The sequence below is a fragment of the Hevea brasiliensis genome, chromosome 4, assembly GCF_030052815.1.
Source record: "Hevea brasiliensis isolate MT/VB/25A 57/8 chromosome 4, ASM3005281v1, whole genome shotgun sequence".
Taxonomy (NCBI): Eukaryota; Viridiplantae; Streptophyta; class Magnoliopsida; order Malpighiales; family Euphorbiaceae; genus Hevea; species Hevea brasiliensis.
In genome coordinates, this window is record NC_079496.1 from 1,352,930 (window position 1) to 1,493,827 (window position 140,898).

General features: G+C 33.9%; 15 protein-coding genes and 1 non-coding gene across 38 annotated transcripts; 6 read left to right on the forward strand and 10 right to left on the reverse strand.

The window, feature by feature from the left end:
* Positions 1–2,523: 2,523 nt before the first annotated feature.
* On the reverse strand, positions 2,524–9,282 carry LOC110633068 (glucan endo-1,3-beta-glucosidase, basic vacuolar isoform). Of its 2 annotated transcripts, XM_058144761.1 has the most exons (3): positions 8,905–9,273; positions 7,911–8,800; positions 2,524–2,812 (listed from the first exon to the last, which is right to left on the reverse strand). In XM_058144761.1, the coding sequence occupies exons 1-3, from the start codon at positions 9,005–9,007 to the stop codon at positions 2,681–2,683; spliced, it is 1,125 nt and encodes a 374-aa protein (XP_058000744.1). In that variant the 5' UTR covers positions 9,008–9,273; the 3' UTR covers positions 2,524–2,680.
* On the forward strand, positions 5,703–7,587 carry LOC110633071 (probable bifunctional TENA-E protein). Its single transcript, XM_021781530.2, has 3 exons — positions 5,703–6,031; positions 6,363–6,580; positions 7,110–7,587. Exons 1-3 carry the CDS (start codon positions 5,879–5,881, stop codon positions 7,423–7,425), a joined length of 687 nt encoding a protein of 228 aa, XP_021637222.2. The 5' UTR covers positions 5,703–5,878; the 3' UTR covers positions 7,426–7,587.
* Positions 9,283–13,469: 4,187 nt separating the features above from the next.
* LOC110633069 (glucan endo-1,3-beta-glucosidase, basic vacuolar isoform-like) lies at positions 13,470–14,839 on the reverse strand. Its single transcript, XM_021781525.2, has 2 exons — positions 14,677–14,839; positions 13,470–14,574 (listed from the first exon to the last, which is right to left on the reverse strand). The coding sequence occupies exons 1-2, from the start codon at positions 14,774–14,776 to the stop codon at positions 13,553–13,555; spliced, it is 1,122 nt and encodes a 373-aa protein (XP_021637217.2). The 5' UTR covers positions 14,777–14,839; the 3' UTR covers positions 13,470–13,552.
* Positions 14,840–17,070: 2,231 nt separating this feature from the next.
* On the forward strand, positions 17,071–32,028 carry LOC110633067 (uncharacterized). 11 transcript variants are annotated; one of them, XM_058144922.1, is made up of 26 exons: positions 17,072–17,437; positions 17,640–18,080; positions 18,323–18,566; positions 18,992–19,340; positions 19,553–19,701; positions 19,890–20,129; positions 20,334–20,443; positions 20,546–20,623; positions 20,746–20,852; positions 21,575–21,669; positions 21,755–21,870; positions 22,018–22,121; positions 22,200–22,277; positions 22,413–22,491; positions 22,809–22,977; positions 24,697–24,767; positions 24,941–25,021; positions 25,105–25,175; positions 25,767–25,863; positions 25,966–26,025; positions 27,075–27,129; positions 27,236–27,630; positions 27,735–29,555; positions 29,676–30,248; positions 30,382–30,446; positions 31,553–32,028. In XM_058144922.1, the coding sequence occupies exons 4-26, from the start codon at positions 18,997–18,999 to the stop codon at positions 31,746–31,748; spliced, it is 5,154 nt and encodes a 1,717-aa protein (XP_058000905.1). In that variant the 5' UTR covers positions 17,072–17,437; positions 17,640–18,080; positions 18,323–18,566; positions 18,992–18,996; the 3' UTR covers positions 31,749–32,028. The 11 variants fall into 11 exon arrangements, with proteins under 11 accessions (XP_058000900.1, XP_058000905.1, XP_058000904.1 ...); XM_058144917.1 differs by lacking the exon at positions 18,323–18,566 and having other exon boundaries at positions 17,071–17,437; positions 17,640–17,719; positions 27,236–27,624; XM_058144921.1 differs by having other exon boundaries at positions 17,640–18,566; positions 18,977–19,340.
* Positions 32,029–33,206: 1,178 nt separating this feature from the next.
* Positions 33,207–35,199, reverse strand: LOC110633072 (DNA-directed RNA polymerases II, IV and V subunit 9B). Of its 2 annotated transcripts, XM_058144927.1 has the most exons (4): positions 34,854–35,199; positions 34,378–34,453; positions 33,931–34,089; positions 33,207–33,426 (listed from the first exon to the last, which is right to left on the reverse strand). In XM_058144927.1, the coding sequence occupies exons 1-4, from the start codon at positions 34,880–34,882 to the stop codon at positions 33,349–33,351; spliced, it is 342 nt and encodes a 113-aa protein (XP_058000910.1). In that variant the 5' UTR covers positions 34,883–35,199; the 3' UTR covers positions 33,207–33,348. The 2 variants fall into 2 exon arrangements, with proteins under 2 accessions (XP_058000910.1, XP_058000909.1); XM_058144926.1 differs by having other exon boundaries at positions 33,207–34,089.
* A 220-nt stretch (positions 35,200–35,419) lies between these two features.
* Positions 35,420–37,018, reverse strand: LOC110633070 (uncharacterized). 2 transcript variants are annotated; one of them, XM_021781526.2, is made up of 2 exons: positions 36,888–37,018; positions 35,420–36,464 (listed from the first exon to the last, which is right to left on the reverse strand). In XM_021781526.2, the coding sequence occupies exon 2, from the start codon at positions 36,437–36,439 to the stop codon at positions 35,666–35,668; it is 774 nt and encodes a 257-aa protein (XP_021637218.1). In that variant the 5' UTR covers positions 36,440–36,464; positions 36,888–37,018; the 3' UTR covers positions 35,420–35,665. The 2 variants fall into 2 exon arrangements, with proteins under 2 accessions (XP_021637218.1, XP_021637221.1); XM_021781529.2 differs by having other exon boundaries at positions 35,420–36,507.
* Positions 37,019–38,768: 1,750 nt separating this feature from the next.
* Positions 38,769–40,644, reverse strand: LOC110633114 (outer envelope pore protein 16-2, chloroplastic). The gene is made up of 7 exons (XM_021781593.2): positions 40,395–40,644; positions 40,271–40,322; positions 40,019–40,099; positions 39,841–39,872; positions 39,700–39,733; positions 39,487–39,554; positions 38,769–39,133 (listed from the first exon to the last, which is right to left on the reverse strand). Exons 1-7 carry the CDS (start codon positions 40,509–40,511, stop codon positions 38,990–38,992), a joined length of 528 nt encoding a protein of 175 aa, XP_021637285.1. The 5' UTR covers positions 40,512–40,644; the 3' UTR covers positions 38,769–38,989.
* Positions 40,645–41,270: 626 nt separating this feature from the next.
* LOC110633023 (uncharacterized) lies at positions 41,271–60,905 on the reverse strand. 2 transcript variants are annotated; one of them, XM_021781455.2, is made up of 24 exons: positions 60,562–60,905; positions 59,521–59,601; positions 59,271–59,370; positions 59,059–59,143; positions 58,911–58,960; positions 58,601–58,680; positions 58,243–58,302; positions 57,821–57,920; positions 57,635–57,712; positions 56,654–56,721; positions 55,321–55,389; positions 55,161–55,238; positions 54,949–55,044; positions 54,069–54,139; positions 53,877–53,954; positions 53,655–53,748; positions 53,223–53,327; positions 50,012–50,229; positions 49,805–49,919; positions 43,065–43,196; positions 42,873–42,980; positions 42,685–42,794; positions 42,511–42,606; positions 41,271–42,429 (listed from the first exon to the last, which is right to left on the reverse strand). In XM_021781455.2, the coding sequence occupies exons 1-24, from the start codon at positions 60,604–60,606 to the stop codon at positions 41,892–41,894; spliced, it is 2,655 nt and encodes an 884-aa protein (XP_021637147.2). In that variant the 5' UTR covers positions 60,607–60,905; the 3' UTR covers positions 41,271–41,891. The 2 variants fall into 2 exon arrangements, with proteins under 2 accessions (XP_021637147.2, XP_021637146.2); XM_021781454.2 differs by having other exon boundaries at positions 57,617–57,712.
* Positions 60,906–67,024: 6,119 nt separating this feature from the next.
* On the forward strand, positions 67,025–74,270 carry LOC110633099 (dihydrolipoyl dehydrogenase 2, chloroplastic). The gene is made up of 16 exons (XM_021781573.2): positions 67,025–67,583; positions 67,929–68,075; positions 68,310–68,444; positions 68,630–68,747; positions 69,321–69,445; positions 70,133–70,258; positions 70,386–70,466; positions 71,055–71,117; positions 71,214–71,288; positions 71,378–71,456; positions 71,541–71,641; positions 71,744–71,857; positions 72,942–73,055; positions 73,352–73,423; positions 73,867–74,019; positions 74,099–74,270. The coding sequence occupies exons 1-15, from the start codon at positions 67,263–67,265 to the stop codon at positions 73,912–73,914; spliced, it is 1,719 nt and encodes a 572-aa protein (XP_021637265.2). The 5' UTR covers positions 67,025–67,262; the 3' UTR covers positions 73,915–74,019; positions 74,099–74,270.
* Positions 74,271–83,580: 9,310 nt separating this feature from the next.
* LOC110633024 (60S ribosomal protein L29-1) lies at positions 83,581–84,339 on the reverse strand. Its single transcript, XM_021781456.2, has 3 exons — positions 84,192–84,339; positions 83,972–84,075; positions 83,581–83,874 (listed from the first exon to the last, which is right to left on the reverse strand). Exons 2-3 carry the CDS (start codon positions 84,071–84,073, stop codon positions 83,791–83,793), a joined length of 186 nt encoding a protein of 61 aa, XP_021637148.2. The 5' UTR covers positions 84,074–84,075; positions 84,192–84,339; the 3' UTR covers positions 83,581–83,790.
* A 1,052-nt stretch (positions 84,340–85,391) lies between these two features.
* LOC110633110 (GTP-binding protein SAR1A) lies at positions 85,392–87,773 on the forward strand. Its single transcript, XM_021781585.2, has 3 exons — positions 85,392–85,735; positions 85,838–85,969; positions 87,158–87,773. Exons 1-3 carry the CDS (start codon positions 85,607–85,609, stop codon positions 87,476–87,478), a joined length of 582 nt encoding a protein of 193 aa, XP_021637277.1. The 5' UTR covers positions 85,392–85,606; the 3' UTR covers positions 87,479–87,773.
* LOC131179800 (small nucleolar RNA snoR83) lies at positions 86,648–86,769 on the forward strand. Its single transcript, XR_009148686.1, has one exon. It is a non-coding gene; the product is annotated as a small nucleolar RNA snoR83 (small nucleolar RNA).
* A 22,122-nt stretch (positions 87,774–109,895) lies between the features above and the next one.
* On the reverse strand, positions 109,896–124,552 carry LOC110633027 (calmodulin-binding transcription activator 5). 9 transcript variants are annotated; one of them, XM_021781464.2, is made up of 14 exons: positions 124,090–124,552; positions 123,863–123,998; positions 119,393–119,518; positions 118,670–118,785; positions 117,921–118,009; positions 117,707–117,752; positions 117,091–117,217; positions 116,777–116,893; positions 116,603–116,661; positions 113,908–114,330; positions 112,775–113,469; positions 110,897–111,443; positions 110,255–110,563; positions 109,896–110,183 (listed from the first exon to the last, which is right to left on the reverse strand). In XM_021781464.2, the coding sequence occupies exons 2-14, from the start codon at positions 123,924–123,926 to the stop codon at positions 110,136–110,138; spliced, it is 2,766 nt and encodes a 921-aa protein (XP_021637156.2). In that variant the 5' UTR covers positions 123,927–123,998; positions 124,090–124,552; the 3' UTR covers positions 109,896–110,135. The 9 variants fall into 9 exon arrangements, with proteins under 9 accessions (XP_021637156.2, XP_021637151.2, XP_058000911.1 ...); XM_021781459.2 differs by having other exon boundaries at positions 117,079–117,223; positions 124,090–124,291; XM_058144928.1 differs by having other exon boundaries at positions 113,908–114,227; positions 116,602–116,661; positions 117,079–117,226; positions 124,090–124,283.
* A 2,593-nt stretch (positions 124,553–127,145) lies between these two features.
* Positions 127,146–129,073, reverse strand: LOC110633040 (uncharacterized). The gene is made up of 2 exons (XM_058144802.1): positions 128,815–129,073; positions 127,146–128,749 (listed from the first exon to the last, which is right to left on the reverse strand). Exons 1-2 carry the CDS (start codon positions 129,071–129,073, stop codon positions 127,146–127,148), a joined length of 1,863 nt encoding a protein of 620 aa, XP_058000785.1.
* Positions 129,074–130,903: 1,830 nt separating this feature from the next.
* On the reverse strand, positions 130,904–134,588 carry LOC131179091 (spindle assembly checkpoint component MAD1-like). Its single transcript, XM_058144804.1, has 5 exons — positions 133,017–134,588; positions 132,583–132,813; positions 131,364–131,670; positions 130,999–131,291; positions 130,904–130,909 (listed from the first exon to the last, which is right to left on the reverse strand). Exons 1-5 carry the CDS (start codon positions 134,586–134,588, stop codon positions 130,904–130,906), a joined length of 2,409 nt encoding a protein of 802 aa, XP_058000787.1.
* Positions 134,589–137,165: 2,577 nt separating this feature from the next.
* Positions 137,166–138,860, forward strand: LOC110633019 (chitinase-like protein 2). The gene is made up of 3 exons (XM_058144930.1): positions 137,166–137,645; positions 137,820–137,979; positions 138,215–138,860. The coding sequence occupies exons 1-3, from the start codon at positions 137,252–137,254 to the stop codon at positions 138,633–138,635; spliced, it is 975 nt and encodes a 324-aa protein (XP_058000913.1). The 5' UTR covers positions 137,166–137,251; the 3' UTR covers positions 138,636–138,860.
* Positions 138,861–140,898: the final 2,038 nt, after the last annotated feature.

Here is a 140,898-nt window from a genome sequence, read left to right on the forward strand (position 1 = left end):
TGAACTGCATTCTTGGAAAAGTCTCCGAATTGGACCGAGGTTTTGGCTACCCCCCCATTGTCAGACGTCCTGAGCGCGTCCCCGGAGTCGGAATCGGCAAAGGTAAACCCGAACCTTGCTTTTTCGTAATTTTCTAGTGCTTAAATAGGATTAAAAATCCATAAAATATTCGTGGTAGCTCAGAAAATTATGATTCTTTTTGCAATAGCCTAGTAATATTGCTAAGGACCGCGGGGCAAAGTTTTAGAATTTTTAGAGCTTATTTGGGCAGTTTTTGCAAAAATGATCAATTATAAGGACTAAATTAAAATTTTACATATTGTGATGGATGACTGATTTGATGGGCCCAGGAGGGGCTGTGTGATATGATTGAGTTGTGGATATATGAGTTGCGAATATAGAAGTGTGTTTTGAGCCCTTTTGCAGGTTGGGTAGGTCCAAGGTATAGGGGAGACTCTGCCGGATTTTCGGCACGACTTAAGAAGTATTTGGTCTTTTCTTGATTTGTATTGAGTCATTTGTATTAAATAATTGTAATGTAATTGTCAGGTGAGCCGGGACAGCCTTCTTCCTCCGCCCAGCCGCCACAGTGACCGTTGTCAAGTCTGTGAGTAAAATATTAATTTTAATTGTAATTTCACTATTATTATTATGTTCAAGTATGCCCATGCATCACTTATATGCATATATCTATGTAGATAAACTTTAGGCACGATTTATGTTGCATTCATAACTGTGAAAGTGCCATGTATGTTGTTGTGGTAATTTGGAGCAGTGTGCGTGCGTTGACGTGCGTGTGATGTGGTGTGGACTATGGATAGGACGGGTAGACACGGCTTGAGATCTTCGCTGGGACCCGGTCCTTCGGGGTAGTCACGGCTTGAGTTCTTCGCTGGGACCCCGATTTGGATTATTAAGCGAAAGTCCGGCTTGAGTTCTTCGCACTGAGTTGGATTTAAGAGAGCTGTATAGGGGATCAGCTCCCATATATTATGATTGATATTATTGGGTGTGTGAGTGCTCCAAATTACCTTTTTGCTGTTATGATGTGAATTTATTGCTGATGTTGCATTTCACTTTACAGGATGCATTAGTTTTAGATAGTTATAGAGATTATGGTTAAAATTGATATTTTACTCTCTGAGTCGAACGCTCACTCCTGTTCAATATTTTTTCCAGGCCACAGGAGGATATTTTTAAGGTTATCCTGCTTTCTCCCTCGCAGGTCGATTATTAATGTTTGTATAAACTTATTAAATCTTAGAATTTCCGCATGTGTTAGAAATGTTTATTTGATTTGGGTCTGTAAACTAAATTATTATTTTGGACCTGTAAACTTAATATTCTATGCATGTTTGATGGATTGGATGAGGGAGCTGAGCTCCCATTTATTTTTATGCTGATGAGTATGTGGAGGGTGAGCTGAGCTCCCCAATTGAGTATTTATTGTGTTTACAGGTCGGGTGAGTCAAAAACTCCCTGTTGAAAGGTCCATTTTATGGCCGGACTCTGTCCGGTTGATTTCTTGAAATTGGGCCCAAATAGGCCTTAGAGTTGGGTTAAGTAAATAGTTAGGCTTACTACGGGCCTCGGGGGATTTAGGCTGGCCCAGGTCCTAGTGCCGGTCCGGCCCATAGGTTGGGTTGTGACATAAGTCTATAAATAATATAAATGGTTAAGAATATTTTTATTTGTTCATATAAATTTATCCCTTTATTTATATTTTTATGTATACTATAGATAAATTTTAACCTAATTGATATTTGTTTAAAAGTAAAAGGATAAATTCATCTTCATTTGTTTGGAGAGCAATTTAAATTTTATAATCTTGTTTTCCTATAGTAATTAAAACCAAAATTTTATAATCTTATTTTAAATTTTATATAAAAATATTTTTTATTATAATGTTAAACTAATGCTATACATATATTTTGCATATGAATAAATGCTTCTATATTTTAATAAAATCATTAAAAACAGGAAAATATTTTATATTAAAAAGAAAAAATCTTTTTTTTTTGGTTAAAATGACTAAAATTGTCAAAATCAAGAAGATAACTTCTTATTTTGAAAAGAAAAAATCATTTTACTTAAAAATGATTAAAATTATCAAAATTAAAAAATACTTAAAAATTTATTTTTTTTAAAAATGATTTATTTTTTAATAAAAAATATATTTTATTAATAATTTTTTAAATACTTTAAATATTAAAAAATATGAAAAGTATTTTTTAAATAAATATATTTTAAAAAATAAACGAAGCCATAATAAGTATGAGAATTATTTTTAGAATTGAAATATTATTGAGTTTAATATTTAACTTTTATTGCAAAAATTATATATATATTCTTTTTTTTTTTTTGCCCTCAACGTTGGATACACAAAGCCAAAAAGAATTCTGATAACACGCTCTTATAACATGGTATACGACGCCGTCTATATCAAGGTCAATAATGCAGGAGAAACTGACGCGCGTGTGAGTGGATCACTATAGATGATATTTAGTAAATAAAAGGATAAAATTAAAAAAAAATTAATACTATTTTTTAAAATAATAATTAATATATCTTAATTTTTAAAAAACAACACATAAATATTAACGAAACAAGTGGACAGATGGAGTATATGGATACATGCTTACATTGGAAATACATATAGCACTCAAATTCTCACAATATCTTAAATATCACTCTTAAGCAAAAGTACTGTTGCATTGTACTCAGCGGAAATATCCCAGTTCTTTTTTGCACCAAAATTGAGATTATATTTTGGCTGTTTATTTGGAAAGAAAAGTCCAAAGTGTTTCTCAAGCTCCGGTTGCTTTTGATTTTCATCAAACATGGCAAATAGGTAAGTCTCTATAAATCTGTCGATGAATAGTAACACCTTAATTTTTTCCAAAAATCTGAAAATAGTAATACTTCACAAATAAAATTAATTACAGAATACCCTAACAAAAAACACAAAATCCAATAAATTTCAGTCCCTGGCAATAGCGCCAAAATTCTTAGTGGCTGTCGAATCCACCAGAAATTAAATTAACTGAAATTACCAATTATGAAATATTTTTTGCAGAAAGTGGTAAATCCAGGTCGAACCCTAGAGACTGAATTATTAAATTTCGTGCCCTTATGTAATTGAAAAAGAAACAAAGATTTGGGGGGGGGGGTGGTAATTCGCAATCCAAAGAAGATTTTAAAAATCAAAAATTAAGATCTAAAATTAAATAAGAAATTCTCAAATTAAACAAAATTCAGTCCAAGGTAATTTACATTCCAGTGCATTAATTAGATCATAGACAAAAAAAAATACGGTTATCTCTTATTGAATACTTAACGTAGATTTACCAAACAACGAGGTAAAATCCCTAACTTCCCTATACTCATCAATTCGAGCCCAGCACCCTTGTTGACTCTAATTATTAATTGAATTGGTATTAAGCAATCCTCATCAAATTAATAACTGCTTTAAGAATAGGAAGTAGTTAAGCTGAACAATAATTTATGAAGCATAAATCATTTAATTCACTCTATTGTTTCCTTAGATTATTATCGAAAACTGGGATCATAATCAATAAAACCTAATTGCTACTTATGTTCAATCTTACACAACAATTACGGATTATGAAGATGATCTAGCAATTGACCACATCAAACAATTAGCTAATAGGCCTTTTTAGCAAATCATTCAATAGATCAAAGACAATGAAATCAGAAAATAATAAATATTTAAAAAGACATAAATTAAATTAAGAACCTGATCTCACAAATCAAGCAAAAGAACTTGAATCCATTGAACTGAATTAAAAACTTAGCCACTCATGTTCATGGCTTACAGAAAATTAAAGAAGAAAATTGAAGAAATCTAGAATGTGAATGGAGAACGAAAGTCTTATTCTCTCTTTTCGAGAGGCTGCTCAATGGTCCCTTGTGTCGGCTACTGCCTCTTCTATTTATAATAAATAGTCTAGGGTTAGGTTTAAGAGTCTTTCTCTCTGTCAAAAACTGCAACTAGAGCAAAATCAGGAAACTGATTATCGACGTATACACAGCCCATGTATCACTACACGGCCCAGGGCCATGCAACTTACTGGAGCTGAGTGGGTATGTTTCGTATTGGCACAGAAAGTTACACGGGTCTTCAGGATTTACATGGGTCAAGTTACACGGCCCGTGTACTTTGTTTCTTCCTTGGTTCTCTGGATTTCTGATCGCAGAATGTTACACGGGTCCATGGTTGTGCTTACACTACCCGTGTACTTTGTATCAATAACACTTCTCAATCCTTTGACATTTCTAAGCTTCCTTCCACACTTTTATGCTCTGGAACTTCACCAAAACCCTAAAAAATGCAGAAAGAGTCAGATTAATGCAAATGCTAAAAATTTCTCTATTTAACACAATTATTTCAATAATTCTCTAAATATATGCCTAATAGATAATTATACTTTAATCAACTGAATTAAGCATAAAGATACTCTAGAAATATTAAATGTGATGGGAGTAAAATTAATAAATTATACACTTATCAGTTTCTCAACCTCCGGTTGCTCTTGATTTTCATCAAACATGGCAAATAGGTAAGTCTCTATAACTCTGCCAGGCCTCTTAAGAGTACCTTTGGTGGATCAAATGTACCAAGTCTATGCTTTATATAGGTACTCTTTAGTATACCGTTGCTGGAGTTTATTTTATTTATGTTTATTTATTAAATGTCAATTGGGGTTTGAATTTAAACTATCACTAAATTAAAAATAATCGACTTATTTAATGGAGAAATATTTTCGTGGCACTCCATGCACCTTTATCATTTTTTTTTTTTGGAAAATAATGCACCTTTACCAATTAAGTTTGATAATTTTCGTGCTTCACATAGTGCTTTATACTCTTTTACGATTCCACTTGCAATCTTGCAACTAAATCATTCAAAAATTAAAAATGATTAAAAACACTCTAAAAACTATTTGATCATTATAATTAAATGGTAGCAGCGAAAGAAAAGAAAAGAAAAGAAAAGGCAAACAAGAAGTAAGAAGTAACAGTTCTAAAGGATGTCCCAGAAACGTACATAGGAAAATAAAAGAAGCGAAATTCTTATGAATGACGGAGAAACAATGTCCTAGTGTTATACTCCAAAAGGCAAAACCCAATTTTTCTTCTACGGCAACTGTGCTAACAAACACTCTGATATTGTTTCCTTCTTATCTAATATCATAATTATATTTAAATTAAAAAAATAAGTTATAATAAAATTAATTTTACTTTTAAAATAAAATTTCAAATACTTTATATACACTAATAATTAAAAAGTATGAGTTAAAAGGAAATTTTAAATATTTTATACTATTGAAATAAAATTATTCCTTTTTATTATACCACGTGTCAATAAATTATAAATCATTATAAATCCAAGTGTTACTTTTTAATATATATTAGATTTGAATGAGACGCAAATCATATCTAATTTATTTTTCCTTGGCAACAGTAAATTGTTTGCCCCCATTTGAAGCTGGTGCTGTTTGAGTGTTGCGTCCCTGCTGCCAAGTTTTACAAGAAGTGCAAATAATGGGATGAAAAAATGAAGAGAACCAAAGAGCCAAAATTTCATTCCTTCTGGGCCTAAATAAAATTTTTTCGCATTGGGTCTAATAAGGACTTTAGCCCGAGAGTAGCTTAGCCCCATTCGGCAATAGCGGCATCGGCGACAAGCGGTTGCAAGGACAAAGAAGCCAGGTATAAACACTAGTAAATTACCTGTCTCTGTCTTGCCTCTTGCTGGGAACTGAAGAAAAAAGTCAACCACACGTACTCTAACTGCGAGGATTATTAAGCCAAACGGTGGTGAGACTGAAGAGAAAGGAAGCAAAGGGAACATAAAATGGAAGGAAAAACAAAGGAGAAATGTGAGAAGAGTGGGATAATCGAGATGTGGGCAAAGAAACACCTACTATACACAGGAGCTACTAGACAACCCTTTATCCTCAGCATTCGAGATGGGTCCGTCGATCTTTCCTCTTTCAAAAGATGGCTGGTACTGTGTTCTTAATCTCAATAATCACACTCCTTTTGTATTATTTTGCTCTGTAAATCCTATAATTGCTTCAATTAATTGCATTTAGCAAGCACTAAATTTTGTGGCAAGATTTTGTAGGGCTTTCTCTTAGGGTCAACTTTGGAATCAAAATTTGGTATATTTATCTGATGCAAGAGTTGTATTTATACTGAATGCACTCTGACAATGATCATGGTGGGATCCGTCCAAGACCATAATAATTTTCTTTCAGAATAAAAGGGTTGTATATACAACCGTTTCACTAAATAATTTTCCAAAATTTGACTAAAGCAAAAAATGAAAATTGCAGGGACAGGATTATGTATTTGTTAGAGAGTTTGTACCATTTGTGGCAAGTGTATTGATTAAAGCTTCTAAGAAATCAGATGATGGTAATGACATGGAAGTTATACTAGGTGGTTTGGCTTCTTTAAATGATGAGATTGCTTGGTTCAAGTCAGAGGCCTCCAAGTGGGATGTTCCTCTTTCTAACACTGTTGTCCATAAGGCAAACCAGAATTACCGCAGGTACCATGTACGCTTCAGCTAATATTATCTTTGGATTCTTGGTTTTTGATCATTCTCATTTCCAGATACCATGATAATATTTTATATATATATTCTGCTAAATTTGGGATTTTTTTTTCTAGTTATGCTTCATGCCTATAGAGAATTTCTATGTAGGAATTGGTTTTTCCATCAATTATGATCATCCCTATCAGTACATTGAATGATTCAATAACAAATTGGGGTTGGGCCAGTCCGTATGCTTTGAGGTAATTGTCATGAATTTGAAATCTGGACGCACCCTTTGTGGAAAAATAATAATAAAGATTATAGAAAATATTTAGCAGTTCAAGGGCCATGCCATTTCAATGTCAGGGTTTGAGACACTTCTGTCAGTATCTTGAATCTTGATGGCTATTCATGAAGAAGTTTTTCCTAATTACAATAGTCCATAACCTCTGGTTTAATTTTCTGATTACTTGTAAATGTAATATATATTGTGTTATTTTATTCTTTATGTCTTAGAGAAGATGCTCGTGGTTTGCTACAGATTTCTCGAGAATTTGATGTTACCAGAAGTTGATTATGCCGTGGCCATTACAGCCTTTTGGGCCATTGAAGCTGTATACCAGGAGAGCTTTGCACACTGCTTGGAAGATGGCAGCAAAACTCCATCAGAATTACAGGACACTTGCCAAAGATGGGGCAATGAAGGTTTTGGTGAATATTGCCGTTCTTTACAGAAAATTGCCAATCGGTGTCTTGAGAAGGCTTCAAGTGACGTGCTTACAAAAGCTGAAGTAACTTTCTTGCGTGTTCTTGAACATGAAGTTGAGTTTTGGAACATGAGCCATGGTTGTGCCTGAAAGAGTTGCCTTCAAAACCTGACATAATGGCGTTCCTAATGCAAAAATAGATTTTACTTCAGGCTAGTTCCTAGGGTTTTCTCTGAGCATTGTAAGTGAAGTTGAAATGTAAAGGACATACAAGTAATAGTCTATATAATCCGTTAAATTTCGTTTTGCTAATCTTATTCTAAGGAATATTATAATATACTTACACAAAAATAGTACATAAAAAAATTAAATTAATTGATTATAGGAACATTGAATTTCATTGATTTTTAATGCATAAAAAAAATTGAGAAAAGGTTCTCTTATTTAATACATGGATACATGCATACATTGGAAATATATATAGTATTTAAATTCTCACCATCTCACATATCACTCTTAAGGAAAAGTATTGTTGCGTTGTGTTCAGTAGAAATATCCCAGTTCTTTTCTGCACTAAAATTGAGATTATATTTTTGCCATTTATTAGGAAAGAAAAGTCCAAAGTGTTTCTCAACCTCTGGTTGCTTCTTATTTTCATCAAACATGGCAAATAAGTAAGTCTCTATAGCTCTTTTAGGCCTCTTAGGAGTACCTCTTTTAACATGCTGGATCAAATTTGAGAGATAAGTACGCCCATTGTCAAATGTGGCAGCAAATGCTCCGGCAGACGGCCAGCCACTTTCCGAAACAACCACCTCCAGAGAACCACCACTAGCCCTCTCAAGAGCAGAGTACAATGCATCCAACGTTGCATCAAAAAGGTTCTTATAACCTCGCTGACCATCCCACACAACAACTGATGGTGAAGTGAACAAAGCATAGGGAAGGGAAATATCCCTTGGATTACCAGCATAAGTAAAGTAAGGATAAATATTGGCAAGTAAAGGTGACCTGATAGAGGATAGAAATCTAATAATTGGGTTCAAGTATGATCTAACATCATCCCTGAAAGCACCTGCAGAAGGAGGGTAGGAATTTCCTACCAGGGTCAAGTCAATTGCAGTGGAGACCTTGATTTGATCTTGAAGACCAGCTGATCTTATAGCATCATGTATATTTCTCATGGCAGGCAAAACAAATTGAGCCAACCAAGCTGTGCCTCTATTGACAGGACTAATTTCGTTGCCAACTGCTATATATCTGAACCTGACACTTGACCAGAAGCCACGAACATTTTTTTGTACCCATGATTTTGCATTGGAAGGATTGGTAAGGCTTTGGAGATCTGAGTTTGGAACACCTAGTATGAGTTCAATGTTTGAGCCTCTAAGGGCTTCCAATACTGCTTGATTTGGATCATAAATTCTCATTCTCGTGATGTTAGATTTTTTATAGAGAGCTATGACCTCTGAAACAGGTGGAAGGTTGTTGCCTTGCATTCCATAGCAAACACCTACCTGGGCATCTAAATTCCAAATACAGGTATTAGTTGAAACCTTTTAGAACAAGGAGAGAAAAAAAGAGCATCGTCAACTTTAACATGAGAGAGAGAGAGAGAGAGAGAGAGACCTGTTATACCAACGCTTGCTGTAAAGAAAAACAGAAGAAGCATGACAGTAGTTCTTGAGGGCAAGGAACTACTAGTTCCTGAAGTTGAAGAGCAGATAGCCATTAAGAAGGGGGGAAATTAGAAGAAAGTTGCTTATAATTTCGACCACGCATATGTGTTAGGTTACTACCATGTCAATGCTTTATAGGCGGACTCTTGAGCATACTGTTGCTGGAGTTTATTTGTTTATTTAATTTCAACTGAGGTTTAAAATTAAGAAAAATTCTACCATGCATTTAGAGCACTATAAATATAGTGCTCTTCACAGTTATATAATTATAGTTATTTTTCTAAATTAAGAAACAGTGGATCCAATGTAAAAGAATGCAATATAAATCTAATCCAACAAATTATGATTTAATAATAACCTAGGCAGCATATATATTATTATAAATTGAGGGTATCATGGGAATTATATTATAGATGCAAAAAATTTAAAAATTTTAATTCTAAAAATATTATTTTCAATATAATATCAGTTATTTAGAAATTTAGTATAGGTTAACACTGTTTACATATTTCAATTGTGCCAAACATTTTTTAAAAAATTATTATTTTAAAATTTCAATACAATTAAATCGCAATTTTGATGTTTAATAATTTTAGTATTACCTCATTGTTGAAAATAATATTGGTATTCCAATCAAAATATAAATATATGTTAAATATCTATTTTTATTGAGGGATTAATAAAAAAATAACATCGGATAAATTTTGCTTAAAAATTGTATTTTTCTATATAACAAGTTAATGTGATTAATAAAAATTTTATTTATAATAAAAAATTATAAATGAAAAACAACATTGAAGATGACTTAATTATTAATTTGTGTTTTTATTTTAAATATTATTCTCTATTTTAATTATAATTTTAATTGGTTGTCTATCCAATTAATTAGTATTGTGTCTTTCTATGATAAGTGCGACCAAAATTAAAAAATAATAATAATAATTTAACAAGACTTTTTATGGGAAATTATATGACTTTAATTTTATCAAATTTAGTCATAATAATTATAATAATAATATTTCCATTTAATTCTATATTAATTATAAGAGAGATTATTCAATACATTCAATATACATACACCTTCCTCTAAATTCATGGATCTCAATTCTTTAGAATTAAGGAAAAATTATTTTTTTCTCTTTAAATAAACATAATTTTTTTAATCCTTCGAGTGTATATAATAATTCTTCTAATTACAACAGTAAGATAATTTTAGTATTTTAAAGGTATTAATCATGTTTATTGCTTTTTATAAAAATATCATGTTCATTACTCAATAATATTTTAATCATTAATAATAATTTTATTGTTAAAAGAAAGTTGAAAGTAATATTAAAAAAAAAAATACTTACACTGCAAGAAAAGTTAAAAATAACTACGAAAATTACTGATTACAGAATTTTATGGGTAATTTACCGACGAATTACCGACGCTTTATCGACGAAAAGAGAAATAAAATTTCAACTAATTTTTACCGACGAAATTACTGACTAATTACCGACTAAAATTTTACTGACGATGTAATTTCGTATGTAAAAATGGTGCCTAACATTAGCGGCAAAATTAGCGACCAAATAATAAAAATAACGATCAAATGTTTCGTCGGTAATTACCAACGAAACGCTTTTCGTAGGTAATAGTAAGATAAAAATAGAAAATAAAATTTTAAAAACAATACCTACGAAAAATTTTTCATCGGTAATTACCAACGAAACGCTTTTCGTAGGTAATATTAAGAAAAAAATAGAGAAGAAAATTTCAAAAAAGCTAAAAAATTTTACCAACGAATTTTTTTCGTCGGTAATTACCAACGAAACGCTTTTCGTAGGTAATATTAAGGAGAAAATAGAAAATAATTTTTTAAAAAAAAATACCTACAAAAAATTTATCGTCGGTAATTACCAACGAAAAGCTTTTCGTAGGTAATATTAAGGAGAAAATAGGGAAAAAAAATATAAAAAACTAAAAAAATTTTACCTACGAAAAAATTTTAGTCGGTAATTACCAACAAAAAGCTTTTCGTAGGTAATATTAAGGAGAAAAGAGGGAAAAAAAATCTAAAAAACTAAAAAAATTTTACCTATGAAAAAATTTTAGTCGGTAATTACCAACGAAAAGTTTTTCGTAAGTAATATTTAGGAGAAAATAGAGAAAAAAAATTCTAAAAAACTAAAAAAATTTTACCTACGAAAAAATTTTAGTCGGTAATTACCAACGAAAAGCTTTTCGTAGGTAATATTTAAGAGAAAATAGGAAAAAAGAATTCTAAAAAACTAAAAAAATTTTACCTACGAAAAAATTTTAGTCGGTAATTACCAACGAAAAGCTTTTCGTAGGTAATATTTAGGAGAAAATAGAGAAAAAAATTCTAAAAAACTTAAAAAATTTTAGTTACAAATTATTTTCATCGGTAATTACCAAAAAATGATTTTCGTAGGTAATATTAAGGAGAAATTAAAAATAAAATTTTAAAAAATACCTACAAAATATATTTAGTCGGTAATTCGTCGGTAAATCACAAAAAATGTGAAATTTCCATATCGTTTGAAAATAGATTTGAGGGTAGTGAGTTTGTCTATAAGAGGAGAACTACTCTCCAACATAGAGCAATTGTGGCATAATCACATATATGGGGCCTACGTTGGGCTCCACTAGTAATTTTTTTTTAAGTCAATTAAATCTTAAAAAATTATAAATTAAAATAATTAATAATTAATATTTAATTTAAAAATTAAAAAAATTAAAAAATTAATTTGAAAATTTTAAATTAAATTAAATTAAAATTACATTTTAAATTAAATTAAATTTAAAAGTTAATTTAAATTAAAAAAATTAAAAATTAAATTAAATTAAAAAGTAATGACTAAATTAAAAAATATTAAATAAAAATTAGCTACGAAAATTTGTTTTCGTCGGTAATTACCAATGAAAAATTTTGTCAGTAAATAGTCGGTAATTTATAAGAGCAAAATCTCCTACGAAATTACCTACAAAAAAATTTAAATTTACCTACAAAATAATTTGTCTGTAAATTTAGCGACAATATTTTTTTCGTCGGTAAATTTAGCTACAATATTTTTTTTGTCTGTAAAAATTACCTATGCTAGTATTTGTAGACGAAAAAATTTCGTCGATAATTCGTCGGTAATCACTGATTACCTATGAAATTTTAGTATATTTAGTTAGTAATTTTTATAGCTATTTTTTTAATTTCTTGTAGTGTTATATGCATACCAAAAGGATATGATATTTATTTTATTTAAAGATATATTAATAATATAATTTTATATTATTTTAGAAAATAATATTTATAAAAAAATAAATAATGTAATTCCAAAGAAGTTAACAAAATTTAAAATGTAATAAGTGTTCAAAACGGGTAAAGACATATAAATTTTTATAATCTTGTTTTTCTATAGTAATTAAAACCAAAAAACAAAAATCAACTAATAGAGCTTGCCAATTAAATATACTTGTAATTCAGAGTTGAGGCAGCACATCAAGAAAAAATATATATTTTTTTTAGGAAAAGAAAATATTCATGCTAATTAGCTTTATTTGATGAAAAATTTGATCACCTTTATTGAGCTACTAATCTGAAACACAACCAGCTAGATCAATGCAGAATATTTTCTAACATATAATCTAATACTTTCTGGTTTATTTAAAAAAAATAAATTTTAATCTAACATTGAGCTATTTATTATTTTTAATAATATAATAAATTAAAAATTTTAAATTTTAACATTTAAATATTTTAGTTTTAATGTAGACTATGTTTATTTTATAAAAAATAATTTATATATAAAAATATTTTTTATGAAAATTATTTTCTTAAACAATGTTTTATAATGTTAAACCAATGCTATACATATATTTTGTATATGAATAAGTACTTTTATATTTTAATAAAATCGTTAAAAACAGAAAAATATTTTATATTAAAAATTGTCAAAATCAAGAAGATATCTTTTTATTCTGAAAAGAAAAAGACATTTTACTTAAAAATGATTAAAATTAAAAAATGACTTAAAAATTTATTTTTTTTAAAAAAATTATTTTTTAATAAAAAATGTATTTTATTAATAATTTTTTAAATACTTTAAATATTAAAAAATATAAAAAGTATTTTTTAAATAAATATATTTAAAAAAATAAACGAAGCCATAATAAGTATGAGAATTATTTTTAGAATTGATATATTATTGAGTTTAATATTTAATTTTTATTGCAAAAATTATATATATATATATATATATATATATATATATATATATATATATATTCTCAACGTTGGATACAAAAAGCCAAAAAGAATTCTAATAACACGCTCTTATAACATGGTATACGACGCTGTCTATATCAAGGTCAATAACGCACGAGAAACTGACGTGCGTGTGAGTGGATCACTGTAGATGATATTTAGTAAATAAAATGATAAAATTAAAAAAAATTAATACTATTTTGAAAATGATAATTAATATATCTTAATTTTTAAAAAACAACACATAAATATTAACGAAACAAGTAGACAGATGGAGTATATGGATACATGCTTACATTGGAAATACATATAGCACTCAAATTCTCACAATATCTTAAATATCACTCTTAAGCAAAAGTACTGTTGCATTGTACTCAGCGGAAATATCCCAATTCTTTTTTGCACCAAAATTGAGATTATATTTTGACTGTTTATTTGGAAAGAAAAGTCCAAAGTGTTTCTCAAGCTCCGGTTGCTTTTGATTTTCATCAAACATGGCAAATAGGTAAGTCTCTATAAATCTGCTAGGCCTCTTAGGAGTACCTCCTTTAACATGCTGGATCAAATTTGAGAGATAAGTGCGCCCATTATCAAATGTGGCTGCAAAAGCTCCAGCGGACGGCCAGCCACTTTCCGACACAACTACCTCCAGAGAACCACCACCAGCCCTCTCAAGAGCAGAGTACAATGCATCCAACATTGCATCAAAAAGGTTCTTATAACCTCGCTGACCATCCCATACAACTATTGATGGTGAAGTGAACAAAGCATAGGGAAGGGAAATATCCCTTGGATTACCAGCATAACTAAAGTAAGGATAAATATTGGCAAGTAAAGGTGACCTAATAGAGGATAGGAATCCTATAATTGGGTCCAAGTATGATCTAACATCACCCCTGAAAGCACCTGCAGAAGGAGGGTATGAATTTCCTATCAGGGTCATGTCAATTGCGGTAGAGACCTTTATTTGATCCTGAAGACCAGCTGATCTTATTGCATTATATATATTTCTCATGGCAGGCAAAACAAATTTAGCCAAGGAAGCTGTGCCTCCATTCACTGGACTAATTTCGTTTCCAACTGCTATATATCTGAATCTGACACTTGGCCAGAAGGCTCGAACATTTTTTTGTATCCATGAGTTTGCATTAGAAGGATTGGTAAGGCTTTGGAGATCTGAGTTTGGAACACCTAGCATGAGTTGAATGTTTGAGCCTCTAAGGGCTTGCAATGCTGCTTGATTTGGATCATAAATTCTCATTCTCTTAATGTTCGCTTGTTTATAGAGAGAGATAACCTGTGAAGCAGGTGGAAGGTTGTTGCCTAGCATTCCATAGCAAACACCTACCTGGGCATCTGAATTCCAAATACAGATATTAGTTGAAACCTTTTAGAACAAGAAAAAAAAAATGCATTATCAACTTTAACATAAGAGTAGAGAGAGAGAGAGAGAGAGACCTGTTATACTAAGGCTTGCTATAAAGAGAACCAGAAGTATGGAAGTAGTTCTTGAGGGCAAGGAACTACTAGTTGCTGAATTTGAAGAGAAGATAGCCATTAAGAAGGGGGGAAATTAGAAGAAAGTAGCTTAATTTGGGGCATGCATATGTGTTATGTTACTACCATGTCAATGCTTTATATAGGGACCCTTTTCCATACTGTTGCTGGAGTTTATTAATTTATTTATTTGGCTTTAATTGAGATTGGAATTTTAAACAATCACTGAATTAAAAATTATCAATTACTCTCCTTGCATCTTTACCAATCATGACAATTAATGCCAATTAATTTAGTTTGGAAAATGTCTTAGCCATCTTTCAATTTTCGTTGGACAGATGAATGTACCTATCTGTTAAAGACTTAAAAGTCATATTTCTGCACCTAGAAATCTCCTTAAAAGATAAAGGATAAGATTTTGTCCAAGCACAGCAATACAATACACTGAGAAAATAAGATTAAATTCACTCTTCAACATAATTATTTTTTATCCTCTAATAATTGAAAACTAAGATTTATAATCACGGGTATTATTTTATTAAGAGATATTTAAAAAAAAAATTTGAGATTTTTTTAATTTAATAATTTTTATTTTTTTAATTTTTTTTTATAATATCTTTAAGAATGAAACTGAATATATCTAATATTGTACTTGGGTATATTGATATATTCAGAATAATGCTTTGAAAAATCTTAGTCAATAACTTAATCCATGCAAATATCTTTTCTTTATTTGGCCCCCCTTTGTGGAAATCCCCCCACCTCTAGAGGGCCAAACTTTCATATAATATTAAAGACAAAACACATGTAAATCGATATTTCAAACAAATATTATAAAAAAAATAATTTCTTTAATTAGTGATGAATTTAATTTAATTGCGAATAATAAGAATCAATGATGGTCACATATTAATTATAAATATTTAGGTTTTATTTGTTTTTATGATAAATTAAATTTAAATTAATTGATTTTATTTTTTTATTAACATAGTTTCAAAGTAATTTTTTTAAATAGTATATCTATTATATTAATATTGGAATCAAAGCTTACACCATGAATTTGATAAATGCTTAAAATAGCAAGAACATGAGCATGCATTTTGTATTGATGCCCATGGCATTAATTTGGCATTACGTGACAAACTCTAATTAATAGATTCATCATGGTTGTGTTTACAAAGTATGCTTTTGGCCTTTACATCTTCAATTGCAGCAGGTCCTTCCTCTCACTTTTTTGACTTTTATAACCATTTTTAGGTACTCACTGGCCCTCGTTTTGCTTTCCACCAAAATCAGCCGCCGGCTGCTCCACTGTAGCCTTGCATCAGGTGAGGAAAACCAGCAACTCCTTCGTAGGGCCTACGGGATAAATTATATTATATTTTGTACATTTTGTGCTAGATCAATGCCATCTTGTAATCTGTAAAAGTGATCACTAATAAATAAAGTAACACATAAAATAATAAATTAATTATAAAATAATAATTAAATGAAAAAAATAATTTAACTTTTTAAAAAGGAAAACTACTTTATGAAATTTATTATTATTTGATTTATTATTATAATATTAATTTATTATTTCATGTAAATTATTTTATATGAAATTATGATAATATCATATAATTATTTGGTTTGAGGGAAACATTAGGAAATTGAATTAGAGCATAATTCATTCGATATAAGTTATAGTTTTATTTAAATTTAAATTTAATTTAATTTGATTTATTTCTAATAAATTTATTAAAAAATTAAAAAATACTAAAAAAATAAGGATCCAAAATCTTTTTGTAATGTGTTTAGTATTTTGTAAATTTATTTAATATAAAATAATTTTTAATCATAAAAATTAAAAAAATAATATTTTAATTTTAATTTAAAAGGCGATCAACATGAATGCAGAATAATTTCTACCATATAATCTAATATTTTCTGATTTATTAAAAAAAATAATTGTAATCTACTATTGAGCTATTTATTATTTTTATACTATAAAAATTAAAATTTTAAAATTTAATATTTACTTATTCTAATAAATATTAAAATTATTTTTAAAATCAATGTTAAATTACAAATTATTAGTAGAACAACCTGAATCGGCCCGGCCCAATAGATGACCATAGTCCATAATCCATGTGTCTACTGCTTATTTCATACTAATTTTCCTTCGTCTATTGAAGGGAGATAAACGAGCGAGAATTCTAGTAGTACGCTTACAAAATATTATACGACGACGTTTATGGCGAGGTCAATACGCACGATCAGCCAACGCGCGTGGGTCAGTACTGCCGGACAATCCCAAATAAATTATTCTTTTTTTTTTTGTTTTTAAAGAACCTTATTTTCTCCCAAGGTCAGGGACTATTTAGAGGGGGAGAGTGAAGACTAGCCGAAAAGATATAAAACGCTCCGTTTTTTTCTCCTCTCTTGATGTCTCTTCTCCTTCTCTACACACACTCTCCCTCTCCAATCGTTCCCTGTAGAAAGACCAACGAACGAGAATTCCAAAGACGAACATAGAGCTCCCTCCGGAAATCTAAACTCCCCTTTTTGAGCGTGCGTAACACTCGCTAATCTCTCTTAATTGAAATTTTATTTAAAATTCTGCAACTCCTGGACCTCTCGATCCCCATTTGTTGGTGCCTTCCCATCAGAGGACACAGCACTGAGAAACACTGCACCTTCAAAACGCGCCGTTTTGCCTCGGAATTCAACTCCATTGGAGGTACTTATCCTAATGGCGCTTCCGTAACTCGCCTGTTAATTGTTTGTGTAATTTCCCATTGATAGGCTGGTAGGGCTTGTACATAGATTGAATTAGATGGCAAATAGGGTTTATTTTGCTAATTTTTATTGCACAATTGATTATATTTTGGTATCATGGAGTGCCGAGAAATTGAATTTAGGGTTTTTGTTTGGTGATACAGAGGAATGCATTTGGATTTTTGCTGGCATGGCTTTCAAAAGTATAGAAGAGAGCTGAAAGTTTCTCTGGACTATCCATCTGGTTAATTTGTTTGGCACATTACAAATGGCTACATCTCATTTTCGATTTTCCAGTTGTTGGTGATTTGTTACAATTCGTTACTTTGATACTTGTTTATTACTCCATTTTCTTCTAATTAGCTGGCTGAACTGAATTTTCCTTGTGGAGTATTGGTTTTAGAGTTTTTGTTTGTTGCCTTGCTATATGAGCGTTTGCTGTTATTCTGCATGATTGTATAACTGGTTGACGTAGGAACACATTGGTTTAAGATTTTGGACAATGACATTTAAGATCAGTCTTCTGGTGGTCTTGTAAATCTCAACTCTTGTTGAACTTATATGGAGCTGCTTGGATGGTTGGCTGTCACTCAACTGTCTGTATGGTACAGTAATACAACTTATGTTCCAAAATACAGTTGAGGCGAATTAAAAGGAGTAGGAACCTGTATTCACTCTGTTTTTGTTTGACATTCAAGTTTTTACCACCTCAGTTTTTTCAGAAGTACAATTCAGATGGTTGTTGGTTTAGCTAATCTTGCCTTTTTAGGTTGAATCTTCCCACACCATAGAATATGGCTTGAGGATAGGGGCTATGAAACTAAAACAGAATTTTCTTCTCCCCAAGTTCTATGCAGGAATAGGATGACTTCTATGGTCCACCAAAGAGTAGGATTTTGCTGTAAACTTCATTTGCTCAGTGTCAATGGAAATAAATTGACAGCACATGTTGGAAGTTTTCATAGCTCGTGAACTCTTGCTTGTGCATGTTGTTGCAGTTGACTAGCATTGTGTAACTAATCTAGATTGGAATATGGAACCACCATTTACTTGTGATTGAGGCATTTTGACTTTTAAGATGTCAGCATAAGGTATGATGGTTTTCTCAAATGATGAATGATTGTTTGTTAGAGAATGTATAGGTTGAACAAACAGGTTAGGAAGGTATTCTTTTAGCATGTTTAACCTTGTAAAATTAGTTCACTCTCTATCCAGCCTGATGATGTCCGCTATTCTTTTGGTGTCTTTTATGCATCCAAATTTGAGGACATTCTTTATTTTAAGGATAGATTGGGATCCCCATATATATATACCTTGATCCTTTGGTTGCATACTTTAATGACCTGAATCACCTGAGGTGATACTACTCTTTTTTTTTTTTTAATGTGTAGTTCTGTTTGTTTCAGAATGGCTTATGGTTGATGGTTTTCATACATTTATTTGTTTGTTTAGGTTCTATTTGAAATTGATTTACATCAATTACTCTTGTATTATTTGCCAGCCTTCTTTGTTACAGGTAATATGGCTCTGCAGAAGTACATTCCTTCGGGTGATGCCCCTTCTGTTGGCATGAAGCATTCAAATTTTTTTAGTAAGGTGCATGAGAATGCTCAACATGCGGATCTGGAGACAAAAGTGAAGCCTGATGTGGATATTGACCTCAGAGAAGTTTACTTCTTAATTATGCATTTTCTTTCAGCTGGGCCATGTCGCAGAACATGCGTACAAATTTGGAATGAACTTCTTGAACATCAGCTTTTACCTAGAAGATATCATGCTTGGTATTCAAGGACTGGGGCACGTAATGGGGATGAAAATGATGATGGCTTATCCTTCCCATTAAATTACACTAAGTTGGTTGAGAGGTATGGACCACGTTTATTGCATTTACTTTTTTATCTGTCTTATAGAAAAACTAGTCGTTTATATACAAAAATATGGACTTATGGAATTCCAAGTATCTAGAATTGCAGGATTTCTCCTCTAAAGAAACAAATGATTGCTTGGATCAATTCTGTGCAATATTTTTCTTTTAGAATACCATTGACATGCTCCTTTCATCAATTATCTCTCTTAGGTATCCTCACATTGAGAATGATCACTTGGTAAAGCTTTTGAAGCAGTTATTACATAATGCAGCCTCCTCACCACAGGGCTTGATTGGTGCTCCAAATGCTGCTGATGTTCCTACGCTTTTGGGAACAGGCTCATTTTCACTTTTGAGCTGTAGGTGACATTTGTTTTAGCCTTCAATATCAAGCATCAATTTTTCTTATTCATGTGAGCAATTTCATTGTTTCTATTCATAAGAACATAATAGAGTTCTCAGTTTTCTTTGTTCTTCTCTTTCCTTCTGGAATTTGAAGGCAAATTTTCCTATGTCTGTCTAATTTTGGAATCACCCTCTTCTTCAGATGATAGAGATAAGGGACAAACTCACATCAAGCATCCCCCTACCCATATGCGATGGCCTCATATGCGTGCTGATCAGGTTCGTGGATTGAGTTTGAGAGAAATTGGGGGTGGTTTTTCAAGACACCACCGTGCACCATCAATCCGTGCAGCATGCTATGCTATTGCAAAACCATCAACTATGGTACAAAAAATGCAAAATATCAAGAAGCTGCGGGGACATCGAAATGCTGTCTATTGTGGTATGAGCTTTGAGGAATTAGATTAAACAGTTTCATATCCACATTTGCATGGAAGTTTAATGGCTTCCAAAAGTTTGAGCACGTGAACTGAAATATAATGTCTATCAAGTTGCATCCTAGGCATTACTGTTGACATTAGTTGTTGAAATTCACTGAAAAATACTGATCTATATCTGACACATCACCTTGATGTGAATCTTGCAGCAATTTTTGATCGCTCAGGAAGATATGTCGTTACTGGTTCTGATGATCGCCTTGTAAAAATCTGGTCCATGGAAACTGCCTTTTGCTTGGCCAGCTGTCGTGGACATGAAGTGGGTTTGAATGTCTTAAAAAGCAGATATCTATCCATTGTTTGCCTTTTTTTGTTTTACTTTTGATTAATTATATTTTGCATCGCATTCTGTGGATGAAAGGGTGACATTACTGACTTGGCTGTGAGTTCTAACAATGCGTTGGTGGCTTCTGCTTCAAATGATTGTATAATTCGTGTGGTAAGCTTCTTTTCCTATACAAAGTCCTAACATTCTTCTCTTCTCCCCCCCCCCCCCCCCCCTCTGCACAGCATATATCTTCCATAACTTGATCTTTGATAAATCCTTCTGGATGATCGCAGTGGCGTTTACCAGATGGGCTTCCAATATCTGTTCTACGTGGACATACTGGAGCTGTGACTGCCATTGCATTTAGTCCTAGGCCTGGATCTGTATACCAGCTTCTTTCGTAAGGCTGATTTTTTAAATGCTATTGCTTTAGTCTTTTTGGACTGTTTGGTTATTGTTGATCATATGGCCTTCTAGTTGACCTTGTTGACCTAAGTCCTAGAATGTTGCTTGTTAAGGTTAGAATCTATACCTACATCCTCCCCCACTTGTCCCTTCATGGTTGAGGCAAAGCCCAAGCGGATTAATATAGGGAACTTAGGGATGATAATCAAGCCTCATATCCTGCAATATTGATAGGGAATTTGAATCAATTTATCTCTATTCGTTTCTCCAAACCACTACATCCATTTTTTTTTTTTTTTTTACCTTTTTAAGTTTTCATTATGGGACTTTATAGAACTTATATTAACAACTTAATCTTATGCGTCTTCTCTATTTGAATCCAAATTGCAGCTCTTGCAGCCTTATTCTTCTGTTGTAAGATCAAGGCATGGATGAGTTGAGTTGCATTATGCTGGGCTGAGCTTTGTGTTTCAAAGGATATAACATCTCAATCCATATAGTCTGAATTTAAACCTCATGGCCATTATTTTCAGTTTTTTGGTCATTGTTATTTTTCACTAACCATGTGGTGCTTAATTTCATCCTTCACTCTACATTACATGATTTTGTTGCCTGTACTGTGCTAGCCTTTTGGATTTATTACCTTAAAGATTATATACTATAAACTAAGCTACTACCATTATTTGGTAACTTTTGCCTGTGCTCTGCACTTTGCAGCTCATCTGATGATGGAACATGTAGGATCTGGGATGCTAGAAATTCCAACTTCAGTCCACGGATATATATTCCTAGGCCTTCAGACTCCATAAGTGGTGGGTTATGCTTCTATACTGATTTATGATTGATGCACTGGTTCATTTGCCTGTAGAACTCACAAGAACATTGGAATGGCTGCAGGAAAGAATGGTGGTCCATCTACAAGTAGTGGTCTGCAGAACCATCAAATATTTTGTTGCGCGTTTAATGCTAATGGAACTGTATTTGTCACTGGCAGCTCTGACAATCTTGCTAGGGTATGTTTCATCGTACCTGATTTGACTTCATCTTTTGAAATGCATGTTCTACATAGTTTTTATTTAGGTAAATGAACATTTTATCTTTATTAGTATGTGAATCTAAACTATCCTGTTAGTAATATGCTAATAGCGTTTTATTTGCAGGTGTGGAATGCTTATAAGCCGAACACAGATGATTCAGACCAACCAAATCACGAGATGGATGTGTTATCTGGCCATGAGAATGATGTCAATTATGTTCAGTTTAGGTTGGTGTGTCCTGCTCTGTTCAAAATGTCATTGATAATATTTTGAATGCTGAGAAACAAATTTTCCATATTTTGCAGTGGCTGTGCTGTGGCATCTAGGTTTTCTCTTTCAGACAGTTCAAAGGAAGAGAATGCTCAAAAATTTAGAAATTCATGGTGAGTGGACTATTGCTGTTTGTTGGTCTCTCAGTGACATAGCTATATTTGGATTTTTACTTTATGAGGGTTTATATCACTGCCTTAAGAGTTTATTGCATCTGTTATAGATAGATGAATATTTCATGTCTACAGGTTTTCCCATGACAACATAGTCACCTGTTCCCGAGATGGCAGTGCAATTATTTGGATTCCAAGATCACGTAGATCACATGTAAGCAAATAATGTCTCATTTCCATTATTTTTAAACCTCTCCTTTATTAGCTTTCATCTGATGAAATGATAGTCATTGTACTGCTGTTTATAAGGTATAATCTGTACACAGGCAATGAGTTGCAAATTTTTTTACTGCAAATTTAAAAAAGTTGTCTTCTCAATCTTTTGTTTCATAATGTTGTTTTTTTTTAAGATTTAAAATAAAATATATGAAAGATAAAGTTTTTATTTTTATGTTTGGGTCAATTTCACTTTGAGGAATATTAGAGATTCCTCTTTGATTTTTGAGCCAAAATTGTATATTTCTTTTTTAGGGGAAAGCTGGCCGGTGGATTCGACATTATCACCTGAAAGTTCCTCCTCCACCAATGCCTCCTCAACCTCCTCGAGGAGGTCCGCGTCAAAGAATTCTACCAACTCCTCGTGGTGTGAATATGATAGTGTGGAGCCTAGATAACCGTTTTGTCCTTGCTGCTATCATGGGTAATGTTGCTATACACACACACAGCTTTTGGGTTTACTGTATGGGAGTGTAGATGTATAATGGGTGTGCAGTTCTAGTTCCAGTTTGGGGTCTGCCTAGGAACGGGAACAGAATCGATATTTGGGTATGGTTCCGGTTCATTTCCTTGATGTTTCTGTTTCAGTTCGGTTCTTCAGTTCTAGTTCAGTTCGGTATGATTTTGTTTTGGGTTTTGATTCTTGAAACAATTTTTTGCTATTTTTTTCATAAAAATTTATACTTGAATTAGCATTTAAGCTTTAAAGTTGGTTATTAACATGCAATATATCATATAATATATCTTTTAACTACTTCTAAATTTTATAATCTTTAACTACAATTTACATATATAATTATGAATTAAGTATATAAACTTAACTCAACTAAGCTTTTATTCCAAGAATTTGGAGTCGGCTATTTGGATTCTCTTTTTCCATTCTAAACAATTTTGGGTTAAATCCTCAGAAATGTGTAATGCTTCTAGGTCATGTTGTACTATTCTTCTCCAAGTCAGTTTAGGTCTACCCCTTCCTTTCTTTCTATCCTCTAACCTAATGTGCTTTACTTGTCTAACTGGAGCCTCCGTATGTTTATGCTTCACATGATCAAACTACCTCAATCTTCCTTCTCTCAACTTATCTTCAATTGGCACCACTCCTACCTTTTCTCTAGTACTCTCATTACGGATTTTATCTAGTCTAGTATTACCACTCATCCACCTTAATATTCTCATCTTCGCAACTCTTATCTTAGACACATACGACTCCTTCAGTGCCCAACACTCACTACCATATAACATGGCCAGTCGTATAGCTGTACGATAAAATTTTCCTTTCAACTAATTGGGAATCTTGCGATCACATAAAACTCCCGTGACACTTCTTCACTTCAACCATCCGTATGAATTAAGTATATATAGTATAATAATACACTTATAATTAAGAATTATAAGGTGATTATTTAATATATTTATAACTATGGACTATATACACTTTAATATTATCTTTCATTTCTCTACCTTTTCTTTATGTATATATAAGAATCTTAATTACATGTAAATATATAAGTATATTGAAAGAATATAATGCAAAAAATCATAGAAAAAATGTATAAAATTGTTTCTTGGTTGGGTATGGTTTTTCAGTTCGGTTCAGGTTTTTCGAGAACCATGCATACATTGTATATATGCAAGGATGCATAAGCTCATCTTTTCCCTGATCCTTTAATAGATTGATTTTCCATTTTATAGAAGGAAAAAAAAAAAGACAAACTAATGGCAAATTCTGCTTTATTTCATGTCCATATTTGACTTCATGCAGGAAATGTTTCTTTATCTGTTTTAGGAATCACCAGATGAGGAAAACCCCAAAACCCCTTATGAGACCCCATATTCCATTCTTTTTCTGTTTTGTTTATAAATGTGATTCAAGTGGGCTTAGTTCTGTGAAAAGCTCATCTAGCATGATCAGTTGTATGATCGTATCTCTTACTTTCTTTTCTTGAACTAGTTGTGTAGACATGTCTGTTGACTTGGCACCAATGTTATTTAACAATTTCCAGAGTTGATATTGGGGGATCTAAGCTGGGCTCTATGAATTGTCTTTTGATCTACAAGTTGTATCATATCGTCTTTCATTGTGGCTGCATTTTTGCTAGGTAATGTTGTAGAGATTGGCTAAATAATATACGTCGTAATACAGATTGCAGGATTTGTGTTTGGAATGCTGCTGATGGTAGCTTAGTTCATTCTTTGACTGGCCACACCGATTCTGTAAGAAGTCTTCTTGTATCTCTCTCCCCTGTCCTCCTTTCTTCTTCTTCTACTTCTGAATTTTGGATATTTACATACATGCCTATATCTTGCCTCATTTTGGATTCTTCTACTCTTCTCAAGCTCTTACCTTCTGAACCGATTTCTGACTATACTTTTTGTGTTATTTGCAGACATATGTTCTGGATGTTCATCCTTTCAACCCACGAATTGCCATGAGTGCTGGATATGATGGAAGAACTATCGTGTGGGATGTGAGTTTTAGTTTATTCAAGCATATTCTAGTTTCTTTTTTATTTCTTTAGTTTTTGAATACTTTCATATTGTTTTCCTTTAGATATGGGAAGGCACACCTATCCGCATCTATGAGATTTCACATTTCAAGTTAGTTGATGGGAAGTTTTCACCGTAAGTGCAAAATTCATTTATTTTATTGATTATACTGGTATTATTTTTACTTCAAAATCAATGATGAATAATGTGCTATGTTTCAATCATTGAATACTTTGTTCCATATGTTCCAACTCAGCTTATCATACATGTTATGATCTTTACTATATATTCCAGCTATTACTACTCAGCTTCACATTGCCTTAATCCTAATAATTTCAGCTTCAATGATCCTGTACCAATTTAGATGCATAAATCTCCTATTTCACTATCCAATTAGCTACCAACACAATTCAGGCCCTTTTTGGCATCAAGGCCATTGTGAATTTCTATGCTTCCTGGACATGGTTGAACTGAATGAGCCTCTAAAGGAAATATATGAATCTGTTTAAATATCTCACAGATGTGCTTAAATTTTTACATCGTTTCTGCACAACTGCTTATTTTAAAGTATGTTCCATCTACTACACTCAGGTTGGATGTTAGTTGTACTTTGCAGTTGTTTTAGTACAATTTCGCTTTTACCAAATTATTTACAGATATGTCTGTAAAGCTGGTCACAATATTAAAACTGATGTTACTATTCCTGTTTGCTGCCTTATACAATAGGGATGGGACGTCCATTATACTGTCAGATGATGTTGGTCAATTATATATATTAAACACAGGCCAAGGTGAATCCCAACAGGATGCTAAATATGACCAGGTACCATAATATCATAAATAATTGGTTATGCTTCTTAAGACTAGGTCATGAGTAGGTTTTTAAAATGCTTTGGATACTTACAATTGGCACATTTCTTTTCAGTTCTTCCTTGGTGATTATCGACCCCTGATACAAGACACCTATGGAAACATAATTGACCAGGTTTGTTAACTCTATAACCTACTGGTTTCAGTAAGCTTTTCTATTATGTGCTCTACTTCATGTGCACATGATGTTGAGAAGCATAAACATGCAAAGTACTTCCACTAAAATTTTAAGTGAATAATTGATGCAGAACAAATAAAGAACAAGGAACCAATCCTTAAGAAAGAGAACTAATTCTCAGAAATCATATTAATCTCAAATAAATGTCATAACAAAGCTTCCTTTAACAATAGAAACCCTAAGTCTTGTTTATAGAATTAGGAATCTTAATCAAATTAGGATTTTAGAATCCTAATTCAATCCTAATTAGAAATACTAAATTAAACCATTATAAACTAGGAAATAATAATAATAAGCCTAATAAGAATAAAACTCCTAAATGTTAAAACTCTCAAATTTCCTAATTTTGCATGGAATATAATTCCAAAATGGTATTAGGAATATCATCTTCCTATTATTCATTAATAAGTCATCACTGTTTTAAGGTTTAAACATCTTCATCCAGCGTGTTATAAAAGCTTTCCTCTTAGTATTGGCAATTTTCAGTCAAAACTTTTAATATTGATATCATTACATGTATAGAGTTCGTAAAAATATGAAAATTAAGGTAGTATTTGTGGAAATATATAAGTAAGAATAATGATATCAATTTAAAAAAGCATAAAGAAGTGTTTAAAATTTTAAAAACTTGAAGTTAAATATCAAAAAATATAAATTGATATATTTATGAATTTTTTTTTCATCTATTTTTTTTATAATTATTTATGTTGGTCTTTTTGAAGATCGTAGTCTTAACCTAGGTGGAATGAAGGAGGCAAGTCTGTGTTGCTCATCCTTGTTAGTTTGGGACTGAGGCTTTATTGAGTTGAATATTAGTGTGTTATAAGACAGATCCTATGTAGAACTTTTATGATGATCAGCTTTTTAACTTTGGGATGCTTACTTCCAAAAATTTTGTGGATATCATTCAAACCAAAGTGCATCTTTAGGCCTTTATGTTAATGCTGTGATTATTGACTTTAAACAATGTGAAACAACTGATTCAGGAATCTCAGCTTGTTCCATACCGACGAAATTTGCAGGATCTCCTTTGTGACTCAGGTTTATTGTCTCACCTAGTAAACTCTAATCTTTATGTGTCTTTTTGCCATAGTCTTTGTGACTATTTCATTTTCTCAAGTGCGTACTTTCTTTTTGGGAACAATAGGAATGAATCCCTACCCAGAACCTTATCAGAGCATGTACCAGAAGAGAAGGTTAGGAGCTCTGAATTTGGAGTGGAAGCCACCGTCTATAAGACTTGCGGCTGGGCCTGACTTCAGTTTAGACCCAGACTATCAGATGATGCCATTGGCAGACTTGGATGTATTGGTTGAGCCGCTTCCCGAGTTTGTAGATGCCATGGATTGGGAACCAGAAAATGAAGTGCAGAGTGATGATAATGATTCAGAGTACAATGTCACTGAGGAGTGTTCTACTGGGGGAGAGCAAGGAAGTTTAAATTATAATTCCTCTGTTTATCCAGAGTGCAGTACAGAAGACAGTGAGGTTGAGGGTAGGGATGGCTTTCATAGATCTAAAAGGAAAAAACAGAAGGTTGAAGTAAGTGTTTTGTGATCAATTTTGTTTCAAAATTTTAGTTGTGGTACATTATTGACTGTTTTCTCCTCTCTCTCTCTCTCTCTCTCTTGCTCTCCTCCCTTCAGATTGAGATAATGACTTCTTCAGGGAGACGTGTTAAAAGGAAGAATTTGGATGAGTGTGATGGCAATATATTCAGAAGTAACCGAACTGGGAAATCAAGAATTGGCCGGAAAGCTTCAAAGAGGAAGTCTTCCACATTGAAGGCTTTGAGACCTCAAAGAGCTGCTGCCCGCAATGCTCTCACCTTGTTCTCAAAAATTACAGGAACAGCTACAGATGGAGAATATGAAAGCTCAGAAGGTGATTCGTCAGAAAGTGACTCCACACTGCAACACTCAGACATCCAGAGTGATGAATCAGAGAGATCATTGCAAAATGAGCGAAATGGGCACTTGAAAGGGAAAGAAGTTTCATTAGAAGAGTCTGAAGAATATGTTAAATCTCATGAACTTCCTGAATCTCATATGAATGCTGGAAACAGAAGATTGATCCTTAAACTGCCAGTTCGAGATCCAACTAAGATTTTTATGGCAGATATTAGAACACCTAATGACAGTCAGGTTGATTTAGTTGGCTCATCAACCTATAAAGGTCCACAGGAAGCCACTAAGGTAAATAGGGTTCATTTAAGATCAATAGATTTGGGATCCTCTTCTAGTCATACGGACTGCAGCACAGGTAGAGGTAGAGGGCAAACAGAAAGCTATCGTCTAGATCTGTCAGAAGGATACAAAAATGGGGATATCAAATGGGGAGGAGTCAGGGCTCGTACACCTAAGCGCCAGAGATTTGGAGAAGCCATGTCATCAGCTGCACATGCCAGATTTAGTGTAGGTCTTGGTCATAAAAAAGAGGAGAACAATATCAATGGATACTTTAAACCTCAGAATACTTGCGGCACAACATCCCCTTCTTTAGAAGTTCAAAATTTTGTAGATAAGATGGATGAAGTGGCAGCAATGAATGTGGGAGATATTGGGGCTGATACCTCTGAGGTTGTGAATAATCTGGCCAATGGTAAAGGGTGCCTCAGCTTTGATGGATGCATGAATTCTGATGAATTGCCAAAATTGGCTCACATGGTTAATGAGAATGACAACCCTCCTGAATTCAAAGCGAGCAATACACCTATCTCAACAAAGTTAAGGATAAAGTCAAGGAAAATTTCAAGAGATTTTTCAGAGGATCAGGGAAATAAGGGCTGTGATTTATTACCTGATAGCCCCACCGAGATGAAAGAGAATCCAGTTTCAGAAGTGTCTGAACAGGACAGAACCAATAGAATTACACTAGCTAATAGACATGATCGATTTCAAGAATCGGATGCTCAGATTGGTGAAGCTTTCGTGCCGCCATTGGAAGACTCAATTGGTTCCCATTCACATTCAAAAAAGATGTATAATGTTGTTTATAGAAGGTCAAAGTTAGGTAGAGATAGAGCTAACTCTGAAGGTGATAGTGGCATGAGAGAAAGCATTTCACATGCTAGTACAGATGAACAGTATTCCAGAGGTGAAGATACTGCTGAAGGAGCTTGTAGAAAGCATATTTTGGGCTCAGAGGCAACAGATGATCTGATGAACCGTAGTATCATGTTGGGGCAGGAACATGAATCAGAGGATGCATATAGAAATGCTCATAATGGTTCCATTAACAAATGTCAACTTCCTGGTGAAGAATGGGGATCAAGCTCAAGGATGACAGTTGGATTAAGATCTACTAGAAATAGGAGAACCAGTTATTATTTCCGTGATGCTAGTCCAGTAGATAAAAGGAAGTCAAATCAGTCTGCCAAAAGAGGGTCATGGCTAATGTTGTTGATGCACGAGGGGGGCTCTCATTATATTCCGCAGCAAGGGGATGAAGTTGTATATCTAAGACAGGTTAGTAATAAGAGATATTAAAGATTTAATCCTGCCTTGTAATTAAATCTGCCTTTAGATTTTTGTGATTTAGGGTTTTGATAATTTGCAATGATGTATTTGGAATTTTTTGCTTTTCAGGGACATCAGGAGTACCTTGACTACTTTAAATCAAAAGATCCAGGCCCTTGGAAGTTGTTAAAGGGGAAAATAAGGGCTGTAGAATTCTGTAAAGTTGAGGGCCTCGAATATTCAACAGTACCAGGATCTGGAGATAGTTGCTGCAAAATGAGACTTAAGTTTGTAGATCCTACTTCTAATGTGTTCCAGAAATCATTTAACTTAACTCTGCCTGAAATGACAGGATTCCCAGATTTTCTTGTTGAAAGAACTCAGTTTGATGCTGCTATGCAAAGAAATTGGACTTGCAGGGATAAATGTAAAGTGTGGTGGAAAAATGATGGTGAAGAAGATGGCAGTTGGTGGGCTGGCCGGATTCTGTCTGTAAAGCCAAAATCTTCTGAGTTTCCAGACAGTCCATGGGAGAGGTATACTATTCAATACAGAAGCGACCCCAGAGAAACACATCAACACAGTCCTTGGGAGCTTTTTGAAGATGATACTGAATGGGAGCAGCCTCATATTGATGATGAGATTAAAGACAAGCTAATTTCTGCCTTGGCCAAATTAGAGCAGTCTGGCAAAAAAATACAGGTAATCATCACAAAGTAGGAGGGAAATTTAATTATTCTTGATTAAAATTTTAGTTAATGTTAAAGCATATGGATATTGAATCAATTTGAAGGTATTGTATTTGTGGGTGTTTCTCTAATTTTGTTGTGAACAGGTTCAGGATTATTATGGTGTTGAGAAATTAATACAAGTGTCGCAGAAGAGCAATTTTACAAACAGGTAAACTCTTCTCTTTTTGGCCTTTTCTCGCTTTTCTTCAGTGGCCATTTTTTTGTCCCTTGCATGAACTATATAATGGGGATTGGCTTTCTCAATTCTCAGTCCTCCTTACCCTTATTCTAATGTTACTTGAATTACTGTCCTAGTGGAAATTCCAAAATTGTTGGTGTGTTACAATCCCTGGTTTGTGATCTAGATGTAGGGCGACTGATTTGAATATCAAAGAAAGGGTTCTAGGTGTGTACTCGTGTTTTGCTTGAGAGGATTTAAGTTGTGTTTCAACTCCCAACGTTGCTCCAAACCCACTCAAGGACAAAGAAATGTGTTTATCCAATTGCAAAGAATGGCACTGCTCCGTACCCGCAATTCTTCTCTCCTTACAACCCAAAGCTGCAACTGAGCCAATAAAGCTGCATCCAAAAAAACCTATGTGTGCTTAATTAACACAACCATGGATTGGCATGTGACGTGTCCCTCAACTTGCATGATCTGTAGCATGTGTAATCCTAAAATACATGAATAAAAATTTTTGGTTCTCCATTTGAATTTTGAATAAAATGGAAGAGAGTTCTTGTTTGGGAGAGAAAACAATCTCAATTAACGCTTGAGTTTTGAGGAAATTCAACATACTGATTTCACTGAGCAATCTTGCTTAAATACAACTGAATATACAAAATAACACTAAATAACCATCCACTAATTTGAAACTAATTCCAAGTTTATAGCCCACAGAGAGATGAAGGAAAGAAAGCATAAACTGAAAATGACTATCCTCATCCACAATTCCATTAAGCTAAGTTATTCCTCCTACATTGATTCTTGACTATAGCAGTGTATCCCTTTGAGTACATTTTGAATTATGATAAATCTTTTTGGGTTCATTTGGAGTCCTATTGATCCTAGGACAGTAAAATGGGCATTTAAATGCTAAATCAATAGCGGTTTCTGGCATCGGTATGATCTGTCTTAACTAGTCAAATGCATACACCTCTATTATTTGAACATAACGGAAATATAGAGCCTTAACTAATGTTCAAATTGAAATAAATAAATATATATATATATATATATATATATTATTTTTTTTTTTTTTTTTTTTTTTTCAGGTACCCAGTTCCTTTGTCTCTTGAAGTGATCCAATTAAGGTTAGAGAACAACTACTATCGAACTCTGGAGGCAGTGAAACATGACATTGAAGTCATGTTATCAAATGCAGAATCCTACTTTGTGAAAAATGCAGAGCTCTCTATGAAAATGAGACGCTTGTCAGATTGGTTTGCGCGGACGTTATCATCTTTGTAGCGCCAATATGATTTTTGTAGAGAAATCAGCTGCTCCATCTGGAATGTTACTCTTTTTTTTTTTTCCCCTCCTTTTCTTTTGTAGATATTCTCTCTTTTCTTTCTAACTTATTTTTATCCCTTAGATCCAATTTTGGAATTGGATTGCTCTCTATCTCTGGGAAAATAGCTGATTGCAGGGAAAAAATTTTTTGGCTAGAAAGTTCATTCTTGTATAGACATGGTTGGTCAGCTTCACCTTTAATAAATAACAAGAAATACAGATGCCAGGATTTTAGAAAGTTCATTCTTGTATAGGCATGCTTGGTCATTCTTGTTGCTGTCGGCTTTAATTCCTTTCTCAAGTTTGATCGAGTGCCTTCTTTGTAATTACATCCAAATATTCATTTTTTAAAATTTTTTTACTAATTCTTGAATAGATTTTAAACCTATCAATCTATTTGTTTGTAAATATGAAATTCTTTGGAAATGGACGTTGAAATTACCAATAATAAGAACCTTGAAAATATAAAAATAATCATATTTTATCGTGCAAACAAATTTTTTTACATCGTAATCCTCTTTTTTACTTGGATGCTGTCAACAAAATGATTATATTTCAATTTGCTTGATAAAAATTTGGGTAAATTTAATCTCTAAACTCAGAGAGTTACCATGGCGTTGTTGTTTTTGAATTTCATTTTTTAATATAAAACCCTCCTAATAGTTGTATATGAAAATGTGTTGTAATGTACACATCCTACACAGAGTTATTAAAGGCGCGCCTTAGACTCACCAGGCTTCAGTCCTAGCACCTTTACAGGAAAAAGGTGGGTAACATTCACCAGGCTCTCGCCTTATGCGCCTAAGTGTGCACCTTGTTCCAGGCGCAAGGGTAGAAAGACGTGCCTTTTTTGTTTCTACATTCGGCGAGTACTTCTATTGACAAAAAGTACTATCATCAACTCGAAATTTGTTGATCTAGAAGTTTTCAAAATTAGTATCGTTGGTGATAACTAGTAACCAAAATCTTATCAAACTAACATACTCATGATTAAAAACCTCTCATATTTTCATTTTCAACACTACCACTCATTATCTTTTTTTAAAAAAAAAAGTTAATACTCCTTTAGTTGTTAAAGGTGAGGAAAATGATGAAAATATTGATTTTGAAGATAAATATTAAGAGAATGAAAGTGTAGAAAAAGATGATGAAGATATAGTTACTTTATAACTTCTTAACTTTAGTTATGAAAGATTAAAAGACTATTAAAATTTTAATAATTTAGTACTTGAATGCTTATTTGTTATTATTATTTTTAGTTTTATATTATTTGAAGTTTGATAGAATATTCTTTTTTTTTTTTTCGCCTCATCTCGCTCAGGGTTGCGCCTTCACCTTACGCCTATGCTCTAGAACCCTTTCGCACCTTAGTGCGCCTTGAGCCGCCTTTAATAACTATGATCCTACATGGAGAGATTAGCTTTCATATACTGCATATAACGAACTCAAGCAAGAGGCTTTCTTTTGAGTTGTCAAAAACTATAAGAGAGATATACATCAACGTTGAGAGCTTTGAATTCGCTAGCAGATAGCTCTGAATTCATGTGAAGATATGATGTTAGTCTTTCCAACGATTCCCGCAGTTTGGATTGCAGCAGACATAAAACAGTGTCATACCTTCTTCTCTAGAAGTTGCCTGCATTTTCATGCAAAAATTTCAAAGCATTACAAGAACCAATAATAATGCAAAGAACCAAATATGTGCATTTTGCTCCAAGGCAGCTAGTTACAAGCCTACAATGCATAGTCTTGGGCATTATCCGGTTCTGGCTAGAATTGATATGGTCTAACCCAGATTAGGAATCGAAGCAAAATTAGCTCGACTTAAATCAGACTTAAACTGTGCTTTCCGACCTAGTTCTAGGTCAAAATCGGTTTTTTTTTTTTTTTTTTGCTTAAAAAGGTTTTTTTAATAATTTGATAATTAGATTTGATCAAAATTGAGACTGAATCAAAATTGAGACTGAAACCAAGATCCTACAGTTTTTTCCCTGGTTCCCTAAACTGCTGAACCGAAACTGGACTGGACCGGACTGTGGCTACTCCTATTACTTCCTATATTCACCCTCCAATGCGAAGGAAATAAATTGGTGTTGTATATCAATAGTATTGCAACAACAAAAGCAGGTTGGAAAGTTGCCTGTAAAAAGACAGCTTCTCCATGGCCACATGCACAGCAACGAACGGATTTAGTACGAGGTAGAGTTGGATCTGAGGCCACATCCTCTAAAATCTGTGTATATTCTGAAACAGAGTGGTGTACCTCATTTCTATAAACACGATTATTATCAGCAATCTCCTGCAAGATTTTGAGTAACTCATTGGATAAATCATGACTCAGATAGGTAGATGCATACTATCAAATCACTTCTGATACTTTATGAATAATACAGTTTTATTCCCATTACAACCACTACAACATATTGGAGAAGCATTTTGGCTTCTAAATAAATTCAGTGGAGTAGTATTAATATGAGAGAATTTTCTGTTTGGTACATGATATCATCATTTTATAAATTGTATACCATAACACACATAAAAAACTTCTTTACAAATGATCAAAAGATCGAAGAAGATAATTATGCACCTGGTGATCACAGTTTCGACATGCAAAGAGGAGGATCCTTTGTTTCTTGTCTTCCTTAGGGTAGGGAATGTTGTTACTGAAATTTTTGAAAAATATAGATGTTAGGCATCTGAAACAATATGAATGCATCTGCTAGGATGAAACAATGATATCAAATTCCAATTTCCAATCAGTAATCACAGTTATATAATGTGTTCATCAGCCTCTGAGAGATGGCGTTGTTAAAACTTAATAAATGCACATCCAGTGGGTAGCTATCAAGACGAAGTGAAAAGATTATCATTGAATTGCTAATATATGGATCAAAATATTTAAGTTAGGAAGGTCTGGAAGGTTTGGCACTTGGTTTCATGATGGTTGTTTAATGAATGCCTTCTAGTTTGAATTTTGAACTCAAGATAATGGTGAAACAATGAGCATATTCATGTTAAATATCTATAATGACAGGGTAGGTGGGCAAAAAAAAAAAGACTAACCAGTTGGGGCAAAACTTGTATACACTCATTGTAAAACATGCTTTTGTTTTAAATCCTTGCTGCAAACTTGAAAGTTGTTTCACACGACCTCACCGTCCCTCGTCCTCCCTACTCCAATCTGATCCTCTTTTTATCTTTATCTACAAGTTCTGGCCCAATGCAAGAGAGAGATCCAGAGAACACCAGTGGTGAAAGTGTTAAATCTATCTTTGTGAAAACTACAAAAATTAACTAGAGACCCGTAAAGTTTAGGTAGACCTAGAGACTTGGTGGAGAGTTCCTCTATGTTCTAAAGGCTACAAACAGTGCCGCTCGGGTCACGTGTAATAACAAAGGGAATGAGTAATAGAAGGATCAGTCCATATACTGCTATAGGGTCAACACAACAAGGCATTAACGTTTCGGTTTCCTATTCTTACAGTAGCACAACGAGAGAAATATAAAAGCATCCTGGCTTTGCTACCCAACAATATCATGGCCTGATTTATATAGTCTCAAGAGCAAGGAGAGACGTAAATAGCAATTGAAAAACAGGAAGCAAAATATGTACCATTTAAAAAGCCAGATTCCATGCAAAATCCAGTTCATTAATATAGGCAAACCCATCAAAATACCCATAACAAGTTCAACATGTAAAGAAAACTGGCAGTATTACATCACAAAGCGAGAAGTAACAGAAATGAAAAACAAACACATCTGCTAACTTATTTTTGTTCTCATCTAATAAGCTTAAACTGCTTGATATAATGAAAGTGCAGATAACAGTGAAGCCAATATGATTCGTTGATCTATCCTGCTTCTGACCACCTCATTTAGCGCTTTCTGCTGTGCCTCCTCTTCCTCCGGCTGCTCCTATCTTCGGAATCAGATTCTGAACCTGAATCAGAGTCAGACGACTCCGAAGTTGAGCTATACCTCCTACGCCTCTCCTTCTTCTTCTGCTTTTTCTTCCTCCGCCGCCTCCTCTTTTCCTCGGAATCAGATGATGAGCTGTAATCTGAACTCTCTTCCTCTGAGGAAGATTCTGTTTCTGTCACAGACGAAGACCCACTATCACTCTCAAAAACCGAAGCCTCACTATCACTTCCAGAATCAGAATCTGATCTATGCTTCCTCTTACTTTTCTTAGATGATTTACCATTCTCCTCCTTAGAATCCGGATTCTCAAGATCATATGAGATAGAAAGTTTCATCCTCAATTTAGGATTCTTAAGCTGCTGTGTCCTTGAGGGACGCGTCATATAAACTCTTTCATTCTTGCACTCGAAAGTCCAGTGTCCAGTTTGAAAACATTTCTGACACTGAGAAGTGCCACCAACAGCGGTCATAGTACGCTTGAGGTCTTTTCTTTCACCCAATATCACTTGTTTTTCTGTACTCATCAAGTACATCTGCCGCTTGGCTTCTCTTTTCTCTTGCCATCGGCTAGGCCCTTCTTCCTTCTGCCCATAAGCATTGACATTTCTGGCAGCTGCAGCCGCAGCCCTTTCAGCCTGAGCACGACTAAGACCTTTTGCAGCACTCAATGCTGCAGCCTTGATCCTCTCAGCCGCAGCCTGAGCTTTCTCTTCCTTCTTACTCGACATTATCTAAAACCCCAATACCCACAACCTTCAACCCAAAAACAGCAACGTCAATCTAAAATTTAATCACCCTGCATTCAAAAGTTAATTTACTTAGTCATAATTCAGCAACTAACAGGTATAATACTTCTACGAAATAACAGAAACTGTTCTCTAAATTTCTATTAGAATCTCTCGATTTCCTCCGCGCCTAAGACTATCAACGTCGTACAAAATCTTCAAGGGGAAAGAAACCCTAACAAGGAGTATCTGATCAATAAAGAGAAAATAGCAAAAGCGAATAAAAAACACCAGGAAAAATCAGATTGCAAATCTAAATTTCCAAATACAACCAACCCTAACCAGATTGCCTATTCAAAATTCATGCCCTAAATTACAACTATATACAAGCAAATAGAGCCATAGAAAAATAAAAACCAGAAAAGAAAATCAAAGAAAAAAAAACGCATACCTTGACGAGTTCAGGATCGGGTAATTATGCCGTAGTAGACCGCAGAGAGGATCGCATGGATCCAAGAATTTAGATTATAGTAAGACAGAGGACTTGAATCCCATTCTCAGCTCTTTATTCTCGATTCTTGCGCCCCCGGCGAATAAGTAATGGACTTAATTTTCATGGGCCGAATTCTAGGCCCAATATATATTACCGTGGCCCATGAGCCTAGTGTTGGGTTATCGGCACTTTTTTTTTGTTATTATTATTATTATTAATTCAATAAGTCAATGGCAATAATCCAATTAGCCTTTCATAAAATACGAACAAGATGAATGTTTGTTATTCGATCAAAGGATGGAGTCAAAAGATTTTTCCTAAGGGACCAATACATGAAGCTACGTGCTCTTAAATATTGTCAAATGATCAACTCAATTTTATAAAAAAGAATAATTATTATTTTTAATAATTTTTCATTAAAATTAATAAAAAATATAAGAATTAATTTTATATTTTGAATTAATATATATATATATATATATATATATATATATATATATATATATATAAAAAGAGTTTAAGTAACAATATAATTTATTTTTATTTTAAAAAAACTTTGATAATTTATTTTTTTTAAAAAAATTTATATATTTTATTTGTAAAATTTTAATTTTAATATTTTAAATGATATATAAAAATATGATAAATACACAAAAATATATTATGTTTATATTCTATTTGGTGGTATAGATAAGAAAAAAAATACTCTTAATTTGCGATCATCATTTTAATATTTTAATTTATTAAATAATTATAAAATATCTTATTTTTAAAATTTATTTTTTAAAAAATATTTTTTATTTACAGTATTTTTAAATTTTAATTGTCATTAAAAATTATATATATATATATATATATATATATATATATATATATATATATATATATATATATATATATAATGCCATAATAAAGTATGTTAAAATAAAAAAAAATTAAAATACTTCATTTGTTTATATCATAATAAAATAATAAAAATTATTTGGATGGTCAATAATTAAAAAATGGTTTCTCCGTGATACCATTCTGATTTTCACATTTATAGTTTAATTTAATATTTATTTTAATCTCATCTAAAAGTAAAACATTTAATATAAAAGTAACTAAAATATTTAGCTATTCCAACAAGAAAATGATTGCAATATCCGAAAGAATAATTGATGGAATTTTATTGCATCAACCATTTTAAGATTGCCACTGCAAATGCGTGCACAGAGATGGCTAATTAGAATAGAATTGCAAAAGTACGCGGTAAAAGAGAAGGAAAAACAATAAATTAAAATTATAAGATAAAAATTAAATTAATTAATAATTATTATCAATAATTTATTTTATTTTAACTAAATTTATTAATGAAAATTATTAATTATATATATTATTTATTATTCATTAAAATTTAATTTATAAGAACTTGAAAATAATAATAATAATAATAATATTTTATCAATGTTTTAATTTTTTACATAAAAAATAATAAACCCATAAATAAAATTTATAGATATTATTTTTAATTAAATATTAATAAAAAATAATAAATTTCCAAATATTTATTTTAATTAAATATTAATTTAATTTTAATTAAAAAAAAAATCTGGGTTAAAGAAACTTTCTGAAACAGAACAAGTGTTGAACGCTAGTCGGTGCTGAAATGCACCTTAGCTCACATCCTTACAATTACATCATCTGGGTTTTATTTGTTCTTTTCTTTTCCAACCAAACAAAGCTACAGTGGGCTACTGCAGACCATTGGGCTACAAAATATTACTCCAGATAGCTATTCTATACTTGAAGCTTGCATGCCACATGCTCAAAGCTCAACATTTTAACATAAGATCAAGATTTAAGCAACGTTATTAGATTCAACAATCATCTACAAATGAACCATTTGCCTTTATCAAACAGGAAGGCCAAAATATTCAAGTATTTTAATCCCCATTATGATAGAAAATATCAGTTCAAAAGAGAAATCCAAGGCAGTGCATGCTCAAGAAAATAGCAATTATGTTATGGATTAAACTAGAAATTAAGTAGCAGCCGCATTTTGAGACATTATTCGAGGTTCAGAATATCCCAGTCAGAAGATTTGCAGCAGTGGAAATTGCGGCTCCAGTGATAGCACATTGAACTACATGATCATGGGAGACATCATCTGTTGTAAGTGCCAATGCCATGCCTGTTATAGCTCCAGCCACTGCACTATTTTTCTGTATTGAATTAAGCAATAAAATATCATGATTATAATAATGATTATGCACTTCAATATATCTCGGACAAAAGAGATGTAAAAACTAGTAGTGCCATGTTTTTACCATGAAAATAAACTATTACATAGGATGATGCACCCAAAGACTATAAGGAAAATGAACTTAACTTTATTTAATTTTATTTTATTTGGCTCCAACTAAATCTCAAGCCGTCCACGACCAAACTACCGATGAGGTTTTAACTTACTGGGTAACTTATTGTGTCAATATGCACCATTTAGTAACTAGGATTTTACTACAGCCATTGTCATATATACAGTGCATATAGGTTATACACGAGAAAAATTAATTACCCAATCATGAGCTCCACGAGCCTCTCTTAGCCCATAAGTGAGACCTGAATACACCCCGGCAGCCAGTCCTGCAGCATCCAAAACAAATGATTGTCACACAATTCATAATTATGATCGCATTAAAGTATAATTTTAATGATATAAATTCATTTTTGACAAACCCCAGAAGAGAGAAGGCCAACATGTATACAAATACGAGTCACAAATACTCACCCCACTGTAATGATTCTTTTCCCGTGCTCTTCACCTACAAAACAACAACAGGCGAATTTTAGAGAAAGCAACACAACATAAATCTTTTGCCAAGTTCCAATTATGAATAAGTTCTTATAGAATTGATGGTTCAGAACTCACCAAGGCTTCAAGAGAATTTCGGTTGGTTTCTCCTGCAAAGCTAAAAATAGCTATGTAAGAGATGGGAAATACAGAAAATGGAACCAAACGGATCGCTGAACCAAAAACTTCAACATCCTATTAAGATGACAAAATAACAGCGGAATTACCATTCGCCAATACTGGTGGATAAACGTACCTTTGAGGTCAGGGAATCGGTGGCGCTTCTTGGAATCAGTAGACAGCTCTGGCGGCACATCACTTGAATCAAATCCACTACCTATATACCAATGGGCTTTGGTTAATTAGTACGGGAGTAGTACTTTATATCTATGTCCGTAAAATCTCGAATTCGAGTATCAAGAGAAACTAATAGACCAAAAAAATTACAATCCAAACATCAAAAAACATCGACAGACACAAAATTAACTCTGCATATCTATAGCGTTACCTTCAATTGCAGTGAAATAAGCCTCACGAGACACCGCCTGAATTGCTCCAATCTGCGATCAAGCAAACATCTATTAGCTCATTGGTGGCATGAAAATAGTAATACAGAGGATACATAAAAGTACCCCAGCGGCTTTGACAAAGCTCTCGGCGATGCGGTTGAGGAGAGGGTGGCCAAGGTCGAAGAAGCAACCCTTTTCGAATCCACGGAGTTCATCCAGTAATGACAAGTTCTTGCTCATTTTTGGAGCTCTTTTCTTCTCTCTGTCTCTCTCTATCTCTCTCTCTCTCTCTCTAAAATAACAGCTCTGAGACTAGCACAACAAAGTGAAATGAAGCGGTGCAACCGTAGCCTAGAAAGTGAACAACTTACGGACCAGGAGATGGTCAGAGAAAAGGACACGTGTTTCCATGACCGCGATTACGTGTAACGAGTTTTGAGAATTTCGTGGCGAGTCCTAGTTCTGGGATCCACCAGTGTCATTTGATTCCATAAATTCAGTGTTTTTTTTTTCCTTTTTTAACTTCAAAATGATTTAGAAATGGAAAAACAAAAACACGGTGATCATGCAAAAGAAACCTCCGACTTGCTTTATTTTTGATATATTAATACGAAACGTATTTTAATTTAAAATTAAATATTTATAATAATTTATCCACTCAGAATAAATTCTTCAGTTTTTTTTTTTTCTAAAAAATAATTCTCCCGTCAAAAGGTTCTGATCATTTCACGTGCAACCTTGTTGAATGTTCGATCATGATCCAGTATGTGTACCGATGAATGCCGGCCACAGCTTTTTCTTAATTATATTAATTTAAGAAATGAATCTAAGTTTATAGGTTTAAATTAAGAATTTATTGAAATGCAGCAAAACCGGCTATTGAAAGGCACAAAAGACAAGCAGAAATACTCGAATCTACATACAAAGGCATTAGTAAAATAAAGATTGATCGAAAAGAGAGAGCTGGAGTCGCTTCACAAATCATGCATGCAAAGAGAGTGGAAACAATTTTTGATTCAAATTATACGAGAGCAAGTTGGAATTCTAATTTACATTAGTCTATAAATGAGATTTCAACTACAAGTTGGAAAATTTTGGCCTCTCAACCGACTCACTAAAACCTTCCTCACCAATCTCTACCACAAACACACCCACCACCACAAAACTGAACGACAAAAAGAGCTATGCAGGGCACATATTGATGCCCCTTCATCACGGTTCAACAGCTATCAAAAACCTAATATTAAGGGTGATATAAGAAGACAAATAATAAAAAAGGGAAAAGCAAATGAAAGAAAAGAAAATGAAAAAGAAAAATTAATGCTGATGATTGTTTTACAAAAGCAACAATTACTTGGCTCAACATCAGAAAACCTAGTGAAGGGGTACGCTGGCCCATATCATGACTATTTCCTCATTACCCTTGGCGGTACTATACAGTATCCTCTCCTACCATCAACTGAAAGCTATAATCCGCATTCACCCACCATCCCCAGATTCATTTCTTTCTAGTACCGCTGTTCTTTCAGCTGCCCAGGACTGATTTGTGACGTCCATGAGTCAAATAGAACAGCCAAGCAAACATTGTCAAACCATTTTAACATGATTCTGAAAGATCATTCACGATCCATTTACAGCCATCTCCGGCGATGAGGTTTGTGGTATTAAAAGGCCATCCTCTCCACCCAACTGTCTGTTTTCTGATGTGTTGTGCAAGCAATCACAAGAGTTTCTAGAAGAAGCAGGAGGCCCCTTCTCCTTATGGTTCTCCTCTCCTGGGTTGCTGCTATTATCACAACAGCTTCTAGAAATAGCAGTTTCCTTCTCTTGATGATTGTCTTCACCAAAGCCCTTGTTTGTGTCAGTTGTGCGAGGTGTTTTATGCACCGAGCTTGCAGCTTTCTTACCGGGTATCACTGCCTGGCTCAGTGTAGGACACAAAGATGCAAATACACTCTCCCTTGATTTTGAGGGTTTATCTAATCGCTCCTTCTTTGCTGGTTCAGCTTCCTTTTCCCTAGAAGTCAATTTGCGCTTCAACTTAAGGGGCTCCATAGCTTCTTCATCTTCTAAGGTTTCCACCTGTTTCTTAGGTGGTAGTCTATAGTCTTCATCATCCTCGTCATCATCATAATCAACCAGTCCGCCGGATCTTGAACTATAACATCAAGATTAAAATATGAAGCACATCATCTACAAAAAATTTTTCCTATAATTTTCTAGGATCGTATTACAATACCTTAGTGATGGATAGCCTGCTGATACTCCATTGGATAGCACAGACTGAGGCTGAACTCTTTTGGCGTGTGATGCGGATGCTGTATCTTCTTCATCACTGATTTTCGTATCAAATTCAATAGCCATGAGAGAAGTTCTCAGCAGAAGTTCAGCTCAAAATAAGAACAAAACATACCTGTTCTCGTTGAAGTATTCCTCCTCCTCTTTTTCTAGAGCACGCTCATCATTTCGTTTTCGTGGATCCAGTGTGCTGCCAGTATTTTTTATTGCACAACTCTCTAGGCACTGCAATCATAATGGTCAGCATTGGAAAACAATAAACTCAATACCAAACTACAGAAAACAGGCATAAGCAAGGAATACCTGCTCATATTTAACTTTAAAAGACTGAATGGAAGCCAAATGCTCAAATTTGACCAACTCATTCCAAAATGAACCAACTATATACTTGATCAATAATTTCAGGTTTTCCTACAGGAAAGAAATTTCTAAATGTTAGACCTGCCAAATGTATCCAAGATGGAAGTACAACATAGGCATTAATAACATAGGCACCTTGCGGATATACTCAAAAAGCTCTAAAACAGCAGAGTGCAGCAGATTGTAACGGTGGCCATTGCCAACAAAGGCATCTATAATCGGTTTGAGAACGTTGCGCTTGACAAAATGATTTATCAGATGCTCATCCTGTGATCGACACATATATATAACATATTAAACAAACATGCTGGTCCAAAGTTTTAAATTTGAATCTAAGGATCATATAAAAAATTCCAATGACAATAAAATGACACTGATATGGTATGTGAGTTGAAAAATTATCAAATTCATGTTACCATCATGATATGTACATTATTTTGTCCAAGATAATATTTTATGCATTTTTTCATCACCTTGTTTGCAATAAAACCAAGTTATAGAACAGCAAGTCTAACAAAGCTTAATAGTGAAACAGGATCCATACAGCCGACCCCAACTAGTTTGGCATTAAGGCTTAGTTGTTGTTAGCTAGCATATTAACATAATACTGCCCACCGCTAACACTCATATTTAACTTTAAGCCTAAAACAACCAAATCTTACAGGAACTTTCATCATTCACGGAAAAAATAAGATGAGAAATTCAGACATAGGTAAGCATACAAATATAATAAGACAAATTCTTAGAATAAACTCAATAGCTTAACTGCCATAAGCCTATAACTGGCCAAAAGAATTGAAATGAGCCAGCAGAATAAAATTTGAGCCAATCAGCTAAAATTTATCTCAAGTAACTACTGAAGAATCTTCAAAATTAAACTATTTGAATAATAACCAATAACAACTGTTGGAACATGGCTTGTGGGACACGGCACATGTTTCTGAACAACTTTCACTTTTCCCCAAGCTGATTATCAAACATATCCGTAATTAGTTCCAACAAGTTCTATGTTTAAATATTTCACATTAAATGGTTCCTGGTAGAAGCAGCCCATTAGTGAATCATGAAGATTTGGGCCAAGATCAAGCACCAAAGCCCTTAAGGGTATATTACAGAAAGAAGCTGGGAAAGAAGAATGAGCTGGCAGGAATGGAAGGGTCTGTGAATGAGCTGTCACCCGTGAATCATTAGGAAGTTAAGCAGTTAGAGGGAATTGCGGATGAAGAATCGCATGGCAATTAGTACCGTTGAAGGATTTTCTTTTATAAATAATGAAAATTGCAGAGGGGAGGAGACGAGAGATTTATGTATTTAGTATTTTGCTAAGGGCTAGCTTGAAGCTAGTTCAGGAGAGTGTCTCTTGGTTTTGTTTTATTTTAAAAGAATAGAGTAATTCTATTTACTGTATGAGCATTCTCCATTTTATAATACAAGCTCAATTCCATTTATATTCGGATTATTTACAATTGTTCTTCTTCACTCTATCATTGGTCCGACCTGCCCTTGTTTACCTCCATGCCCAAAACCAGAATGGAGGGACGAGTTGATTCGGTAGAGAAGAACATCACGAACTTACAGAAGTTGGTTTCCGTCATGAAACTTGAAAAATAGCAACGCATGTCTTCTTTTCAAGCAGCACAGGACCAGCGTCTCTCTCGCATAGAATCATTAATTTCTTCTATGGCTCAGGGAAAATCTACGGTTCAGGAAGTGAACCCTTCTCTTCATTGTCCTGCCATCGGCACTTCCACTGTTCATCCAGTCACTCCACCGGCTGTAGTTGACGTTGTTGGCACTTCCACTCTTTATCCGGCAACCCAACCAGTTGTCGTTGATGATTCGTCCCTTGCTATTAAGAAAGTTGAGCTTCCAAACTTTGATGGGGTAGATCCGGTTGCTTGATTGGCTAAAGCAGAGCAAGACTTTGCCATTAACAATACGCGAGAGGAGATGAAAGTCCAACTTACTTTGCTTTGCATGGAAGGACCAGCGTTGCACTGGTTGCGTTCGCTTCGTCTACGTACGCCCAATCTTTCTTGGTCCCAGCTTACTCTGGAACTCCTTCATCATTATGGGGAGGATATGCGAATCAATCCTCATGAACACTTGTCTACTCTGCGTCAGGATTCTTCTGTTGATGCTTATATTGATGCTTTTGTAGCACTTGTTTCTCAAATTGAAGGTTTATTTGACCAACAGCATTTGGGTTTTTTCCTCAGTGGTTTACGTGATGATATTCGAGTGCGGATTCATTCTCAAGATTCCACAGATATCTTTCGCACTATGACTCTGGCTCGTGAACTTGAGTTGGAAAATCAATTTATTTTGCAATCAACATCTCAACAGCAATCAACATCTCAACCGAAGCGATGGAATGACAGTGGTATTCGTTGGTCTCCTTTTGGGTCTGGATCAAAAATTGATATGGGTAAACAAAGTTATGAGGCTTCTGTTGTTTCTAAAACCCAGCCCATTTCTAGTATCTCTAAATTACCAGAGCTGCTAGTACAAAAATTTCCAGACCACAACACTTTTGGTCCGCCTAAGCTTGCCCTTCCTTCCACAACAACGAAACCACCTCGCCCATCTTCCACTTTCTCTCGTAACTGAGGCATGCGACACTACAGCCACCAAGAATTCCTAGAAGCCCTTCCACCCCATGCATGAGTGCCCAAACAAGTCTTTGAGAGCTTTGATTATTGGTGATGATGAAGAGAAACCACCAGATCCTGAATTAGGTTTGTCAAAACTTGATCCTCCTCTGATTGAAGTGATTAATGAGGCTCATTTCAACACTATGGACCTTCCTTTTTACTCTATAGGACGCATTTCATCACCAAAGACTTTGAAACTCCAGGGTAGAATCCGTGGTACTGATGTTACGATTATTATCGATAGTGGAGCCAACCACAATTTCATTTCAGGTAATCTCTCTTCCAAACTCAATTTAACGGTTGAATCAACGCCCTCTTTTGGTGTTCGATTGGGTGATGGCCATAGGGTTCAATCAATGGGTGTTTGTCGACAACTTTAACTCGATTTGGGAAATCTGGAAGTTAAAGCTGACTGTTATCTATTTTTGTTGGGGGGCGTTGACATTATTTTGGAGTAGCATGGCTTGAAACTTTAGGGGACGTTCGAATCAATTGGGCCACTATGCAAATGTCTTTTTCTTGAAAACGGTAAGTTATTACTCTCTCGGGCAACCCTTCTCTTACAAAATCTGCAGTAACTGTTTCTCAATTGCACAAAATTCTTGATGTTGATTATTTAGTATATTTATGGCAATTATCTAATGTAGCAACTACTTATGAATTTGAAGATGAAATCTCTCCATCTCAGCAAAATCAATTGCAGTTACTTCTGATCAATTTCAGCATGTTTTTGGTGATATTGAATCTCTGCCCCCCCATAGGCAGCATGATCATATTATTTCTTTGGTTGCTGGCACCACTGCGGTGAATGTTAAACCATACCGATATAGTCATTTTCAAAAGGATGAGATAGAGAAGTTAGTGCGGGAAATGCTTGCTGCAGGAATTATCAGGCCCAGTTCTAGCCCTTTTTCGAGTTCGGTTCTATTGGTACAAAAGAAAGATGGCAGTTAACGTTTTTGTATGGACTATCGGGCTCTAAACAAGGCTACCATTCCGAATAAATACCCATTCCGGTGATCAACGAAATGTTAGATGAGCTAAACGGAGCCAAATGTTTTTCTAAGCTGGATCTTAAATCGGGTTACCATCAAATTCGGGTAGCTGAGGAGCACATTCCAAAGACTGCTTTCAGAACTCACTCCAGCCATTATGAGTTTGTAGTCATGCCTTTTGGATTAACGAACGCTCTAGCAACTTTTCAGGCTGCCATGAATGACTTATTCTGCTCATACTTGCGCAAGTTTATTTTGGTTTTCTTTGACGATATCTTAGTTTATAGTTCGAGTTGGGAGGAACACCTGCGACACTTGCAACTTGTATTTCAGCTTTTGTCTACAAACCAATTTCGGGTCAATAAGAAGAAAAGTTCTTTTGGGAGAACAATGGTTGAATATTTGGGGCATATAGTTTCAGCACAAGGTGTCGCAATGGATCCTGCAAAAGTAACTAGTGTGCTCAATTGGCCGCAACCGCAAACTTTGAAGGTGGTGCGGGGATTTCTAGGGTTAACTGGCTATTATAGACGGTTCATAAAGGATTATGGCTTGATCGCACAGCCTCTTACTCAATTACTTAAGAAAGAATCTCAGGGGAAGCTGCAGTGGACACCTCAAGCTCAAGAAGCTTTTCATTCTTTGAAAAATGCTCTTATTTCTTCTCCGGTTTTGGCTACTCTGAATTTTTCTAAAACATTTGTTCCAGAACGCGATGCTTCTAGAACAGGTTTAGGCGCTGTTTTGACTCAAGATCGGAGGCCTATTGCTTTTTTCAGCAAAGCTTTATCTACTCAAAACCTCTCTAAATCAACATATGAAAGGGAAATGATGGCTTTAGCCTTGGCGGTACAACATTGGCGCCCTTATCTTTTGGGCAGAAAATTTATAGTCCACACGGACCAGTGTAGCCTACAGCATCTATTGGAACAGCAATTGCATACTCCTACACAACAGTTTTGGGGCGCAAAGTTGATGGGTTATGATTTTAAAGTTGCTTATAAACCTGGAACTACAAATGTAGCAGCTGATTCGCTATCTAGGCGGGATGGGGCACTAGAATTGCAGGTTATTTCTCTTCCACAGTGGATAGATTGGTCTCAGCTTGCGAAGGAAATTGCTCTTGACCCTCAACTTAAAAAAATTATGCAAAACCTTCAAACTCATCCTCATTCTCACAAACATTACTCTTTAATTCAGAATCATCTCTTCTACAAGGGACATATTGTCTTACTTGCATCATCAGAATGGATACCTAAGTTTCTGACTGAGTTTCATTGTTCTCCAACTGAAGGGCATTCTGGAGCATTCAGAACTTGCAGAAGACTTGCTTCAAACTTTTATTGGCCAGGTATGATGAAACGAGTTCAACAATTTGTGGCAGAATGTTTGATATGTCAGAAATATAAATATAAAGCTTCATCTCCAGTAGGGTTGTTACAACCTCTGCCAATTCCTAATCGAGTATGTGAAGACATATCCTTGGATTTCATTACTGGTTTACTTCGCTCATTCGGAATGGATGCAATTCTAGTGGTGGTAGATCGTTTTTCTAAATATGGCCATTTTATTGGGTTAAAGCATCCTTATACTGCTCGCACCGTGGCCGACGTGTTTGCTAAAGAAATAGTCAAACTCCACGGCATGCCTCGATCAATAGTAAGTGGTCACGACCCCATCTTTCTTAGCCTTTTCTAGTCTGAACTTTTCCATCTTCAAGGCACCCAGTTGAGAATGAGTACTGCTTATCACCCTGAAACGGATGGCCAAACAGAGGTGTTGAATAGGGGGCTTCAGACATACCTTCGTTGTTTCACTTCTGAACAACCAAAGCATTGGAGTAAGTGGCTAACATGGGCTGAATACTGGTATAATACTAGTTATCATACAGCAACAAGAATGACTCCATTTGAAATAGTCTATGGGAGACTTCCTCCCACTCTCATTCAATTTTTACCTGGTGAAACTAAAGCAGACGCAGCAGCTCAAGACTTGCCCACTCGAGATGAATTGCTCCGCCAGCTATCTTATAATCTCAATAGAGCCCAACAATGCATGGTTAGGGCTGCTAATAAGCATCAAAGAGCAGTGGAGTATAAGGTTGGGGATGTTGTTTTCCTTAAGATGCGACCTCATCGCCAGTCTACTCTTTCTAAGATCATTCATCCAAAATTAGCAGCCCGCCATTTTGGTCCATTTCCAATTATTCAGAAAATTGGTGCAGTTGCTTACAAGTTGCAGTTACCAGAGTCATCAAAAATACATCCCATCTTCCATGTTTCTCAATTAAAAAAGGTCGTTGGACAACATCCAGTAGCTACTAATTTACCTAAAGACCTGGAAATTGATGATGAGTTGTTAGAGCCTGAGACTTTATAGCAGAAAAGATTAGAAGTGGTTAATGGGATTCAAGTGCTACAGGTCTTAGTCAAATGGAAGGGCAAACCCCTAGAGGATGCTACCTGGATGTCATATGTTGATTTTGTGAATCAATTTCCAGCTGCCAACCTTGAGGACATGGTTGTTCTCCAAGGGTGGAGTACTGATAGAAGCAGCCCATTAGTGAATCATGAAGATTTGGGCCAAGATCAAGCACCAAAGCCCTTAAGGGTATATTACAGAAAGAAGCTGGGAAAGAAGAATGAGCTGGCAGGAATGGAAGGGTCTATGAATGACCTATCACCCGTGAATCATTAGGAAGTTAAGCAGTTAGAGGGAATTGCGGATGAAGAATCGCATGGCAATTAGTACTGTTGAAGGATTTTCTTTTATAAATAATGAAAATTGCAGAGGGGAGGAGAGGAGAGATTTATGTATTTAGCATTTTGCTAAGGGCTAGCTTGAAGCTGGTTCGGGAGAGTGTCTCCTGGTTTTGTTTTATTTTAAAAGAATAGAGTAATTCTATTTACTGTATGAGCATTCTCCATTTTATAATATAAGCTTAATTCCATTTCTATTCGGATTATTTACAATTGTTGTTCTTCACTCTATCAGTTCCACACAAGATAGCAAATTCTAAAACATTATCCATAAAAGAACCCTACACTAGCATAAAAGTAATACATAGGACAAAGCCTACAGAAGCGTAGAAATAATACAATAGGAAAAAGCAAAGTAAAAAACACTATTCTAAATTTGGAAAATAAGATGCAAATGCATGATAAGCCAAGCATCCCTGAGAAATTTATATGTTCTCCCACATTAATGATTGGTCAAATTGACTTACATGGCGAGAAAGAATATTGCGAACAAATCGAACAGCAGCAACAACAAGATATTTTTCCCTTCTTCGAGTTAGAGTCATAACTTTATCTATAACATTATTAAGGAGAAAGTTACACCTGCGTACAGAAGAAAGTCACATTCACATTTCAAAACATAGCGGCAGAAAATAGATTAAATAAGATTGCGAAACAAATAACCAAAAATTTACTTTATTCTATAAGGATGGTGCAGAACACAGAAGCATAGCAATTCACAAATGTTTGAGAGTATTTCTGGCTTCACGCTATTTTGATTTTCATCTCTTCCACCAAAGCCTGAAGATTTACCACTTGATTGAGAAATGCCTTCAACTGGACATGATGCTGTTATAACATCAATTAATTGGCCCAAATGATTCTCATAGAAGATCTCAATAATATTATCTCTCTGCAGTGAATATATGCAAAACACTCGGTCATTAACAAAATGAACTCTTTAAGTAAAATATTATTCAAATAGAGCACATGTAAAAAGGAATTTAATTTTGCATGGAAGTTCTACTGACCGATCTTTAACAAGCAAGCAGAAACACGTACAAAATACATATCAACATTCAAAACATGTCTTCTATGGTTACTCTGATTTTAATTCACTTTGTTTGTACTTTGTACATTTCACCATTTGATTAGATTTTAACCATTCATTTAATGGTAGTTATTGATAAAATAAGATTTACTTCATTAAAAAACAAAGTTACTATAGAAACTCCCCATTCAAAAAGCTACAACTGCATAAAGAAACCCAAATCCATTTCAAACTCAGCAACCACAGTTTATAAATGGAACTGTGAAAACATGATGCTATAGTCAGTAAATTATAAGCCATTTAGAACAAAGACCAAGAGCATCAATAAAACAGATACCAACATAGAGATGGAACTACATTCTCAAAAAAGAAAACATGGAGATGGAACTAGGTTACCAAAGGCAAATTGAAAAACAAAATTTGAAAGTAAAATAAACAGGTGTCTCTCTATGTGTGTGCATCTGTAGACACGCATGTATATACACATTCACACACTTAAAGAAGATGAAAAAGAATAAGAATATAGAAACAAGATCAAGAGCCATCTATATATATTTATATAAGCACAATCAAAGAACAGGGAAATAAACACTACCAAGAAAAACCAAATCAATGAAATCCACAAAATAACAGCCAGTAGAAAAGCACCCCATCTTTCCCAGCATTTTGCTTACAGACAATAATTCAAATCTGTCACATAACCACAAAAATTAAATTCATAAAAAATTCAGTAATTAATTGGCATGCGTTAGAGCCTCTGTTGCTATTATTTCTGTCATTCTTGTCTTACTAAATGCAGCGCTATTGCCAATAGATTAAAATTTTAATTCCTCAAATCATAGGTGGACATTTTAACTCCCCTTGATTATCATATGATTTCAGGGTTCCTAGCAAGACTTCCCATACACAGAGATTAACTTAGGCTTGAAAATCAAGATAAGCATCAAGCCAAGACAGCTTGCATTCTAACACATAATACATATTTATATCACGCTTTTAAATAACAGCTGTCATATAATGTAACAGCCATCAAATACAGATTTTTGAAGGGGTCATTATAATTACCCACATTAAATAACGGCAAAAAAAAATAGCATTGGTAATGGACGTAAGTTATGTCTGCTACATTAACCGCTGTTATTGGCTAACAAGTAATGGGTAACTGCCATTACTCACTTGAGCACAAAGCCTTTTTTATTTTGGAGCAAGGAGGCAAACAGCCTGTTTTCTTTCTTATTTCAATACTTCCCCTTCTTTTCCCTCACACTTCCATCTCAAATTTTCCATCTTCTACAAATCTTCTTTTCTTCGGTTAAGATCATCCATTAGTAAAGATTTATTTGAAGTGAAGGAGAGCAATTAAACACAGTTCTAGGATAAGTTATTTGCCTTTGTTGTCGGTGTTTTTGCTTATTTGTTAAAGAAAATTATGCTTTATGCTGGGTTTATGAAATTTATCATATGAAGTATTAGTTTGCTCGACCTATAGATTATCTTTTTCTTTATAATTTTAGCTATTTTCAAAATTATTTTTAATAGAATATATAAGTAATTGAAAAATAACATCAAAAAAACTTTTAGGCTTCATTAATGTTTAACTCAACTCAACTCAACTCAACTAAACTAAACATTTATCCCAAAAATTTATTGGGATCGATTACATGAATTCTGTTTCTCCGCTATAAACGATTTTGAGTTAAATCCTCGGAAATGTGTAATACTTCTAAGTCATATTGTACTACTCTCCTCCAAGTCAGTTTAAATCTACCCCTTCTTTTCTCTCTATCCTCTAACCCAATGTGCTCTACTTGTCTACCTGGAGCCTCCGTATGTCTACGCTTCACATGACCAAACCACCTCTATCTCCCTTTTCTCAACTTATCTTCAATTGGCACCAGTTTTACCTTTTCTCTAATACTCTCATTACAGACTTTATCTAGTCTAGTATGGCCACTCATCCATCTTAACATTCTCATCTCTACAACTCTTATCTTAGACACATACGATTCTTTCATTGCCCAACACTCACTACCACATAACATGGCCGGTCGTATGGCTATATGGTAAAATTTTCCTTTTAACTTATTATGCTTCATTAATGTTTGCTAAGTATTAATTTAGGCTTCGGCAAAGTTAAAATTAAGACAAACAAATAATCATGATTTCTTTAGTAAAAAAATATAGATAATCAAGAATTTCCTAGACACTTATTTTGGTGGTAATAAAATTAGTCCTTTACTATCTACTTAGGTATTTTAGGTTTAAATTGATTAATGATAATGATGCCTAAGAATGATGGATTTACTACCTTTATTTGATATATATTTATCTTATTCTTCAGTTGTGTATCTTAATTTTAGTTATGTCTTTAAATATCTATTCATTTCATAAACTTGCAATTTTTTAAAAAAATTTGTACAGCAATAGGTTGTTACCATTTCGTTAGCCGTTATAGACCCGTTTTCAATACCTGAGAGCATACCCTAAACTTCGATTTAAATCATGACACTTATAAACTCAGAGGAAAACAGAACAAAATTGGGAAGCATGTATAAAATCTGTTTTCACCCTTCATTACACCTGGGCTCCGTTTGGGATTGTGATTGAGACGCTAAAAACTGCTTTTTGGAAAAGCACCATTTTAGATGCTATTCAAAAAAAAAAAAAGGTTTTGTTGTTTTGGAGTTCTTATAACTTAAACATATCAAATTTAACTTTAAATCAATTTTAATACTCTCTTAACATATTTAAAAGATATTTTCTCAACAGCAGGCAGCTCTAACAACAATGCCAAATAGACTCTTAATTGACCAAAACTGACAGCTCCATATAGGATAAACTATCAAGAAGGATACCTGTGCATGTGCTCCTGATAATGTATAGGAATCCAGTAAAATACGAAGAATTTCAAGAAACTGGCAGTGCATGTCCTCTCCAAAATCCGTTATCATACCTTTAACCTGTATGTGAACTATATTAAATTCATTGAATACATGCATGCTTACATGTCCCAAATGAATGGGATTAAACAACATGGAAAATGCACAAAGCCATAATGAAAACATACTATTATATAAATAAATAATAATAGTACAATACCACGACATCCAAGTAGCATCAGCATATCCAACAAAGAAGTATAAGCATCATTAAATCAAAAGTAATATCAAAGTTGATGCTACTTGGATTAGTAATATTACAAAAAAAATTGGCAAGGGCACACAGCTGAACCCTCCTACATCCATCCCCACACTGTAGGTATCACAATCAACTCATAAATTACATACCAACAGTCCTAGAAGTGGAATTCCTTCCTGCCTAACAACATAAGAGCGCAAAAGATTTGGATCCTGATTCAAGAAAAGAATAAGGATATCTGTCCTGCATCCATAAGAATGACTTCCTGTTAGGGTTAAGCAAACAGACCAAGAGAGGGTATTGAATTGCAAAGAGAAGAAAGAAAGCACAAAATGTTATATTAAAGGCATAAAGTAAATGATCACAAGTACCCAGTTAATACAAGTTTCTTGTCTTGATTCTGCAAAGTTTCTGTCATGATGTCAAAAATACCTTCATTCATGAGATCCCTACAAGAATCAGAGACATTCATGCTCAAAACAATATTGAAATCATTAAAAAAACAAAATAACTAAGAAATTGTATTAGACTAAGCCAAACTACGCCCAGAAACACACACATACCTAAACAGTCGGAGTTGCTGGACCATCTGCAGGCTCTTGCTTAAACTACAAAACTCATGTAGGAAATATACCTATTGTGATGGGGAAAAAGAACACCAGGGAAACACATCATTAAAAGCTAACCACAAAGCTGTACCTATTTATTACTAGGTATCAGCATCATGAAATACACCACTGTACCGAAAATACAGAAATTAAACATTAGCATGTTTGCATTTCTGTTCTATAATTATAATATTTACTGTGTTTAGTGTATTTTGACCTCTTCACCCCTCTTACCTAGGAATTGAAACTCAAATGTCTGGCAATCAAGAAGGGCCCAATCCTAGAACTGTGGAAAAAATCTACAACAGCAATCGAAAGAGAATTTCATTTCATAAAGGAAATGGTCTCAAGAAAAGACCATTTTCTATTTCCTAGCACATAAATATTCAACAAGAAAGCTGAGTTGATCTACAATGCTCACCCAGACAAAGTTCAGAAAGTCCACATTTTGATAATCAAATATTAAAACTGAAATAAACAGTTAAACAAAGGTCCAAACTACGAAGTGAAGAGGAAGTCCAAAAATTCGGTTAGTTATTACATTCCTGCGTCAATTTAAAACTGTAGGATAAAAGCACCAATTTTGACATTGAGAATTACTGACCGAGATGTTTGAACAGTTCGGATACTCAAACAATTAAACAAGGAAATTATTGTGTATCTAACCAGACATCTAACTGATTGAAGATAAAACAATCCAGAACTTAATGATATTTAATTCATTCAAAAATAAAAAATCTGACGTAGAGATTGGGAAAGTGGGCAAACAGAAAAAAAATCTCATAAGTAGCACAGACAGTATCACTCACAGAATTTATTAGATGTCTACACTTACCAAATTTTTCTTTGATTCTCCAGATGTAGTTGGGGACCTCAACCTTGCAAATAATTCCTGAATAAAAGTACTGTCATCCTTTAACAAAGAAACAACCTAGAAAGAGAACACAGAAGTTAGAGGTACAAATAACAAATATCACAAAATGTAACCCAACTAGAGATGAAAATAACAACCTACAATGCATAGACAATAAGTTCTTAGAATCTTACAACTGCATTATTTGCATGAATTATGGAATTGAGATTTGCAACTGTAGCCTCGTACAACGCTCTAGCCAAAACAACATCCTAAAACAGACATGAGAAGGTAAGAATTCCCCAACTAAAATGGAAAGTAACCACTAGAAATTACGTCATTCAAGATCCAAACCTTCAAATAACCAACTCTATATGTCTGGTGTATTTTTGACAGGACAATAGGATCTTTGATTGGTATGGCCTTAAACATTGAAGAAATGAATGCATGTCAGCAACAAGTAATGAGTAATGACTTCTTTCAGTAAATACATCTCCTACCCCCTTCCTGCAATTAGGGATGATTAAAAGAACCGACAAACTTGAGAAACTAAACAAAGCAAATAACTGCAACAAAAAGAAGTGAATAACCAAAACAATTTTTTTTTTTTTTTTTTTTTTGGGGGGGGGGGGGGGCGCGGAGGGGGTGGTTAAATCTGTGAACACGGGATAAATTAGTAGGGGAAGAAGTGAGCAGAAAAAAAGGGAGACGGGAGACGTAAAATAATGTGGAGAAAAGTAGTATTAAAGGATTTACAAGTTTCGAGGATTGATGCAAACTTGTTGGCTAATAGAGCTGAATGGCGAAAAAGGATCTATATTGCCGACCCCAACTAGTTTGGGATTAAAACTGTTGTTGTTGGGTTAAATCTGCCAATAACCAAACCAAATCAATAAATAGAAGAGCACAAATCTTTTATGTGGTTTTATTCCAATAGAGTAGGTTATTCCTTATGTGTAACATCAGAACCACCTTTAGCAATCCTGGTTCAATTAATTACATGGGCATTTATCATCCATTTTACTATCTCTTCACACTTGCCCCACTTGGGATTTTTTTTCTTCCAATTTTAATTTTAGCTCCTTGTGTCCTTCCATTTCTCTCATTTCTACTTTCCCTTCTCTATATTCCAGACAGAAACTTTAGCACATCCTCAATTTCCTCCCTATTTCATTTGGTTTCCCATTTGTTTCATCCTTTTCTTGTCCTTTAAATTGCTTTATCTATTTCTCATCCTTAAGTAATTCCAAGCTTGTTTGATGAATTTTTTTTTTCTTCCTGTTTGGCAATTAATGGTGCATTACTGGTTTGTTTATTGCAAGGTAATAGCTAAACACACCAATCACATATTGCTTCTTTTTTTTCAGTGCTTTCCTTCTAGCAATGAAAGAGCATGGTTTGTATAGTTTTGATAAATAAATGGCCATGGAGCTTTGTGCAAGTATTTATTGAGCACAGTGATGTTGGCGTGTTGCAGAAATACAGTTTACAAAGCAAAAACAGAGTTCCACAAACTGTTAGATTGAATACCCATGAAAACAGTTAACTGATGTTCAAGGAACAGTTTGTTTCTCCAGCTGTTGAACCAAGATTATGTTCCGCTTAAAAAATGGAACCATGTGCACTGTACCAGCAATACCCCATCCCAGCCTAAAAGGAAATGGGAAACCAATTAACAGCATGTTACCTCCTTGAAAACTACATGCTCTTTCAGAAAATTACGATGATGTTGGGCATGAGGAACCTCGGGGTCATCTGAAAACAAAATTTATGGCATGTCATCATCATCACCACCACCACCACCAAATACTAGTCATAATGAGAATTATTTTGTGAATTATCAACTATTTAGTGCATGCCCTTCACTCTGTGCAGACTAAATAACAGATTATCAGGACAAAGAAAAAAAAGAAGATATACGACGCTATGTACAGTATGTGATTAACACATAGTACACATTATTTTAATTAAAATGATTCAGAATGAGAAATTTAAAGGAAAAATCTTTAAGACTTTAAGACTATAAAAAATAATTACAAACACTAAAACCAATACATGATTCAAGCCAGTAGGATTGGCAGCTAAAAAAAATTATTGAACACACAAAAGCAAACACAATTTTATTATTTCAGTGAAACACGACAACAATAAAAATAAAAAAATAAAAATAAAAAAAACTATATCATCTTAGTATGTCTCATTTAAAGTTAATATTCCAGACATCAAAACATCAAATATAACATAATTTATGCACCAATAGCACAAGACATTATTATGACTACCATGATTATCATGCATATTTCAAAGGTATCTCCCCTACAAATTCAGTGCACATTGATATAAGGCCGAATGGAACCTGGAAGTTCTTTCTATGAATAAGTAGCATAGCAAGGAAACAACCAGAGACCATTAATCAAAAAAGAACCCAAACTGCCAGAACACCAAATGAAATGAAATAAGTTAAACAAATCAATGGCATAAAAAGAATGTGATTGACTCAAATCTATCAGATTCATTACAATGATACCACATTTAATGTAATGATTAAGAATAGTCACATAAGCAATCATCATAGGTAGAAAGTGTTGGTTATCAAATTTTCATTCAAATACAGTTATACAAAAGATTACTAGTGGATTTACAAACTAACAATTAGATGAGCTCTTACACTCAAGTGAACCAATAATATCCATGATCAACTCATCCCCAAATATTTTCTCAAAGATTTGAGGACTATTGAGCAAAACTGCAACAAAACAAACAATGGAAAATTTTAGAAAATTTAATGAAGGGCACAGAAACATGCAGTATAAAATGAAAAACAACAGCAACTGGGATTAAATTAGATACTGACTGATTCCTCGAACTATTTTGAATATCATGTGCAGACCATCAATATTTTCCAGATCCTCACAGATTCTAAAAAGTTCCATCAGCTTGCGGAAGAAATCTTGCTGCATTGGGAGAAGAAATTTTACTCAGAAAGTCTCCCATTCAAAAACTACAAACTTTATTGTGTGTTTATATTTATGCAAATAAAAAGTGCTAAACATATTCCTTCTACAAACTACAAACTTACCATATCCCTTGTATTACAAACCTACATGGATATTAATGCAAATAAAAATTGCTAAAAATTTTTTAGAAAAAAATTAAAGCCAAACATCTAGGATGTACTTTAAATTCATTAGCAGTTGGTCATGAAATTAAATCAAACAAGGGAAGACATCATTGTTCAATCACAATGTGGAAAGAGAGAATTAACATGAAGCCTACATCATTCAATATAAGTTCTGTCAACCTCATCTGATCAGCAATTCCACTCTCGGACACAGTCTGCAAGAAAAAAAATTATATATTCAAGTTAATTAAGCAATCATCCACAACCACACAGGCATCAATAGATGATAAAGAAAGCATGCAATTACATAATTCCATGGGGAAAAAGAGACAAAAATATGACAAAATTATAAATGTAGCAAATCTTTAGTGACATCCATCAAAAAACCCATCAATAAACACAGATAAGTCAATGCACAGACCATGTACCTTGAGGAGATTAGAGAGAGACAGTATAGAGAACTCCAACACAAAATGAAATGTGAAAAGAAGAGAAGTAAAACACCAATCTAACCTTAAGTATCAAAGGAAGTGTGGAAAGTTCAACCGCAGGTAACTCCCTTAACTCACTATTCATGCTGTGAAATGTCTCATCTGCATAAAAATAATAATAAAATAAAATAAAAGGACAGAAAAATTACTTATAACCACTCCATAGAAAAACAAGAGCAAATTGCACTAGATCACACAAATAATCTTTTCAGTGCGTACGAATGTTAAGCATATTTTTTGTCTGCTTGAATCTGAAAACGGTAGTCCCCAACAGTGAGTAACTTTTTAGGAGATTATTAAATGTTGGTTTTTAACTGAATATCAATACTTACTGTTAAGACTACTAAACTGCAGACTTCTTTGCACATTACAGATATGATCCCTGAACAAAAAAAAAAAAAAAAAAAAAGCATGCTCAGCATCAGATGACATGGAAGAAAATTCGAGGAAAAAAGAAGACAAACAAACATAAGTTGATACCATATATAAGAACACCCTGTTGTCTCTTGAAAGCTTAGTGCTAATTCTGTAGAATATTCAGGATCTCTCCATGAGATTATCGTATCTGAAAAATATAAATAAAGAGATCATTTTATCAAACACCATAAATCAAGAGAGCCGCACATATGGTATTAGCCAACAATACGAAAAAACGGCACTTGTGACAAGCCATTTGTGAAATACTAAAATACCTTCTTGTTTTCTGTAAATGTCATCCGGTATGATACGATGCAGAAGCAGTGTTTCATTGTCTTCTTCATCGATAACAAACAAGCCCAGCTCTTCTGATCTCTGCTTGATAACATTCACAATTCAAAATGCAGTGCACATTTTAATTACACATTTTTTTAAGAACTGCTGTATTAATTCTTTTACTTAGATTCCTGAAATTCAGCAGGATTAATGGAAAAATAAAGAATCCAGTTCAAGAATTGAATAAACCTCCAAATAGTCAACAGTAACATGCCCAGTCCCTTGGTCATCCCATTTACCATCTTCATTTAGACGGTAGACCTTCACCCTCTGCAATTCAATAAAAACAAGCTCAAATACCTCTACAGGCCATTGCACCATTATTACTAAAATTGTTACTGAACATGGAGGGAAAAGAAAAGCAAAATGACCAATATAGCTAGAAAGACCAATATAGCTAGAAAGACCAAGATTGATCAGACTTATAATCAAAGAAAGACAAAACATTCCACCAAAACCCAGTCCCAAAATAAATAAATAAACTTCAATATGAGTACAATACTTCCTTCAACTCCGACAAATCTCAGCCCAGACACTTCCAAAACTAGCATTCTATTATTTCAATGTATGGCACCAGTAATTCTACTAAGAGAATCACTCTTACCCTCCCTCATAGCATAGTAAACCATAAAACAGACTACAACCCCAGCTTTTAAACATTATCCACTCAAAAGGAGAAAGGGAGGAGGGGGAGACCTGTACCCTCTAGCAGATACCGTGCTTGTAACAAACACCTGAATTGCATAAACTGCCATTGGAAGATAATATCAACTCTGAAACATCTTTATACCAAAACCAAAATGGTACTTATAATAGCAACTTTGGTTAAATCAGCAGCCCCAACTGAAAAGAATTCTAGTACTACTGGCTAACCAGCTTAACAGTACTACATACCCAGACAAGGCCTTAACACAATTTAATAAAAACCAACTACGAATAATATTCAACTTTTCTGAAACCTTAAGAAGACCACTATGCATAAATAACCCATATCATGGCACGGAAAAACCTAATGCAACTGAGTTACACCAATCACACTCGAACTCTCCTAAAGAATATCATGAAAATAGTAGATTAAATAACACCAAGAAATAAAATATAGAAAGAAACCTTAATTTAGAAGTGAACTCGTGCTGCAAAACCACTAGCTCGTACCATGTCCAATTCTAGGGCACAAACAAAAGGGCAAAATAATACCAAAGCCCTACAAAGCTATGCAAACTGACTTACCTGCAATGAATTGGAGTTTGCTTGCGATTTCTCTTGCGCGCCCATGTCAGCTCCTCACTTCACGACCCAAACTGGAAGCTCCAAAATCCCCGAGGATTTTAATTGTAGTAAAATTAGTTATAAGGACGTTAAAATTAGGGTTTTACGAATAGAGAGAGGTAAAGAGAGGATAAATGAACAGTAAGAGATTGAGGTTCGGCGATCAATAGAAAACCCGAACCGCCATTGACGTAGCTAAGTGAACCTTCGATTTCTCTCTCCCTCTGTCTCTCTCTCTACCTCCCTCCCTCCCTATTTTCCCTCTTTCCTTTTTTTTATTTTCTGTGCAAGTGTCTGTCCTTGCCCATCGATAAGCGAAAGAAAAGTGAGAAAATAAAAAATAAATAAATGCAAAATTTACACCTTTATTAAAAAATTTAGTAATACATTTAATTTTAAAAACATTTAATTTTATTTTTAAATTTTTATAATTCAATAAATTTAAAAACAATTGAATATATAAATTAATTTTATGAGATTCATTAAAAAATCTAATAATATTTTCAATTAATTTAATTTCTTTTTTAATATTAATGCTAAATAATATCTCAAGATTTATTTAATTTTATATTTCAAAACTTAAAATGTGATATAAGACAGATTTTAAACATTAGAACCATGTACACAATTTTGTCTAATGCCCTCGAATTTTGTTCTTATTACGGAATGACCACTGACGACTGACGACCTTCTGCTCATATCCACGCGCTCTGTTAATCACGATCCAATCACGATGGCATTACTGTGAGCTCGTTGGCGTTCGGTCTAAAGGCTTTACCCGACTGTGCCCGAAACACGCACACAGATTCCTCTAATTGGCGGGAGTAATATAACACGTGTAAATAGTATTCACTGGTTCGCGCTTTTACCAGGCACTGGGTGACAGGTCGGTGAAAGCTTAACCAATCATTGAAGAACAGACAGACACGTGAACTGAAGGTAGCACGAAACAGTACTTCACCAGCAGCATGACCTCTGGGCTGTCGTACACCTGGACCAGTAAGTTTGAGACCAGTGTCAATAGTCCAAGTCAAAGGTAATTTTCCACGTGGTTTCATGTAATTAATAGTTGAAATTTGACAATTTTAAAATAAAACCAATAAATAATATTAAATACCCAAAAACTCTAAATTTTTTAATATTTTTTACACCATATAAATGAGTTTTTATACAAGTAAATTTACAAAATTTGATAAAATCTTCAATAAAATTATTATATAATATGTCTTATGTGATTTTAAATTATAAAAAAATTACATATTCATAGTATCATAATAAAAAAATTTTTATTTTTTATAAAAAATTAATAAATATAATAATTAATATAGAGATAAGATTTATTTCTTTCTTTAATTCTAATTTGGTAAGGAAATAATTTTTTATAATTTAAAGCTACAAAATTTTATTAAAAATTTTACTGATTTGGATGGTTATTAGTGAATAAAAAATAAAAATTTAATAATTTTATTAAAATAAATTAAAATATAATAATTAAAATAAAATAATTAATAAAATTGGGTAACTATTAGAGAAATTTATCCCTTGCCAATAACTTGAAGAGTAGTTATTTTCGACATTCAAATACATATATACATAGTAATTAATAATGAATATATATTTAAAATTTTAATAAATAACATTTAAATGTATAATAAATTAAATCTCAATTTATTATTTTTTATTAATTAAATAAATACATTAAATTATAAACTCGAGAGTGTATAAGAATCTTTTTCGAATTAGACAATTAAGAATAAAAGGAAAATAAATGGGAATACCAAGATGTAAGCGGATAGTCTCATGTGTTACGTGTTTGATGATTATCCACTTAGTTTATAGGAATGGTCAGGAGTTGGATTTTTGTGAATATCTAACTTGATTGAATGTTAATATGATAGATTTAAATAGTATTCATAATTAATTCAGATCGGATATGAATTTTTTATATTGGGTATCAATTATCTGAATTTATTTATATAATGTTTAATTAAATATAAAATATATTTTTTTATAATAATATTTAAAATTTTATATTTTTATTTTAAATAAAATATAATTAAATATTTTATGAAATTATTAAATTTTTAAAATGTAAATTATTAATAAAAATTAAATTTTTATGTAGATTATTAATTAAAATATATAAAATTAAATAGATTCTAGCATTATTTTAGTAATAATAATTCAGTTTGAACAGATTTAAGTAGTTAATAATAAATTTTAATCGAATTTTGGACGAGTTCAGATTTTGAATACATTGATTGGATTCAGGTTTAAATTCGAGTATATTAATTTTCGTATGTATTTTACTGTTGTCATCCTAATATTTGAAATAAATTTTCATTAAAAGAACTTCTGGGTGATTAAACTTCTGGTATCAGTTGATTCCTCCCAGTCCCATTCTGGAGCTAAATATACAATTCACAATTTTATGATAATGATTAGACATGGGACATCGGTAATTAGGCTTTTACTTGAAGCTTGATTCTCTGTGTAATCCCTGCGCTTCTCTTGCAAATAGGAAAGTATAATCAAATGCTGCAAAGTTTACTTCTAATGGCCAGAAAATCAAGGATAAATTTCAACAATTGTTATGAACTTTAAGATTGTAATAGAGTTGTATTTGAATTTAAAAACATAATACAAAACTCATTAAACTTTTAATTTTACATAGTAAAATTCTTTTAATTCTTAATAATTAGTTTATACAGTTTATAGTGGTGATGAGGTTGATAAATTTCTCTAATCTTCTATGTTATAGCGGTAAAAACAACTATAATCTTCTTTAAATCAACTATAATTTCTCTAATCTTCTATTGGCTCAGCAGTGAAAAGAAAAAAAAAAGGCAACTGGATGAGAAAAATATGTTGCAGGTTTTGAAACTGTTTTTACTTAAGTTAAATAATAATCTATTTAACTAATTTAACTAGTTTCAAAATAAAAACTTTGCTGATGTTATTATAAATGACAGAAATATTTATGTATATATGATATAAATATATATTAATATTATAATTAAATAATAGAAAATACTTTAAATTTTTTTTTTTAAATTTGCTTATATCAATTATTTTCAATAGAAGTAAATAGAGCCTTAATTTATAGTTTTTCTTTTCCAAACTAATAGAATTAACCAACTTAATTCAACGAGTTATGCTCACGGATCTAGGTTTCCCACTATAATCACAATTTATCATGTTAAACACAGGGTGTTCTACGTAAATACTGAGAAAAGCAAAAAGAATAATCTGGACTATTTAAGTTAGTAAATATAGCCATTGGTATGATTTATAGCAATAACACAAGGTGTACGCTACAAGGAAATAAGGACAATCGTTTTCTTCTCGGCTGGTTTTCTCTCAAGGGTTGGGTTTTTCTAGGGGTATCAAACTCTCGTCTTCTTTGCTGATCGGTGTCGTCCCCTCCCCTTTGGGGTAGGGAAATGGTCACCTTAGAGAATGGGTTACTCTCCTCATCTATGGGTGAGGCTGTAAATATTTTTGTGTGGTTTTGGTTTATAGGATGAGGGGTTTGAGAAAGTCTCTTGTGGTCCTGTGGTGTGCATCTATGGCAGAGGGAGCCATGTTTTTTATGGTTTTGTCTCTTCTTAGTGTCGTTGGTTTCAGTGTTGATTGAAAATGTAAGAAATCAATTTGGGAGGAGGTCCAAAGAAGGCTACATGAAGGTTAGAATATCATGGCCTCTACAATCCTCTTCTTGGAGGTTTCTTGATCTTGAGTGTCAGAGGTAACAATTTGTCTATATTACCTCTGTTTGTTTCTCCCTGCACTGCTGCACCAGTTTCATCCGGTGATGCTTTGTGGTGGCTATGGCAAATTTTATTCCTGTGCATAAACTGGTTTGGATTATATTGCTGAATTTTTTAGGTTATGAGTTTGAGTTACTGTATGGGGTTGATTTTGAGCATTTTTATCCTCTTTTATAATCATATTTTTTTGCCTTTTTTGTAATAAGATATTGATTTTTTCCTCTATTGATCTTGTTTAATGCAATGAATAACATTTACAAAAAAAAAAAGAAGTTAATAAGGACAAGCAAGCATGGACGGTAAGCACAAATGATAGCGTCGATTTTGTTTCATATTGAGGATGTTTAATTAAGTGTTTGTAAAGTTAGAGTAGCTACGGCCATGGACTCATGGGTTGATTTCAAATAGGAATTAACAGTTCTATCTAATTTTATCACTAATCTGTGTAAATAACTCTGTGAAAAAGAAAATTTAAATTATTGATAAAAAAAAGTCTTAAATCGAATTGGGGTAGATTTATTTTCAAACGATTCTGATTTGGTTTAAAAGTGACTCTAATATTAGTTCAATAAGAAATTGTTATGGATTGAGAGGTCTTCGTTTAAAACAATATTTCTCCTTTTCTTTATTTAAAAAAAAAAAAGTTAAATTAGACTAAATCCTAAGGTTAACTTGTCAATTATAGTTCAATTCAAATTTAGGATGATGTCTCAAAATATGTCCAAGAGGGGAGTGAATTGAACTAAAACAATTTTTCGATCATTGCTCAAAACCTTTGAAAAATTACAGTTTAATTCAACATAATTTTCTAATGTGAAACGTGTGTGATACTGCTCAAATAATTAGTTGATACAAAATTGACTTAAAAACATTCAGTATACTGATCTAACAAGATATATTGACACTCAATAAAAATTTTAGTAATTTGAATAAAATCACAGCACAACAAACAGAATATATCAGTAAGCAAATTATATCAGATTCAACAGTAAATAGATTATCTCAGTATGCAGTAGAGTTAACAGTAAACTGTATTAATTCTCAACTCAGCAAAAAATACTTCAACCATAAATTAAAAGTGCATAAATTTAAAGAGTAAGGATTAAGAGAATTGAACACTGAATTTTTATAGTGATTCGGCCTAATTAGCCTACATCCACTCTCTCAAAGATAGCTTCACACTTTTACCAAGTGTTACCTCAAATATTTTTCACAATCAAACTTCAATAGGTGCTTGTATGATCTCTCATAAATGCTAAGAAGTGTTTAAAACTCAGTCTCACTCAATACAACAGAAACTATAAAGAAGAGATGAGTAAGTATGTCAATGATGAGTAATAAAAATAATTTGAGAACTTTGAATGAAAGTTTTAATGATCTTAAAATGTTAGGAACAGTATAAAGACTCTCATTAAGTGCAAAATGGCCAAGGGTAAGTGTATTTATAGTTTTGAATCGTTTGAAAACTCATTTGAATGTTACAATTTCAAATTTTAAGAAAATAGCCATTATTTTATCGTTTTTTGCAATGCTGTACAGAGTTGAGACAGTTAGCAAATTAGTTAACATACCATAACCCGTAGACGAGTTAATATACCAAAAAAAATATTTCTGCATAACTTTGAAAACTTTAAAACTTTATACCAAATTATAATAAAATACTTTTAAACCATTGATGATTCAAAAACAAGTTTTGAAACTTATGATAAGAATTTGAAATATTAAAAATAAGTATCATTGGCTTCTACTCTTCAAATATTTTCACACATATTCATAAAAGTTTAAACTAACTTATAAACTATGTATCTTCAATTTTGATATTCAATGCAACTTGGAAGGTAACATTTTCTTTCTTACTTATCTTTGATTCATCTTGTATTATCTTAGAATGTCATATTTTCTTTAAAGCACAAATTCATCATTAACTCCATGAATCTTTTTATTTATCCTTAAAAAAGCACAACACTTAAAATAAGGTTAGTTTGATTTTAATTGAATTTTATTATCATCAAAATCTATGCTCATTTTAATTCATAAGGTCAACATAGGAGGAAATATATAATTGCTTTAGAAGTCTCAAATCTAGTATTGAATTTGGAGGAAATATGTAATTGCTTTAGAAGTCTCAATTCTAACATTGAATCCTTTGACATCCCACATGGATGTGAAAAGCGTGTGTGACTTATATTAAATTTCACACCTTAATAGATTTGTTATGATTTTATCAAGAAGCGTGTTTCGTTATTAAATTGTGTGTGCATTTCTACCCAATAATAAAAATAAAAAAGTCTTAGCCTATAGGTGTGGTGTGTAATGGAGCCCTCCACATATAGTCCGTAACCAAGTGGCCTATTATTTTCAAATCTCATATTGAATGTGAAAAATTTACGTGTGACTTATATAAGATTTCACACGATTTTATTAAGGATATTTTATCAAAAAGTCATGTGTATGCATCTCTGTCTAATAACAAAATAAAAATCGAGCTAAATCCAATTCGATTACAGTTCCAACCCAGATAAAAAGGTTCAAAAACGTAGCAAAATTTCCTTCATGTTCAAGAATTTCAAAACTAAAAGAAATGGCAACTAATTGGCAAGAAATTGATAAATTCTCTCATATCATACATAATAGAAACGCAATGGCAAGCAAGTGGCACGCGACATGCGTACAATAGCAAAACAGGACAACTAACCAAAATGGAAGATAGTAAAGAGGTGGTTCATCCGTCGCACTTTGATAACTACGCCCTTTCCAACTCTTAACGGACTTCTCAAAGCCTCTCAGAGGAGCTTTGATACTTAAACAATCCAAGAATTCCTACATTGCCTCACTCACATTAGATCTTCTTCTCTTCGTCGGAGCTCTAACACTTCTCACCAGAAAACCAAAATGCACTCGTCATTTTCGCTTTCCCTCTCTCAACACATTACAGTTCCCAGATCAAATCACGCGTTTGATTCCATCCCTTTCGCTCCCTCTAAGCCTATAAATCTCCGATTTTGTGGTCTGAGAAGGGAGACCTTGGGTTTCTCTTCTCTTTCTCGGTCTCACTCTCGGCAAGGACTTCAGCTTCACACTACAACTACTTCAAAAGGAATTTCAGCTTCTCTCGCTGATAATGGAAGCCCTCCAAAGTCGTTCGATTACGATTTGATCATTATCGGAGCTGGTGTTGGTGGTCATGGGGCTGCACTTCATGCTGTCGAGAAGGTAATTCTTCATGCTTAGCTAGCTTGAGCTTTCGAAATTCGAACTTTGATCATTTGTACTTCATGCAGTGAAATATTCAACTTAGTTTGGTTGGAAATTTTGTGCTAGGTAGATTTGTTTTAGTTGAACTTGTTAAAAGAGTTAACCAACTGGTAATGGATGTTAAAGTTGTTAGGAATATGATTAACCAATTTGCTGAGCTCAATGAAAACTATGGAATATATAATATTGAATTTACAATGACAATATTGCATGCAACTTGCTTGGTTAATAAAAGGTGGCTTTTAGTTGCCTTTTTTTTTTCTTCTCTAGAAATGGTATGAACTTCAAATACCATAAATACAGGGCCTGAAGACTGCTATCATTGAGGGAGATGTGGTTGGAGGCACATGTGTAAACAGAGGATGCGTTCCTTCCAAAGCTCTTCTGGCTGTTAGTGGTCGCATGCGGGAGCTTCAGAGCGAGCATCATATGAAAGCTTTGGGTCTGCAGGTAATGGGATTTATTTATTTGATTATCACGTTTGAAGTTTTGCTGCTTTTAAAATCCTAGTATTTGATAAAACACGGTCAATCTTGAAAAATAAAAGGAAGAAAGCAATATGTCGCTTTTAGCATTCTTCATTTGAAGAACTAAAGTTTATATGTAGTTTGATATGTGTTTACGTAAATATTTGTCCAAGCTTTGACAGCACTTTATTTTTTCATTTCCAAAAACTTATGATAGGTTTCAGCAGCCGGGTATGACAGACAGGGAGTTGCTGATCACGCAAACAACCTTGCTTCAAAAATTCGTAACAATTTAACAAATTCTTTAAAGGCACTTGGTGTGGACATATTGATGGGGGTTGGTGCAGTTTTGGTGAGTTAACATTTTTGTTGTACATAGCTGGCAGGACTACAATTTATAGATTCTTGTACTCAAACAAAATAGCTTCTGATTTGAATGCTTGTAGAACATGATCTGTCATCACATTTTTATTCTATGGTGATATTTGATAGGCATTAAAACTTATTCATCACAGTGATTTTCATTAATTCATTCAGGGCCCACAAAAAGTGAAGTATGGGAAAGCTGGTTTTCCTGACAAAATAGTGACTGCAAAAGATATAATTATAGCTACTGGTTCTGTTCCTTTTGTGCCCAAGGGCATTGAAGTTGACGGTAAGAATTTACTTCCGTTCTCATTATCTTGCTGCTCCTTTCTTCGTACCATTTTGGTTAATAGTTTGGAATGCAAAAGGTTCAAAATTCAGGGAATTTGCTATCAGAAATTGTTTATATCCTATCCTATGAGGATATAGATATGGATTTAAACATTTTGATTTTGTTTCAGGTCTGTTATGTTAATCTGAGTTAAATGCTATATGATTAAGAGGTACTTGGTTCAAACATAACAAAAATAGGATTAATCTTGTTCAGTTGCTTGTTCTATGGGTTTTCAGGAAATAACTTCTATGAACAAATCCTTTGAGCTTATGTTTAGGCATATCATTTGATGAAAGACTGTTGTGATTATATCACCCTGTAGAGGGACTTGCTGAGAAGTAACCTTAAATAAGGAGTTAACTTCATAAGAATTATTTACAAGCAGCCTAGAGGATAATACTGCTTGGGAAACTTGTCTTGTCTGTATCATGATCATAGAGGTTATTTTCAAGTACACCTATGTAATTGTCTTCAATGTTTTGCTTACTTTTGCTAGTAGAATTCTAATTCCTGCATAATGGTCTGCAGGGAAGACTGTAATTACAAGCGACCATGCACTCAAACTGGAGTTTGTTCCTGATTGGATTGTAATTGTAGGAAGTGGTTATATTGGTCTAGAATTCAGTGATGTATATACTGCACTTGGAAGTGAGGTAGCATCTATTAACTTGTTCATTTTCTCTTCATTTTATTCTTGGAAAGAATTGTCTGTGGATATCCTGTTGGGCAAAGTTAGTGTATTAACTTGAAAAGAATTACCTCTACTGTATTATATGCATGATTTCCCTGCCTATGGTGCCTAACTTGGCATGGAAAGAAGCATGGAGTTCCTTTTGAAACATGTTAATTATCTTGAGTGACTATTGCTTAAGATTGGATGTTTATTTCAAATGATGTTTCTCGGCTCCTGCTTTACTTATAGACAATTTAATTTGAAAAGCTTCATGAATTTTCACAATCTAATTAAATGCTTACATTTTAAAACTTCACATTTGTTTACATTTGTCTGCTGCACGTTCAAGGTAAATGATTCATTGCATAGCTTAGACTCTCAATGCAGTAAAACTTCCACATATTGGGTGTTTACTCAATACTTGATCATATATAACTCAAAATGGTGATTCAAAGAATACCATTTTCTGGTTTTTCTTTGAAATATGCATATCTATTAAAATATGTTTTTCTTTTCAGAAAGAAATGAGGTAGGCTAGTTTATAACTTGTCTACACTGATCAATAGCACTGCTTAGCATGGTTTTGTTCAATTTTCTTTTCCTTAGAATATTGGATTTTCTAGTGTTTTCTCAAAAGCAATCAGGGTAATCAAGTGGGTTTTTGTAGGTCACCTTTGTTGAAGCTCTAGATCAGCTTATGCCTGGATTTGATCCTGAGATTGGGAAGTTGGCTCAAAGAGTACTCATAAATCCAAGGAAAATTGACTATCATGCTGGAGTATTTGCAAGCAAGGTAATTAAGAATTTCATATTTGTGTGCTTCTTATAGCTGTAGTGTCAATATGTTGCATTCATATTTTCCTGTTGTTCTTCTTTTAGTGCACTTTGCATTTATCTTTTTCTTGTATTTATTCATATAGATCACTTCAGCAAAGGATGGGAAACCTGTCACTATTGAGCTTATTGATGCCAAGACCAAGGAACACAAAGATACTTTGGAGGTAATTTGAGTTATGTGAAATCAAGAAGTTTGAGCGTCAGATCCTGATAAGAATCTTTATTACTGTCCTATGAAGTAAAAACATGTTGCTTAGTTCCTTCCACTTCAAATATTGGAGTGGAGAGGTCCATTGATTAAAATTTTTAATCATTCTGCCAGTATATTTTGATTTGGTCATATTCATCCATTAAATTCTTGTGTTGTTAACAAGTTGAAACAAACTTGGTTAATGAACTTACATATCCTATTTTTAGGAACTTGTGGTAGACTAGTTAATATGCAAATGGACCCTTTTTTTTATTTGTCTAAATAATGTGAGTTCAAGTTCTATATTTTGGTACTTATTTAATCACCATTCACAAGGATAGTGATAGCAGAAACTAGAAAGTATTGAAAACTTGAATATGTGTGGTTCCTGCTTTCTTATTGTTAGGCAATTAGCAACTCAGATGCGCATAATATTGACCTTACGTAAACATTCAAACTACGGATTGTATTCAAATTCTATATTAGCAATAATGATCTTTCTTTAATGTGTGATGCGTATGTCATGACATCTGTGGTAACTTTGTCTTTTCTTTGGCTATAGGTTGATGCAGCTTTAATTGCAACCGGAAGAGCTCCATTCACAAATGGTCTTGGTTTGGAGAATGTATGTATCCTTCCATAATAATGTGGATAAGATTAGGTTTCTTGTTACTTGAAAGGATAAATGGTTATGATTCTTTTTCTCTTCTTGTTTACACAGATCAATGTTGTGACACAACGTGGTTTTGTCCCTGTTGATGATCGTATGCGTGTTATTGATGCTGACGGAAATCTGGTTTGTTCAATAATTTCCTCATGAGCACATTTTGGTGGATGCCTTTTGCTTTTCACTACTAACACTTATTTTGCAATAACTACCACAAGGTACCTCACTTGTATTGTATTGGTGATGCGAATGGTAAAATGATGCTTGCTCATGCGGCCAGTGCACAAGGAATTTCAGGTTAATTATATGCAGTTTTGTTGTTTGTGACTTCAAAATCTGGTGCTTTCTTTTAAACCCATTTTATGTTTTGCATATTCACAGTGGTTGAACAAGTCACTGGAAGAGATCATGTGCTAAATCATTTAAGCATTCCAGCAGCTTGTTTCACTCATCCTGAAATCAGCATGGTTGGATTGACAGAGGTGCACTTTTTTATATTTAATGTATTTTTTTAGTTATGTTGCTTCATCTGCCTATTTCCTTTTTACACATGATGCACTATTAACTGAATGTTAAATTCTCAGCCTCAAGCAAGGGAGAAAGGCGAAACTGAAGGATTTGAGGTAAGTGTTGCCAAGACAAGTTTTAAGGCCAACACAAAGGCCCTTGCAGAAAATGAAGGAGAGGGACTTGCCAAGGTTACATTTCTCAACTGCTTTCCTTCTTCAATAGTGTTTTCTGCAAACATAATGCAAATAGTCGATTGTCTTCCTGTTGTCGTCCTCTTTAAATGGATAGCTAGTGATTATCTTTCTAGAGCTGTTCCTTGGCAGTTTATTGGTACATAAATTATTTAATCGTTATCTAAATTTGTTGAATGCTATATGATCTCTCGCATTGTTGATGGGCATCATGAAGTGCAATATCATTCATCTTAGATCCAATGCACCATATCTGAAAATCGATGTAACTGACAATTAAATAATAGGAATTATTTTATGCTTTATGATCTTTTTAGCTTTGTAAAGGATTTGCTTAATCTGTTGTATTCATATATGGCTCAAGTGAAGATGAGATGTGCAATTGTCAAGTGCTAAATTTCCACACTTAAACATCTTAAACAAGAATAGTATCCAATGTAAAGCAAAGTTTCTGTTGATGTTGTTTGTCCATTCCCTCAGTTGCCCCATTTTTCTCTTCTCATGCTATGCTTTCTTTATCATGAAGAAAAGTTTATTCCTGGAACTGTTCCATAGTCATTTTTGGTACTTAATTAGTTGCATCTACTTAGTAGCAAGGTGTGAGAAATCAAAAGAAAAGAAGCATGAATTTGTGGGTATTTCCCCCATTGAATAACCATATTGGTTTCCAAATGAAGTTTGTTAGGTGTTTATATAATATGGACCAATAGTTTTACATTGGATGAACCAACATGATGTTAGAGGTTAATTTCATTATGCCATTTCGTTTTTGTTACTGTCTATCGTGTGTGTAATGTTGGTATGTATTACGTAGGCTTGCATTTGGAGGCTTGTTCAATAATCCCATGAATTTTGGTGTGGCCTTGTATGGTGTATAGACCTCTTCACCCAATAGCTTAAACTTTTATATGCTTCCTCACTCCCTCCATGCTGTGTGCTTGTTTTCTTGCTGCATCCACTAAATGTACCTTTTAGATTTTGATTTTGATTTGACATGCAAGATTTTCAGTTACCACTTTGGATTGTAATTTAGTCTAATATGACTAACTTCCATGGTTGCTATGTTTTAATCTTCATGCAGTTGATATATAGACCTGACACTGGGGAGATACTTGGAGTTCATATTTTTGGGTTGCATGCTGCTGATCTCATCCATGAAGCATCCAATGCTATAGCGTTGGGGACCCGCATTCAGGCAGGTGTTCTTAACCAAAAATACCATGTCTTCTTACTTGTACTGCTAATTATGTGACAGCATAATGAACTGTTTGAGGACTTGGAATATGATCCTTATGCTGCAACTTTCTTTCCTTGATAAACCTTTACTCTTTTCTGTTACTTGTCATTCAAATCCTGAATGTACTCCCAGTAGCTCAAATTTTGCTTCAGATATATAATTAATATACTGTCCATCTGCCTTGGTCCCATTCTTTTAGAGGAAAATTTTAAGCGTATATCATATACTTACCGATTATGTTTGGCACAATGCAGGATATAAAATTTGCTGTACATGCACATCCAACTCTGTCTGAAGTCCTTGATGAACTTTTTAAATCAGCAAAGGTGAGTTTCTCATCTGATATTGACTTCTAATACCAAATCAACCATCGCTATATTTGACTTCTTTCCTTGTGTTTGAAGCTACTAAGAAATGGAAACTGATAAAGGCAATTTCTTGGATATGATACTGATTGGAAGGATTGGCTTGGTTATGAACACATTATGCCCACACATGCCTTCGAATTTAAAATAACTGAATGCAACAATGCATATATTATTGATAAAAATATCTAATTGGATTGAGCTACTCTGCAATAAAAAAAACATAACAATATATTTTCATAAAATGCATGTTGTTGGGGGTATAATAACTGTTATCACAAACAGTTACCTAATTTTCCCAGTCCTGATATTGTTCACCCACATTTGTTGCATATATTCGTTTAGCGGAAGACAGCACCATCCATGTTCAAGCTAATGACACAAGTTTTTAATTTATGGGGCAGGTTGAAGCTCACGTTTCAAGTCAAGTGAGCGAACCGATTGCAGTCTAGGCATCTCAATACTCAAAAAAGTACAAAATTTTTAAGAAATCTGCTTGTGTCAGGAGCTGCCAAGGAATTGCATGCTAATAGGCAAGAGAAGTCAACAAATTTGCTACGGTATTAGAAGAAACATCATCAACGTGTTACCATTTTCTTAGTGATGGGATGGGAATCTCACTGGGTGGTTGCATTGTTTCTTGAGTTTGTTGCCAATTCTATTTAAAAACCACGGTTTTTAGGTATCCAAGAGTAAGATTCATTGTATGCTTCAGTTTTGGACAATGGGACTACTTCATACAAGTTCTTAACGGTGGTTGGATGTCTTCAAGAGATACAAGAATATCATAGCAGTGTTGATTTTGCCAGACTACGATTCTATTTTGAAATTACATAATTTAAACTTTTTAAAATATATAAAAATTCATTCTCTTTGATATTGCCTAATAGTATTATAATTTAATACATATAATTTATGCTAACAAATATAATTGTTAGTAATTCATCATAATATAAAAAATTAAATGGGAAATCCACCGCTTGCTACATTTATCCCCTCTCTACTTATATACTAAAGTAGCAAAAACGGCGATTTCTTGATGGAAACAAGAGTAGAAAAAGTATAGCAGAACCAGCTATCAGCATAGCATACCAAACCACCAGTTAAGAATCTGAATTCTGAATTGGTAAATAATCCTTTTTATTCAGAGTAACTCGCTCCTACATGTTGAGCACCGTTGGAATAGTATCGAGGCAACCACATTCCCAACAAATTCTCCACTGAGATAATGCACCAAATAAAATGAAACATGCAGCACCAAATTTCTCGCATTAACACGAAATAATTGCCTCTCACTTTAAGGTATGGAACTTGCCCAGAGACACACAAAGGGGCAGAGAAGGATGGCAGATTGGCAAGTTTTTTCTGGGTATCCTACCGATCGCACGAACCCTACTGTAGATGATACTAAAGTTTTTTTTATTGTAACTTATTTAGTTCAGTTTACTGTACGTGTTTGATTTACCTGTTAGGTGCAGTTAATAGCCGATAGACACCCAAATAGGTAAATTGTGATGTTTAACAAGTTTAAAAAAATAAAACTGATAGCTGATGGACAACTGATACCCATCAGCTGCAGTTTGTATCAGCTCTATTTTTAGAGCCGTTTCTCATCAGCTGGTTTTATTTTTTATTTTGACCATATTATCCTTTTTTATTTAACTTGAAAATTAATATTATTTTTATTTTTATTTTTTTATTTGTAATTTTAATATTTTAATTAATGTATTTCAACTTTGTTAAAATATTTTTTATTAATAACATAAAATATAAAATATTTATTTATATCCAAAAACTTAAAATTAATTATAAATTTTTCTATTAATAATAATAATTATTTTATTATTTTATCTATATTTTTAAAATTATTTAATTATCTTAAAAAATAATTATTTTCTTATTTCAATAATAAAATAAATGATATAATATAAAAGATTAATAATTATATATTTATTTAAATAATATAATATATTAATTTAATAATTATATATTTAATTTAATAATAAAATAAATAATATAATGTAATAAATTTATAATTTTATATTTATTTAAATAATAAAATAAATTATATGATATATACCCTTATTAGTCATTTCACACATTAACAACAACAGCTAAATATAATTTTACCAAACACTTAATGTAACACCCCAAATTTTATTATTTATGAGTATTTTTGGTATTTTAATTTTATTTGAATTTTAGGAATTTTTTTGAGATTTTTCGGATTTTAAAAATCGGGTTCGATTTTCCGAAAATATAAACTTTGACGATTTTTAAAAATTAATTTAAAGACCACGTGGCAAAACTAAAAATATATTTGGAGTCTACGTATTTTTCTGAGTTTTCGGGAATTTTTTCGAAATTTTTGGATCTCGTTTTCGGTCCCGAGGCAGAGTAAAAATTTAAAATTTTGTATTTCGAATCGAACCGGCCGAATCGAACCGGACCGGATCGGACCGGTCGAATCGGACCGGTCTCTTCTCTTTTTCTTCCTCTTCCTCCCGCGCGCGACGCTCTCCCCTTCTCTCTCTCTTTTCTCTCTCCTCCCCTCCCCTGCCACGGCCGCCTCCCTGCGTCCTCCTCGCCGTGGCCTCCCGGCCGTCCCGGCCGGCCGCGAAGCAATGGAAAGCTGCGAAGGTCCCTGCGCGCCGCCGCTTCAGCTTCCTCGGCCAAATCCGGCCGATCCGGTCACCGATTGGACCGGGTCTTGTGTCCAAAACCATCTACTCGGCGAGAGCTTTCCATAGACACCAAGAACGCCGAAATCCATCGAGCGGATTGTCCGATTTTTGCTCGGGAAGATTTTAGCCCACTTCAACTTTTGGGCTAAATTTCTCGAAAACCGTGAATCCCACGAGGAAACCGAGGCCACCAGCACGCTCCATTCGTCGAGAGCTTCGCAACGACATAAATTTCGAATTTTTCTGACACCGTTTTTCTGTGGGTCCCACGAAACTTCGCAGTGTATTTTCGAGCATTAAATGAGCTTAGAAAATTCTGAAAATTTTATTTACTAAAAACCGTGTTATGTGCTTAGTTTAGGTATCCTCGATTCGCGGAAATTCGGCGATTGATCTGCGCAAAATTAGGCGAACGGACTGCACTGGAAAAGTCTCCGAATTGGGCGAGGTTTTGGCTAGCCCCCATTGTCGACGTCCCAGCGTTCCTCAAGTCGGAATCGGCAAAGGTAAACCCGAACCTTGTTTTTACGTAATTTTCTAGTGCTTAAATAGGATTAAAAATCCATAAAATATTCGTGGTAGCTTAGAAAATTACGATTCTTTTTGCAATAGCTTAGTAATATTGCTAAGGACCGCGGGGAAAAGTTTTATAATTTTTAGAGCTTGTTTGGGCAGTTTTTGCAAAAATGATCAATAATAAGGACTAAATTGAAATTTTGCGTATTGTGATTGATGACTGATTTGATAGGCGGGAGGCTGTGTGATATGATTGAACTGTTGATATGTGGATTGTGAATATAGAAGTGCGTTTTTAGCCCTTTTGCAGGTCGGGTAGGTCCTAGGTATAGGGGAGACTCTGCCGGATTTTCGGCACGACTTAGGACGTACTTGATATTTTTCTTTGTTGTATTGAGTCAAATTTATTAAATAGATGTAATGTAATTGTCAGGTGAGTCGGGACAGCCTTCTTCCTCCGCCCAGCTGCCACAGTAATTTGTCGTCAAGTCTGTGAGTAAAATATTAATTTTAACTGTAATTTCGATATTATTATATGTTCAGCATGCCCATGCATCACTTATATGCATATATTTATGTAGTTAAACTCTAGGCACGAATTATGTTGCATTGATAACTGTTAATGTGCCATGAGTGTTGTTGTGGTAATTTGGAGCAGTGTGCGTGCGTTGGCGTGCGTGTGATGTGGTGTGGACTATGGAAAGGACGGGTAGACACGGGTTGAGTTCTTCGCTGGGACCCGGTCCTTCGGGGTAGACACGGCTTGAGTTCTTCGCTGGGACCCCGATTTGGTATTTAAGTGGAAGTCCGAGCTGAGTTCTTCGCTGGCACCAGATTGGATTTAAGAGAGCTGTATAGGGGATCAGCTCCCATATACTATGAATGATGTTAAAGGGTGTGTGAGTGCTCCAAATTACCTTTTTGATGCTATGATGTGAATATGGTGTTGATGTTGCATTTCACTCTACAGGTTGCATTAGTTTCAGATAGTTATAGAGATTATAGTTAAGATTGATATTTTACTCTCTGAGTCGAACGCCACTCTGCTCAAAAATTTTTACAGGCCACAGGAGGATATTTTGTTCTGGGTTAACCTGCTTTTCTACCTCGCAGGTTGTTTATCAATATTGTGTAATTTTAATTACTCCTAGAATTTCTGCATGTGTTAGCAGTATTTATTTGAATTTGGTCTGTAATATTTTTATCATGTTGGACCTGTAAACTTAAATATGTTATGCATGTTGATGGATTGGATGAGTGAGCTGAGCTCCCATTTATTTTATGTTGATGAGTATGTGGAGGGTGAGCTGAGCTCCCCAATTGAGTATTTATTGTGTTTACAGGTCGGGTGAGTCAAAAACTCCCCGTTGGAAAGTCCATTTTATGGCCGGACTCTGTCCGTTTGTTTTCTTGAAATTGGGCCCAAATGGGCCTTAGAGTTGGGTTAATGAATAGTTAAGGCTTACTACGGGCCTCGGGGGCTTTAGGCTGGCCCAGGTCCTAGTGCCGGTCCGGCCCATAGGTTGGGTCGTGACACTTAATATAAAACAGCTATCAGTTATATTTAACTGTTAATCCAAACAGTCCCTTAGTTTGTTGGAAATGTTTGTTGTAAGTTGCTGACTTGGACCCCTAGTTAGCTAGCTACTGCTGCATATAAACTTTCTTCTTGTATTCTTTCAAGGGTGGTGAAATAGAGAATCATTTTTGTTTTTCATCTACAATCTTATCATGGTATCAGAGCAGGAAGGAATCTAGGATTTGAGGCGAGAGTTACCAAGAAATCACAATCGAAGAATTAGGGAAAACTTTCTGAGGATGGAAGAAAATCGAGTCCATGAAATTGCTGTGAGAGAAGGTGCGAGAGGTCAGGTCAATGGAGTTCAAATTACTGGAGATCCTTTGTATTTGCAAAACTCGAATCATCCAGGTATGGTTCTGGTCCCAACTCCTCTAAATGGAAGAAATTTCATTATTGGAATAGAGCAATGAGAATAGCCTTAGGGGCGAAGCAGAAATTAGGATTTGTTGATGGATTAATTTCAGCGCCGCAAGAAGGAACTGAAGGATTTGAGGAATGGAAACGTTGTGATTATATGGTTACATCATGGATTCTTAATGCCATAACAAAAGATTTGGTTGATGCATTTATCTACGAAAGATTTGGTTGATGCATTTATCTACACAACTTCAGCAAAAGAATTGTGGCAGGAAATCTCTGAGAGGCATGATGAGAGTAATAGTTTCTTGATCTATCAATTGCACAGGCAGATATCTTCTGTTTCACAGTGTAATGCCTCAGTTACTTTGTATTTTACAAAACTTAAAAGGCTGTGGGATAAGTTAGGATTTGTTGAAGTGTTGCCTTCATGCACTTGTGGTGTAGCAAAAGAAATAGCAAATCTGATTGACAGAAGTAGGTTGATGCAATTTCTGATGGGACTTAATCAAAGCTTTGATCTTGTTAGAAATCAAGTTTTGTTAACGGATCCACTACCATCCATCAATAAAGCGTATTCCACAGTGTTAAAATTTGAGACGCAAAAGCAAGTACATTGCGTAATTTTCCTGAGATGAATGAAACAGAGTCTCTTTAATCAAAGTCACAAGGTCAGTCTCAAGAATATAAGAAGGAACTGAAAAAGTATGATCATAAAAAAGGCCATTGCAGCTATTGTGACATGGATGGGCACATTAGAGAACATTATTTCAAGCTGATTGAATATCTTGACTGGTTTAAAACTAGAAATAAAGGGCAGCAGAATACTTTTAAGCAGTATAAACAAAATGCAGGACAAGGAAATAGGGTGGTTATTGTAGCAGAAGGCACTTTTGTTTTTGATACTCCAATTGAGGTAAATGGAGAAAGTTAAAAAAATTGAAGAGTTGAGCAGTATGCTTGGTTCTCTGCAGTTGGAAATTCAAAAATTGGTTAAAGGAAAGGCTTTGTCTTCAACCAATACTCCGAGTGCTACAAGTGGACAGTATTGCAGTTCCACTTATCCGAATGCAACGAATTTTGCTTGTAAAATTAACTCTGTTAGTGCCTGTTGTGTAAGAGAATGTGATGATAGTGGCTGGGTCATAGACACAGGAGCCACTAACCACATGACCCTAGTTAAAAACCTTTTCACTTCCCTCCATAACCTTCAAATGCCTGTTACTCTTTCTCTACCAGATGGCACTCTTAATCAAGTCACCAAAGCTGGAACCATTACTTTACATTCAACCATAGTTCTTAAAGACACATTCTATTTGCCATATTTCAAATACAACCTTTTATCAGTAAGTAAGTTGACAAAAACCACAAACACCTAATTTACCTTTTATCCTTCTTTTTGTGTAATACAGGACCTGTGAAGTTCTAGCCATGGGAAGAGAAGCAGCAAGCCTTTACAAATTAGACAAACTGAGTTTTTCACTTGGTATCATTCAAAAATGTTTGACACATCTTCATAATTCCTTGTCTTCTTTCTCCTATGTAAATACCATTCTCTCTAAAGCTTGTTCTCCCAAAATTGATATCAATAAATAGAGTGTTTTGTGTTCTACTTCTTCTTCTACCATTGATGTTACTCCCATAAATAACAGGCTAGGTCATGCATCTATAGGAAAATTAAAGCATTTACCTGGTGTCACTATCACAAATGACTTGACCAATTGTCTTGTTTGTCCTTTAGCTAAGCAACATAGAGTTCCTTTCAAAACCAGTGAGTCTCTTTCCGTAAACAAATTTGATCTCATTCACATTGATTTGTGGAGCCCATACAAATTTGAGTCTATCACAATGGCTAGATATTTTCTTACAATGGTGTGGATGATTGTACTAGAAGTACATGGACCTTTTTTTTACAACAAAAATCTCAGGGTGTTCATGAATTGTCTAAGTATGTTCTTATGGTAAAAAATCAATTTGGGATTCCAGTAAAGGAGGTAAGGACAGACAATGGGGTAGAATTTCTAAGTGCTACCTGTAGAAAGTTATTTGTTGACCATGGTATTATTCATCAACAAACCTGTCCCTACACCCCACAACAAAATGGAATTGTTGAGAAGAATAAAGACACTTGCTTGATCTAGCTAGTGCCTTGAGGTTGCAAGCCCATTTACCTAAACAATTTTGGTCTGAGTGTATTTTAGCAGCAACTTACTTGGTTAATAGGTTGCTTGTTAAGAAATTAGCATGGCTAACACTTTATGAAAAACTTTACAATCAGGCACCAAATTACAGTCATATGAAAGTTATTGGTTGTTTGTCTTTTGCTACCAATGTCTATCCTCACAAGGATAAATTTTCTAATAGATCTATTCCTGCTGTTTTCCATGGTTACTCCAGTAATAACAAATGATACAGATTATACAATTTAAATACTGGAGAAGTGTTTGTGAGCAGAGATGTCTTGTTTTATGAAGATAAGTTCCCTTTCAAAGATGATCCTCAGCTTCGTAATTCTTTTTCGTCTGATTCTTTAGTTCTTCCTCTACTTTTTTCTTTTGTTGACTTTAGTCCTTCCTTTTCACAACTCCAATCCCCCACTTCTGAGTCAGCCTCTTCGTCTTGTCCTGTCCCAAATCCAGATACTTCACCTCAACCTTCTTTAGCTCCCTCTATCTCACTTAGGCGGTCTACTAGAAATGTTGTTAAACCAAGTTGGTTAAGAGATTTTGTGGGTATGGCTACCGCTACTTCTCAGAACATAGTTGTTACAAATGCAGGTAATTTCCCTACTCAAATCTTGTTTAGTCCATCTCATTTATCTTACCTAAACTCTCTGTTTGTGATTAAAGAACCTGTCACATATGCTCAAGCTTTAGCAGCCCTAATTGGGTTAAGGCTATGCAACAGGAGTTGCAAGCACTTGAACAGAATGATACTTGGATTTTGACCACTCTTCCTAAGGGTAAAAAAGCTAAAGGGTCAAAATGGGTGTATAAGGTCAAATATAGACCTAATGGAGAGGTAGAAAGGTTTAAGGCTTGTTTAGTAGCCAAAGGCTATAATCAGATAGAAGGATTGGATTTTAAGGAGAGGTTGCAAAGCTGGTTATTTTTAAGTTGTTCATAGACTTAGCCACAGCTAGGAAATGGCCTATCTACCAGCTAGATATAAACAATGCTTTTTTACATGGTTACCTGGATGAGGAGGTCTACATGTTACCACCTCAAGGTTATCTTAAAGCTAAGCCTAGTGAAGTTTGTTTTTTGAAAGGTCCTTGTATGAGCTTAAACAGGCCAGTAGACAATGGAATGTGGAGTTTACTTCCTTTCTCAAATCATTAGGCTTTATTTAGTCACAAAATGATTATTGTTTGTTTACACAATCCACTAATACTTATTTCTGGATTCTCTTGATCTATGTGGATAATGTGATCATATCTGGTACTGATGCGAATGCAATTCAATATGTTAAGACAGCCTTGAATGAGAAGTTTATTATCAAAGACCTTGGGTACATGAAATATTTTCTTAGATTAGAGGTTGCCAGGTCTGAACATGGTACTATTCTCAGTCAAAAGAAGTTTATTAAGGATGTGTTAAACGATTGTGGTATGTCTTCTTGTAAACCTGCCACCTTCCCATTACCTAAAGGTCTGCAACTTTCAACAGATACAGGGGAGTTGTTGGATTCTCCAGATGCTTATAAAAGATTGATAGGGAGACTTTTGTATATCAATTTAACCAGGCCTAACATTAGCCATGCTGTGCAACATTTAAGCCAATTTATGGCAACACCTAGACAACCCCATTGGAATGCAGCTATGCATGTCTTAAGGTACTTGAAATCTACTTATGCTCATGGGTTGTATTTTTCAGTAGCTAATGATTTTCCGTTGACAGCATAATGCAATGCTGATTGGGCTTCATGTAATTTCTCAAGAAAGTATCTTACAGGCTTTTGTATCTTTCTTGGTAATTCTTTAGTATCATGGAAGACTAAAAAATAGTCCACTCTCTAAATCTTCTGCTGAAGCAAAGTATAGATCCATGGCTTCAACAGTGTGTGAGTTGCTGTGAGTTGCTTTCGATTTCCTATATTCTTAAGGATTTACAGGTTCTTGTTCATTTGCCTATTCATTTAAAGTGTGACAACAAGGCTACTTTTCACATTGCAGCTAACCCTATTTTTCATTAGAGAACTAAGCACATTGACATTGACTGTCACACTGTGAGGGACCAATTGCAAAATGGTTTCATTGCTCCTGCTCATGTTTCTTCTAATTTGCAACTTGCAGATGTCTTTACGAAACCTTTATCTACAAATCAACACCAATTCTTTGCTCCCAAGTTGAATCTTGTGTCTTTGCCACCCGATCCAACTTGAGGGGGGGGGGGGGATGTAGAAGATACTAAAGTTTTTTGGTTGCAACTTATTTAGTTCAGTTTGCTGTACAGGTAGTTTGTTGGAAATGTTTGTTGTAAGTTGCTGGCTTAGACCACTAGTTAGCTAGCTACTGCTGCATATAAACTTTCTTCTTGTGTTCTTTCAAGGGTGGTGAAATAGAGAATCATTTTTCATTTTTCATCTACAATTTTATCACCTACTAAGATAACTTCAGATAAACTTCTGGCTGAATTTGAAATGAGTATGGATAGTAAATACTAAATAATAAATTCTAATGAATTAAATAATGTGTATAATATATGCATTCGTCCCGGGAACCTCTAATTTCACGGTTACCATCCCTACCACTAGGCAGGACAAAACTAGCATATGCACAGCGCACATAACCACCATGCGTGAAAAGTCTGCTGTTGCTTCCCCAGACAATAACCAAATCAAGAATCCAATTTCTGATTTTTTTTTTACCCCATTCCACTAAGCATGCATAACAAAGCAAACAAAATCAAATGGAAGGTAATAATAATTAGCATTAGCAATATGATCAGGCATCAACAGCAATTTAAGCTCCAGAAAAAAAAAAAGAACAAAAAAAGATAAAGCATTTCATTAAAAAGAAACCAAGAACAAGGATAGACCCATAAGACTTAACAATCTTAAACAAGTTCCAGCAACAATTAACCCAAAAATGAAAATGACATTAACAGCATAGCCATTAAAGCAAAGCCCAGTAAAATACTACTCTATTAAATAAACCCTAACATGGAAATAGGAAACAAAGAGCCCCTTTACTCTTCCTCGGAAGCTGTCTCACCGCTCTTCTTGTTATGCTTCCTGGCATACCTCTGGTTCCTCAAAAACTTGGGATCCATCTACACACAAAATCAACAAGAAAGCAAGTAAATATAAGCAAAACCTATGGATTGGAATAAAATCAATGAAAAATATTAGAAACAAAAATGAGATTACCCCTTTGGTGGAGGTGTGACGGTGCCTCTTAGGCTTCTTGATCCCATTCTTATGGGCCTTGTAAGACTGGTTGTGAGCAGTGTGATTCTTTGACTTGGCCATCTCTGAAACACAATCATTAAGCAAAAAAAAAAAAAAAAAAAAAAAATCAGACGAAAAAACGAAGCTTTCAATACGAGAAACTGATTCCAGTTTCAAGGTTATGAAAAATCGAGGATACCTGAGAGCAAGGAGGAAGAGGATGCAGCTCTGTCGCAAGATGTTAAAGATGGTCCGGGCAGATACGATAGAAACCCTAATTATTGTCACTTTATATAGGTTTTTAGTGACTAAAATACCCTTGGGCTGGTTTTACGAGCTTGGGCTGCTTAAGATTAATCCAAATCTTGAATTTGGGCTTGGCCTTCTCTTACGTAATTTGACCATGTTTAATTGTTGGTGCTCGGTGCGGGGGGCTAATGGCTAATGCAGATGCTAGCGTCAATTAAAATATGTCTCTCTTTCTTCTTCTTCTTCTTCTTCTTCTTCTTCTTCTTCTCTCTTTTTTTTTTTTTTTTTTTTTTTTTTTTTAATTTTAATATGCGGTTTCACGTTTGGGTTGGGTGGTATTTATGCAAAACTACTTCAATAATTATGGTTTTAGAATTTGAACTTTTAATTTTATAAGTAAAATTTAATTAAAAATCAGTTATATGCCATTTATTCAATCATTTATTAGTAAAAATATGTCTATTTTAATTTATATTTAATATTTTTTATTTATATTTTACTCTGTTTGATATATAAAGATAATTTTTATTTACGTCTTATCATATTTAAATATGAATTTAATAATTTTATAAAGTGACTTAAATAGCAGATAATAATGCTTAATTCAAATCTTACTAAAATAATTTAAATTATTAAAGAAAAATTTTAATGGTGATTTTATTGAGCGGCTTCAATTTTCAATAATAATACCAAAAATCTTATTTAATATTATTATTTGAGTTGTTATTATAAAAGTATTATTTAAAAATATTTTTAATTTTTAATTTAAATTTAAATAATTTTAATTATAAAAAATTTAAAAAAAAACATTTTAAATGATTTTTTAATAATATCTAAAAGAATTTTTTTCAAACTAACTTTTTTTTTGAAGAAATTTCTAATCATAATCTTAATATTCTTAGAGTCTATTATACATTATTATTAAGATTACTATTTAAAAAAAATAATTATATTAATTAAAAATTATTTTTAAATTAAATTTAATATATTGAACATTTAAAATAATATTATTTAAAAAAAAAAAAAAGATTAAACCTCAACACCAAACAATCCCTTAATCGATATTATCGTACGGGACAATAACCAACTCACGCGTAGCTAAGCCTTCTTTCGGAGTTAATTCTGGCGAACGCAAAGAACGACACAAGCACAGTCAATATATATATATATATATACACACACACACAGAATTTTCATTTTCAATCCTCCCTGCTCTACTCTTCTCTTCTCTTCTGGTTCCTTTCTATAGCCTTTTTAGATCCCCAATTCCTCCAATATCACCTATATATATACACATATACATATCTGTGTGACTGTCTCCATTGGATACCAGTTTGGGTGTTTTTAACCGAGCCTAAAAGCATCATGTTTCTATTAGATTGGTTCTATGGAGTTCTTGCATCTCTTGGATTATGGCAAAAAGAGGCCAAGATTCTTTTCTTGGGTCTTGACAATGCCGGCAAGACTACTCTCCTTCACATGTTGAAAGATGAGGTTTGCTAAATCATCTTTTCTCTTGTTTTATTGTGTTCTTTTTTTTTTTTTTTCTCTCCCTTTTTTCTATGTGGATTATTGAATCTGGGATCTCTTTTGCAGAGACTGGTACAGCACCAGCCGACCCAGCACCCAACATCCGAGGAGTTGAGCATAGGGAAGATCAAGTTCAAGGCTTTCGATTTGGGTGGTCACCAGATCGCTCGCCGTGTTTGGAAAGATTACTATGCTAAGGTAGTCATAATTTCCTGATTTTTCTGAATCACTTTCAATATGCTCTTTTTAATGTTTATTTTTGCATTTTTGGCTTGATTCTTGAGGATAGATTCTCGTTTTAACTTTGAATAAGTAGATTTATTGCATGAAAATTTGTATAAATCTAACGTCTCTTTAATCGTTGGATTTGACGCTTCAGTTTTAAGAGTTCCATGATCTATTATGTATGGAAATCAATTTTGATCATTTCATGGGTTAGACCCTTGTAATTGTGTTCTGTTGTAGCTCCTGAGGAGTTAAATCTAGTACATTTATAGTCCGTTCATCATTTATTTGTCCTCTCACTTCATTGGTAAGAACTGATTCTTCACTCATTTTCAATGGAATGAAGGCATTTGAACCGTCTGGTCGTCTTCTTTCCTGTGCAGCATTGATATGGGATAGATCTGGTTCCCAGCTGAATTGTTTCAAAATATTATGTCTTTATTTTCTTGTTTGCTGTTACCAACTGTAACTAAATTTTTAACTTATGGAGATATAGATGAAATCTGGGCTTTTATGTAGTTTCCAAACTATTTGTTGCAACTTCTATTTCTTTTCTATGTACATTTCAAAATATAATTTTCAATTTGTTAAATTGCTTTAGAATATAAGGCTTGCCTGGTTTATCTCTCTATCATTTGTTGTTCCTTCATAATCCCAGATAAGCTTTCCTGGTGTTTATCTGATTCATGGGAGGCCAATATGGAGGAAGTTTCTCTGATAGCCCCTTTTTTTACTTCTAGGAGGGTCTTTTAATTTTAGCTTTCCACATAAAGCTTATTTCATAGCCCTTATGAAAGACATTAGAGATTGTTTTCAGAAAGAAAATTTAACTTAACAGTTTTGAGGATTATTAAGATCTTCTGAAACCTTTACTGCTGGGGGCATTTGCAATATCTTCTGAAAAGTTTGAAGATAAAATTGAAGTATTGAATTATTCCTTTCACATGATTGGGTGATTGATTTACCATGTTTCTGTTGACTCAAAAGGTTGGAGCTGTTTCCTGCACCTGTTTAATTCTTAAATCTCATTTGAAGCAGAATTATATGAGGTGTTCATTTCATCTGGTATTAGGATAGTTATTATTTTGTAGCTTGCCCAATTCTTGTAGATAATGTTATGTCAGATAGTAGAACCCAAGCAACATTTTTCTCCATGATCAGGTGGATGCAGTGGTTTACCTTGTGGATGCGTATGACAAGGAGAGGTTTGCAGAATCAAAAAAGGAATTGGATGCCCTCCTTTCAGATGAAGTCCTGGCCAATGTTCCTTTTCTCATTCTTGGCAATAAGATTGACATCCCCTATGCAGCTTCTGAGGATGAGCTTCGTTATCACCTCGGGCTTACCAATTTCACAACTGGCAAGGGGAAGGTGAATCTAACAGACTCCAATGTTCGCCCCCTTGAAGTTTTCATGTGCAGTATCGTCCGCAAGATGGGATATGGTGATGGCTTCAAGTGGCTCTCTCAATACATCAAATAAGAGTTTTTGGAAAACATCTGGACTTGTATTCTTTTGGAGCATTTGCTGTCATTTTTGCAGTTTCTTACCACAATTAGATTGAAGATGGAATTCTTGTTTGTCTTCAATAGATTGGTTCAAGGATTAACATCAGTAGAAACATTTGATTGATAACTCGGGCATTGTGGACTTGTGTTTATTGAAGAACAAAGTTGTGTCCAACTATTTGTGATGGACTATTATTTCAAGGATTAATAAGGGCATGATCATTGTTCAACTCACAATAATATCTGTTTTGGATCCTATTCCTGCCAAATTTTAGATCCTGATCTGATCATTCCATGTTCTGCAATGGAATTTCTAATTCCTGAACTGGCTTCAGCTTTCTCATGTACCATGGGTTGGCTGATGATTCCTGAATCTTAAAGCCACCAACCATGAACTTTTAGGAAAACACGTGCTTCACATTTGTGTACAAAATTCTCAACTACTTCGAACTAATATCATCTGCTCAACTAAATTTATTATGTTTTATTTTTTTTTTTTTTAAAAATATTTATTTATCTTTTACACTATTAAGAGAATATTTGTTTTAATTTATAAATTAGTTAAGTCTAAAAGTAAGTTGATTTTATAATAAATTTTAGATTTATAAGTTAAAAATAAATAAGGTAAGGGATTTAACTTTTTATTTTAGTGTTTATATGCTTTGATTACAAGTTAATTTGATTAAATATTTTATAATATTATCTTATTTAATTTTTAAAATTTTATTATAAATATTATTTAATATAAAAATTTATTTATTTTTTAAAATAAAAATTTTGTTATTTAATATTATTTTTTATATATATGATAATTTAATGATAAAAATATAAATTTATGTTGTATAGGAAAATTCTAAAGTTATTTTATTTTTAACAAAGCGAATTTTTCTTTATAAATAATTTTTATTGGAAAAATTAAAAAGGTTATTTTATAATAAAATGAATCATGATTTTTAAATAATCACTATTAAATAAAAAAAAAAAAATAGCAAGCCAAGCCAAGCCAAATATACACAGAGTAACTAAAAAATAAAGTTCATATCAAAGATACCTTAAATTTGCTTATAAAAAAAGATGGATCCAAATATTATTTTTAAATTAAAATATTACTTAACCATCGATACTTTGACTCTTCAATCCTCGCAAAAACCTTGACCGTTCGATCTAAGCCCCATTTAATGGATGGGAAGAGGACAGCTATGACTTATGAGTGATGACGAATAACATCTAATCACTATCTGTGGGACCCAACATTAATCACAGTAAGTTTTTTAAATGAACAGCTACCAAACTACACATGACACGTTCATTGCGGTCTACATGGAAGGAGAAACTGCAGATTGTGCTTATATATTTTCTCAGCAAAGGGAGCTTTGAGTTCCAATGTTGGTTATATTTCTTTGAAAGTTCTCAAAGTATTTAGTCAATTTTTACTGAGTTTGACAGGTTCACAACGCCAATGTCAAATACCAATCTCTTACAAAGAGAGAGAAGCACGCTCTTTCTCTCTATATTCTCTCTCTCTCTCTCTCTATTCATTTTAGGATATCAAGTTCTTTGTTTTATTATCTAGTCGGTCTTCTCTGCCTCTCTAAACAAGAGGGGCTTTTTTATCTCGATTAATTATTAGATATATTAAAAGCATTAAAAAAATATTTTTTCTCTTATAAAAAAGTAAATTATTTTTACAATATAAAAAGTAAGTCTCACATAATTATAAAAAATGATATACATACACCAAATATACTTAATAATTTCTCTTTTGTTCCTACCTAATTTTGTGGGCCTCTCTCCCTACAACTAGGTGGGGTTGTAACCTTTTTTTTTTTGGGTTTTGATTTTGTTGAGTTACTGACATTTCATATTGAGAGACTCTTTCAGAGCGAATCTTATTTTGTAATGCTTTATTCCTTATGATTTCTACTTTTGTTTGTAGATGTTTACAGGAAGCCATCTAAAGTTGGCACTTGAGATCTTATTTGCATGGAGGAGGATAAGATTTGGTGATGGAAGCTCGTGGAATTACGACGATCGATCGACTCGGAAGGCACAAGTGGGACATTGAAGAGAACCACTATCATTGCTCTTATGGCTTGTAACACCTTAATTTTAAAATTTATTATTTTATGGATAAATATTAATATTTTATTTTATTTAAATTTTGGGAATTATTTGAAATTTTTCGAATTTTAGAAATTGAGTTTGATTTTTCGAAAATGTGAAACTTTGAAGATTTTTAAAATTAATTTAAAGATCACGTGATAAAAATAAAAATATATTTAGACTCTACAAATTTTTCTGAGTTTTATGAAATTTTTTCAAAATTTTTAGGCCTCGTTTTTTGTTTCAAGGCAGAGCAAAAATTCAATTTTGGGTATCTTGAATCAAACCAGCCGAATTGAATCAATTGAATTGAACCGATCTCTTCCTTCTTTTCTTCTCCTTCCTTTTCTCTCACCGACACCCCACTTCTCCCTCCCGTTTCTCTCTCCTCCCTCTCCCTCCTCACCGGCCACTGCCACCCCACCCCTCCCCGTGTCACCGGCGACGGGCCTCCCCACCCCTCCCTGCGTTACAGGCGACCTTCCCCGCCCCCGGCTAGCCTCCAGGCCGTCGAAAAATCAAGCCAAAAGCTCCCCAACGGTGTGCAGCCCTTCGACTTCCCGGGCAGATTCCAGCCGATCCGGCCACCGATTGGACCGGGTCTTATTCCAAAACCCATATATATCTCGAGAGCTTTCCATAGACACAAAGAACAAAAAAAATCCATTGAGCAGTTTGTTCAATTTTTATTCGGGAAGTTTTAACCTATTTCGACTTTTGGGCTAGATTTCTCACAAATTGTGAACCCCACAAAAAATTTGAGAGTACCATAGTGCTCCCTTCGATGAGAGCTTCACGGCATTACGCATTTCAAAATTTTCTGACACCGTTTTTCGATGGGTCCTATGAAATTGTACAGTGTTTTTCTTGACATTAAATGAGCTTAATAAATTCCATAAAAATTATGTACTAACCCCTCGTGTTGTGGGCTTCGCATAGGTATATTTATTTCATGGAAATTCAATAGTTGCTTGAGTCTGCAATTTCTGGCCGGACAGGCAGGCTATCGAAAAAAGCTTCATAATTGGGTCGAGGTTATAGGCTACTCCACCATTTTTCGATGTTCCGGACGCGTCCCAAGAGTCGAAATTGGCACAGGTAAACCTGAACCCTCATTTTTCTTAATTATCTAGTGTCTGATTTCGATTAAAAATCTAAAAAATATTCGTGGTAGGTTAGAAAATTATAGTTCCTTTTGCATTAGTTTAATAATAATGCTAAGGACAGCAGAGCAAAATTTTAGAATTTTTAGAGTTCATTTGGGTAGTTTTTGCAAAAGGGTTAGTTGTAGGGACTAAATAGTAAATTTTCAAATTGTGGTGGTTAACTGTTTGGATGGGCCCAAGAGGAGCCATGTGATGTGATTGAGTTGTAAATGTGTGACTTGTGGATATTGAAGTGTATTTTGAACCCTTTTGCAGGTTGGGTAGGTCCTAGGTATATGAGAGACTCTATCGGATTTTCAGCATAACTTAGGATGTCTTTGGTCCTTTTTAAACTTGTATTAAGTCAAATATATTAAATAATTACAATAAAATTGTCAGGTAAGCTGAGACAGCCTTCCTCCTCTGCCCAGCCGCCGCAGTGATCTCTATTTAAGTCTGTTAGTAGAATATTGATTTTAATTATAATTTCAATATTATTATATATTCAAAGTATGCTCATGCATCATCTATAAATATATTTATGTAGTTAAATACTAGGTACGTTTTATGTTGCATCTTTGGTTGATGAAATGTTTATGGATGTTATTTTATGATAATTTAGAGCAGTGTGTGTGTGTTGGCATGCATGTGGTGTATGGTATTGGTTATGGACAGGACGGGTAGACGCGGCTGGAGCTTGACTCACTGGGACCCGATCCTTTATGGATAAGTCGGGGTAGGCACGGCTCGAAATGATCTCGCTGGCCCCCACATTTGGTTTATTAAGCAAAAGTCTGGTTTGAGAGATACTCGCTGGCAGAGGTTGGATTAAGAGAGCTGTATAGGGGATCAGCTCTCATATATGTTGTAACATCCCTATATGCATAGCCTGGTATATTTCACTGTTCCGGTAACCAGTGTCGATCCGAATAATTAAGGGAATTAGAATCACATCTAAGACATCTAGATAAGCCTTGAATGCAAATAATTAGTGATTGCTAGATAGTTAAGTGCAAATAAGAAAAATACAACATAAAAGGTTAAATGAGCCGGGAGTCACAGCGATGAGTGACCTTCTCGGGAAGTGACTGCGAAGGCCATCGTAACTCAAATTTTAAACCCAAAAAGAGATCAAAAGATTGGAAAATAAAGAAAATTCGAAAAATTCAATCAAAAAGGGAATCAAGAAAAAGAAATGAAAATGGAAAAAAAACAGAAAGAAAGAAAATAAAAAAAAAAAAAAAAAGAAAAAAAAAAAAGAAAAAAAAAATAAAAAAAAAAAAAATTAAAAAGAAAAAAAAAAAAAAAAAAAAATTAAAAAAAAAAATTAAAATAAAAGCAAAAAAATAATATAAAAGAAATTTTCTCATGAAATTTAAAAATTAAAACTTAAAAAATAAAAAAAAAGTTGAAAAAAAAAAAAAAGAAAAACAAGGAAAAAGGAGTTTTTGAAAAAAAAGAAAGAAGAAGAGAAAAATAAAATGAAATAAAACTAAATGAAAACTTCTTCAGAGAAGGTTAAAGGCATTTGAAGTAAAGAACTTAAAAAGCACAGTAAAGGAGGACTTAAAAAGATTTATTAATAAACTTGACTAAAGGTTTTTTGATTTTTTGACTAAAGGAATTAATTGATTTAAGTAAATTTAACTTTTATGCCTTGGATATTAATTTACATGAATTTTTTTTTTAAAGAACTATTTTATAAAAATTTAATTTTAAATTATTTTAATTTTCTTATTTAATTTTTTTTTAATTTTTAAAAAGATTTCTTTTATAAAAATATTTTACTCTTGATCTTTCTAAGAATTTTAAAAAAAGATTTAAAGAACTCTATTATATTCTTTTAAATTTCTTTTTGAGATTTAATTAGAACTCTCTCTTTGATCTCTATTAATTATTATTTCTTTTGATTATGATTTATTTATTGATTCTCTCTCTCTTTGAATAATCTTTATTAATTTTTTTGTTTATTTTGGATTTTTATTTCTCTCTCCTCTCTCTTCTCTATTTAATGTTATTTAAATTTTGTTAAAATTTTGAGTTCTCTCTTGGATCTCTTTCTCTATTTCTTTATGATAATTTTTGAGTAAGATTTTCAGGCTCTCTCTAGATCTATTTTTTATTTTTCCTCCTTTGATCTTTATTAAGGATTTTCTATTAACTTCTCCTCAATTCTCTTAGATATAAAAGATTAATTTTCTCCTGATCAAAGAACTTGATTATCTAATTTTGATAAGATTCAAAAATGTGGCAGACTAAAGATTCATTTATAGATTATGATTTTTCGGAGATTTGATACCTTTACGGATACTCTTGATCTATTATTGACTATTTGTAATACTTTCTCTTTTGACTATTTTGGCATTCATTTATTCATTTTTACTTTTCTGGTTACTACTTTATTTTTTTATTTTACTTTATGTTATGTTTAATTTTCTCTTTTGTTAAATCCTTTCTATTTCTTTTTATTTTATCTGTTATTTTTCTTCTTTCCCTTAAATTTTCCAACTAAACATTCTGATTTTGCATTACTTAATTTTCTTTTAAAAAACTAAAGAGATTAATAAAGAGATGGCTAAGCTTAAATTTTCTTTATAAATTTATGATCTTGAAAATCTTTTCTTAAGAATCTTGGAGAGAAAAAAGAAATGTGAATAAAGAAAGATAATAAAAAAGAAAATGAAAAAGAAAAAGAAAAAACAAAATGAAAAAAAAAAAAAAATATAAATATATAAACAAAACACAAAGAAAATAAAAAATATGAGTTTCAAAAAGTGTGAAAAGACAAATTAAAATGAAATGTGAAGCTAAAATATGGAAATAGAAAAAAAAAGGAATCTGTTTAAATGCGGAAGATGGAAATATGGATAAATGGCATGGAGATGAAAAAATGAAATAAAAGAAAAATGTGGAATAAGAATGAAAGTGAAAAAGAGATGATAAAATGAAAAAGTGAGAAAGAATTAAGTATGAAAAAAAAGAAAACTAAAAACCTAAAAAAAAAAGAAGAAGAATGAATTTTCTTTAATAAAACTAGTAAAAATAAGTGTTTCCTGACTTTTTAGTTCTGAAAAAGTTTTAGTTCTTCATTTATTTTTCCTTTTCAGTTCTCTTTTTAATTAGCGATTTTTTTTTTTCCCCATGCTTCCCATGAGATTTATACATTATTTTTTAGAAGGATTGGAGGGAGATGGAGTGTCAGAATTTTGAAGGGATGAGAGATAAGCATGATTTCTTTTTTTATTGCTGAGATGGAGAATCAAGATTTTGAGAGGACATGATCGGAATCTTCTCTTCTATTCTTTTTCTCTTTTTTTCAGGTTGATTATTCTTTGAGAGTCTTGTCCTTCTTAGAAAGAGAAAGGAGAAAGCTCTTCTCTCTGTGATCTTGCTCTTAATCCAAGATTCAAGGGTGATCTCTCTGGTCTCTCTTCAGATGCGCGGTGGTGCACAGAGCATAAGGCTATGACACGTCCGCATTGGTCGCGCTGCGGCTTAACTCACGCTTCTCTTGTCTCTGATCTTTCATTTCCTTTCTTTTTATTTGGGATTTTTCTTATTCATTTCTTCTTATTCTCCTCGTTCTCTCCTCGATTTCATCTTTTCCGATCTCCCATTCGTCCTCTCTATATCGATCTCCCATGCTCCCATTCCGATCTCTAAATAATTTGATCGAAATATTTCTATAATATTCCGATCATGTATATCCGAATTAATTCATAATATTCCGTTTGAAAATAAAATTCTTATTTCAATTCCCAACATTATAATTTAAATGTCTTCCATGGAAAACATTTACTCTAATATACCTATGATTGACATTTGGTTATTAACGATCGAATTAGATTAATTATTGATCCAATTATGGAATGTGAAAATATAATGACACAATATGATAAAATGCATTTTTACATCGTGGAGCATAAATAAATAGGGATCTTTGTAAATCTTGCTCCATTTCTCGTTTCTTAGCAATTCCATTCTCTCCTTTCTCAAGCTCAACTTCTTTCTTTTTTTCAAGCTTCTGCTCTTTTTTCAATCTTTTTTTAGCTTTTTTTTCTTTCTTCTTCTTAGTTTGCCTTTTGATTTTCCTTTTCTTAGATTGATGGTGATTTTCAGATGGTGTTGAGATGCGTCGCTTTGATTCTTAAGAGGATCTCACCAAGGGTCTCGGCGTAATCAGCATTAGGCTTGCATCATGAGGCAGTCTCGATCATCTTCCTATGGATCGGCACCCGTCCGATCTCTGTTTCTCTGGGCCGGGCCGATGCCCGATCTTACAGAGCATGAATCCGATCTTAGAGGAACATACAAACTTGAGATTTGATCTTATTGAACTTCATCGATCGAATGACGATCCGAGAGGTGATGAGTCAGACATTGGTCGGGAATGATTCTTGGTCTGGGCTTAAAGTAAATTCGGTCCTAAGATTCTCCCTTTTCAATACCAGTCCCAAATTAACAGAGTGGCAAATCAGGTGCTTCACTCACCCTATTTGGCGCCTTCTTGGGAGCCAGCTAAATTCCTGAGGGAGGTGCAGCGCAACTCAACAAAGGCTGTGTGGCGGAAAGATGGCATTACAGGCACAAAAGATGAGCTCCATTGGTTCTTCTCTTTTGGTTTCTTCTCATTTTCAGCTTCTTCCTTCAACTCTTCATTTCGCCGACCGCTTCGAAGACTTCTCTCGAGGACTTTCCACCTTCCCGAGGACGGCTCTCCCTTGATTAATTGGACTTTTTGTAGTGGAGAGGAAGCCCCAAGAGAGTGGGAAAGAGACAAAAAGAGGAGTGATGGAGTCTGCTGTTAGAGAAAACTGCTGCGATGTTGCATCATTGGATCAGATCATGATGGATGGAGTTGATCAGCGCTTGAGAGAGTTGAATGGCAGGTCTTAGTTATTTCTTTTTTCCATTTCTTTGGACCTTTCTTCTTTTCTCTTTCTTTTCTTTCTGGTATGGCGGTGGAGGAAAGTGGTGAAGGAAGAAGGAGAGAGAGAGAGAGAGAGAAGAAAAAGAGAAAGAAGAAGAAGAACGCTCAAAAACTGCTTCAAACAAGAGGGAGGAAACGAAGGGGCCGCGCCCGAGGATCGGGGGTCCCGAAGGGCCTCCTCCTCTCCTCTGGGCTTCCAGAAGAGCGCCTCTCCCTTTCAGATTCTCCTCAGTTCGCTCTCCTCCTCTCTCCTGCCTTCGATTCCTCTCTTCTCGTCTTCTCGTCTCACCAGAACAACGCGATCGGCCTGAGGGGGAGAAGGGAGAAAACCTTCGGAGAGGCCAAAAGTCCATGTCTTCCAGGGGCTGGGAGGATCGCATGGAGTCTCGGATCTTGACAATCTGTAAACATCACACATGAGTCTCCCATCTGCAACGAGTACGTGAACCGTGAGTGGACAAGCAAAACGCGAAAAGAAGGCCGAGGAAAGAGCAAGAAGAAAAGAGAGAAGAATCAATCCTCTCATCTCTCTCATCACTCCTCTCATATCCTCGGGCGGTGAAGTACATAATTGAAAATGATAAAGAGATAGACTCATGAAGCTCACTCATATCATCATGAAGGGGATCATGCCCTAGAGCATAGCTAAGCCGGGCCCGGCCAAAGGCGCGCGTGGTCGCTCACCTGAGAGGAGAGCTTAAAGCAAAAGATGAAGAGATGGGAAGGATGTGATGATTATGTGAGCGCACAAGATCTCTTGGCCAAGCTCCAGCAAAGCCAGGAGGAGGACTTCTCTTGGATGGATGGCGACGCCGAGCGGAGAGGAGGAAGAGAAGGAGAGAGAGATGAAGAGAAAAGAGCAAAATGTAGAGATCAGGGGGGGTGATCTCACCCAATGACTTGTACAAACTTTTGAAATGAAATGAAGTGGAATGCCCTTTTTTGTTCGATGAATGGTTATGATCGGAAAATTTCTGAATTATTAAACACTTAATTGTCTGAGTATGTTGAAATAACTGAAAATGATTATTAACCTAAGTGTGTGAGGTCGGAAAACGCGATGAGCATGAGATCGGTAAAGAAGAAATGCTGAACGGAACTTGATTGGAAATTTGACTTGAACACTTAAGATCGAAATCCTCATTAAACCGGACCAAAACCTTAACTCATAAACTTTTGAAAGGGAGATCGGCAATAAAACTGGTAAGAAAAGATCTAGTTCACTTCGTTTATACTACGACGGGTCGGAGAGATCGATGAGCGATTTAATAGACTGGTAAGGATTTGACTGATGTGAGGACTTAGCATTGATTCAATTCTTTGAGGAGAGATCGGAAATGTGACTGTCTATCAAAGAGGGATCGGAAATGAGGTCGAAAGGAGACTTAGTACTGGAGTCAGTTTCAACGTTTTATTGATTTTGGGGATCGGCCAAAATATGGTGTCGACAATTTCCCACCAATTTTGACCAAGTCAAATACATAAAATGACACATAAAATCTTATAAAATTAAAAGAAAAAAAAATTGCTTCATCTTTTTTTCCAAGTTGTGCCATCCTCTTCCCTCTCCAATTCTCTCAAACCTCCATTTTTACACCTCCATGAAAGCTTGATTCAAGCTTGAAATCCCTCACTAAACCCTAAATTCTCCCATAATTACTTCATAAAACCTTATTTTCTTTCCTTGAGAAGGAGATTGAGTAAGAAAGAAAGAAGGAAAGAGAGAAAAAATTGGGTGATTGAACTTCAAAGTTGAGGTAAGTCATTTGAATTGAAAGTTTAGTTTACTACTTGTGTTCTTAGTTCAATTAACCTAGAAATTAACTTAAAATAAAAAAAAAAACAACTATGGGGGATTAGTTAGGAATTCGGCCAGCAATTAAGGGAGTTAGTAGTGCATGATTTTGATAAAAGTGAATGGCTACTTGAGGTGAATTAAGCATGTAGACAATGGATATACACTTTAAGTGTATTAAATCTCATAATTATGAAATTAGGGTTCTTAACCCTCTTGAAAATTTGAGAAAAATTGAGGAACTGGTCAAATGATACAAATGAACTTAAGTGAGGTTGAAAATGGTCAATTGGGATCATTTGTGATGTGTTTGAATTGGTAGAATGAAATTGCAATTTAGATTGGTTAGTGTTACTATTCTGGCAGCTTGACCTAGGGCTTTTTCAGGGACTAAAACTGAAAATTTACTAACCCAATTGATGTGAGGCCAATTAGGAATGAAAATAGACACATAATGGAACATTTTTCATTTAGGAACCATGCCCAGAAATGACATTAGGATAGTGAACAATTAGGTCAAACCCAGGTATAGTGCACTGCCATTGTAACAAAATGACCAAATTCCATATTCAAATAGCCATATCTTGGGCTAAAAAACTCTAAATAGAGTGATTCAAAAAGGAAATTAAAGATAAGACAATAAGGAACAACTTTTATGAAGAAAATTTTATCAAATTTTCACAGCAACTTGATCAATGGAATAGTGCAAAACAGGACACCAAATCTGAAAATTTGAAAATGCAATTAGGAGACCTAAAAATTGAAAGGGTAACTAAAACCAATAAATTTGGTAACCAAAATGTGGTATGTGGGTGTAATTGAAATTTCCACACCTATTAAGCATAAGAAAGTCAATAATTTGACTTAAATAATGTCATAAATAGTAAATCCGAAATACAAAATTCAAAGAACGTTAATTTAAGCATATTAGAGCTAGAAATAAATAGATGTGAATTTGTTATTGGATATATTATACGTTATGATACTGAAACACTGTAAAATTATGCGTTTCAGTTGAAAAGAATATCGGGAAAGAACCCGAGATATTGAGTCAAGCCTAAAGGCAACTCGCACAAGGTTTGTGCACAACATAAAATTTTTCTATAAATTCTCTTGACAATTTGTTTTAATGAATAAATTGTGATTTATTTTTATTGCAAATTTGTGAATGAAATGAATATTATACTTTTGACTTAAATTGTTGGAAATTTAATTGTATGTGTTTGAATTTTCAATAAACATTTAGTAAAATGTTAAGATAGTTTTGAAACCACAGAGTCATGACCATATATCTGAATGCCTCACTAGCATGACTAGTGGGAGGAATTATTTTTGAATTTTAAATTCCCTTTCTGACTGAAGTGTTGAGGTGTGTGCTAGTAGAGAAAGAAAATGAATGGGTACCCATAGTTTGAGCTAGCTAGCCTTGAGATTCCTCATAAGTCTTCGGCTATTGAGATGAACATTGTACTGATGGCATGATATAACTATGTGTTTTTATGAAATTTGTTTTGGGACTTTTGAAATGAGACTGTTTTGACTAAAATTATAAATTGTGTTTTGTATTTGTTTTTATTTTCAGTACCATATTGGAATAAACGTGATTTGATTTATGCATAAGATTTTATTTTAATATATTGCGCACCATTGAGTCATAGTGCTCAGCGATGGCTGTTTATTGCTATCGCAGATAGAGAGACTAGTAGAGCAGCGGAGTGAGCTGCTAAGTATTTTAGAGCTACTTCTGGACCTTTTATCGGGTATAATCTTATAACCTGATTGTACATGTTTATTTTAATGTAATTACTATATGTACATTTGTAAATTGGTCATGAGCAGTTGTATAGATTTTGTAATAATATTATTTTAGATTTTCTGATGTAAATTTTGGACTGATAAATGTAAATTAATTTTTCTTTAATGCAATATGTATGAAACTAATTATCTCTATTTTCGGAAATATTTGAATTGAAATTCTTGAGTTGTGAAATTTTGATTTGAATTATGGGAGTTGAGCTAATTTGTGTTGACTTGAGTTGTAATGGTGGTTGAGATTGGTTGAAGTGATATATTTGGAAGTGTTTTTAAAAGATAAAATTTTTTGTTTTTCTCAAATACAGCCGGCACTCTGCCGAAAATTTTCTAAAATTTGAGGAAAAATAAAAATGGATAAAAATTTTACTAGTCTTTAAATTTTAAGTAAATATTTTCAATACCTGCTATAAAAGCTAACCACTTTCAAAAAGTAAGAAAATTATTTTAAAATCTCTTATAGTGTATTTAATGGGTTATCGGTAGACGGAATCGATAATTCATTTGGTATACTACGAGATCATGTTATACCTTACAGGGGGGTAAGGTGTGACATGTTTTAGTGGTATCAGAGCAAATTTTTAAAGTATGTTTTGACTTGTGAATTTGTCTATTTCTTTGATAAGTACAACTACTCAATGTCCTTATTTGTTACATACAGTGCATTACATTATAAATATGAACTAAAGAAGGGAAATCTCCTTGTGTTATTTGTCGAGAAGATATCCTACCTCTAAATTGTAATGGAAGAAGGGGACCGTTCAATTGAGCAATCTGCAGAGGCTGAGGCACAAGAAGAAGCCCCAACTCTCCAAAATGTTAGTGGTTCAATAGCACCAGCCCCACAAATACCACAGTTTCCTGCACAATTTGCCCAGCAGATAGCTGCAATATTCCAACAGATGGCTGGAAGTATGCCTGCTCAAGCTCCACTTCAGTCACCTATGGTGCAACCTCAGGCTCCAGCCAGACAATATGACATGCTATTGAAATATGGGGTTACAAAATTCAAGGGCAGTGGTTGGAGAGAATGGATAGAGTATTCAAGAAACTGCACTGCCCGGATGAATTGAAGTTTGAGTATTTAGTGTCTTTGTTGTAAAGGGATGCCTATGATTGTTGGAAGACCATCCCCCACAGCTTGGTGGAACCTCTAGTATTGACCTGGGATAACTTCATCAGAGAGTTCAGACAGAAATATGTCCCAGATGCATATGTGGACCATAATTTGCAAGAATTTTTAAGTTTGAAGCAAGGGAATCGGTCCGTGGTAGAGTATAAAAGGGAGTTCTCTCACTTAAGCCACTATGTAGGGAGTCTCCTATCTATCAGTTGAGAAAGATGCAAGAAGTTTGAAACCGGCATGAAGCCTAGTCTAAGAGTACAAGTGGTCGGCTTTAAATATAGTAATTTCTTTGAACTTATTTCCCAAACACTGGAGGTAGAAAGAATTGAATTAGAAGGGGCACCAGTGAAAAAGAAAACAGAGAAGACAGAGAAATCAGAAAAAGAAAAAGGTGAAAAATTAGTTAAGCAAAGTTTCAGTGGCAATATTGGAAAAAGAAAGAAATTTAGGGGATCAGGCAGAGGTGGAAGGTCTGATAGAGGTAGATTTTATGGGCAGAAACCCCCTTAGTCTGGTCAGCAAACGTCTAGGAATTCTCACCCTCCCCGCCCTTGTGAGACATGTGGCAAGACCCATAGTGGTGTTTGTTATTGGGCTTCAGGAGCTTGTTTTAACTATGGAGGCACGAGCCATCTTGCTAAGGACTGCACCAGTGCCCATAGATTTGGGCCAGATCCTACTACTACAGAAAGATCCATTCAGAGTTCTGCTACCAGAGGTTCACAACCAGTTAACAGAGGAAGAGGCAGAGGTAGAGGTAATGCTTCTGGCAGTCAGGGTACTATTAACCAATCAGAACAAGGGAGTACTCCGGCCAGAGTTTACACGATGAGATAGCGGAAAGAGGCTGAGACTTCTGATATTGTAGCCAGTACTTTCTTTATCTCTGAGCAGGATGTCTTTGTCCTGTTTGATCCGTTTCTACCCACTCATATGTTAGTGCTAGTATAGTCAGTTCCCTTGCTGTTCCATGTGTCAAGATGGGTTTTGAAGTGCTAGTAACTAGTTCGTTAGGACAAGAGATCTGGGTCAACCGAATATATAGAGATTGTCCTTTGGTGATCCAAGGACATGTTTTTCTATCCGACTTGATCAAAACGCCCTTCAGAGATTATGATATCATCTTGGGCATAGATTGGTTAGCCAGACATCACACAATGATTAACTGTAGACTGAAGACAGTTACTTTTGATTTCTCTCAGTATGGTTATGTGGTAATACACAGGGAGAGGCAGTTACTGTCATCAAATATCATTTTAGCTGCGCTAGCTAGAAAGATAATCAGAAAAGGAGTGTGAAGCATACTTGGCACATGTGATAGACACCCAAATGGGGAGTCCAGCATTGAGAGACATCCCTACAGTATGTGACTTTCCATATTTGTTCCCTGATGAGTTGCCAGGATTACCTCCAGAAAGAGAGGTGCAGTTTGAGATTGATGTCATGCCTAGTGTGGACCCAATCTCTATAACACCATACAGAATGGCACCAGCAAAATTGAAAGAGTTGAAGGTGTAGTTGTAAGAATTGCTTGATAAAGGCTTTATTTGCCCTAGTGTGTCACCTTGGGGAGCGCTAATGTTGTTTGTTAAGAAGAAAGATGGCACTCTCCGCTTATGGATTGATTACCAGCAGTTGAATAAGGTGACAATAAAGAATAAATATCCATTGCCTTGCATTGATGACTTGTTTGATCAGTTAAAGGGTGCAGCTGTGTTCTCCAAAACTGACCTGAGATCGGGTTATTATCAGTTGAAAGTACAAGAGCAGAGTATTCCTAAAACTGCTTCAGAACTCTATATGGCCATTATGAGTTCCTGGTCATGCCATTCGGGTTAACCAATGCTCCGGCTGCTTTTATGGATCTGATGAACACTATTTTCAGACCATACCTCGATCAGTTTGTGGTGGTATTCATCGATGACATAATGGTTTATTTGAGGAGTGCAGAGGAGCACGATCGACATCTGCGGATTGTACTACAGACTTTAAGGGAGAAACAATTATTTGCAAAATTATCAAAGTGTGAATTTTGACTGAAGAAAATATCCTTCTTGGTGCACATAGTATCGGCAAAAGGCATCAAGGTAGATCCAAGTAAAATAGAAGCCGTCCTTAATTGGAAGCCACCCAGGAATGTCACAGAAATTTGCAGTTTTCTAGGGTTAGCTGGATACTACTGCCGATTTGTGAAGGGGTTCTCTATGTTGGCTTCTCCACTGACCAAGCTACTTCGAAAAGATGTGAAATTTCAGTAGACCGATAAATGCCAGCAGAGTTTGGATGAGTTGAAGAGGTGTTTGACTAAAGCTTCAGTCCTTACTTTACCTACCCCGGGTAAAGAATACACAGTTTACAGTGATGCTTCTCATAATAGGTTAGGCTGTGTATTGATGCAAAATCGGAATGTCATTGCTTATGCATCACGCCAGCTGAAACCGCATGAGAGGAACTATCTGACACATGACTTGGAGCTTGCAGCTATTGTGTTTGCTCTTAAGATCTGGAGACACTACTTATATGGGGAGAAGTGTTACATCTACACAGATCATAAGAGTTTGAAATATTTAGACACTTAGAAAGAGTTGAATTTGAGATAGAGAAGATGGTTAGAGTTGATAAAAAAACTATGATTATCTGATAGACTATCAGTCAGAAAAAACTAATGTGGTGGCTGACGCCTTAAGTTGTAAGACTATGGTAAGTCTAAGAGTTTCTCCTTTGTCTATGGTACATGAGTTGAGAGCATTGCATGCCAGCTTATAGATTAATGATGAGGGGCAGACAATAATTGCATGGCATGTATAGCCAGTGTTGATTGATCATATTAGAATGGCTGCACAGAATGATGAGAAATATCAGAAGCTATTAGAAGAAGTTCGTCAGGGCAAGAAACCAGAATTTTCAGTGAGGAATGATAGTCTATTGCTACACCAGGGCAGAATATGTATTCCTAATGATGTTAACTTGAGACAGATCATTATGAAGGAAGCACATGAATCTCCTTTTGCTATGCACCCTGGTGGTACTAAAATGTACAGAAGACTGAAAGAACATTACTGGTGGATGGGTATGAAAAAAGATGTAGCAGAATTTATTTCTAAATGCCTAACTTGTCAGCAAGTGAAGGCAAAACATCAAGTACCAGCTGGTTTGTTACATCCACTACCCGTACCTGAATGGAAATGAGAACGGATAACTATAGATTTTGTGATGGGACTTTCGAGGACGCAGAAGAGCCATGATGCAATATGGGTCATAGTGTACAGATTAACTAAGTCTGCTCATTTTCTGCCAGTCCGGATGGACTATAGTTTAGAGAGATTGGCCAAATTATACATAGATGAGATTGTGAGACTACATAGAGTGCCAGTATCGATTGTATCCGACAGAGATCTTAGGTTCACTTCTAGATTCTGGGGTAGTCTTCAGAGAGCCTTAGAAACTAGATTGAACTTTAACATGGCATTCCACCCATAGATAGATGGCTAGTCTGAGAGGATAATTCTGATTTTGGAGGACATGCTACGAGCTTGTGTGATTGAGTTTGAGGGCATTTGGGACACATACTTGCCTCTGATTGAGTTTGCTTATAACAATAGCTACCAATCAAGCATTGGGATGCCTCCATATGAAGCTCTGTATGGCAGAAAGTACAGAACTCCTTTGTGTTGGGATGAAGTGGGCGAAAGAAAGATGCTTGGGCAAGAAATTATTCAGCAAACAGAGGGGAAAATCAGATTGATTAAAGATCGACTCAAGGCTGCATCAGTACGTCAAAAGTCCTATATTGATCTGAAGAGGCGAGACATTGAGTATGCAATGGGTGAGAAAGTATTCCTTAAGGTTTTCTCTTGGAAGAAAATTATGAGATTTGGCAAAAAGGGGAAACTGAGTCCTCGTTTCATTGGACCATGTGAGGTTATAGAAAGAGTGGGTTCTTTGGTATACCGATTGGCACTATCTCCATAGTTAGAGAAGATATATAATGTCTTCCATGTGTCTATGTTGAGGAGGTACAGATTAGACCCATCTCATATACTACCAGTAGAAGAGATTGAGGTGAATCCAGACCTCACATATGAGAAAGAACCCATAAAGATTCTGGCATATGAGATGAAACAGCTACTGAACCAACAGATACCGTTGGTAAAGGTGCTGTGGAACCATCATTCAGGGCAGGAGGTTACTTAGGAATGAGAGGACGACATGAGGAGATAGCACCCACAGCTGTTCAGAGACTGATACCAGGTAAAATTTCGAGACGAAATTTATTTTAAAGGAGGGAGAATTGTAACACCCCTATATGCATAGCCTGATATATTTCACTGTTCCAGTAATCGGTGTCGTTCCGAATAATTAAGGGAATTAGAACCACATCTAAGACACCTATATAAGCCCTGAATGCAAATAATTAGTGATTGCTAGATAGTTAAGTATAAATAAGAAAAACATAATATAAAAGGTTAAATGAGCCGGGAGTCACAGCGATGGGTGACCTTCCCGGGAAGTGACTGCGAAGGCCATCATAACTCAATTTTTGAACCAAAAAATATGACGCTGCTATCCTTAGGACTACTGCGAACACAATGAAAAAGAGAAAATCACAGAAAAGAATTGTTAAGCAGGTCAAATAATTAGGTCAGGGATTCGGAAAAAATATCAAATAACTTGCAAACCGGATCAAACTGGCGAGAGACAATTTGGTCAATTCACCCATAGAGCTCACTCCTGACCTAACTATCCAATAAAATCGGAGAAACAAAGATTTTGGAATCGAAAATTAAATTGAAAAAACAAGGAAAAAAATAATTGAAAAAGAAAAAGAAAAGAAAAACTTTATTTACATCATACTTACCATATAAATATGACATCATAAATGAATTTTCTTATTTCCCACCAATTTTGACCAAGTCAAATACATAAAATGACACATAAAATCTTATAAAATTAAAAGAAAAAAAAATTGCTTCATCTTTTTTTCCAGGTTGTGCTGTCCTCTTCCCTCTCCAATTCTCTCAAACCTCTATTTTTACACCTCCATGAAAGTTTGATTAAAGCTTGAAATCCCTCACTAAACCCTGAATTCTCCCATAATTACTTCATAAAATATTATTTTCTTTCCTTCAGAAGGAGATTTAGTAAGAAAGAAAGAAGAAAAGAGAGAAGAAATTGGGTGATTGAACTTCAAAGTTGAGGTAAGTCATTTAAATTGAAAGTTTAGTTTACTACTTGTGTTCTTAGTTCAATTAACCTAGAAATTAACTTAAAATTAAAAGAAAACAACTATGGGGGATTAGTTAGGAATTCGGCCAGCAATTAAGGGAGTTAGTAGTGCATGATTTCGATAAAAGTGAATGGCTACTTGAGGTGAAATAAGCATGTAGACAATGGATATACACTTTAAGTGCATTAAATCTCATAATTGTGAAATTAGGGTTCTTAACCCTTTTGAAAATTTGGGAAAAATTGAGGAACTAGTCAAATGATGCAAATGACCTTAAGTGAGGTTGAAAATGGTCAATTGGGACCATTTGTGATGTGTTTGAATTAGTAGAATGAAATTGCAATTCGGATTGGTTAGGGTCACTATTCTGGCAGCTTGACCTAGGTCCCTAAAGGTCTTTTTCATGGACCAAAACTGAAAATTTATAAACCCAATTGGTGTGAGGCCAATTGGAAATGATAATAGACACATAATGGCACATTTTTCATTCAGGAACCATGCCCAGAAAATGACATTAGGATAGTAAACAATTAGGTCAAACTCGGGTGTAGTGCACTGCCACAGTACCAAAATGACTAAATGAATAATATTTGTTCATTTGGCCATATATTGGGCTATACAGGTCCAAATGACCTGATTTTTATGGTATTGGAAAGGTATGATATAGAACTGCAACTTTCATGAGGAACACCAACCCAAATTCTGCCCATAACCTAGTCATTTTGCCACCTAAATTTAGTGGTCCAAAACTGCCAAAATCAAAGTAGGTGCCCAGAAATCTTAGTTAGACTAATCCAGCCATCCATGTTCAAATAGTCATATTTTAGGCTAAAAAACTCCAAATGGAGTGATTCAAAAAATAAATTAAAAATAAGATAATAAGGAACAACTTTTATGAAGAACATTTTATGAAATTTCTACAGCAACTTGATCAATGGAACAGTGCAAAATAGGACACCAAATCTAGAAATTTGAAAATGCAATTAGGAGACCTAAAAATTGAAAGGGCAACTAAAACCAATAAATTTGATAACCAAAATGTGGTATGTGGGTATAATTGAAATTCCCATGCCTATTAAGCATAAGAAAGTTAACAATTTGATTTGAATAGTATCGTGAATAGTAAATCCGAAATACAAAATTCAAATAACGTTAATTTAAGCGTATTAGAGCTAGAAATAAATAGACATGAATTTGTTATTAGATATATTATACGTTATGATATTGAAATACTGTAAAATTGTAAGTTTCAGTTGAAAAGAATACCGGAAAAGAACTCGAGACATTGAGTCAAGGCTTAGAGGCGACTCGCACAAGGTTTGTACACAACATAAAATTTTTCTGTAAATTCTCTTGACAATTTGTTTTGATGAATAAATTGTGATTTATTTTTATTGCAAATTTGTGAATGAAATGAATATTATACTTTTGACTTAAATTATTAGAAATTTATTTGTATGTGTTTGAATTGTCAATAAATGTTTAGTAAAATATTAAGATAGTTTTGAAACCACAGAGTCATAACCATATATGTGAATGCCTCACTAGCATGACTAGTGGGAGAAATTAGTTTTGAATTTTGAATTCTCTCTCTGACTGAAGTGTTGAGATGTGTGCCAGTAGAGGAAGAAATTGAATGGGTACCCATAGTTTGAGCTAGCTAGCCTTGAGATTCCTTATAAGCCTCTGGCTATTGAGATAAACATTATACTGATGGCATGATATAACTGTGTGTTTTTATGAAATTTGTTTTGAGACTTCTGAAATGAGATTGTTGTGACTAAAATTATAAATTGTGTTTTATATTTATTTTTATTTTCAGTACCATATTGGAATAAATATGATTTGATTTATGCATAAGATTTTATTTTAGTATGTTATGTACCACTGAGTCATAGTACTCAACGATGGCTGTTTATTGTTGTCGCAGATAGAGAGACTAGTAGAGCAGCGGAGTGAGCTACTGAGGATTTCAAAGCTACTTCTGGACCTTTTGTCTGATATAATCTTATACCCTGATTGTACATGTTTATTTTGATGTAATTAACTGTATGTATATTTATAAATTGGTCATGAGTAGTTGTACAGATTTTGTAATAATATTATTTTGGATTTTCTGATGTAAATTTTAGACTGATAAATGTAAATTAATTTTTCTTTAATACAATATGTATAAAACTAATTATCTCTATTTTCAGAAATATTTGAATTGAAATTCTTGAGTTGTGAAATTTTGATTTGAATTAAGGGAGTTGAGCTAATTTGTGTTGACTTGAGTTGTAATGATGGTTGAGATTGGTTGAAGTGATATATTTGGAAGTGTTTTCTACAGGTAAAATTTTTTATTTTTCTCAAATACAGCAGGCACTCTGCCGAAATTTTTTCAAAATTTGAGAAAAAATAAAAATGAATAAATTTTACTAGTCTTTAAACTTCAAGTAAATGTTTTCAATACCTGCTATAAATGCTCACAACTTTCAAAAAGTAAGAAAATTGTTTTAAAATTCATTGTAGTGTATTTAATGGGTAATTAATAGACGAAATCGGTAATTCATTAGGTATACTACAGGATAATGTTATGCCTTACAGAGGAGTAATGTATGACATATGTATTGTTTGAACATTATTTGGTGTGTGAGTGCTCTAAATTATCTTTTTGTTGTTATGATATGATTTGTATGAAAATTTTGATGGTGTTGCATTCTACTCTTCAGGATGCATTAGTTTTAGATAGTTATAGAAATTATGGTTAAAATCGGTATTTTGCTCTCTGAGTCGAACACTCATTCTTGTTCACTTTATTTTTCCAGGATATAGGAGATTTCTTGTTGAGTTCTAACCTGCCTCTCTCCTTCGCAGGCAATCTATTAATATCTGTTATACTTGTATAATTTTACTAAATTCTAGACTCCGCATATGTTAGGAGTATTTTAATCAATTTGGGACTGTAATATAATATTATGTTTAATTTGTAAGAACATTAAATACATGTATGTGTGCGTGTGATTAGATTGAATGAGGGAGCTGAACTCTCATTTGATTTTATGATGAGTATGTGGACGATGAGTTAAACTCCCCAATTTGTTATATATTGTGCTTACTGGTCTGATGAGTCAATGGTACATGTTATGACCGGACTCTGTCCGGTTGTTTTCTTGAAAACGGACCTTAGGATTGGGTTAAGGAATAGTTAAACTTATTAAGGGTCTCAGAGGTTTCAGGCTGGCCCAAGTCCTAATGTCGGTCTGACCCATAGGTTGAGTCATGACATGGCTCCTACGTTTTCTTAACCGGGGGTTGTACTATCTGTTTTTTACTTGCAAAATAGGGGATCTATCGCTTTTTCAATGAAAGCAAGCACTACCTATGAGTTGCTTATGGTGTTGTATCGCTGATCTTGCTTGGTTTTTACCGCATCAAAGCTTTGTATAGTTGGTAATGGATGGCATGCAGGGGAGATAAGGCGGTGGCATCAACTTTCTCTTCAGTTTGGCATTTTAGGATTTGTTTTTAGTATTTTTTAGGCTTTAATTGTTTGGCCTCAAATCTTTTTTTTTTTTTTTAATTTAGTCTGTCTATCTATGTATTTGGATTTGAACCTCTATTTGCTTGGCTTCAAAGTCCACCTATGAAACTCTTGTCTATTGATTATTTAAAAAAAAAAAAAAACCTCTTACCACCTTTGTATAATTTAAATGAATGGTGTTGCGTGATTGGTTGATGCTTATGACAAGCAAAGGTTTGCTTTGCGGCGTCGAAGGAACAGCTCGACACCTTCCTCTCATTCTGTGAAATAAAACTAAATCAGCATTTGCAGCCTCAGATGATGAATTGTGTCACTACTCAGGTCTTACTCAGGTCTTACTCAGTTCACCACCAGCTAGGGAAAAGTTGATGTTCACGAGCAGCATCGAACGCACAATGGTGTTTGGTGAAGGTTTTAGATGGTTACCTCAGTACATGAAATAAATTTAGATGTTAAGAAGAATTAAATTTTCCTGTCAAGTATAAACAAGTGTAGGTACCACTCTAAGTGGACAACACATCAAATCCGTGATATTGCTATTAGATCAGACATCTTGTAAATTCAGCATCACAAATTCAATATCTGAGATTTTAGAACATTTACCGGAGATTCAGAACATTTACCATTCCTCTTCTGACTGGAAAAGCAAATTAATTAAGCTGAGGATAGTAGCCTGTTTGGGTTTCCTTGGCAGACTCTTAAAATTAATTCTCAAAGAAGCTCAAAGAATTCAAACTTGCAATACTATAAATAATTACAAATCTTTTAACCAAATCCAAAAACAATATCAAGAGCTTACGTTGTTATCATGACAAGGGTAAAAAAGTGCATGACCAGATCATACTAGGCATCTACCAAGATGTACAGGCTACTAAAAGGCATAAACCTACACTACGAACATTCAGATTTACATGCATACCATCCATAACCGCAAAATTACCAAGTCAATCTGCATCTTCAATCAGGTTCATCCATCCAAGTTGATATCATGGTCAAGAAGCCCTTCGTATTCCAGCTGCAACAACAAGAAGTTATTATCTGCAAAATCCAACTGTCAGACCATCAACTTCTAGGAAAATCACTTACCTCTGCTTCGTTATAAGTCAATTTCATCCTGCGATATTCTTCTTGTGCCTTCCTTGAACGGAACATGGCTTGAACCCGTACAACTGCTCTCTCAACACGCTCTTCAGCTTGCTTCCGACTAGCTCGGTAGAAGTCTTCCTCCACATCACTTTCCTGCCTCTCATCTGCAACTACTTCAATGGGATCAACATGAAGGCCACGGAATCCTCTTCTTTTTAAACGCCATCGCAGAATTGCTTTCTCAAGCACTCCAACTGACCAGACTATCTTGCAGTATTGCCTTCTCACTTGGAAGCCTCGAAAAGCAGCCTGCATTGGAATAAAACAAATTCAATTATTCATATCCTTGAGTTCATGAAAAAATGCTTCATAAGCATGAGGAATCACATAAACTAACTAGGGGAAAAAATTGATATGTTTTATGCTTAATCGATTATATTTGAGACCTTGTGTCCATCAAGTTTAATTCATCAAGAAAAGGGAGTAAATAAGGTCAAATTTTTTAAAATAGAAATCAACTGGTCCACTCATAACCACTGTGATTGACTCAGAACAACTGAATAGAATTAGGTTACCATCATGCAGCGCAACAATTGCCAAGGGGATATCTAAATGACCAAGTATACGGAAGAAAGTGCTTACTTGAATTCTGATAGCATGTTTACGCATGGTAAGGAATTCCTTCCGCATTTTCCATGTACGAAACCTATACTGGATACGGGCAGCAGCTGCCATCTTTTTCCGTGTTTCATAGTTGCGAAAGGCATGTTGAATCTTCATTGCCGCAACTATGTTCCGTGCTTCATCCTCTGGATTTGCAAACTGAACTGCTTTAGTCCGAACTTTTAGGGAGTGTTCTCTAAATGCAACCTGTATACGTGCTGCTGCATCAGCAACTGTTCGATAAGCTGCTAAAGTATCCTTCAGATATAGGTCCTCCTCACTTAAATTCTCGGCGTTCACATTGTCAGTTGAACTTGTTTGCAGAGAGCCACTAACATTTCCGGCTACAGACATATCCTTGAATTGTGCTACTAAACACTTTTCTGACAGATAAGCTGCTAAGCCATCATAACCCTTTGCAGATGCAAGATCAGCAGCAGTGCATCCACCAGGGTGATCTGAAGTGGGATCTGTGACCAAGTTTGGCTTTGCCCCTGCAGATAAGAGAACTGCAACCATTTTCTCCCTGAACATGGAGAAGCTTCAGAATCCATACTCTATGTCTATATCTATATTTTATATAAATATAATAAAGCTGAGCACCAAAATAGGTCCATGCCATGCTGTCATGTGGCTTTCTATATTAGCACCACTTGGCATAATAGGAGAGCTGCATCAAGGGTTTAACAACAAACATATCTCCTTCCTTTGCTTTTTTAAGCTCCTTGTCTTCCCATTCATTTACTTTGGCTCTTTCTTCCTATCTAATGCACTAATTTAATATCAATATAATCCATCTTATACCTTTCGGAGTCACCAGGTGGTTACAACATATTATCACTCTAGTATAAACTAAAATTAAATAACATATTATATCAAACTAATTACTTTCAAAACACAAACGCACAAGCCACCTTTTCATTGTCCACTATACTTGCAAAATTATGTACTTAATTCTTTATAATAAAAAAATCTACGACAATAGTTTTAATTTAATTAATACTAGGAAAACTAACAGTTATAGTTATAAATTAAACTACATAAACCAAAGCCACCTTTCCAGTGTTCACTATAAAACCATGCACTTAATTCCTTCAAATAAAAAAAATTATGACAATAGTTATAATTTAATTAATCATAGAAAAACTAAGAGTCAGTTATGACTTATAAACTATATAAACTAATATCAAATATCAAAAATCAAACTAGCCACTCCCTAATGCAAATAGAAGATAAATTGTCCAACCAAGATTTTCTCTCAAACTTACCAAATGATATTTTAGTAACTAAGTCATTGTCAGAAGATGAATAACAATTTGCAAAAATATCATTAAGGTAATCTTCATATTATAAGAATTTATTTATACCAATTTGTTGGCATCTTATTTTTTATTATTTATATTCATTTTTCAATTTATATTTATTCTTTGTATTTATTTTCTTTATATTTTCACGGTGTGTATATATATATATATATATATATATATATATATATATATATATATATATGGGAAATGCTAATGCTATATAGCGATATCTTCATTCTATTAAATAATATATCAATAATGACTATACCTGCGCAACGAGCAGACAAAAGCCTAGTTGGAGAAAAATTCTTGAACAAAAATTGAAATTATGCTATACTCGTCAAATTCACATATTCAGAGACATATGCACAAACACAATTGACGTAAAGAAAAAACAATTCTGGATAGAATAAAAACAAGAAGAGTGAATGGAGAGGGAAGGAATCAGAGAGATTCCAATTTGTTAACTTCAAGGTCAGAAAGCAATGCAGCTAAGCTGAAGTGTCGCATAGAAGATTGCAAGACAAAACAAGAAATAATTTGGACATACCTTCCAAAATATGCTGCCCAATGAAGAGCTGTCCATCCATGTTTATCTCGAAAATCCAATGACAAGCCTGACCATGAAAATAAATAAACAGCCCAAGTATATCCAAGAATAGCACACAAATGGATTACACCTTGACCTTGAGCATCATATTCAGTGGTTTTACAGCCTTCAACCACTCTTTCCAACAACCATTCCTTTAGCATGTTCTTCAAAGATTGTTCAAACAAACTATCTTTTGCTTGTGAAAATGAAACTCTATTTTCCTCGATTGACTTGATCAAACATGCCCAATTATGGGAAATGCTAGCGGTTTTTTGAGCAAACTTTTTAGCCTCCTTCAAGTTAGCTGGTGATACCTTGCTGGTTAAAATGCTGAGGCTTCTGGATGTAGAGAAAAGCAAGCAAGCAAGTCTCATCTGAAGTTTGAACTCTTCCCAGTTGGGTTTGTCTTCTGATGAAACCGCAGGATAGCGTAATGGAGAGCGGTACTCAAAATTTAAAACTTGGCTTATGGGTTTATGGCCATCCAAACTTAAAAACAGATTTACTAATCCAGGGGAATGTGGTGATACCAAACAGCGATACACTCCAACCTGAACAATTTCTGCATGAACACATGCATCTCCACACACACAACACAGGTCAAATTTTGCCAGATGTAGATATTGTTCATGGAAATATCCAGTAACTAAAATCTGCAAAAAAAATATAAAAAAATTTATTATGCCATTGAAATAGATTTGAAAGAACTTGTTCATGAACCATTTCATTTTTAATAAATTAGAAGTAATTGTCTGTCTCAATTTTCCCTTTCAATTCAGGTTCATTAAAAACTCTATGTTTCAAAGAACACCTGAGCCCTCTTCAGTTTTTTATTCAATCATCCCCTCCACCCCCGCCAAGAAAGAAAAAAAAATGTGTTACATCCCAGATCAGGGGAGAAGAAGAGAGAGGGGGAAAGAATTAGAGAGAGTAATTTGTATATTGACTGAATTTAAGATCTGTCAATTACAATCTTATGCTATTTATACAATGTATTCTCATATTCTCATCCCATCCCTTAGCCATAACATAATGTCAACAAAGACATAATGGGCAGCACAAAATCGTGAGAGAAGGAAAGAGAAAAACACCTTTGTCGTTTCACTTGAAAAGGCCCATGTGTGGGAGATATCAGTGATGACAAATATTTGTTCAGGAATAGAAGATTGAAGTTGATCAATTGCTGGAGAAGTATGTGAATCATGACCAGATGAAATAGAAGACTCAGGCACAGCATTATCTACAGAACCTGCAGAGTCGGCTATTATGTCGTTTATCCACCTTCCAAAACTATCTTGACTTTGCAGACCATCATTAACCAGCAAGTCTGAAGAATCACCAGTCCCTAGGATACTAGAATCCTTCTTCTGCACATTTCCTTGGACTCTTGTTGGCTTAGTGTAAGCATCCTCTGGAATATTTAAGCAAGAATTGTTGTTCCTTGCAATAGGTTCAGTTAAGTTATCTAAAGGAGGAATTTCTGCAGATAAATTGTAGGCTGGAAGAGAAATACCCTGCAAAGATTAAAATTACTTAGTTGCTCTATGCCACAATGCCAGTATTTATATGCAAGCTAGCATTTTGTGATCTTCAGATATGCAACATTAGAGTTGATAAGTCAGCAGGAATGGAAATTATTGCTTTCAGAAATATTAATCGTTGTAATGTTAAGGGATACATGCCAGTTAATAAATTCAGAAGCTTCTTGATCTTAACCAATGGAGGTGCCAACAGTTTATTTACTGAAGCATAGATTTCAGACTGAACCAATCACGTTCACTGTGGCAAACTGCAAAAGCAGAAGCCCATTCTCAAGTTACACACATTGGTTAACTGACTTTTAAAGGAATTTTCAATTTGTCATATTAAAAACTTTCAAAGTTAATTATGAGTCTTGCCTGACTTCAAACTTTAAGTACCTAATAGATTAATGCTTCAGTTGGCTGCTTAAGAAAAGCATTCTTCAAAGAACCAATAAAAAAATAAAAATAAAAATAAAAAAATAGAAAAAACTAAAAGTTAGTGAGTTGCATTAATTTATAAGTAGAAGCAGTACCCACCAGTTTTAGGTTCTTTTAATGAAGGATTTTGTTACATCTAATGATCTAAAGAGAAGTAGGAGGCAGATGCCTGTTACTTATTTAACTCAGCCAAGTGCAATCTAGATTCTAGAATCCACAATAACTTAAAACAAATAGTGAGGGGCCACAATCCACTACAAAGAAGTAGCTTCTCCCTAGTTGAGCACTGTGGAAGCCAAATATTTCAAGAACAACGATTACAATATTTAATATAACAAATAAACAGTAATTTCAGTTTCATTGGTTAACCATTGGTCTTTCATGAAGTGAAACCAAAACTAAACTGACTGGTTCGATTAACTTATTCTTTAGGTTTGGATTTAGACTTGGTTCTCAAGTTTCAAGGGTGGCGATTTTAAATATGACTTGCAAACACGACATGAATGCAATACGAAAATATAGGGTTAGAGTTGGGCCCATGTGGAAATTGAGTCGACCCCGTTTATGACACTAACCCATAAGTGGCGTTATTAGAAAATGATAAATTAATAAATATAAGCCTAAGTATTTATTATATTAGATATTTGTTACTTTATCATAGCTTGTTTCTATTTGCTTTATTAAAATTTATTTGTCAATTTACGTAATAAATTAAAAAATTATATTATTTACAATTACTTGTTTTTAAATTTTTAGTTAAAATATAGATTATATCACTTGCTTGTTAAATGTTAAATTCTATATTTTATATATTATTAAATTTATGCATGATTAAAATTAATGTGTAAATTTCATATAATATATTATTTTATAAAGATTAAAAATGTTGAATTGTGTCAAATAAGTTATTGATGTGTGTCTGTACATACAAGAGAAAGAAGTTTAGAAATAGGACGGAAGAGAATGTTTTGGAGGGAAAATGAGTTAGGCTGTTGTGTAGCTGGAGTCAGTTATGGAATCTGTTAAGAGAAAGTAAATAAATAGCTGACTCATAATTGTCGATGATCACTCTGAATCAAATATAGAAATTAATCTCTTTCTTCTCTCTAAATCCTCTCTTCTCTACTCTCTCTCTTTCTCCCTAATTCTTTCTTTCTTTCTTTCTTTCTTCTGTCGAGAGGTGGAAACCCCTGAATTAGGGCTTTCTACTGACAGTGTCATATTGTGTTAAATGGGTCAAGTCATGTTGAATTAATTCAATACGATTTAGTATTAAATGTGTTGTGTTGTATAACACGTATAATAAAAGGATCAGCCTTGTACTTAGATTATTTAGACGACTCATTAATCGTATCAATATGAACACAACTCGCCAACACCAATTGCCACCCCTATTATAGATGTGGGCCTTTTTACTTGCTATTATTATGGAGTATAACCACTATGAACATAGTGTATCAGATATGCTAACTAAAATTGACAATCAATAAGTGCATAGTTCAATTACAGGTTTATAAACATTGAGATTGCCAAACTGCAAATAGCATCATTGAAGCTAATTAAATTCAAGGGGCAACTATGAATTGTTTTGCACAATTTGGGAGCTTAGAGATCTTTGAAGACTCGCTGGTTCCAAGATTGAAACTACAATTTGATATTTATCATGCTTGATAGTTCAAATATGCAGGAAAAAAAAAAAAAGGAGAATATATAAACTTGAGTTAATAACTTGGCACTATCATTATGAGAAAAATTAAACTCTCCAACAGAAAAGGAACAAAAAAGATGCAGGAAAAAGTTTGAAACTGTAAATCATTCTGCTTACATCATTCATGGACCCATTCACTGCAATTTGATTATGCTGGTCAAAGCTCATACTCTTATCTGCCAACCATCAAGGAAAGAAAAACACAAATGGATATAGAGACTAAAAACACTATTAATGATTTTTGAACTTTGAAGCTAATGACATTGCAACAAAAGACATCAAGTCCATCACCTCCTTTAGGCATGGGTGAAATGTTAAGATCATTCATCACAAGCTCATCCCATTCAAGTGTATTAATCTCATGAAGCCTCATTTCATGATCTCTGACAGTTGAACTGTCACCAGGCTCTGTTGACTCCCAAAATAGCAAAGAGTGAGAAAATATTACGTGCATTTTCCAATGCAGCAAAAGTTATCACATATTATTTGTTTAAGTTGATAAAGAATAACAATAGAAAATTTTCTGAAAACCTTGCTAAACCAAAAGAAGAAAATATATATATGAAAAAAAACCAGTCAATTGTACAATGTACCAGTAAAATCACCTAGAGGTTCTTTCATGCCAGCATAATATGCATGACCAGCTCCAGAATCAAATTCTTCTGATAAAAGCCAAGGTGACTGGTCAGAGACTGAACTAGAATTTGAATTCATAGGTGTGACTGGAGAACCCTGCAACTGCTAACACAAGTTAAACCACAGCCCCAAATAAGGTTTGGACAACCATTTCTGCATTGGAATCAATGAAAACACATTACAACTTCTTTTGCTTGACAATATGCCACAGTCCATAACACCAGAGTACAGCTCATAAGCATAACTTAAAATTTTTCTCAAAAAATTTAAGATTTTCTGCTTGTGATACACAGAATGCTAGAAGCCATTGTTCCAGAACATAGATCTTTACATAATGTTAAAACATAAAGAGGGGGAAAAAACTTCCCAAATATTCACCATAGTGGAATAGAGTTAAATGGAATTTGGAGACAGCACCTTCTAACCTTACCCAGGGAAAAACAACATGCAATTACACAAACAGTATTCTTATGATATAATTCATTGCATAAAGGAATATAACCAAGAATAATATATTTCTCCACACAAGAACTAATCTCAGAGCACAACACTTTATAACAGCTGATAAGCTATGACAAAACTAACCTCCTGAGTTTCTCGATAGTGCACAAGGACTATATGTTCCAGAGTCCTAGAAAAAAACACAAACAAAACTAAAGGTCAGAATGCTGAAGCAAATCTCATGAAGCATGACAAAATTATAGAGACATAAGATCATCTTTTATAGCAATGTTGATACTATATGCATAAGGAAATCACAATTTACTTATATATCCAATGAACTTTAACCATTACGTACTTATCAAGTAGCCAATAACACCTGCGGACAAAGGTTGGGTTGTCTTCCCCATGTGCATAGTATACATGAATCCTTTCTTCATTACCAACCTGAACAATGAAACATAACGGCAAATTCTTTAGAGAAGATACTTGTTAATGGCAATGTTTAATTTTTATACAAATAAAACTATAAAAACAAGATGGATGATAGGAACTTTGGGATATGTACACATGTAATCTGGATCACAAACGACTTCTATTTCAACTCGTAGGAGGAATGAGATAGAGAAGGATAGCAAGCATTTCGTGGAACATTGAGGTCCAAAATTATCATGTTCAAGGCAGAAATTTTACAAATAAGTCTGATTGATCAGCAGTATCTATGAATATTGAACCTTCTATGATCTCAAGCAATACTTCAATATTACTTAAGAATTTAAAGAATGTGATTGCATATACACACTGCATGTTATAAGTTAGTGAAGAAAGAGAATTGAAACTTATACAGAGACATATAATGAAGAAAGAAAATTGAAAATTAGTGCTTCAGAAACTCATTTTGTAAAACATTTTCCCATAACATTCACGTTAAAAGAAAATTTAGAGTTTGCCATTAACTAGAGTCAACACCCCTTTAATAAATTTAATATTATGATGTTAGAAATTCATAAAACTCATGTGCATACAGAAACAATTAGCGTCCATCAACTGAACTGGAAAAATATGGGTAGATGCAAAATATAACTTAGAAATAAAAGAAAATCTCACTTTTAAGTGTTCATGAGCTTCTTTAACCGTCTTCCCATCTTTTTTTTTCTTCCAATTATGACCATCTTTGCGGAAGTTCCTAAGCTTCTTACGGTCAAATAACTTAATAACACCACCTGTTACATTGTAAAACAATCAAATTAGATAACGAAATACCACACAGAAAGTTATTTGATATTCTATATCACCCTATGGGAAGACAAACCTTGGTACGCCTATTAAAATGATTAATCAAACTCAAAAAGGTTATCTGTTATACATTAAGTGTAACAGCAGCATATGAGTTACAAGCACAAATTACATATTAACCATTTTCAACATCATATTTGCTCAACTTTCAATTGCCCCCATTCCCATCACTTGCAAACAAATGGCATATAGGCTAACAAAGTCCACTGAGCAAACAACTTTTGGTAACTGTTACATTAAAAGGGCAAACCCACCCGGGCAGAAGTTCTGAACCTCAGCTAGTTTTTTCATGAACAAACAAAACCAGAAGAAAGATGGTAAAATTAGATCAAGTTGAATGGATGTAGCAAAACATTTGAAAAAAAAATGATGCAGGGCTCATAGTTTAGACCTCTCATTTTTGTCAGGAAATCTCAAACTGATTGAGCACTTAACAATATCACTTTATCAAAGAGCAAGAATCCAAAGCACAATAATTTTTCTTCACAGTAGGCCAATTGATTCATGTTTGAACTGACGGTAACAGTAACTTACTTTTGGGCAAGTGCACTGGCTTGACATTAATGACGAAATACTTATAGTTACAAAGTATTGCATGAATTTCATTTGGTCGGAGCCATCTTGAACTAGCTTCCTCCGTTATGTTCCCATAATCCAAATCTGCCAGTGGAACAAGGCAACATTACTCTAATAAGCACAGTTAAATAAACCATGAAAATATAAGATAAGCACCTTCTAATGAAGATTTATGAAAGTCGATAAATCACACAGTAGACCATCTTAAAATTGTGATGGAAACGACAAAGTATGTAATTAAAAACTTAAAAATATAAAAATTAAAGAGAAGCCCAACCCAATTTCTGAAACAACTATATGAATCTGGCTTTGCTATTCCTCTGCCACCATGATCAACATTCTTTTCCTTATTACTTATCAATTCCTTGGCCTTTCCCTCATGGTCCTGGCACATAAAATCTAACTGTTATCTTTCTTAATATTAAAATTCATGGCATATCAGTCCTCATTTAACTCCGCCTAAGTAGTTTGAACTTAGTCGGTCCCAAACCCGAATAAAAGAGGAGGGTTGCGGTAGGTAACAACCAACGTAAAAAATTTCGTCACACCCTATGATATGGATTCAAATGATATAAACGTTGGGGCGTCCTCTACTAACGACGCGCTACATCGGAGCCCGGGTGTAGTGAGAAATATGCAAGGTTGTAGGGCGTTCACCGAAAGCGACGTGCCATGCCGGCGCCTGGGTGTGGTGTTAAGTGAGCAAGGGTTCCCACATCATGGACAGGTGTGGGTAAAGAAGTTAGTCCATAGGACAGATAGTAGAATAAATAATGGAACAGAACACAAGATAGACATAGAAAACAATAGAAGATATCATAGAAGGAGACCAATTAGGAAGGAGCAGGATAGGAGGAGGATCAGGGTTGGTACTTAGAATGTTGGATCACTTACAGAAAAATTAATGGAGCTTGTGGATACCTTGAAAAGGAGAAGGGTGAATATTGCTTGCATTCAAGAGACTAAATGGGTAGGAGAGAAAAGTAAGGAAGTGGGTAATTCAGGGTACAAACTGTGGTTTACAGGAAAGGAGAGAAACAAGAACAGAGTGGGCATAATTATAGACAGGACATTGAAAGACGCAGTAATAGCTGTGAAAAGAGTAGGAGATAGAATTACACTAGTAAAGCTAGTACTAGAAGGAGAAACAATAAATATAGTTAGTGCTTATGCCCCACAAATAGGACTAGAAAGTGAGAGTAAACAAAGGTTTTGGGAAGATATGGATGATTTAATGCAAAGCATACCGAATGAAGAGAATGTTTTCATTGGTGGAGATTTGAATGGGCATGTAGAAAGTGATAAACAAGGTTATGAGAATGTTCATGGAGGTTTTGGTTTTGGCAGTCGAAATGAGAAGGGAAAAAGTATCTTAGATTTTGCTATGGCATACGACCTAATACTAGCAAATACCTACTTTATAAAAAGAGAGTCACATTTAGTGACTTTCAAAAGTGGGCAACATAGAAGCCAAATCGACTTCCTCTTAACTAGGAACACAAATAGAGCTCTATGCAATGATTGCAAGGTCATTCCAGGAGAAGCTTTAACAAGTCAACATCGATTGGTGGTCTTAGATGTCAAGTTTAGGAACAATTCAAGTAAGGTCAGAAGAAATAGTGTAGCTCGAACAAAGTGGTGGGAGTTCAAAGGAGTAAAGCAAGTGAAGTTCAAAAATGAGCTTCTCGAGTCCGAAGTATGGAAGCTGGATATGGAGGCCAATGATATGTGGATACAAATGGCATCAAAGATTAGAGAAGTAGCTAGAAAAGTACTTGGAGAGTCTAAAGGACATGGACCACCCTCAAAAGAGAGATGGTGGTGAAATGAGGAAGTACAAAAGGCAGTGAAGAGAAAAAAGGGAATGACAAAAGAAATTACCTAAATGTGATAATAATGAGGCATATGAAAAATACAAGATAGCAAAGAAAGGCAAAAAAGGCAGCTAGTCAAGCAAGAGCACAGGCCTTTGAAAAGCTATATGAGAAACTTGGAACTAAAGAAGGGGAGAAAGATATTTATAGATTAGCAAAGAGGAGAGAAAGGAAATGTCAAGATCTCAATCAAGTTAGGTGCATTAAGGATAAAGAAGGAAACGTGTTGGTGAAAGATAAGGACATTAAAGAAAGATGGAGAAATTATTTTAATGATCTTTTTAACAATAGTCAAAATGGTAATAGCGTGAATATAGATTATAGAACAATAGAAAAGAATGTGAATTATACTAGAAGGATTAGATCTTTAGAAGTAAAGGAAGCACTTAAGAGAATGAAAGTGGGTAAAGCCTGTGGACCCGATGAAATACCAATTGAAGTGTGGAAATATTTGGGAGATATGGGAGTGGCATGGTTAACTAAATTATTTAATAAGATTCTAAACTCAAAGAAAATGCCTGATGAATGGAGGAAGAGTATTTTAGTACCTATTTTTAAAAATAAGGGAGACATACAGAGTTGCTCAAACTATAGGGGAATTAAACTCATGAGCCATACTATGAAGTTGTGGGAGAGAGTTGTGGAGCATCGACTACGTCATGATACTTCTGTCTCTCTCAATCAATTTGGTTTCATGCCCGGTCGTTCAACTATGGAAGCGATCTTTCTCATTAGAAGCTTGATGGAGAAATATAGAGATGTGAAGAAAGATCTACACATGGTTTTTATTGATTTGGAGAAGGCTTATGATAGTGTTCCAAGAGAGGTCTTATGGAATGTGTTAGAACAAAAGAGGGTATCTATTAGGTACATACAAGTATTGAAAGATATGTATGAAGGAGCAACTACTATTGTGCGCACAGTGGGAGGGTACACAAGAGATTTTCCGATCTCAAATGGATTACACCAAGGATCAGCCATAAGCCCTTACCTTTTTACATTAGTTTTAGATGAACTGACGAAACATATACAAGAGAGTATTCCTTAGTGCATAATGTTTGCGGATGATATTGTTCTGATAGATGAGACACGAGAAGGAGTCAATAGAAAGCTAGAACTTTGGAGAAGTACTCTAGAGTCAAAGGGTTTTAAGTTAAGTAGAACGAAGAAAGAATAAATGCATTGCAAGTTCAGTGAAGGCCAAACTGGTGATAGGGAAGGAGTTAGTTTGAATGAAGTGATACTGCTCCAAAGTAATCACTTTAAATATCTAGGCTCAGTCCTTCAAGTAGATGGGGGATGTGAGGAGGATGTTAGTCATAGAATTAATGCCGGATGGTTGAAGTGGAGATGTGCCACAGGAGTTTTATGTGATCGTAAGATTCCCAATAAATTGAAAGGAAAATTTTACCGTACAGCCATACAACCGGCTATGTTATATGGTAGTGAGTGTTGGGCACTGAAAGAGTTTTATGCATCTAAGATAAGAGTTGCAGAGATGAGAATATTAAGGTGGATGAGTGGCCATACTAGACTAGACAAAGTCCGTAACGAGAGTATTAGAGAAAAGGTAGGAGTGGTGCCAATTGAAGATAAGTTGAGAGAAGGGAGATTGAGGTGGTTTGGTCATGTGAAGCGTAGACATACGGAGGCTCCAGTTAGACAAATATAGCATATTAGGTTAGCGGATAGAAAGAAAAAAAGGGATAGACCTAAATTGACTTGGAGAAGAGTAGTACAACATGACCTAGAAGTATTACACATTTCTGAGAGGATTTAACCCAAAATCGTTCAGAGTGGAGAAAGCGAATCCATGTAGCTGGCCCCAAATTTTTGGGATAAAGGCTTAGTTGAGTTGAGTTAAGTTTTATCAGTCCTTATTTGTCATTGCTTCAGACAAAATGTATCCATTTCAACATCTGCCCTTCTTGTGCACTCCTACTTGTTCTCCTCCATCACAATTTCCCAATCCAGTAATGCTTACATAATGACCTAAATGGGAAAATGATAATAAAAGAAGTCCATCTAGTGATGCCAGCAGATAGCAACTTGGGTCCTTCAACAAAGACGTTCACTGCCCAGCAGCTAGCAATAATATTTGCCCAAATTAAAACCGGTATTTAAAACTACATGTTGGGTTCTCCAAAAAAAATTTTGAAAAAAATGAAAACAGCAATAGGAACTTGTCCACACAAACAAAAGACATGAAACAATTATTTATTATTTTCATTAAATTCTCATCACATAAAAGCACGTTCTTTTTTTCTCCATAAATTTGGAAGCCCCAATCTTTTGTAGCTACCGTTTGCTCAGCATGTTAAAGCACTAATTTGGTCCAAAAATACCACGAATTTTGCTTTCGAAAGTAACGAAAATACTCCCAAATAGCAAAATAGTTAATGTCTTCCTCTTCCAAGAGAAAAAAGGAAAAAAAAAAAAAAAAGACACTTGCAAAATGATCAGCATGCCACGCCTAAGCATAGTTACTAAGCTTAAGATGATCAAACCCCTAAATAAAACCCAAACATAAATTCGGATCAGCATAGCTAAAAACCTTGCAGTGTATGAAATCCATGAATCTCCGAGCCCACAAGCTGCCCCGGCACACCACTTTCCATTGAGAAACTAAGCGCATATAAATGAACCGAAGAAAGCAACCCCCCAAAAAAAAATTCCCCAAATCAAACAATCTGCAAGTACAAAGCAATAATCGAGAATTGTTATAATTACAACATAGGAAACAAGTGAAATTTACAAAAATCAGCTCATAATTGTAATTGCCTGATTGGCGCAGACAGGGAGGAAGGAAAAGAAGAGGCCAACTTCGTGACAGATGAAAGCAAGTCTTCTCTCGGCCTGCCTAAGGGCTATCTTCAATCAATTAAAAATTGAGGATGAAACATTATTTGCTTTAAAAAAAGGATGAAACTATCCAATGAGTTGCTTTAAATGGCTGCACTAATTCTTTTTAGTAAAAAAAAAAAAAAAAAAAAAGTAAAAACCAAAACTGTACTGGTCGAGCTGACGATGGATTGAAAAAAAGAAAATAAAAAAAGAAATTTGAGGTTGCGCTTTTTTCTTTTTCAAAGAAAAAAGAAGAAATTTGATTGGCTTGATTTCCGCAACGACGATTAAGGGGAGAGACTTGAGGTCGCTGATCGATACCCACTTCGTAGAGCCACGCATCAAGGGGTTCGATGAAATGTCCTTGTTAATCCGCTCTTGACTGTGACTCGGGTACATGTGCCTATCAATATGCCAACGCACGGGACGAAACAGAAGACCGTGTTTTGGGTTTGGATTTGGGCTCCACAGTGTGTTCACGACCTTTGACTTTGAAAGGCCCAAGGAAAGCCGAAAGCCTTGGACGCGTCGCCGTGTGGGGCTTGTCGGCACTGTCGCATTTTATTATTTGGAATTACCAGTTTTTTTTTTTTTTGTCTGATTGGAATTACCAGTTAGGCGCATATGAAATGCGCATGTGATAATATTTATTTTTTAAAAAAATTAATATTATAATAACATTAAAAAAAATAGTTGATTAATAATAATTTTTTTAGAAAATATATGTGTGTAATAAAATGATTGGAATAAAATTTTAAAAATAAATAAAAAAAGAGAAACATAAAAGAAAAGGTATAAAATCCCACATGAATTAATATAATATTTGAAAATAATTTACATTTAATGTATATCTTTTAATTTTTAGATATTTAATGGTATGGGAGGTTAAAAAAATTTAAAAAAAATTATTGAAAAAAAATTTTCAAAAATTCATATTTTAAAATTTTTGTTGTTCCAAAGAAAGTGACCAAGAGGGGAGTGAATTGGACACTTTAGACAATTTTTCAGTCCTTGCTCAAGACTTAATGAAAAATTGAGGCTTTGCACTTCTATGTATATGTATAACTCTGTTCCTATGATGTAATTTAAGTAATCAATCAAGTTATGCACAAATACTAGCTCATACACAAAATAATTACTTGATATCAAGTGTATTTTCTCACATATAATTTAGAGTTTGCAATATTAACTCAATAAAATAAATTCTCAACACATTCAATATATAATCAGAAAATCAAAGTGCTGAAAATTAAAGAGTTAAGGGAAAAAGAGAATCAAACACAATGTTTATAGTGGTTCAGCTCTCTTGGCCTACATTCACTCTTCCCAAAGTCCTACTTTGAGAGTTACTCCACTATTTGATATTTTCAACAGGCAATATTCAAAGCCTTTACAATCTCAGCAAGCTTCCCAGGTGCTTGAAGACCTTTACAACGTCTTTGCTTCCCACAAAAGACCACAAGCTTCACAAGGTGCTTGCAAACCTCCCACAAGCTTCACAAGGTGCTTGAAAACCTTCCACAAGTGTGTCCTCACACTTACACAACCTTAAATAGGTTTTGGTGTAGAAAAAATCACTCTCAATAACTCTCAAATACATAATTTAATGCTAGAAGATTGAGAGAGAAGATTTGCCACTCAAGCTCAAGAGTAATTGAATGAAAGCTTTAAAAACCACAATAAATTCACTATGAATAAGAACACTTTCATTAGTTAGAATTGTAGTAAATGATGTCTTTTATAGGTGCTTTTCATTGCCAAAAACATCTGCTAGAGAGTGTGTCCAATGGCTCTTTAATTTTCAAAAAACTAGCCGTTATTGCTTAGAAAGTCGTGCAGCAGAGTTGAGTCAGGTCAGGTCATAAAAATAGTTAACTAAAATTTTCACCGGTTAACTAGTTTTGTAAGATAGAGAATTTTAGACATCAAAACTAGTTAACTAATTTTTGCAACGGGTTAACTAATTTTGCTACTTCCTGACTTAAAAATTAAAATTTTGAGTTTTTGAAGAAAGGTTGTAAAAATTATTTTGACCATTCAAAAACCTTAGGAATGATATAAAAACACTTTCTAAACCCTTGAATCTAAAACCAAAATTGATTTTAGGTCTCAAATGGCATAAATTCTCCAATCTTGTACAATGGACCTAAGAGCTTAATTTCTATCATATTTCTTCATGGACTTTGATTCATCTTGTGTTATACAAGATGATAAACTCCTTTTATATCAGCCATGTCAATAGAATAGTCCTTCCATCAATGTCTTTGCATATCATGACCTATAAAATCACTTCAAATACTTATACACAAAAGGTTAATGTATATTTCATTAAGTTTTGTTATCATCAAAATCAAGCTCATTTTCGCTTACAGGGCCTACAATCTCCCCCTTTTTGATGATGTCAAAACTTAATGAATCTATGAAGATCATAAAAATTCAATTGTATAACTATCTACATATGTCATGTATGCAAGAACTTGCTTTTAGACAAGCTCCCCCTATATGTATGCACATAATCATTAAGAATGTTGAGAAGCTATAAAATAGCTCCCCCTAAATCTGATATTCAAAGCATCTTGAAGATAATAACATGTTAAGCAGTTTCCAAGATTAATTCATCCAAGATCAATTCAATCATCATACATAAGATATATCAACCATAAGTCAATCATAAAGGATCATCAACATATCTTCAATAACTTTCCAAAATAAGTCCAAAATATCTACATTAGAATGTGAACCATATAACCACTGATCAAAATTAGTTAACTAAAAATGTACCCAGTTAACTAATATAACCACTGAACAAAATTAGTTAACTAAAAATGTACCCAGTTAACTAAAAATATTCACGCTTAAAAATTTCCTTATCTTCTCCAGATTTCTCCCCCTTTTTGACATCAACAAAAGGATAGGCTTTCTCCTATTTTCTCCCTTGTTTAAAAAACAAAAAGACACAACTTTGAAAGTCAGAAAGCATATTTCAAAAAATCTCAAGATTTTTCTTTGTTGCTAAGAATTTTGCCACTTCTCCTAAGGTGAGTAGGATCAACAAGTTTGGCTTGTTTCTTCTTCTTTGGGGGTTCTTTTTCAGTTATGGGTACTTGGATTTTTGGAGGAATAGGTAGAACTGATTTTCTGGCTTGTGTTTTGGTTCTTCTAGGTCCGTATTGCATGGGTAAAGAGACGGTTGATTCAGGTACTGGTTGAGAGACAGTAGGAACAATGTTTGGGTCTTGTGACTGCTCTTCCTTCTCTTTTTCTTGTCTTGAACCATTTCTGCCTTCACTTTTTCCATTGTCACTGCTGCTGTTGCTTGTAGTATGAGATGAGGAGGATTCTCCTGATGTCTCGTTGGCAGGTTCTTGTTCTGTTTCTGATGCCTCTTCTGCTGATTTTTCTTTCTCATCATTTTTCTCTATTTCTTCAACATCAACTAGCTTACTTTCTTCTTGTACCTTTTCAGCAGCTTCTACATGCTCCTCTTCTTCTTCTTCTTCTTCTTCTTCCACTTCAGAAATTTTTACGCCACTTGATCCAACAGCCTTAGCATTGCTAGGACCAGCAGTGCCCTGTGGGTAGCTTCCAAAATCTCCAAACTTTCCAAAAGATTCACCAAACAGCATTTGAGCCATCTTCTTCATGAACCACTCTTGTCTATCCAATCTATTAATCAACATATCCATCTTTGCATTGTGTTCAGCCATAATTCCCTTCTGCAACTCATGGGATTTTTCTAAAATATTCAAGGTCAGTCCACTCATTTCTTTTATTTCCTTCATCATGTCCAAATTTGCTTTACTGATTTTCACAAAATCTGACATTTTCAGCTTCATTTTCTCCTTCTTCTTAGAGCTTTCCCCTTCATCTATCTTAGAACTCTTTTCTTTCAATTTGCTTAGTGGGATGTCCGATTCTGTTTCAGAATCTGATTCTGATTCTGATTCAATCTCAATCTCAGTCTCTTCTTCTTGCTTTTTGTCTTCTTTCTTACTCCTTTTTCTACCATCATCAGCCTTGAATATCTCCTTAATGGGGATAGGATTGCTAAACTTCTTTTCTTTGCTCAAATCAACTCCCATAGCTTGAAATATAAGAGTCAAAGGCATAGCATATGGCAACCTTCTATGCTTACTAGACTTAGCAATCACTTTAAAAATAAAAAATGGCAAATTAAATCTGATTTTGTTAACCAAGTGCCACATAATGCATAAGTCAAGGCTATTTGCATATGAGTGACTACCACTCCTAGGATTGAGCAAATATCGAATGAAGGATTGTAGAATCCTAAAATTTTGAGGCACTAAATTGATATTGGTCATTTCATTTTCAGGTGTACCCTCCAGAAAAATTGATAATTGAAATGCCTTCTCATCATATCCATCAAGCTTCCTAGAATCTTTGAAGGTTCCAATCCTATTTCCATCATTTGGTAGGTTTAAAACAGAGGCTAAGAAATCAACATCAATAATCTGACTTTTCTTCTTAACTCTCACACTAAAACTTTCTCCTTTAACAACTTCTTTCATACTTCCATAAAATTCTTGAATCAAATAAGGATAATAATATTCATTCAACTCAGAAAATTCCATCCAGCCTTGAAAAGTAAATAATTCTTCAAATTCATAAGGCAAGTCAGAAAATGAATCCCATTTGATGTACCTTGGCTCAAAAATATTTTGTTGCACAAAAGGTTTCGAAGCAGAGGCCTTTTCCATTTTCTTCTTTTTCGCAGAGGGCTCTGACCCAACAATACCTTTTCCCTTTCTTTTCTTGCTCGTTCTGCCACTGTCTCTGTTTCGTCATTACTGTTCTCAACTTCAATTCCTTCTTCTCTTTCTTTTTTGGAACTAGCAGCAGCTTTCATAGCATCACCCATGAATTTTCGAGGTTTGGTAGACACTTGTTTTACCCTTGCCATCGATTCTTGAAAAATTTCAGTGAGAAGTAACGGGATTTTACCGTTTAGGGATTTTGAGAAGGAAAATTGGGGATTTCTGGTTTTGAGAGAAATTTGAGGTTTCTAAGAGAGTGGAGAATCAACTTGCAGCAGAGAAATGAGGGAGTTTTAGATTGATTGAAGTGATATGCAGCAGTTACAAACAAAAAAAAATTTCAAAATTTGAAATTGTGTACAATTTTTCATGGAGAACCGGGAATCCCTTTTTGCCAAAACCCAATTTTACCCTTTGAAGACATAAAAAAAGCATAACTATGGTCAGGGGTATATTTGTCAAAATAGATTACAAAGAGAGCGAAAATACCCGTTAGAAATAAAGTAATTTTAAATCATGCGCATTTTGTCACATGTACACAGAGGCAAAATTAGTTAACTAATTTTGAAACCCAGTTAGCTAAATATTACACAGGTATAAAACTAGACAACTGCAGTGAGAAAGTAGTTAACTAAAAACACATGTACGCAGAATATAGTACTAACAACATATTTAACCAATTTATGCACCAAATTCATATCAAATGCAATAAATATCATTCAATAGCTTCACTCATGCCAAGTTCTCTTCTAATCCTACAAAAGTTTTCCTCATTTAGTGGTTTTGTAAAAATATCTGTAAGTTGTTGTTCTGTAGGAACAAACTCTAACTTAATGTCACCGTTTTGAACATGATCTTTAATAAAGTGATGTCTAATTTCTATGTGCTTTGATCTAGAGTGTTAGACTGGATTTTTAGTTAGGTTGATGGCATTAGTATTATCACACCTTATAGGAACATGATCAACCTTTATACCAAAATCTTCTAATTGTTGCTTCATCCATAGAATTTGAGCAACACAACTTCCTGCAGCAATATATTCTGCTTCAGCAGTAGAAAAAGCTACAGAAGTTTGTTTCTTACTATGCCAAGACACTAAGGCATGACCTAAAAATTGGCAAGTACCCGAAGTACTCTTTCTATCCAATCTACTTCCAGCAAAGTCAGAATCACTATATCCAACTAGATCAAATGTGTCGCATTTAGGATACCATAAACCAATTGAGTGTGTGCCAATAAGGTATTTGAAAATCCTTTTAACAGCAATTAAATGAGATTCCTTAGGACATAATTGAAACCGAGCACACAAACACACACTAAAATGAATGTCAGGTCTAGATGCAGTTAAATATAAAAGTGAGCCAATCATGCCTCTAAATGGCTTTTGATCAACATCTTTACCTTTTTCATCCTTTTCCAACTTGATGGTGGAGCTCATAGGAGTTCCAATACTCTTCAAATCATCCATCTTGAATTTTTTTAGCATATCTTTGATGTACTTGGATTGATTAATGAAGATGCCACCATTGAGTTGCTTAATTTGTAGTCCAAGGAAAAAGGTAAGTTCACCCATTATGCTCATCTCAAATTCATTTTGCATCATCTTAGAGAAGCTTTTACATAGAGAAGCATTAGTAGCACCAAAAATAATGTCATCAACATAAATTTGAACGATAAGCATATCATGTTTATGTGTTTTTATGAAGAGTGTGTTGTCTACTTTTCCTCTTTGGAAACCATTATCTAAAAGAAACTTACTAAGCCTCTCATACCAAGCTCTAGGGGCTTGCTTCAATCCATATAAAGCCTTAGTGAGTTTATAAACATGATTAGGAAATTCATAGTTTTCAAAGCCTGGTGGTTGTTCAACATAAACTTCTTCCTCAATATAACCATTTAAGAATGTACTCTTAACATCCATTTGATAGAGCATAAAATTTTTATAACATGCAAATGCACACAACATTCTAATGGCTTCAATTCTAGCAACAGGAGCAAAAGTCTCATCAAAATCAATACCTTCCTCTTGATTATATCCTTGAGCCACTAATCTAGCCTTATTTCTAATGACATGTCCTTTATCATCCATTTTGTTCCTAAAAACCCACTTGGTACCAATGATAGAATAATTTCTAGGCCTAGGAACAAGTTTCCAAACTTTATTTCTCTCAAATTGATTGAGTTCTTCTTGCATAGCAAGAATCCAACTCTCATCACTTTGAGCTTCATTATAAGACTTTGGTTCAAGTTGAGAAACAAATGCAACGTTACCAAAGTATTTTCGAAGTTGAGCTCTTGTCATCATCTTTTCTGAAGGGCTATCAATTATGTCCTCCTTTGGATGATTTCTATGATATCTCCATTCTTGAGGTAGGTCATCATGATGTGGTTCATCAATTTGGAGTTCTTCAATATTGGGCAATACTTCTTGATCACCTTCTTGATCTTTCTCATTAGCATATTTATTGTCAATATCATTCCCAAATGCACTTTGGGGCTCAATAGGTTGACTTTGTTGCTTTTGAGTCTCATCCTTTTTTCTTCCAAAAATTTCACCTAGTTCATCATCATCACAAACAATCTTTCTTTCCAAGAAGTTGTTAGTTTCATCGAATATAACATGAATGGTTTCCTCAACTAACAAAGTTCTCCTATTAAAGACTCGATAAGCTTTGCTATGCATTGAATATCCTAGAAAAATACCTTCATCTGATTTTACATCAAACTTTTTGAGATTATCTTTCTTATTGTTCAAAATATAACACTTACAACCAAATGCACGAAAGTAAGAAATGTTAGGCTTCCTCCCTTTCCATAATTCATAAGAGATTTTCTTTAAGAGTGGCCTAATCATTGCTCTATTCAAGATATAGCAAGCAGTGTTTATGGCTTCTGCCCAAAAATATTTTGGAAGACTATGTTCACTAAGCATTGTTCTTGCCATTTCTTATAAAGTTCTATTTTTCCTTTCTACAACTCCATTCTGTTGTGGGGTTCTAGGAGCTGAAAAGTTATGAAAAATGCCATTGTTTGAACAAAATTCATCAAAAGATTGGTTTTCAAACTCTCTCCCATGATCACTTCTAATGGAGGAAATGGCTAAGCCTTTTTCACTTTGTACTTTCTTACAAAAAGATATAAATATACTAAAAGTTTCATCCTTATGTGCAAGAAAATATGTCCATGTATACCTAGTGTAATCATCTACTATGACCAAGGTATACGCTTTACCACCAAGACTAATAGGTGTAATAGGACCAAACAAATCAAGATGTAACAACTCAAGAGGTCTAGATGTTGAAATAACATTCTTTGATTTGAAAGAAACTTTGGTTTGTTTCCCAAGAGAACAAGGCTTGCAAACATGGTCTTTTTCAAAGTTAATTTTTGGCAAACCTTTAACAAGGTCATATCTTAAAAGTTTTGAAATCACATGCATACTAGCATGACCAAGTCTTCTATGCCACAACCAACTATCTTCTTCAAGAGATACAAGGCATCTTTCATTTCCATTTTCAATAATATTCAAATCAAGCAAATATACATTTTCACTTCTAGGTGCAATGAATAATGTATGATCATTATGCAAACTTCTAATCTCACAATGTGTAGAATTAAAAGTAACTTTGTAACCTTTATCACATAATTGACTTACACTAAGGAGATTGAATTTCAAACCTTCAACTAATGCGACATCCTTTATGCTTGGATTTTTCCCAATAGAGCCACTTCCAATGATGTAAGCTTTGCCTTTGTCCCCAAATCTCACATGTCCACCACTTTTCAAGGTGAGGTTTGAAAATTTTTCTTTGTCTCCAGTCATGTGTCTTGAACAAGCACTATCAACATACCATTGTTCACACTCTTGCTTGCTTCTAAGACATACCTGAAATTTATTGACTATTTCTTAGGTACCCAAGCAAGTTTGGGTCCTTGAGAGTTAGAGACATTAGGAATTGTTCCTTTAGGCACCCATATCCTTTTTACTTTTGAGGAACCTTTCCTTATGGGACAATGACTAACCATATGACCATTTTGGTTGCAGTAAAAGCAAATGACATTTGATAATGAATGAGATGAAGCTTTTACAAAGAAATTTTTGTATTTTCCATAGTGCATGAATCCATCATAACCAAGACCAGATTTTTGATTTGATAATCTTTGAGAACCAAGTAACGTATCAAGAATTTGTGTGCCATTTGTGAATTTAGCTAAATCATTGGTCAAAGATTCCACCTTAGTTTCTAAAATCCTGTTTTTCTCAATGAGTTTTTCACAAGCAATTTTTGAATCTTCTAACTCCTTATTCAGCTCATCAAATAAGACCATTTGATTTTTATAAAATTTATTTTCTTGTACAACAATGCTCATAGAATCATTTTCAGCTCTTAAGGAAGCAATTTCTTTATTTAAAGCAGAACATTTTTTCTTATAAACTTTGTATTCTTCATATAATTTGGCAAATGCTTCTTCATAATCCTCAATACTAAGAGAGTCAGAATTATTTGCCTCAGTGTTGATTTCTCTTTGTTGGGAACTTTCTGGTTTATCCTCTTCTAGAGCCATGAGACAAATGTGTGCAACCTCCTTGTCACTAGAGTTATCACTTGAGGAATCATCACTATCCATCCAGCCAGCAACTAAGGCTTTCTTGCTCTTGTCTTTTGAATTCTTCCTTTTCAGTTTAGGACAATTTGGCTTGATGTGACCAGGTTTGTTGCATTCAAAGCATTTAATCTCACTTTGATCTTTGCTTGTTTCACCTTTGGGAGAATATTTCTTCAAGAATTTCTTATATTTTGAACCTCCCTTTTTGAATGCTTTCTTGAATCTTCTTGTAATCATGGCAAGATCATCTTCATCACTTGAACAATTGGAGCTGTCGCTTGAGGCAGCCTTAAAGGCTATAGTTTTCCTTAATTCATCCTCTTGGCTTAACTTTAAGGCAATTCCTCTCTTTTTCTTTTCATCATCTAGATTGCTCTTGCTCTTGTCATAAAGCATTTCATGAGCAATAAGAGAACCAATCAGCTCATCATAAGTGAATTTGGAGAAATCTTTGGTGTCAAAGATCACCGTAACTTTTGTTTCCCATGATTTAGGTAATGACCTCAAGACTTTCTTGACTAACTCTTCTTCAGTGAATTCTTTTTCAAGAGCTTTGAGAACATTCACCAGATCAGTAAATCTTGTGCTCATTTCTGAAATGGTTTCTCCAGGTTTCATCTCAAATAGTTCATATTCCCGAACAAGCCTATTTGCTTTTGATTCCTTCGCTTGATTAGTCCCTTCATACGTGACTTCAAGTTTATCCCAAACTTCTTTTGCAGATGCACAACCTGAAATACGATTATACTCAGTTGCATCAAGTGCACAATGAAGAATGTTTAAAGCTTTAGCATTTGAAGAAACTTTCTTCCAATCAAGTTCATTATATTCATCTTCTAGTTTTTCTCTATAACCATCAGCATGCAATTCTAATGGAATTTCAGGACCTTTAACAATTCTTTGCCATGCTTCAATATCAACAAATTGAATAAAATTTCTCATCCTCACTTTCCAAAAAGAATAATTAGAACCATTAAACAAAGGTGGTCTAGTGATAGAGTGTCCTTCAGCTAAAGGTGCAGGGATACCAGCTGTGTTAGATGTGCCAGCCATTATAGGATCTCTCTAAGGTGTTTAAACCTCAAGCAAGAGAGACAAGCTCTGATACCAATTTGTTGTCTCAAAGAAAGTGACCAAGAGGGGGGTGAATTGGACACTTTAGACAATTTTTCAGTCCTTGCTCAAGACTTAATGAAAAATTGAGGCTTTGCACTTCTATGTATATGTATAACTCTGTTCCTAGGATGTAATTTAAGTAATCAATCAAGTTATGCACAAATACTAGCTCATACACAAAATAATTACTTGATATCAAGTGCATTTTCTCACATATAATTCAGAGTTTGCAATATTAGCTCAATAAAACAAATTCTCGACACATTTAATATATAATCAGAAAATCAAAGTGCTGAAAATTAAAGAGTTAAGGGAAGAAGAGAATCAAACACAATGTTTATAGTGGTTCAGCTCTCTTGGCCTACATCCACTCTTCCCAAAGTCCCACTTTGAGAGTTACTCCACTATTTGATATTTTCAACAGGCAAGATTCAAAGCCTTTACAATCTCAGCAAGCTTCCCAGGTGCTTGAAGACCTTTACAACGTCTTTGCTTCCCACAAAAGACCACAAGCTTCACAAGGTGCTTGCAAACCTCCCACAAGCTTCACAAGGTGCTTGAAAACCTTCCACAAGTGTGTCCTCACACTTACACAACCTTAAATAGGTTTTGGTGTAGAAGAAATCACTCTCAATAACTCTCAAATACAGAATTTAATGCTAGAAGATTGAGAGAGAAGATTTGCCACTCAAGCTCAAGAGTAATTGAATGAAAGCTTTAAAAACCACAATAAATTCACTATGAATAAGAACACTTTCATTAGTTAGAATTGTAATAAATGATATCTTTTATAGGTGCTTTTCATTGCCAAAAATGTCTAGTAGAGAGTGTGTCCAACGGCTCTTTAATTTTCAAAAAACTAGCCGTTATTGCTTAGAAAGTCGTGCAGCAGAATTGAGTCAGGTCAGGTCATAAAAATAGTTAACTAAAATTTTCACCGGTTAACTAGTTTTGTAAGATAGAGAATTTTAGACATCAAAACTAGTTAACTAATTTTTGCAACGGGTTAACTAATTTCGCTACTGCCTGACTTAAAAATTGAAATTTTGAGTTTTTGAAAAAAGGTTGTAAAAATTATTTTGACCATTCAAAAACCTTAGGAATGATATAAAAACACTTTCTAAATCCTTGAATCTAAAAACAAAATTGATTTTAGGTCTCAAATGGCATAAATTCTCCAATCTTGTACAATGGACCTAAGAGCTTAATTTCTATCATATTTCTTCATGGACTTTGATTCGTCTTGTGTTATGCAAGATGATAAACTCCTTTTATATCAGCCATATCAATAGAATAGTCCTTCCATCAATGTTTTTGCATATCATAACCTATAAAATCACTTCAAATACTTATGCACAAAAGGTTAATATATATTTCATTAAGTTTTGTTATCATCAAAATCAAGCTCATTTTCGCTTACAGGGCCTACAATTTTATTATTAAAATATCCCAAATTTAATTTTAAATTAATAGTTTCTAATTATTATTATTATTATTATTATTAAAATTTTTACATTCTCAATTATTATTAAATGCTAAAAGACACAGAATTAGAATACAATGAGTTTGATATGAAGGTGACTGACGAATAATGCCACCGACCTTTATGTGTCTTTACATATCAATATAAACTTTAATTTGTCCACTCATAGATACTGTCAGATGATGGGGGTCATCACAGATCTATGGCAATGTCATCACTAATGTATTTAATTCAATACTTTATTAAACAGTCTTTAATTAATTAAATTGAAATCTCGATAAATATTGAATTGTACTGCGAACCCTCGTGGAGGCATAAATCACATTGCAAAGTTTGTTTGTGTTAAAGGACTTCGCATGCCATATTTCTTTCCAAATCTTATGCCGCATACTATCCAAGTTGGATTCTGCATCCGAATGAAAGTTGCGATGTACAGAAAAGCCATAACACATCCCTGGAAAATGAAAGTTTGACTCATCCTCCTGCATGTTACACCTGAAACATACTCTCTACATCCTTGGGACCGTACTATTGTGTCCTCATCATTAATTAGAGATTGCAATTTCCATGCAACTCGTTGAAGAATTCTCACCCCACGTTACTTTTTGCAGAAAAAGGAAAATAATGAGTCAAGAGATTGGAATGGTTGGTTAAGTTTTCAACTTATCTCATTCTCGTCTGATATGGAATGAAACGAGAACAATTATACAAAAATCTACCACCACCTACCTTATTTCCATATTATTGATCATATTATACTTCAAAGAAAATATATTAATTGGTCTCAGAGTTGTTAGAGCCTCAGATGAAGCCCATCCGAGATCTCACAGGTCCATTTAAGCCCCAATTATTGTAGCCTTTAACCACTACCTTGCTTGCTTGCAATTGAAGAAAAACAGAAGCAAGCAAAAGCAGCTGCTGTTGCCACCTCAGCTCTGAAAAATCTGTGTCTCCTAATGGTTTAGCTAGGCCTTCACTTTCTATTCCTTTCACCCTACCAAAGCAATCTCCTACCAGCTCTTAAATACCTCACTCAATTTCCTTGCCACTACAGCCAAGAGAAAAAACGAAAATAAAAATAAAACCCAGTACTCAAAACACATTCTTTGGTAACACTATGGAGGCCAAAAAGTGTGTTCTTGCCGTATTAGCATTGTTAGTAATAGTGGTGGAAGTAAATGGAGGAGGTGATGATCAGGCATCTTCAGTAAAGCCATTGGTTAAAATAGTAAAGGGAAAGAAGTTGTGTGACAAGGGATGGGAGTGCAAAGGCTTGTCTGCATATTGCTGCAATGAGACTATTTCTGATTATTTCCAGACCTACCAGTTTGAGAACTTGTTTTCAAAGCGTAACACACCTGTGGCTCATGCTGTAGGATTTTGGGACTACAATTCTTTTATAACTGCTGCTGCATTGTACCAGCCTCACGGGTTTGGTACCACTGGTGGAAAACTCATGGGTCAGAAGGAAGTTGCTGCTTTCCTTGGACATGTGGGCAGCAAAACCTCATGTAAGTAGAAAGATTTATGTTCCCCTCATTATTTTTGGTACTTATCATCGAGCAGCTTACGTGCACTGAGTTCAAATCTTCGGCACTCCTCCATATAAACTAACCCTGTTGAGTAGGTTCCTTTTATTATAAGATTGAATTGATGATGCTTGTTAATGGTGATGATTTTTTCAGGTGGCTATGGAGTAGCTACAGGAGGACCACTGGCCTGGGGTTTATGCTACAACAAGGAAATGAGTCCCAGCAAATTATACTGTGATGACTACTATAAGTACACCTACCCATGCACTCCAGGAGTTTCATACCATGGCAGAGGTGCCCTGCCAATCTATTGGTATGCATCTTTTTAACTTTAGGATGTCCAAATTTTGCCCGCTTAGTCTCAATTGCCAATATAGACAAGAAAGGTTGAACATTGAAAATCTCCATCATGTGGTCTATTATAATTAATTTAACAATGAGATTTAATTTAATGTTACTAGTCATCTATAAGATCGAAATTAAGTCATAATGAGATTTAATTTAATAAAGCAACATGTTTTTCTTTTTCACTAATGCTTCGGTTACAGGAACTACAACTATGGCAAGACTGGGGAAGCCCTGAAGATTGATTTGTTAAATCATCCAGAATACATTGAAAACAATGCGACCCTAGCCTTCGAAGCTGCAATTTGGAAGTGGATGACTCCAGAAAAGAAGAATCAGCCATCAGCTCATGATGTATTTGTAGGCAACTGGAAGCCTACCAAGAATGACACCTTGTCTAAGAGGGTACCTGGTTTTGGCACCACCATGAATGTTCTCTATGGAGATCAGGTTTGCGGGAAAGGAGACGATGAATCAATGAACAATATCGTCTCTCACTACCTATATTACCTTGACCTGATGGGAGTTGGTAGAGAGGAAGCAGGGCCTCATGAAGTGCTTAGCTGCGCAGAACAGGTTTCTTTCAACCAAGCTGCTCCCTCTTCATCATCATCATCTTCTTGAAAACTTGCTTATTACTGGGTAAATAGCCTGTCCATTGTTGAACTGTTCTTCTGAAAGGAAAATTTTTAATAAGGGACAAGGCAGGTATAGTTTTGAGGATGTATATTCATTTCTTATTTCTGGTATGAATCTGCTACAATCTGGACAATTACATTGAACCATTGGTTCCTTTGCTCATCTATGTGCAAAATCTTGAGATTTGATTATGCTTAGAAGTTTTATATATTGTGTCGGTTGTGCTGTTGTTGAAGCATTCTCTTAATAATTCATGTGTCTAGTCTGTTCTAACTTGTTATTTTCAATAACCAAACTCAAATTATTTCTTGAATATGCTTGTGCATAAACACTAATTTGAAAAGAAACTGTAGAAAGCCTAGTGGTAATGTCAATAAAGCCATCTGTTCTGAAATTAAGGCAACTCGCGTAGCTGCTGTTTATGCATTGAATTCCCTTATCATGTTCCAAGTCATATTGACATTCAGTGAATTTTTATGTTTAGTTATCTGTGGTATATGGCCCAACAGGCTAATGAAATTTGTTTATGTGAACATGCAAGATTGAAAAGGATCAGAAGAAACAATCAAGCTGCAGTGATCCAGTGATCCTTTACATCCAAGGCTTGGACCACAGCCCCAGAGCTTAAAAACTATAGCTAAATCCAAGCCCATTTGACTCTTAACTCGTCGAGTTGGTGGAAACTAGGGATATAAATGATTCAAGTTACTTCGATTTAGAAAATGGATAAATATTATAAGGTCTCATAGTTTGTTAAAATTAATTATTTAATTTTTATTTTTTTTAAATCTAATTAAAATGTTCTTATATTTTATAAAATTAAAATTTTTAATCCTTTTTTAAATAAAATAGTAGTTAATTTATTTTAATCTAAAATATTTATATTTTTTTAATCCCTATAATTTTAATTATCTATATTATTTAGTTTTTATAATTTTAACTATTTATATTATTTAGTCCGTTTAACTAAGGTTAAAAGAAGTTAATATGTTCTTTAACAAAAATGGGATTAAAAAGTTTGATTTTGCATAATTTTAATTAGATTTAAAAAAAAATAAGAATTAGATAATTAATTTTAACAAAATATAGATACCTAATAATAATTTACGCTTTTAAAATCAAGTTTAGATCATATATATATATATATATAATAAAAATATATTCTTAAAAAAATGATATGTGACACTTTTTTTGAATAATTTTTTATGTGTTATCTTCCATTACTCTCATTTATATTAATTATTATTTAATTTTTTATTTATTTTTAATTATCATTATTATTTATTATATCACCTTAACATTTATAATTTAAATTATTACTTTTTTAAATTTAATTTATAAAAATTAAAATTTTTTGTAATTAAATATAGTATTTAAAAATTACTTACATTATTTTATAAATATTAATTATTATTTATATTTTTAATTTCTCTTTTAATTATTATTATTATTTATAATATTACATTAACATTTATGATTTAGATTATTATTTATAAAAATTTTGATTTTAAAAAAATTAAGACATCTTATGATTAAATGTAATATTTAAAAAATTTTTATATTATTTTTTATAAATTTATTTATGTAAAAATATTATTTATCACATGTTACCCTTCATAATAATAATAATAATAATAATAATAAGTCTTTTATAGTCATTAGCTTAAAGAAAATTAATAATTAATTTATGATGTCATAATCAATTATAAACATTATCCTTTATTAATTATTATTTAATTTTTATTTATCTTTTAATTATCATATTATTTATAATATTACCTTAATATTTATGATTTAAATTATTATTTTTCTTTAAAATTTAATTTTTAAAAATTAAAGCACTTTATAATTAAATATAATATTTAAAAATTCTTTTTATTTATTTTAAAAATACTAATTATTATTTAATTTTTAATTATTATTTATAATACTATTTTAACTTTTATTATTTAAATTATTATTTTTTTAACATTTTTAATTTTTAAAAAAATTAAGATATTTTATGATTAAATATAATATTTAAAAATTATTTATATTATTTTTTCATAAATTTATTTATGTAAAAATATTATTTGCCACGTGATACCATCCATAATAATAATAATAATAATAATAAGAAATTGATGGCCATTAACTTAAAAAAAATTAACCATTAATTTTGATCTAATAATCAACTATCATATAATTTAATCAATATTAAATTATTTCATATATTTTATAAATATTTCTATTGCATTGTTCTATTTTC

Excerpts from the sequence above, each read along its gene's own strand:
- LOC110633072 (XM_058144926.1), bottom strand. The coding sequence starts at position 34,882 with ATGAGTGTATACAAGTTTTGCCCCAACTG. Across the intron at positions 34,454-34,853 it reads TACAAGTTTTGCCCCAACTG|TAACAACATTCCCTACCCTA; the intron begins GTTAGTCTTTTT and ends CAAAAATTTCAG. Across the intron at positions 34,090-34,377 it reads GTCGAAACTGTGATCACCAG|GAGATTGCTGATAATAATCG; the intron begins GTGCATAATTAT and ends AAAATCTTGCAG.
- LOC110633114 (XM_021781593.2), bottom strand. The coding sequence starts at position 40,511 with ATGAGCAAGAACTTGTCATTACTGGATGAACTCCGTGGATTCGAAAAG. Across the intron at positions 40,323-40,394 it reads GCTTTGTCAAAGCCGCTGGG|ATTGGAGCAATTCAGGCGGT; the intron begins GTACTTTTATGT and ends GCTTGATCGCAG. Across the intron at positions 39,134-39,486 it reads CTCGTGGAGCTCATGATTGG|AAAAATAGTGCAGTGGCTGG; the intron begins GTAATTAATTTT and ends AATTCAATACAG.
- LOC110633069 (XM_021781525.2), bottom strand. The coding sequence starts at position 14,776 with ATGGCTATCTTCTCTTCAAATTCAGCAACTAGTAGTTCCTTGCCCTCA. Across the intron at positions 14,575-14,676 it reads AGCAAGCCTTAGTATAACAG|ATGCCCAGGTAGGTGTTTGC; the intron begins GTCTCTCTCTCT and ends TTTGGAATTCAG.
- LOC110633023 (XM_021781454.2), bottom strand. The coding sequence starts at position 60,606 with ATGGGCGCGCAAGAGAAATCGCAAGCAAACTCCAATTCATTGCAG. Across the intron at positions 53,328-53,654 it reads TTCCACTTCTAGGACTGTTG|GTTAAAGGTATGATAACGGA; the intron begins GTATGTAATTTA and ends GTTCACATACAG. Across the intron at positions 42,795-42,872 it reads TTAAAGTTAAATATGAGCAG|TGCCTAGAGAGTTGTGCAAT; the intron begins GTATTCCTTGCT and ends TTATGATTGCAG.
- LOC110633110 (XM_021781585.2), top strand. The coding sequence starts at position 85,607 with ATGTTTCTATTAGATTGGTTCTATGGAGTTCTTGCATCTCTTGGATTA. Across the intron at positions 85,736-85,837 it reads TTCACATGTTGAAAGATGAG|AGACTGGTACAGCACCAGCC; the intron begins GTTTGCTAAATC and ends TCTCTTTTGCAG. Across the intron at positions 85,970-87,157 it reads GGAAAGATTACTATGCTAAG|GTGGATGCAGTGGTTTACCT; the intron begins GTAGTCATAATT and ends CTCCATGATCAG.
- LOC110633071 (XM_021781530.2), top strand. The coding sequence starts at position 5,879 with ATGGAAGGAAAAACAAAGGAGAAATGTGAGAAGAGTGGGATAATCGAG. Across the intron at positions 6,032-6,362 it reads CCTCTTTCAAAAGATGGCTG|GGACAGGATTATGTATTTGT; the intron begins GTACTGTGTTCT and ends TGAAAATTGCAG. Across the intron at positions 6,581-7,109 it reads GCAAACCAGAATTACCGCAG|ATTTCTCGAGAATTTGATGT; the intron begins GTACCATGTACG and ends GGTTTGCTACAG.
- LOC110633024 (XM_021781456.2), bottom strand. The coding sequence starts at position 84,073 with ATGGCCAAGTCAAAGAATCACACTGCTCACAACCAGTCTTACAAGGCC. Across the intron at positions 83,875-83,971 it reads GTCACACCTCCACCAAAGGG|ATGGATCCCAAGTTTTTGAG; the intron begins GTAATCTCATTT and ends TTTTGTGTGTAG.
- LOC110633099 (XM_021781573.2), top strand. The coding sequence starts at position 67,263 with ATGCACTCGTCATTTTCGCTTTCCCTCTCTCAACACATTACAGTTCCC. Across the intron at positions 67,584-67,928 it reads CACTTCATGCTGTCGAGAAG|GGCCTGAAGACTGCTATCAT; the intron begins GTAATTCTTCAT and ends CCATAAATACAG. Across the intron at positions 70,259-70,385 it reads CTGGAGTATTTGCAAGCAAG|ATCACTTCAGCAAAGGATGG; the intron begins GTAATTAAGAAT and ends TTATTCATATAG.
- LOC110633019 (XM_058144930.1), top strand. The coding sequence starts at position 137,252 with ATGGAGGCCAAAAAGTGTGTTCTTGCCGTATTAGCATTGTTAGTAATA. Across the intron at positions 137,646-137,819 it reads TGTGGGCAGCAAAACCTCAT|GTGGCTATGGAGTAGCTACA; the intron begins GTAAGTAGAAAG and ends TGATTTTTTCAG. Across the intron at positions 137,980-138,214 it reads GGTGCCCTGCCAATCTATTG|GAACTACAACTATGGCAAGA; the intron begins GTATGCATCTTT and ends CTTCGGTTACAG.
- LOC110633070 (XM_021781526.2), bottom strand. The coding sequence starts at position 36,439 with ATGTCGAGTAAGAAGGAAGAGAAAGCTCAGGCTGCGGCTGAGAGGATC.
- LOC110633027 (XM_021781458.2), bottom strand. The coding sequence starts at position 123,926 with ATGGAAAGTGGTGTGCCGGGGCAGCTTGTGGGCTCGGAGATTCATGGA. Across the intron at positions 110,564-110,896 it reads AACATGCTATCAGAATTCAA|GCTGCTTTTCGAGGCTTCCA; the intron begins GTAAGCACTTTC and ends ATTCCAATGCAG. Across the intron at positions 110,184-110,254 it reads TGACTTATAACGAAGCAGAG|CTGGAATACGAAGGGCTTCT; the intron begins GTAAGTGATTTT and ends TTGTTGTTGCAG.
- LOC110633068 (XM_058144761.1), bottom strand. The coding sequence starts at position 9,007 with ATGGCTATCTGCTCTTCAACTTCAGGAACTAGTAGTTCCTTGCCCTCA. Across the intron at positions 8,801-8,904 it reads AGCAAGCGTTGGTATAACAG|ATGCCCAGGTAGGTGTTTGC; the intron begins GTCTCTCTCTCT and ends TTTGGAATTTAG. Across the intron at positions 2,813-7,910 it reads AAAATAAGAAGCAACCAGAG|CTTGAGAAACACTTTGGACT; the intron begins GTTGAGAAACAC and ends AAGCAACCGGAG.
- LOC110633040 (XM_058144802.1), bottom strand. The coding sequence starts at position 129,073 with ATGGCAAGGGTAAAACAAGTGTCTACCAAACCTCGAAAATTCATGGGT. Across the intron at positions 128,750-128,814 it reads CAAAATATTTTTGAGCCAAG|GCTGGATGGAATTTTCTGAG; the intron begins GTACATCAAATG and ends TTACTTTTCAAG.
- LOC131179091 (XM_058144804.1), bottom strand. The coding sequence starts at position 134,588 with ATGGCTGGCACATCTAACACAGCTGGTATCCCTGCACCTTTAGCTGAA. Across the intron at positions 132,814-133,016 it reads GAAAATACAAAAATTTCTTT|GTATGTCTTAGAAGCAAGCA; the intron begins GTAAAAGCTTCA and ends AATAAATTTCAG. Across the intron at positions 131,671-132,582 it reads TGAAATTCAATCTCCTTAGT|AAAGATAATCTCAAAAAGTT; the intron begins GTAAGTCAATTA and ends TTGAACAATAAG.
- LOC110633067 (XM_058144915.1), top strand. The coding sequence starts at position 17,644 with ATGCATTTGGATTTTTGCTGGCATGGCTTTCAAAAGTATAGAAGAGAG. Across the intron at positions 22,278-22,412 it reads CAAAAATTTAGAAATTCATG|GTTTTCCCATGACAACATAG; the intron begins GTGAGTGGACTA and ends TCATGTCTACAG. Across the intron at positions 27,631-27,734 it reads GGAAAAAACAGAAGGTTGAA|ATTGAGATAATGACTTCTTC; the intron begins GTAAGTGTTTTG and ends TCCTCCCTTCAG.